This window comes from Balaenoptera musculus, chromosome 10, assembly GCF_009873245.2.
Source record: "Balaenoptera musculus isolate JJ_BM4_2016_0621 chromosome 10, mBalMus1.pri.v3, whole genome shotgun sequence".
Taxonomy (NCBI): Eukaryota; Metazoa; Chordata; class Mammalia; order Artiodactyla; family Balaenopteridae; genus Balaenoptera; species Balaenoptera musculus.
This window is the reverse complement of record NC_045794.1, coordinates 4,381,757-4,503,652: the sequence shown is the minus strand read 5'-3', so window position 1 is coordinate 4,503,652 and position 121,896 is coordinate 4,381,757. Positions and strand designations below refer to the sequence as shown.

Below are 121,896 nucleotides of genomic sequence, written 5' to 3'. Positions count from 1 at the left end.
ACACAAAAGACTAGCAAGCCACAAACAATTAAGAGTAGGCAGGGAGGCGGGGACAAAAGTACAAAAGAATGGTGTCTTACAGGCCCAGAAATAAAATGTACTAAGCAGGGTATAATGAATAGGGTCTATAAGATAAGGTGAGAAAGTGTACCCTGGGTTTGGCAACAGAAAGGTCATGAGTGCTTTCTGCAAGGCCAGTTTTGACACACTTTAAGGTAATTTTCAGTGGAAACTACTAATATCAATAGCATAGAGAAAACACGTTCATCAAGCTGGTCCAGATGATTAATTAATGATATTAGTACTAACACAGGGTAGGCTCTTAATAAATGTTTGTTAAACTGCAGCATACAGAGTACCTCAATACCGTGTCCCTGGGAAACACGTTTCCAAGAGCGGGTGGGGAGGGGTAGGTGAGGGGGTGTAAGACAGTAGAAAATATACACTTGATAAGAAAAAATATATATAATAGCAGTAGGCAAATGCTCACTTTAATCATAATTCTAAATACTTATCTTCACATTAACATAGATATTTCATTAACGAAGAACTGAGCTAAGTATTATATATTTTTTAATGGTTAACATGATTCAAAGTATTTTTATTAAAAATTGAAATTTGGTTTGGTTGAAGTTCTCACCGTAAATATAAAATATCTATCGCTATTTCTACTCACAGTGGATTAGGGCCTAAGCTTCCTGAAGGGCTGTACTATCTAATACAACAGGGGTGACAGGTACTTGACAGCCAGCCTCGAAAGCACAGGCTTAATGTAAAAGTGACGACTTTAAGAAACAGCTTTTCCCATTTATATTTACAACAAAAAGGCTAATATTTTTTTGCAAAGCACTCATTTTATCATGAAATGTAGAGACAGATGGATGCATTAGTATCAAGGAAAAGTGCATATCACAACTTTTTCACTTTTATTAAAGGTTTTGACAATGAGGGCTTCGTAAAATGTCACGAAATTCTATTTGCTATCTAACCATCTACTTCGAAGTAGGAGACATACACTCTAGCATAGCAACTGTTTTAATATGGAAAATTATTCTGAATTCTTAATATAAAAACATTTGGCTAAAACATGAAACATCATTGCAACAAAATTGACAATGCAGGTTAAGTAACTTATAAGATTTCAGAAATGTCTCCTGGGAGAAATGGGAATTTTCCTTCTGCCAGATAAACTCCGCACAGTTAAATTTCAGGTGCCGTAAACCAGACAAAGCCAGAAAGAAGCATCGGGCATGTTACTAGGAAAGAACATGTAACGGGGACATCCTCTGTGTCAAATTGACGGCCACGTAATGACAATGACCTATTATATACATATAAGGGAAAGAGAATATGCTCTTCAGAAGGGAATGACATTCCAAGATAATTCTTATAAACAAACCTCTTACTGAAGTCTCAGATAGCTTTTCAGAGAACAATCACAAAACAGGTAGAGATCATTTATACAACGTTAAAGGATTCATTTATATTACAATACCCTCCTCAAATATAAACACAAATATAAACATGCTTATGAAAGTGAGATCTTCTTAATCAAACATTTTCTTGCCACTACACTCAGCTACTAGCAGCATTTGGATGCAAAGGTTTAACTCGTGCTAATCGGGACAAGCCAAGGCGGAGACTCTGAGTTGGAGACTTCACAGACACTCCTGCCAGTGGGCTACTGCTGCTGCTTCCGGACACCGCTGCAAGAAGACAGATCACCTGATGCTGAGAACGTCAGAAATCTCGTAACAAAGGTCAGTTTATAAAACAGAAGAGGCCAAAAAAGGAGTTAAGCGTTGCTCTGCTATGCAGCTTCTATCAAGTTACATATTAGATCAAAAGAACAGGAAGTACTAAAGAGCAGAAAATATATAGCATTGCATATTCTCAAACGTCCTTAGAGGCCAAGGTAATGACACCAAAACTTTAAATGTGAAAGCTAAATAGGAAAGTTGGGGGCAAAGAACACTGATTGTAAAGACATAAAAAAATGAATGGCATTATAATTTCTAAAGTAGTAGCAAAATCTAACGCATGTTTACAAAATTCTGCAACTTTTACAAGTACTCCTTACAGAATCTATTTTTTCAAATATCACATAACTTTAAATATGACAAATACCATTTTTCTTTATTTGTACTAGTTTCATTTATGCTACCACTCTAATACAGCAATCATTTCCAACGAGTATTAAATTTCAGAATTTATCCACATGTATGTTCGTAGCTGATCATGATTTTAGCCGTAGTAAGTACAAGTGTGTGTACTGTTTTCATACAAAGGTTTTATGAACGTCTCCATGTTTCCAGCCATCTGATTTATCATTCTTAATTGCACACACGTGCCACATATTGATCGAATTCCTACAACACACTTCTGGGTTGTTTCTAGTTTTTCACCACTTTTCTATAAATGGCTATAAAAAAATCACTTACTACTGACCACTTACTACTTTTCCTTCTTTCGAATTCTTTTTAAGGATTAGTTCCCAAGATTAGTTCCTAAGTCAAAAGATCTATTTATTTTTATGGCTCCTGTCAAGCTGTCCTGTAAAGGGATTATAAATTTATAATAAATAATTATACCTGCTACCCCACAACCCAGAGTGCACTGGTTGATACAGCTTTATTATTTTCTAGTTTGAGAGGTATAAAACAGTATTTCATTACTTTAATTTACATTTCCTTGATTACCAGTGAGGCTGCAATTCTTTTCATATTGGTTTCTAGTTGTACTTCTTGGGGGCAGTGGTATGTTATGTCCTTGGCTCATTTTCCCATTGGAATCTTGCTGGTCTTCTCACATTCGTATAAGACAGGAGGTTAGCTGGCAACCTGAGGGTCAAATCCTGCTCTCAGATATACTGTTTGGTCCACATGGTGTTTTAAAAAGTCCACTTTTAAGATCTAGGAGATTTCACACTAAAATCTGTATTTCTGGCTTCTCTTGAAAAACTCAGACGTGGAAATACGAGGCCCATAATCCTGCATGTTAACAACCGGGTGGAGCCGAGGAACGGCGGCTTCCTTCCAGAGGGCACGCGCTCTCGAGGGCGGCAACGCCCGCTCGCTCACGCTTCCTCCCCAGGCCCAATTCCCTCGCCTCTGTCACCTGCCCGGCCCTTCCCCACAATGAATTTATAAGCACTTTGTGTTTTATGACGTGACTCTTTACCTATCAATCCATTATTTCTTTTTTATCTTTTTGCTTATGCTACCTTCAAATTTCTACAGACATTATATCAATACTTTTAAACTTCTTTTGTTGTGGAATCACTAATTATTCTCAGAAGAAATACACTAAGGATTATCCTTGAACTGACAGAGCTTCATTATTTCAGTAACTAATCTTCCGGGACTTTCCTGGTGGCGCATTGGTTAAGAATCCGCCTGCCAACGCGGGGGACACGGGTTCGAGCCCTGGTCTGGGAAGATCCCACATGCCGCGGAGCAACCAAGCCCATGTGCCACAACTACTGAGCCTGTGCTCTAGAGCCCGCGAGCCACAACTACTGAGCCTGCGTGCTGCAACTACTGAAGCCCACACGCCTAGAGCCCACGCACTGCAACAAGAGAAGCCACCATGATGAGAAGCCCGCGCACCACAACGAAGAGTAGCCCCCGCTCGCCGCAACTAGAGAAAGCCCGTGCGCAGCAACAAAGACCCAACACAGCCAAAAAAAATTTTTTAAATAAATTTTAAAAAATAATATGAGGAAGTGCTCATATATAACATTTACAACTAAGAAAAAAAAAAATCTACTAGTGGTAATTTTCCAAGCCCCTGCCCTTGAGCAGTAAATAAATATACCGTACCTGGTGGGACCCACTTAGGTCTCTTGCTTTCAGCTGGAGGACTTCGTATTTGTAACGGCTTCCTAGTGGCCTCTGAAGAAGGAGAAACCTTTTTCGGTGAGGGCCAAGATTCTGACTTGACAGCAGCAGGAGCAGAATCTACTGAAGTCACTTATTTGAAAAATATACATAAAAAAGGGGTCACAGAGGAAGATAAAGTCTAGCACGTATGTGTGAAAATTATCAAGTTACATAAGCTTATAAGAACTAAAGAAGCAGAATCATAAATTTGAAAAACTCATTAATCAACATTTATTGAGAGTCCAAGAATAGCCATCTTTTATGAGCATTACATGCTGGGAAGTATGGCAAGCATATCATATACATTACCGCTAACCCTTAGAGCTACTCCGATACAGAGGTGACTACCCTACTGTCAGTTAAGGAGACAGAGAGGTTAAACAATCTGCCTGTAGTTTGAGAGCTAGTAAGCGTCTGAGTCCAGAGTCCACACTTGTAATCATCACACAAGTGTCTCGTCGGAATATGTCAGTGAGACATTTTATTAGGCTCTAGGAATTTACGGTCCAGTCACTAGACTCTAGTAGAAAGGGCAGAAAAGTACAGAGATGCGTACAGTGCAACGTGGTGAGAGAGATGACAGACTCTAGAGGTGGTCACGGGGCAGGGAACCTACATCTAGAAGCATCTTGTCGAGGGCAGTGTAAAAGCAGACCACCTAGACGGCTCTATGGTAACCCAGGTGAGAGGGGATCAGGGCATGAACTAAGGGGGAGAAAGGGGGGAAAACAGCAGAGTGGATGGCTTTTAGTAATTTGAAGGGGGAGGCATGCTGGAGATGAGGGAATAATCATGATTGGCAAGTTCCTGTCAGGAACACACCATCCGATGGCACCATTTACCCAGAGAATGAACACAGAATGGGAGTGGGTTTGGGTTTTTTGTTTGTTTTTTGATGGAGGGAGAAGCAGAATACAAATTCACTTTCAGATAATGCTTGCTTCGAGACACCTAAGTGGCATCTAAGTGCAGGTGCATATGAACATTTTCACTATATGCTCTTCTTAACGTTAACATCTACATTCCCTAGGTCAGCCCCGAACCACAGACTTTTCTGCCGTGGTGGGAATGTTCTGTATTTCGTGCTGTCCAACACGGTAGCCACAAGCCACATACAGTTAGTGAGCACTTGAAATGTGGCTAGCAAAACCAAGGAACTGACTTTTAAATTTTATCTAATTTTAATTAATTTAAATGTGATAGAGCTACTTTGACTAGTGGCTACCATATTGGACACCATAGCTCTTGAAATTTTCTCTATTCAGGGAAAGATTATAACACCTGCCAGGTCAGAGATGCTTAGAGGTTATCAGTACATTATTGGTGGGACTAGAAATATAATCCATCTTTCCAAATTCTTAATCTCATTATTTAGCTGTTAAACTTTACTTCTAATATTACATAGGAAATTTTCTCGGGAAGCAACTTGCTCCAGGGTATATGGAAGACATTAAGTGGCAAACTCCAACCTGGAAACTGAAATTTTATCTTTAGTTTTTAGGATGTTTTGGTGAGAAAGCATAAACAAACATCTAAAGAAAATATGAAATATATTCATGTTAGGTTTTTTTCCTATTGTCAATGACTTTTTCACATCAGTTTGTGGTAGGCGGTCCCTTAAAGAGACCTGTCTCCTAATTCCCAGAATGTGCACATGTTACCTTACACAGCAAAGGGACTTAGCAGGTGTGACTAAATTAAGGATCTGGAGATGGGGAGACTATCCTGAATATCCGATGGCCCCAGTGTACTCACAAGGGTGCTTATAAGTGAAAGTGAGAAGTAGGAGAACGAGAGAGTTATGTGATGGCTCTGAAGGGAGAAGTGGACCACCCGTCAGAGAGCGGGTGGCCTCTAGAAGCTAGAAAAGGCAGGAAAGGGGGTTCTTCTCCCCTTGAACTTCCACAGAGGTACAGAGCTCTGCCAGCAGCTTGATTTTAGCCGAGTGAGGAAAATTTTGAACCTATGACCTGCAGAACGGTAAAGTAATAAATTTGTGTTGATTTAAGCCACTAAATTTGTGATAATTTTTTACAGCAGCAATTGGAAACTAATACACAGCTTTATCTCTAAAAACCCCTACATTTAAAATCTAATTTCTGGAAACCAGATGAATTTGCCAATTGCAAAAAAACACCAATTAAAACCTGGCTAATTGAGAATACAGTGGTGGGAGGAATACGACTCAATCAGTACTTAGTTCTCATTTCTTAGTAAGTACTCAGCACCAGTACTCAGCACCATGCTATTTAAGGTGAGAGCAACGCCCACCCTTAATGAATGGGGTCTGAATAATGGAAAGTTTAGTTTCAAACAGTACATATATTAAACAACCAAGACATAAAAATATCTATCAATAAGTAAAACAAAGCAGGTTAAAGGAAGTTATATTTTACAATAATCTATTGTATATTATGAACTCAAAAATATCCTAACTTCTTTTACACAAGAAACAAATATTCCACATTCAAGTTGTCACAAATTCCAAAAGTTTTATTGTAAAACTGGTTTCTCCTAACTGAATTCATTCTGAAGAAACCACAGGGCCCTAAACACATGACAAAAGGGTTCTCAACTCAAAGACTGAGTCACGTGCGACAGCAGAAAATGAGAATCACGCCAACTTCCCCGTTTAATCACGTGGAGAAAATGTGGTCTAATGGACAGATTTACGCTCTGAATGCACAAGCCTGGGTTCAAATTCTAGCCCCTCGCTTATCAGCTATAAGAATTCCAACAAACGGTTTAACCTCTCAGAGCCTGTTTTGTCGCTGTGAAATGCAGGTGAAGGAGCCACTCAGAGGGAGGCCCAGCATGAAGAGGGACAAACAGTCCGTGCTGGAAGGGTGGTGGGGGGGCTCAGTGCCCCTATCTGCCCGTCTGCCTTCCCCACCCCAGCCTGCTCTCTTCCACGGATCTTAACAAGAAAAGAACGCTGACAAAAGGTTAAGGAGACTAAAGGCAAAGGTGAGAGAAGCACGTTAAGTAAGCAAGCATATCCAGTATGAAGTGACATATGGGGGACTGCTCTTACCCACATTATCCCGTTTGGATTTGGCTTTCTTCTCTTTCTTTTCAACTGGAGATTTCCCTTTCACTTCTTTCTTTTTAATTTCTTTAACTTTATTTTTTCTCACAGTGAAATTTTCATCATCTTCACTCTCACTAAAATCAGAATCGTCCTCAGAATCCTCACCTGAAACAGAAGATTACATACCTCATCTCTAAAAAGTTCTAAAAAGTGAGGCTTCTCGGACTTCCCTGGCAGTCCAGTGGTTAGGACTCCACGCTTCCACTGCAGGGAGTTCAATCCCTGGTTGGGGAACTAAGATCTAAGATCCCGTATGCCGCTTGGCGTGGCAAAAAAAAAAAAAAAAAATGGTGAGGCTTCTAGTGCCTCAATTTCATCTTCTGCACCAGATTCTTGTGCCCCTTTGTGCTATGCTGTTTCCAGGGGCAAAACAATGCATGGTGCCTGGGTCTGGATCCTGGCCCCTCCACTGACATGTCGTGTGACCTGAGACAGGTCCCTAACTTCACCGTGCCTCAGTTTCCTGTATAAAGTAGGGAGAACCCTAAAACCTGCATCACAGGGTTGTTGTGCAGATTAAGTGAGTTAATATAGGTAAAGAATAACATCTGGCATATAGCGAACAGAAGAGCAAGGCTTGCTATTGCTATTATCATTAATTTCCCATCAGTAATCCTTACTTCTGATTTTACCAGTTTAACTCAGCAACCTTTGAGAAGAATGGTTGGGTATAACATTGCTGCTCTTCCAAAACGATAACCTTGATGGTGATAATATGGTAATAATAATAATAATGTTATTATTATAACAGTATTATTATTATAACATTGCTGCTCTTCCAAAACGATAACCTTGATGGTAATAATAACCGTATGCCTTTCCTTAATCACACCAACTTCAACACGCCAGAACAGAAACCCACTGGGAATTGAGAAGAGACTGACCGTACCATAACCATCTTAACTGACAATCCTGTGTATGATTTCACCTGGGACACACCTCTGATTTCCCACAAACTCCTTTCTATTCTGCATGGGATGATACAAGCCAGTGATGGAATGTGTTAAGTAGCTACAGCTTCTGGAAAAAAGCATAGAGAATACTCGAGAGTTAAGCAATGATTCTTCTATTTTTCGGGGGAAGAGAGGATCAGAAAATCATGTCCTGGAAATACTAAACTCTGAAAATTAAGTGTAAATAAGGATTAGCCCTATATTCATAAAAAACCTTTTTACACTTTTTTATACATCATTACAAATGCAGTACATGCTTACTGTAGAAAATGCCGACCATACCAAAAAAGTATTAAGGAAGAAGAAAGCCCACTCCCTAATCTCCTCACTCAGAGATAACCACTGTCATACCCACCATATATAATATCTACCTAACTATCTATATGGAATAATATATTTTATGTAAAAATATATATATATATGAAAATTTTCAAACATACACAACAGTAGATAATAATAAACTACCACCCAGATTCAACAATCATCAATATTTGGCAACATTTGTTTCATCTATCTTCTCTTCCCTTTCCTTCTCAGAGTATATAAAAATAAACCCAAGACACTGCATTATTACATTTCTACATACTTCAGAATGCATCTCTAAAAAACACAGACTTATAAAAAACATGTCATTATCATATCTAATGATATCAACAACAGTTTCTTGGAATCATCTTCTATCCAGCCCATTTAATCACTTTTAATATAGAGCAATATCCCATCCCTTTTTCCCCCATGCCTTTGACATGTTGAAGCAACCAGGTCAGTTGTCCTATGGAATGTCCTACATTCTGGATTGGTCTGTTTTCTTCCTCATGGTGTCATTTAACTTACTCTTGCATTTCCTGTGAGCTGGAATTTTCTCAAGGCTCAAGTAGAATCAGGCTCACATTATTATTATTATTACTTTTTTGGGCAAGAATACACATCATAGGTGATGCTCTGTTCTCCGTATTATGCCAGTCATATCAGAAAGCACAGAATGTATGGCTGCCCCACTCCTGGTTGGTTGAGCTGACGCCGGCCTGAATTCTCCGTTGTAAAGATCCTCGTCAGCCTTCTATTGATGATGTTTGCCTAAATCAATAATGTCATTACAATCTTCAAATTGTGATGTCCTTATTCTATCATTCTTCCCACACAAATAAAATTTTAAAAACAGATAATCAACCCATGTATTCACATAATAGTTACCGTGTTATACAGAATTCACCATATAAGGCCAGCAGATCACATGAAGGCCGCTATAAATAGTACCTTGCAAAATCAAATAATTATTTCTGGACTCCCAAGAGGATCTAGGTTCAGGGAGGGCAAGCAGTGGAGAAGTTTCTCCAAAATTTCAGACTATAGAATCTAGGAGGATACAGCTTCCTATAACCCCAACAGTTACGGTATCTCACGTGCTCTTTTCTTGGCTTGAGAGGATAGACTGTAGGGGCAGGCTATAATGCTATTTAAATAAACTGGAGGTGGGGAGATGGGGCTCCCAGAATCCCAAGTCATCAGCACCTCATACTGGGAAATCTGGAAGGCCCAGACACTCAGGTTATGGATTTGGGGTATCTTTAGATGTCCTTAAGAAAAGCCTTGATTCTCTCCATTTTCATTTTTCTTTTCCCACTGAAGGTCACAGAAGTTCCTTTCTCTTCTCATCTAGCGTGAGCCAGCGCAGGAGGAAAACTCTGAAATGTCACTTAAAGAAGGGACCCTGTCCCAGATAACTCAGGTTGTCTGAAATGAATCCAGCAGCACATTCAAGTATAATAAACAACCAGCTCTGAGGGGATGGGAGGGTGAGTCATTCTTGGCTTAGGGCAGATGAAAATAAACTGGTAGTATTGCTCCTTGAAGTACACTGAGCGTATTGGGGAACATGTTTGTCCTTCCATTTAAGGTAAAGCAGGCTTGAGACCCTTCACGATCCGGTGCCAGGCGGCCTCTTCAACCTCCACCACATTCTCCCTTCCCTGCAAACCTCACTGAACTCTGTGTGTGTGTTTCCACGTCTTTTTCTTTTGTTTCTTCCAGTTGTATTGAGATATAACTGACATGCAGCACTGTGTAAGTTTAAGGTGTACAGCACAGTGATGTGACTTACGTACATCATGAAGTGACTATCACAAGAAGTTTGGTGAACCTCCATCATCTCGCAGACACAAGATTAAAGAAATTGAAAAAATTGTTTTTCTTGTGATGAGAACTCTTAGGATTTACTCTCTTAACTTTCATATGTAACACACAGCTGTGTTCATCATCTTCGTCCTGTTGTACGTTATAGCCCTAGTGCTTATTTATCTTACAGCTGCACCTGTGTACTTACTGACTGCCTCCATCCCATCCCCCCTCCCCCAACACCTGCCTCTGGTAACCACAAACCTGATCTCTTTTTCCATGAATTTGTTGTTTGTTTGTGAAGTATAATTGACCTAAAACACTGTGTTAGCTCCTGGTACACAACATGGTGATTTGATATTTCTATACATTTCAAAATGATCACCACAATAAGCTAGTTACCATCTGTCACTACACAAAGATATTACGTAATTATTGAGTATATTCCCCACACTGTACATTCCATGACTCATTTAATTTGCAACTGGAAGTCTGTCCCTCTTAATCTCCCTCAACTATTTCTTTCCTCTCCTCCCCCTCCTCCCCTCAGGCAACCACCTGTTTGTTCTCTGTATCTGTAACTGTTTCTGTTTTGTTGTTTGATCATTTGTTTTGTTTTGTAGATTCCACATATAAGTGAAATCATACAGTTTTGTCTTCCTCTGTCTGACTGACCTCACTCAGTATGACAATCTCTAAGTCCACCCATGTTGCTGCAGATGGCATGTTTTCTATGGCTGAGTAACAGTCACTGTGTGTGTGTGTGTGTGTGTGTGGACACACGCATATACCACATCCTCTTTATCCCTTCATCTACTGACGGGCACTTAGGTTGCTTTCACATCTTGGCTATTGTGAATAATGCTGCAATGAACATGGGGGTGCAGATATCTTTTCTAATTAGTGTTTTTGTTTTCTTTGGATAAATACTCAGGAGTGGAACTGCTGGATCATGAGGTGGTTCTATTTTTAATCTTTTGAGAAACGTCCAGCGTCACTGAGCTCTTGTATGTGCACTTGCCTGTTCTCTTGTTTATGCCCTTCTATCAGTCAGAAGTGCTATTTCACCCCTAAATGCTACTCATTTTTCAAGGCACGGCTTAAAGGTCACCTCCAGATAAAGCTTTTCCCCCAAATGCCATAGCTGAATTGAACTGTCCTGTGTATGCCTCGAGTTTGCACACACCAAACGTTTAGCAGTGCTTTGCATACGTTAATGGTCTCCACGAACTTCCTACTGACTCTCCATAGGGTTGATTTTGAGTGAGGACATAACCTACCAGTTGCAAAGTCTGGTTCGGAGTCATCAGCACCGTCGCCGTCACTGCTTTCCAAAAGAATCTTCCTCTGCTGGACCACGGCTTGGGATGCCGCTTTTCTTCTCCGCTGAGAACCCTGGGAATCCTCCTCCTCATTGATCTTATCCAGATCTTCAGGATAAAAAAAATCAACGAAACTTTTTGTGCCAGGTCACATTTAAAGAACTGTGGAGTAGACTTCTATGACACCTGCTCTTTTTATTTGCCCAGCTATGTCCTTCCTGTGCTTCTAGTAACAGACCACACAGCCCAATCTGGGTCAGTCATAATACATCAGTCTCCTGGCAACAGTCCGAGTTAAGCAAAAGTCCAAGGCCCACACTGAAAGAGTCTTTCCCCAAGAATTTTCAAACTGGAGCTGGGAAGATAGAGCCCCTTTCTTCAGTGTTCAACTGACGTCAACTAGAAGCCATGGGTAGTCGTGACCCGCCACCAGGGAAGAAACTGGGTCTGCAGTTAAAAGAGAGGAAAACTAAAACAGAAAGAAACAAAGGAGAAGGGGTGAAGAGAACCTTCACAAATATGAAGACCTTGGTTCTAGTTACAGTTTCAGGAATTTAAATAAGAGTTAGAAAATGTCGATGGAAAAAATATTATTAATATCAAAAACTTACCTAAATAATCACTGGCTACACTGCAATTGGAGATATGAGGAGACTTACTCATTGCTTCTGTTTCACTATTGCCATGTTTGTCAATGTCTAAATATAAGGAAGAAGAAAGCACCCTAATCAACCAATGTCTAGAAATAGGAAGATAAGGGCTAAAATCTAATACCATTTAGATACAGATAAATGATCCAGACCAGGGGTCCCCAACCCCTGGGCCGGGGACTGGTACCGCTCCGCAGCCTGTTAGGAAGTGGGCCGCACAGCAGGAGGGGAGCGGCGAGTGAGCGAAGCTTCATCTGTATTTACAGCTGCTCCCTATCCCTGCCCATCGCTCGCTCGCATTACTGCCTGAACCATTCTCCCCCCTTCCCCACCGTGGAAAAACTGCTTTCCACAAAACCGGTCCCTGGTACCAAAAAGGTTGGGGACCGCTGATCCAGGCTCCAACTAGCACAGTGACTTTACTTGGCGAGGCTAACATATGGTTAGAAGTTTTGGCTCTGAAATCACACAAACTTTAATCAGACTTAAGTTCAAATTCAGGCTCTTAAATCGGCAATATACCAGGGGAAAGTTGCTTATCCTCTACAAGACTTAATTTCCTCATCTATAATGTGGAGATTAAAACAGTCTGGGGGGCTTCCCTGGTGGCGCAGTGGTTGAGAATCCGCCTGCCAATGCAGGGGACATGGGTTCGAGCCCTGGTCTGGGAAGATCCCACATGCCGCGGAGCAACGAAGCCCGTGCACCACAGCTACTGAGCCTGTGCTCTAGAGCCCGCGAGCCACAACTACTGAGCCCGTGCGCCACAACTACTGAAGCCCGTGTGCCTAGAACCCGTGCTCCGCAACAAGAGAAGCCACTGCAGTGAGAAGCCCGTGCACCGCAAGGAAGAGCAGCCCCCGCTCGCCGCAACTAGAGAAAGCCCGTGCACAGCAACGAAGACCCAACGCAGCCAAAAAAAACCCAAAACCAAAAACCAAAAAAAAACAGTGTGGGGATTAAATGAGGCTATTGTGGGGAATTAAATGTTGACTGAATGTGGAAATTGCTTATTGTGGTGCCCAGCACAAAGGAAACAGCGGACAAACATTAACTATCATTTCTGTGTAGGCAGATCTGTGCTTTTACTAATGTAAAGACTCTTCAATCATTATCACAACTTTAAAATGATCTAGAGTATTTTAAGAGAACTTTAAGTCATGATGATTGGTACTATTACTCTCGGAGAAGTGGTACAAGGAAACCTTGCTATACAATGCCACGATCTTTTACAGGAAAGAGATTTTCGTTTTCTCAGATTTAGATACATGACAATTCTCTTTCTCAGTTTCTTTGACTCCTGATTACTGGAAGGGCCCCCTAATCAACACTATCTCACTTATTTTCAAACAGGAGGCACTACTGACTTAAACATCTATACCCCTAAATAAGCAAATGGGCTAAAAATATCCTCCAAGATAAAAGAAGTTAGGCCAAAGCAGTTTAATCCAAAAAGCAACTGAGCAATTTGAATGTCTTTTCTGGGAATAATGATTTCTGCTTCTCCAGAATATCAATATTGCCATCTGCTGACCAATTGCCAGAAAAATCCACAGATAAAGCCAGCAGTCATAAATCTATCAAGTCTACTGAGCTTGCTAACCAAATTAGTACCTTTAGCCTCTGTAAATAATAAAAATTACCACCATTAGATTATGTTTAACTAATCTGAATTTGGAGAGAAAGAAGGTGGATTGTTCGGATGCACAGGTCAGTGTATTTGATCATGAAATTAAATTTTCACTGCACATAAAGATGAACTTTGGACGTGCAGGGTCATAGACCACGTCCTCCACTTGAACCTGAGTGTTAGGCAGAGAGGTATTTATGTGTGGATGAGATTTATGCAACTGAATAAACAGCTGAATCCAACGGCACCCTCTGCAAATTGCTCCTTTTTTAGTACAAAGTTTTAGAACTACATTCTTCCCTCTGTAAAGGCTCATCCAACGAAATGATTACAAAAGCAATAAGAAGGTTTTAAAGATAATTATCGAAAATAAAGTTACTTTTATCTTGAGACTCCTCCACATCAATGGTGACGGTTGGAAGTTCCTTCACTGATAAAGCCAGTGCGACTTCTAGGTCTCTCTGGTAGAGCTTATCATCTAAAGGCATTCTAAAATAGACACACAAATAATAATGAGTTTGTAAACTATCAATCTCAGCTAAAATCTGAGATTTTCCTCAGTGACTAAGAGTTTCTTTCCAACCTCAGAAAGATGTTCTTCAACAATAATCATGATCATAATTGCTCCTTAATGTTAAGCCTCCTGAAATGTTAAGTGTCATGTTGGACCCAGCAGAACAGATTTGAAATAGGAGCATCACGTGACAATGTCCATTTCATTGTGATGTCTCTTCCTCACCACCAGCTCTGTCCAGGTGGGAAGCACCTGCCCAACTGAGAACGGACGTGGCTCAAACATCACTTCCACTTAGAAATCTTCCTTGACCTCACCCACACCTCTTTAGACAGCTGTTATAGCTCTTTTATTAAATTGAAATTACTTTTTTTTTTTTTACATCTGTTCCGCCCAATCTGGACTTTGACAAATATTTCAGCAAGTACTTACTCTGTGAGGCATTGCACTAGACAGGATATTAAAAGTGCTCTCAAAAAGTCTGCAGTTTTGCCACGGAGCAACTGGGCCCGTGAGCCACAATTACTGAGCCTGCGCTCCGCAACAAGAGAGGCCGCGATAGTGAGAGGCCTGCGCACCGCGATGAAGAGTGGCCCCCACTTGCCACAACTAGAGAAAGCCCTCGCACAGAAACGAAGACCCAACACAGCCATAAATAAAATAAATAAATAAAAATTTGAAAAAAGAAAATGCTCCCTATTAAAAAAAAAAAAAAAAAAAGTCTGCAGTTAATGAGGAGGTAGGAAAACAAGTCCCATAATAATTACCCTATATAAACAGATTATCACGTCTCCTGTTCAAGGTGGTCAAGAGTGCTATAGTGTTTAAGAGGAAGAGAGAGCAAAGAAAGGTTTGAAAAGGTTTGAAGGTAAGAAAAGGCTACGTAAAGGAGGTAATACTGAGATGCACCTTGAAGGATTTATTTTTTAAAATAACAATTTTATTGAGATATAAATCGCACAGTATAAAATCCACCCTTTTGAAGCATACAATTCAGCAGTTTTTAGTATATTCAGAGAGCTGTGAAACCATCACCACTATGTAATTTCAGAACACTTTCATCAACCCAAAAAGAAACCTCATACCCACTAGCAGTCAGTCCCCGTTTCCCCCTCCCCAGCATCTGGCAACCACTAATCTACTTTCTGTTTCTATGGACTTGTCTATTCCGGACATTTCGTATTACTGGAACCATATAATATGTGGCCTTTTGTGCCAGGCTTCTTTGGCTCCCTACAATGTTTTCAAGGTTCATCCACGTTGTAGCATACATCAGTACTTCTTCTTTTTTTTTTTTTTTTTAACATCTTTATTGGAGTATAATTGCTTTACAATGGTGTGTTAGTTTCTGCTTGGTAACAAAGTGAATCAGTTATACATATACGTATGTCCCCATATCTCCTCCCTCTTGCGTCTCCCTCCCACCCTCCCTATCCCACACCTCTAGGTGGTCACAAAGCACCGAGCTGATCTCCCTGTGCTATGCGGCTGCTTCCCACTAGCTATCTATTTTACATTTGATAGTGTATATATATCCATGCCACTCTCTCACTTTGTCCCAGCTCACCCTTCCCCCTCCCCGTACTTCATTTCTGTTTATTGCTGAATAATATTCCACTGTATGGATATATCACATTTCACTTATCCAGTCATTAGTTGATAAACATTTGGATTACTTCCATTTTTTGGCTATTATGAACAATGCTCCTATAAATATTCATGTACAGGTTTTTGTGTGGGCATAGATTTTTATTTCTCTTGGGTATATACCTAGGCTGGGTCATATAATAACTGTTTATTTCGAGGAACTGCTACTCTGTTGTCCAACGTGGCTGCACCGTTTTGTATTCGCAGCAGCAATGTGGGAGGGTTTCCACTTCTCCACATCCTCCTCAACACCTGCTACTATCTGTCCTTCTGCTTACAGCCATCCCTCTGCGCGTGACATGTTATCTTATTGTGGTTTTGATTTGTATTTCACTGATGGCTAAGCATGTTGAGCATCTTTTCGTGTGCTATTGGCCATTTGTATATATTCTTTAAAGAAATGTCTATTCAAGTCCTTTGCCCATTTCTAACTTGGGTCATTATTCTTTTTATTGTTGGACTGCAAGAGTTTCCTATATATTCCAGATACAAGTCCCTAATGGGTTCTATGATTTGCAAATATTTTCTCCCATCCATTGGTTATTTAACTATATTTTAAAGGTAGTACAAGGAGCTCAAAAACAAAAAAGAAAAAAGTAAAGAGAAGGACATGGGCTAAGTCTCTCTATGTTCATTAACTTTCCTCACATTTATTGTAGCAGTAAAGCATCATACGTCCTACGTTCCATTTGTCAGTATCCCTCCTCTGCCCACCTCCTCCCCGTAGTGCAAGTGTGGGGCCTCTTGGGGCTTTCTTCCCTCATTTTACCCTCTCTCTTGGTACTAACTAACGGAACTCCAGGGTTAGTCTAGAAACCATAGGTCCTGATCACTGCTGGACAAAACTCAGTAAGATAAAGAGAAAATACTTTTTATCTGTAGAAAAATACATGGTTTAATTTGTTTCTTCCAGTTTTACTGAGATATAATTGACAGCCAGCACTGTATAAGTTTAAGGTGTACAATACAGTGGGTCACAGTGATGTGACTTACACGCATCATGAAATGATGACCACAGAAGTTTAGGGAACATCTGTCATCTCATATATTACAGATACGTGGTTTTAAATTTTATAACTGCCCTTACAAATGTGATTTTTAACAAAGTAGTCTTGTAAGACCTGAGGACTTCAGAGACAGGTACTAGGTCTTGTAAATGCAAGTTATACCTTCTAAACTTGGTAATTATGATTGTCTTAATACTTAAATGGATATTTCCTCATACATTTGTGAACTTAAAGAAGTTCAGAAAGTCAGAAGGGGATTAATGGTACATCTCTGTTCTCCAACATGCACTAAATAAAATAAGACCCATGATGCTGCTCAAATTCTAATTTAGACCAAGAATTTGAATTTACCTCTCTTTTAAATTAACACATCTAATGTCATATTTACTGTATGTCTTACCTCTCACCTTTTTTTAGGGGTTTTCTCTTGTAGTGGGATGTCTTTTTCCTGGAGATTCTTCAGTTTAGGTTCTGGTTTTTCTAGTTTTAACTCCTTTTGTGTAGTTCTGGATTTTTTATTTAACGGTGCGGTTGCAGGAACAAAATCATCTATTCATGTGTGAATTAAAAATAAAAGAACACATGAAATTGCTTTTCCTTAGGAAGAAATAAATAAAATTACTTTCTTGGTAGCTGAGATTCATTACCATGTGTGTTCAAGTTTTAAAGATAAGCAAATTGGGGCTTCCCTGGTGGCACAGTGGTTGAGAATCCACCTGTCAATGCAGGGGACTCAGGTTAGAGCCCTGGTCCAGGAAGATCCCACATGCCGCGGAGCAACTAAGCCTGTGCACCATGACTACTGAGCCTGCGCTCTAGAGCCCATGAGCCACAACTACTGAGCCCGCATGCCACAACTACTGAAGCCCGCACGCCTAGAGGCCATGCTCCACAACAAGAGAAGCCACCGTAATGAGAAGCCTGCGCATGGCAACAAAGAATAGCCCTAGCTCGCTGCAACTAGAGAAAGCCTGTGCGCAGCAACAAAGACCCAGCGCAGCCAAAAATAAATAAACAAATTTAAAAAAAAAAAAAGCAAAGACAAGCAAATTGTTTGCTTTCCACAGTTTAAAAAATACTGTTGGTATACTGTTTGTCTTTATTCTCACTCAAGCTTTTCAACTTCGTTTTAGTGGCCTTTATTTTTTAAAATATCAATCTATCAAAAACTAATCCCCCAAAAAGCTGCAAAGGCAACTAAGCTAGTATATGTAAGTGGTAACGAAAAGAACAATTAATTAAAAATCTGTAAAACCATTAGAAAAATTATTAAAATTCCCTTCATAATTTTATCATATTGACAAGTGGAAGAAAATGATTTTTGGCAAAGGGATGCTCTTTTCCAGCCCATTCTGTTCTCCCAGAGTTTTCTGTCCTACCAATCCTCAGAAGTGAGGTAGTTCTTCTGCTGACACTCAAGCTAAGACTGCTGCTCTAGCATTCTAAGTCATACATGACACATGTATGCATACCTTCATGTGCGTGTAGTCTGAATCACACACTTTCTCATTTATTAATACATGTTGTCTCTTTTATGCTTCCCCAGGTAGGAATATAATAATTTGTGACTCGCCCCCCCACCATGCCACAGTCTCCAGAATACAACCAGCAATTTATAACGATTTAGTGACAGATTGATGACAATAATAAAAAGCTAGAAGTTATACCCTATGCTCTTTTCTCCCAAGTCTTAGACACACGTAAGACTGGACTCAAGGTTAAAAACAGATTCCTTCAAACTGAGGGATTACTAAATATCTGACCTGCAGAAAACTCCAGGGGTCTAAGAAAGAAACACAAAACTTACTTTTAAGTATAATGTAATCTAACAATGTTTCTCAAACTTTTTAACCAAAGTTCTCTTAATAGCAGAGATAAGCAAATATATATATATATATATATATATATATATATATATATATATATATAACACAATAGGGTAAAGCTTATGCCTGAGCTTTCTTCAAGGTCTTGTTTTATTGTACAATTAATGGGGATTTCACATTATATTCTGTAACACATTTGTGTCTCAGAAAGACAGTGTGTTCTTCTTAGGGGAAGGGATAAAAGGGCACAAATCCCACAGTGAGAAACATGGATCTCACAGAGTTTAGATTTAAAAAGCCATTTTACCTGGCCCTATTTGGTTATAATTTATGCCAATAATTCTTGTCAGGGTAATTATCAACACAAGTATCCTAAGTGCTTAGAATATTATTTTTCCAGGACTACCTCATATGCAATTGGTACTAACCATATTTTAGCCATACACACACACACACACACATCCTATAAATTGTGAGGAAGTAAATTTCCAAATCTTTAAAGAAGACATAAGAAGCTCTACTTACCATCACTATCAGAGTCCTCAAACTGGGAGTAGTTGACTGGCTTCTTGTGCCTGTAACCAAGAGAGAAATTTTCATTTACACAAATGTCAATTTCCCACCTACATTCTTTAAGGCCATTAATAGTCTTGAGTAAATAAAAATATGTTTGCATTCCCTTAAGAATATATAAATTAAGGCCCTGAACCAAGATGGCGGAGTAGAAGGAGGTGCTCTCACTCCCTCTTGCAAGAACACCGGAATCACAACTAACTGCTGAACAATCATTGACAGGAAGACACTGGAACTCACCAAAAAAGATACCCCACATCCAAAGACAAAGGAGAAGCCACAATGAGACGGCAGGAGGGGCGCAATCACAACAAAATCAAATCCCATAACTGCTGGGTGGGTGACTAACAAACTGGAGAACACTTATACCACAGAAGCCCACCCACTGGAGTGAAGGTTCTGAGCCCCACGTCAGGCTTCCCAACCTGGGGGTCCAGCAATGGGAGGAGGAATTCCTAGAGAATCAGACTTTGAAGGTTAGCGGGATTTGAATGCAGGACTCTGACAGGACTGGGGGAAACAGAGATTCCACTCTTGGAGGGCACACACAAAGTAGTGTGCACATCGGGACCCAGGGGAAGGAGCAGTGACCCCAGGAGAGACTGAACCAGACCTACCTGCTAGTGTTAGAGGGTCTCCTGCACAGGCAGGGGGTGGCTGTGTCTAACTGTGAGGACAAGGACACTGGCAGCAGAAGTTCTGGGGAGTACTCCTTGGCATGAGCCCTCCCAGAGTGTGCCATTAGCCCCAACAAAGAGCCCGGGTAGGCTCCAGTGTTGGGTTGCCTCAGGCCAAACAACCAACAGGGAGGGAACCCAGCCCCAACCATCAGCAGACAAGTGGATTAAAGTTTTAATGAGCTCTGCCCACCACAGCAACAGCCAGCTCTACCCACTACCAGTCCCTCCCATCAGGAAACTTGCACAAACTTCTTAGATAGCCTCATCCACCAGAGGGCAAACAGCAGAAGCAAGAATAACTACAATCCTGCAGCCTGTGGAACAAAAACCACATTCACAGACAGATAGACAAGATGAAAAGGCAGAGGGCTATGTACCAGATGAAGGAACAAGATAAAACCCCAGAAAAACAACTCAATGAAGTGGAGATAGGCAACCTTCCAGAAAAAGAATTCAGAATGATAGTGAAGATGATCCAGGACCTCGGAAAAACAATGGAGGCAAAGGTCGAGAAGATGCAAGAAATGTTTAACAAAGACCTAGAAGAATTAAAGAACAAACAAACAGAGATGAACAATACAATAACTGAAATGAAAACTATACTAGAAGGAATCAATAGCAGAATAACTGAGGCAGAAGGATGGATAAGTGACCTGGGAGACAGAATGGTGGAATTTACTGCTGCGGAAAAGAATAAAGAAAAAAGAATGAAAAGAAATGAAGACAGCCTAAGAGACCTCTGGGACAACATTAGATGCAACAACATTCGCATTATAGGGGTCCCAGAAGGAGAAGAGAGAGAGAAAGGACCTGAGAAAATATTTGAAGAGATTATAGTCGAAAACTTCCCTAACATGGGAAAGGAAATAGCCACCCAAGTCCAGGAAGCACAGAGAGTCCCATACAGGATAAACCCAAGGAGAAACACGCCGAGACACATAGTAATCAAATTGGCAAAAATTAAAGACAAAGAAAATTATTGAAAGCAGCAAGGGAAAAATGACAAATAACATACAAGGGAACTCCCATAAGGTTAACAGTTGATTTCTCAGCAGAAACTCTACTAGTCAGAAGGGAGTGGCATGATATACTTAAAGTGATGAAAGGGTAGAACCTACAACCAAGATTACTCTACCCAGCAAGGATCTCATTCAGATTCAATGGAGAAATCAAAACCTTTACAGACAAGCAAAAGCTAAGAGAATTCAGCACCAGCAAACCAGCACTACAACAAATGCTAAAGGAACTTCTCTAAGTGGGAAACACAAGAGAAGAAAAGGATCTACAAAAACAAACCCAAAACAATTAAGAAAATGGTCATAGGAACATACATATTGATAATTACCTTAAACGTGAATGGATTAAATGCTCCAAACAAAAGACACAGGCTTGCTGAATGGATACAAAAACAAGACCCATCTATATGCCGTCTACAAGAGACCCACTTCAGACCTAGGGACACATACAGACTGGAAGTAAGGGGATGGAAAAAGGTATTCCATGTAAATGGAAATCAAAAGAAAGCTGGAGTAGCAATACTCATATCAGATAAAATAGATTTCAAAATAAAGAAAGTTACAAGAGACGAGGAAGGACACTACATAATGATCAAGGGATCAATCCAAGAAGATTTAACAATTATAAATATATATGCACCCAACATAGGAGCACCTCAATACATAAGGCAACTGCTAACAGCTATAAAAGAGGAAATTGACAGTAACACAATAATAGTGGGGGACTTTAACACCTCACTTACACCAATGGACAGATCAACCAAAATGAAAATAAATAAGGAAACAGAAGCTTTAAATGACACAATAGACCAGATAGATTTAACTGATATTTATAGGACATTCCATCCAAAAACAGCAGATTACACTTTCTACTCAAGTGCGCATGGAACATTCTCCAGGATAGATCACATCTTGGGTCACAAATCAAGCCTCAGTAAATTTAACAAAATTGAAATCATATCAAGCATCTTTTCTGACCACAACGCTATGAGATTAGAAATGAATTACAGGGAAAAAAACCGTAAAAAACACAAACACATGGAGGCTAAACAATACGTTACTAAATAACCAAGAAATCATTGAAGAAATCAAAGAGGAAATCAAAAAATACTTAGAGACAAATGACAATGAAAACACGACGATCCAAAACCTATGGGATGCAGCAAAAGCAGTTCTAAGAGGGAAGTTTATAGCTATACAAGCCTACCTCAAGAAACAAGAAAAATCTCAAGTAAACAATCTAACCTTACACCTAAAGGAACTAGAGAAAGAAGAACAAACAAAGCCCAAAGTTAGGAGAAGGAAAGAAATCACAAAGATCAGAGCAGAAATAAATGAAATAGAAACAAAGAAAACTACAGCAAAGATCAATAAAACTAAAAGCTGGTTCTTTGAGAAGATAAACAAAATTGATAAACCATTAGCCAGACTCATCAAGAAAAAGAGGGAGAGGACTCAAATCAATAAAATCAGAAATGAAAAAGGAGAAGTTACAACATACACCGCAGACATACAAAGCATCCTAACAGTCTACTACAAGCAACTCTATGCCAATAAAATGGACAAGTTGGAAGAAATGGACAAATTCTTAGAAAGGTATAACCTTCCAAGACTGAACCAGCAAGAAATAGAAAATATGAAGAGACCAATCACAAGTAATGAGATTGAAACTGTAACTAAAAGTCTTCCAACAAACAAAAGTCCAGGACCAGATGGCTTCACAGGTGAATTCTATCAAACATTTAGAGAAGAGCTAACACCCATCCTTCTCAAACTCTTCCAAAAAATTGCAGAGGAAGGAACACTCCCAAACTCATTCTATGAGGCCACCATCACCCTGATACCAAAACCAGACAAAGATACTACAGAAAAAGAAAATGACAGACCAATATCACTGATGAACATAGATGTAAAAATCCTCAACAAAATACTAGCAAACAGAATCCAACACATTAAAAGGATCATACACCATGATCAAGTGGGATTTATCCCAGGGATGCAAGGCTTCTTCAACATACACAAATCAATCAATGTGATATACCATATTAACAAATTGAAGAATAAAAACCATATGATCATCGCAATAGATGCAGAAAAAGCTTTTGAAAAAATTCAATACTCATTTATGATAAAAACTCTCCAGAAAATGGGCATAGAGGGAACCTACCTGAACATAATAAAGGCCATATACGATAAACCCACAGCAAACATCATTCTCAATGGTGAAAAACTGAAAGCATTTCCTCTAAGATCAGGAACAAGACAAGGATGTCCACTCTCACCACTATTATTCAACATAGTTTTGGAAGTCCTAGCCACGGCAATCAGAGAAGAAAAAGAAATAAAAGGAATACAAATTGGAAAAGAAGTAAAACTGTCACTGTTTGCAGATGACATGATATTATACATATTGGAAAAGAAGTAAAACCGTCACTGTTTGCAGATGACATGGTATTATACATAGAGAATCCTAAAGATGTCACCAGAAAACTACTAGAGCTAATCAATGAATTTGGTAAAGTTGCAGGATACAAAATTAATGCACAGAAATCTCTTGCATTCCTCTAAACTAATGATGAAAAATTTGAAAGAGAAATTAAGGAAACACTCCCATTTACCACTGCAACAAAAAGAATAAAATGCCTAGGAATAAACCTACCTAGGGAGACAAAAGACCTGTATGCAGAAAACTATAAGACACTGATGAAAGAAATTAAAGATGATACCAGCAGATGGAGAGTTATACCATGTTCTTGGATTGGAAGAATCAATATTGTGAAAATGACTATACTACCCAAAGCAATCTACAGATTCAATGCAATCCCTATAAAATTACCAATGGCATTTTTTACGGAACTAGAACAAAATATCTTAAAATTTGTATGGAGACACAAAAGACCCTGAATAGCCAAAGCAGTCTTAGGGAAAAAAACAGAGCTGGAGGAATCAGACTCCCTCACCTCAGACTATACTACAAAGCTACAGTAATCAAGACAACATGGAACTGGCACAAAAACAGAAACACAGATCAATGGAACTAGATACAAAGCCCAGAGATAAACCCACACACCTATGGTCAACTAATCTATGACAAAGGGTATACAATGGAGAAAAGACAGTCTCTTCAGTATGTGGTGCTGGGAAAACCGGACAGCTACATGTTAAAGAATGAAATTGGAACACTCCCTAACACCATACACAAAAATAAACTCAAAATGGATTAGAGACCTAAATGTAAGACCGGGCACTATAAAACTCTTAGAGGAAAACATAGGAAGAGCACTCTTTGACATAAATCACAGCAAGATCTTTTTTGATCCACCTCCTAGAGTAATGGAAATAAAAACAAAAATAAACAAATGGGACCTAATGAAACTTCAAAGCTTTTGCACAGCAAAGGAAACCATAAACAAGATGAAAAGACAACTCTCAGAATGGGAGAAAATATTTGCAAACGAATCAACGGACAAACGATTAATCTCCAAAATAGATAAACAGCTCATGCAGCTCAATATTAAAAAAACAAACAACCCAATCCAGAAATGGGCAGACCTATATAGACTTTTCTCCAAAGAAGACATACAGATGGCCAAGAAGCACATGAAAAGCTGATCAACATCACTAATTATTAGAGAAATGCAAATCAAAACTACAATGAGGTATCACCTCACACCAGTTAGAATGGGCATCGTCAGAAAATCTACAAACAACAAATGCTGGAGAGGGTGTGGAGGAAAGGGAACCCTCTTGCACTGTTGGTGGGAATGTAAATTGATACAGCCACTATGGAGAACAGTATGGAGGTTGCTTAAAAAACTAAAAATAGAATTACCATATGATCCAGCAATTCCACTACTGGGCATATACCCAGAGAAAACCATAATTCAAAAAGACACATGCACCCCAGTGTTCATTGTAGCACTATTTACAATAGCCAGGTCATGGAAGCAACCTAAATGCCCATCGACAGACGAATGGATAAAGAAGATGTGGTACATATATACAATGGAATATTACTCAGCCATAAAAAGGAATGAAATTGGGTCATTTGTTGAGACGTGGATGGATCTAGAGACTGTCATACACAGTGAAGTAAGTCAGAAAGAGAAAAACAAATATCGTATATTATGCATATATGTGGAACCTAGAAAAATGGTACAGATGAACCGGTTTGCAGGGCAGAAATTGAGACACAGACATAGAGAACAAACGTATGGACACCAAGGGGGGTAAAGTGGCAGGGGGGTGGGGGTGGGATGAATTGGGAGATTGGGATTGACATGTATACACTGATGTGTATAAAATGCATGACTAATAAGAATCTGCTGTATAAAAAAATAAAATAAAATTCAAAAATTCAAAAAAAAAAAGATGTAGGGAAATGAGCAGTAAAAATATATATATATATATAAATTAAAAACATGATTCACATTTTACCACATGGATTTAGCATTAGCTGAAAAAGGTATAACTATACTGGATATACCTGATAAGGAAGAAAGTTAATTTAGATAACACATAAAGTAAGAATAATCAATATAATTAACACTCAAAGTTTACAGTGTTTAATTGCTGTTGGGCATTTAGAAGTTCCTGTTGTATGTATTCTTTTGTTTTATACATGCATTCTGTCTTCCCTATTAGATTATAAACTTCTTGACACTGAAAGCCATTTTCTTTTATCTCCCACAATATTAAATAATGTTCATTATGCAATGAACATTTAAAACATGGTGAGTGTCTTTGTACTTGACACCTGAAAACAAATCTTTACACAACTTTAGAAGGCAACAGAAGAAAGTGATATTCAAAGTGAATAAAATAATTTCCTTCCTCCTTCCCCTGCACTAAATGAAACTCTAGTTTTCATTTTTATCTTCTGCCAACTACCCAAGTGTGAATAACCCAGTTTGTCAGTCAGTTGTTCTTTCAAGTGAAAATGGTGTTCTATGAAAAAGAGGATCACAACTCAAACAACCTCGCAAGTTGTTTTTCTTAAGACAACCATCATAGACGTGCGTGCTTTATGCGTCCTTCTCATCATCGCCTCACACAGGATATTAAAGCCAAGCATATTCTTGTTAAAAATAGAGTTGCCATATGATCCAGCAATCCCACTCCTGGGCATATATCTGGAGAAAACTCTAATTCGAAAAGATACATGCACCCTGATGTTCACAGCAGAACTATTTACAATAGCCAAGGCATGGAAGCAACCTAAATGTCCACTGACAGATGAAGTATGAAGAAGTGTGGTATACATATACAATGGAATATTACTCAGCCATCAACAAGAATGAAATAATGCCATTTGCAGCAACATGGCTGGACCTAGAGATTATGATACTAAGTGAAGTAAGTCAGAAAAAGACAAAAACCATATGATATCACTTACATGTGGAATCTAAAATATGATACAAATGAACTTATTTACAAAACAGAAACAGACTCAGAGACATAGAAAACAAACATGGTTGCCAAAGGGGAAAGGGGATGGGGAGGGATAGATTAGGAGTTTGGCATTAGCAGGTACAAACTACTATAAAGAAAATAGATAAACAACAAGGACCTACTGTATAGCACAAGGAGCTATATTCAACATCCTGTAATAAACCAGAATGGAAAAGAATATGAAAAAGTATACATATGTATATATAATGCTGAATCACTTTGCTGTACACCAGAAACACAACATTATAAATAATTATACTTCAATAGAATTTTTTTAAAAAATTAAAATTAAAGTAGGGCTTTCCTCCTTCTCACTCTCTCTCATATTGCCATGTTTATTTTCCGTCTCCTAACTTCATCCCTTGACTTGACTGCAACCTCCAGCACCTAGTAAATATATATACCTAGTAAATATATACCAACAGCACAAAAGAAAATATATTCAAAATTCTACTAAATGAACGGCTGACCCTAGGCCTCCATGGTGCTCGACTGAGGTTAACTGGAGGAATAGTTTCAAACAGTACATTTAATGGAAAACACAGAGAATCTGGCGCCAGCTGGCTTAGGTTTGCGTGTTATCCTGTAACTTACTAGCTGTGTGACTCAGGTAAACTAGCTTTCGTGCCCAGAAGTTTAAATTGATAAAATAGGGAGACCCAAACTTTCTATCTCAAAGAAGTATAGGGACGAACAAATGAAATAACACGTAAGCAGGAGCTTGGTGAAATGCAAAGCGCTGTAACCAGGCCTTATTTGAACGGGGTGGGTAAAAGAAACGGCAGTAACTGTCAAAGGAGCCAAGAGAAGGAAACAGCTTGGACGCTAGGACCTTTCCGAGGAGCGGCAGCTCTCACTGGAGTCTAGAGCGTTTAGCTGTCGGTCCCACCATCGCTACCCTGGTCCTCGGGCCCTTCCCTCCATCCCATGCAGGTGACGCGGCCTACAGCGTCCTCCTGCCCTTCCTCCCCATCCGCGCCGGATGCCATGAACTACTCACCTCGCAGGCCGCACCATGGTCCCCTGCAAGGCTGGAAACCTGCAGCTCGCAGGCTCCTGTCGGCAGCGGCGGCGGCCGTTCCAATTCCCGCGCAAAACCAGACTCGAAACTCTCCGTCCCGCCGCCAGTCCTCCAATCCTCGCCGCCCATCCCCGCGGGCGCGCATGCGCTCTGAGAAGCGCGCGTAAGTTCACGCCCCTTCCAGGCACCGCCCTTCCGCATCCGGTCTGCCAGAGCCGAGCTGGTGCTTCGCCGCTGCACTTTCGTCACGACGGTGACCTCTGCGCCGTCTCTGAAATGGACAATAACAGTAGAAATACACCTTCTTACACTTTTTAAATGATTAAACTCAGGTATTATGGAACAAGGGGACACTTAGACCGAGGAATTTTCCACGGGTTGCCGGGAAAGAGGAAAAGATGCGGACGAATCTGCCGGAGCTGATCTTCCGGCTGTAAAAACAAGGCGGCAGTCAGCTGACGGTCCCTGCACCGCGGCTGGTTGACAGCGCCGGGTGTGCGGACAGCAGGAGACTCGGAACGAGGGGAGGTGAGCCCGCGACCGGAGCGAGGAAGCCCCCTCAGACCGAAACCCTCTAACCGGGGGCCGTTCCCCTCACTCGGCCGTGGCTTCTCGGCCCTTTGTCTGCCCTCCCTTCCCTGATTCATTTAAGCCTCAGAACCTCCACTCGACTGGCTGCATGAGTTCGGTTCAGCTCTCTTCCTCTCATCCCATAATTGTACGGAAACCTTGCTTGATTTCAGCCCTGCTGTTAATAACAGATCGGGGAGAGAGAGCTAACGTATCAATTTGTTGAAACACAATAAGGCTAAAGGTTGAACCAATTGAAACCAGAGCTAATGGTTTTTGTTTGCCGAAAATTATGACTCGAAACAAGATGAGACCATGAGCCCCTATTTGCGTAATTTTCAGTTCCCTGCAAAATGTTTTTTTTACTCCCTTTGCCTGCATCATGTGTGCTCATTTAGCAGCCTTTGATTTTTTTAACTGATATGTTCTTATAGAGCTTCCTGTTATTGTTTATTATTTTTACCAGCTTCCATTTATTGGTCATCTTATGTTTGTCGGATGCTCCGTATTTATTATTTGATTAAGCCTAATGACAGCCCTACAAGTTAAAAGGTTTCCTGGGGCCTATCTCAGCTGAGATGTGGCCAAGGAAAGAAGAGCAGTAAGCGTGTTCTAGACAAAGGAAAAACATTCAGAAAGGTTGGGAGTGGAAAGAGAGGTTTGGTATTGAAAGAAGTTTAGTATGGCTGGTAAATAAAGTTTGTGGATTTGTGTGTTGGGGCGGAGGGGGTGCAGGTGCTGAAATAAGAGTTTGGAGGTATAAGCAGGTGCGTGGTAAACTCCGTTAACGAGTTTGTATTGTATCCTGAGTCGTACAAGGAATGTCAGAAGGATTTTAAGCAGATGAGCAACATGGTCAGATATGCACTTTAAAACGATTGCTGTGACTTCAGTGTAGAGAATAGTGTGAGAACTGATTTGACGGGGAAATGCCTGGGGACAGGAGTCCAGTTAGGAGGCTAATAAGTAAATCTTCAGTTGATGTATTCTTTTTGACTAGATTTTCTTCTTTATGAATAGTGTCCACTTTGCCTTGTGGGCTGTCCTGTACTTTCCACTTTCTGTGTATCTTTTTCCTTCATGGAAATCTTTCCAGCACCATCTCCCTTCTCTCCACCCCCAATCAGATCTCATACCCACCACCTCTAAGCTCTTCAAGATAAATTGTTGGTCCCTGATCTGTTTCTTTGACTTTGTATTCACCAAGTGTTTCATGAACTGTATCCACCCACCATGCATCTGTTCCTAAGAATCCTCTCTGTTCTTCTCTCCATGATCCTTACCTATTCCTGAGAACTCTGCCTAGGAATGCTAAGTATTTTGTGGGCATAATTTTTTTCTTAAATGAAGTTTAGAAGAACCTTTTCCTTAAAAAAGAAGCACTTTGTTTTCATCATGAAGATGAAAATGCAGGGATAAACGTAGGGAAATAAAATAATCAGCTCAGAGTCACACAAATAAAACCTCTGAGTGGGGGAACATCTTAGAAGTGGAACAGTAATAATGAAACATCATGGTTTTTTTAAATGGACTTATAACCCGCTGAGTTTTTTTGTCATTGTTAGTTCTGTAGAAATCCTGCCAAAGAAGATGAAGAAAAACAGAGAAAGATTCTGCAACAGAGAGAGGGAATTTGTGTATGAATTCAAAGTGGGAAGTCAGTGCTTAGAACTGAGGGTGCCTCTCAGATTTCCTGTTCAAGAGAATGCCAGTCATTTACATGGCCGTCTGCTGCTGCTGCACAATTTACCATGCTTTATAGAAAAAGGTGAGGGTTGATTTCTTTTAAAATATCGCTTCGTTATTTTCCTATAGTCTCTGTCATTAGAAGTTTTATATTAGAAAACATAAACCTAAGAAGCATTGGAAACAACCACAAAATGTGAAGCTTTCAAGAATAAAAAGGTTTCCCAGACCTTTGTTTTATGGAGTGTTTTTTTCTCTATCCCTTGTAATTGTTTACTAGGCATTTTAGTATAAAAATTAAATTAAAATTAAATATGAAAAATTACAGAGTTTGGATTAGAACTCTTAACCTCTTAATGTAGTTGGATGGATTCATAAGGCATGTCAGCTATCACTAGCTACGTGCTAAATGCGTTGCCCTTTTAATGATCCGGTCCTCAATTCCTGAGATGTCATGGGAGAGAAGGGGTACCTGTCTTTCAATAATCTTTGCTCACCTAAATTAATTCCATAAAGTCATTAATAAAGTCTGTATTATACCATGTTAAAAGGTCTGTGTTCTGTCTACAGATGAGGGAAAACGTTTTAATTGAGAATATGTTGGATCATAGAAGGTCGAAGTTACAAGGGAACGTAGAAACTTTCCAGCACAATCTCATTGTACAAATAAGGAAACTGGTACCTAGAAAGGTTAAATTATTTGCCCAACGCAATGATTCTCAAAAACTGTTCCCTGATCAGCAGCTACAGCATCACTTGGGAACTTGTTAGGAATGTGGATTATTGGGCAGGGTCCACCCAATTCCCTTTGAATCAGGAACTCTGGGAGTGCATGCAGCAATCTATTCCAGTAAGCTCTTCAGGGAACTCTGATGCATCCTAACGACTGAGAACCTCTGGTCCAAATTTATATAATGATAGAGCCAAGACCAGAACCCAGCTATCCTGGTTTCTATGTCAGTGCTCTTCAATCAGTCTTTTTTTTTTTTAAAGCAGCATAAAGCAGCAAATATGTATTATCTTGTCCTTACCGTTACTGTCGTTCAGGGATGCAGGTGCAACCTAGCCAGGTGCCTCTGACTCAGGGTTTCTCGTGGGGTTGCAGCCAAACCATCAGTCAGGGCTACAGTCTCACCTGAAGGCTCTACTGACAGAGGATTGTCTCCAAGATCCCTTGTGAGGTTGTTGTCAAGCCTTGTCATGTGGGCCTCTTCATAGGGTCGCCTCAGGACCTGCAGCTGGCCTCCACCAGGGCCAGCAACCTGGAGTGAGAGAGTGAGGGAGCAAGTGCCCAAGATGAAAGCTGTGGTCTTCTTATATCCTCAAAGCAGTCTCTGAATAGTGTCTCTAAAGTTGGAACTGTAGATCATCTGAAATAAATCAGTTTTAATATGCTAATCACTCAATTTCTCTCTCAGATTCAAAGACTGTAACAATATATACCCTTGAAAGTTATATAGGAAACTCATTTAAATAAAGAAACCTTTAGCTGCTCTAAATCTGTAGGAGGTCTTTATGTGCTTTTCCCTACTCAGTTTCAGATAAAGAATCAGGCTTAAGAAATTAACATTTTTAATTTTTTTTTAAGATTTTTTTTGATGTGGACCATTTTTAAAGTCTTATTGAATTTGTTACAATATTGCTTCTGTTTTATGTTTTGGTTTTTTGGCCATGAGGCATGTGGGATCTTAGCTCTCCGACCAGGGATGGAACCCACACCCCCTGCATTGGAAGGCGAAGTCTTAACCACTGGACGGCCAGGGAAGTCCCAACATTTTAAATTAGTATCAGGGTTGTATGTCAGAGTTAAGAATTTTGACCATTCAATAACCTGTGATTGTAAAGAAGAATAATTGTGAGATTAGTTAAATGATCCCCTAAGCTGATTTTATTTTAGTTAGACATTCTGTTAAGGGTTAAGGGTATTCTCATTGTCTCATTCTGTTAAGACACTATTTTAGTTAGACATTCTGTTGAGCTTGATGAAATAAAGTTTGACATTGGAATGCTTTGCCAGGTAAAATGTTCCCTATTTATGTGTACTGACGATGGTATTTGTTGTCCCTGTTACAGACTTAAAAGAAGCTCTGAGCCAGTTTATCGAAGAAGAATCCCTCAAAGATTATGACAGAGATGCTGAAGCAGCCCTGGAAGCTGTGAAGTCCGGTGAAGTAGATTTACATCAGCTGTCAAGTACATGGGCCAGAGCTTATGCGGAGGTAAAAAAAGAGATCACATTGTAAATTTTGAGGATATTCTGAACTTTGACGAGGATTTCTTTCCTTACAGCTTTATTGAGATGTAGTTGACGTGCGGCATCGTGTAAGCTTAAGGCATACGGCATAGTGCTTTGATTTACACACGTCACGAAGTGATGATCACAGCAAGTTTAGTGAACGTCCATCCTCTCATATAGATACAAAATTAAAGAAATAGAAAATGAAATACTTTTTCTTGTGCTGAGAACGCTTAGGATTTACTCTCAACAACTTTCATATATACCATAAGGCAGTGTTAATTATATTTATTACATTGTACATTACATGCCTAGTACTTATTATAACTGGAAGTTTGCATCTTTTGACTGCAGTCAGCCAATTTCCCCTTCCCCCATCCCCAGCCTCAGTTAACTGCAAATCTGATCTCTTTTTCTGTGAGTTTGTTTGTTTGTTTGTTTTTAAAGTATAGTGATGGAGGAGACAGAGAAGTCCAGATGGGCCTGGACGTGGAGTAGTTTCTCCACAGGCCCTTACTCAGTGCCCGTTCCTCTCGGCTGTCACAGCCCCCTTTTTAGGGGCACCTCTCCTGAGGGAATATGGTGCGAGTTAGGTCAAATAAGAGCTGTGTTCGGTGCTTCTCGTGTAGGTAGCTTCTGCCTGTTCACAAGGCTCACTGTAGGCTGGGTTTTAAATTGATGCTGAAAATTATGTAGTGAGCAGATCTGGTTCATGGGGTTTCCAAATGTCTGGTGTTACGTAGGGCCAAGCAGATCCCTGTGATTTGGCCCTGGCTCCTTCCTGCAAAACTTCAGCCCGAGCCTGATGTGAATTTGGAACAAGGCTTAAGTCACATGGGCTGGTTATAATTTCTAGAGCAGTGCCGGGGTCTAGAGATGTAGAGCAGTTATGAGAATGTGGTTTCAGGTTTTCAGAGGCGTGGGGTAGATGAAATCCGTCTTCTAGATTCAGCTGGTCTTCTGAAACTCTTCTCTCCTGATCTGGCAGTCAATCGAAGTATAAGTGAAAGGAAACAAGGGGAAAAGTTGACCCGATTGACCCAGTTCAGAATACCTGTTTCTGTCATTTATCCATTTGTTTTATTTAAGGTAAATTATTACTCTTAGTCCTGTCATAGATTCCAGTTTTTGACATTTTCACTTTGAAAAGGGAAGAATTTAGATTATTCTTTTTTATAGATGTCTGTCTGCAAAGATCAATAATAGAAAAAATACTTCCACTTTTGCCTTTAAATTGTATGACCTTTGACAGGGGACTTCGCAGCATGCCAGTTTCCTCCCCTGAAGAGCACTGTGTGTGTCAGATGTGCTGGCACGGCACACGTCTGGGGACAGGCATCTGTCCCCCCGGATGGATTTGTGTGTGTGCTTGGGGTATCTCCATTCTGCCTCTCTGCATGTTTCTGTTTTTCTGGTTTATTGGTGTTTACTCAGTCGCTTTATCATTTTGATAGCTACTGTTTTCATACACTTTAAAACATGCTTACATTTTATAAAGAAAACAATACTTGAAAAGTTCAGAGTAAGAAAATTGCAAATGTACATCTTGATATAAAATCCTATGCATGAATTGGGTTTTCAGGGTCAGTGTTATTGCATAGGTAACCTCATTCTCTAAATATATAGCCTACAAAACCTTTCGTAGCAATATATTTTTAATAATGGAAAGCCTCTTCTGATTACATAATTAATATATGCAAATTATTCTGTTATGCAGCACCTTAGAATACAAAGTAAAGGTCGTCAGAAGTCCCACTCTGCCAAAACAGCCCTTTCGAGTGTGTTTGGGTTTCACAGAAATGGGATCTTAGCTTACTTACCTTTTTTTTTTTTTTTTTTTTTTTTATTGTGGTCACTTCCTATTTCTTCCTCCACATTAACGCCTTCCCCTTACCCCTGCCTCCAGGTAACCCACATTAACAACTTAGTTGACATCTTTCTGTATTTTTTTTGTATATTCAGATAATCCTCTGTAACCTATATACACATAGATGGAGGGTCTTTCTGTCCTTTGATGTACAGAAATGGAATCATAGTATATGCACTTCTCTAGTAGTGTGTTAAATAAAAATACTACGTCAGGATTTAAGACTGTTCGTGTCTCATCTCGTAGACCACATTAGAGCATGCAAGGCCCGAGGAGCCCAGCTGGGATGAAGATTTCGCAGATGTGTACCATGACCTAATCCATTCTCCTGCCTCTGAAACTCTCCTAAATTTGGAACACAATTACTTTGTTAGTATCTCAGAACTGATTGGCGAAAGAGATGTGGAGCTGAAAAAATTACGAGAGAGGTATTTCAAAGTTCTTGCATTATCATAATTAAATGTTACATCATCAAATATTGATGGGCTGCAGAACAGCTTGTTCTCATTTTGTTATAAAATTGAAGAATAGAATAGAAAAGAATCTTTAACTTTAGAAATTAATTTTCTTATGCATTTAAATCTGTCATTTCATCTGGGAAGATGAGGTCCTCATAGGTTTATAGAACTTCTCCAGTGATTTACCTAAACAAGTATGGTGGTCTTATCTATTCTTAGTTCTAATAAGAGGAATAGCTTACCTCTTTTGAAGGTCTGCTTTGTTCCAGGCACTGTGCAGAGTGCTTTGGATGCTGTCTTAGTTCAGGCTGCTGTTGAAAAAAAAATACCGCAGACTGGGTGGCTTAGACAACAGAAATTGATTTCTCACCGTCCAGAGGCTGGGTAGTCCAAGATCAAGGTGCCAGCAGACTCCGTGTCTGGTGAGGACCCGCTGCCTGGCTTGCAGACAGTGCCTTCTTAATGTCGCTCACGTGGCGTTTCCTCAGTGCGTGCTCCTGGTGTGTTGCTCGTAGACAGACAGCTGTAGCACCTCTTCTTCTAGGCACTAATTCCATCAGGACGGCTCCAACCTCTTGAGCTCACCTAAACCTACTTACCTCCCAAAGGCCCCACCTCCAGATACCATCACATTGAGGGTTAGGGTTTCAACATACGAATTCTGGGGGGACACAAACATGCAGTCCATAACGGATGCCCTGTCTCACTTAATCTCTTAGCACAGTCCTACTGTCATCAAACCCATTTTACTGAGGCAAAAATTTGATTTTCTTCTAGTTCTTTATTATGTAGCCAATAATATTGTGAACATACTTTAAGAATGAAATACAGATTAGATTTTTTAAAATATGTAAGAGTATAATTACCTAACAAGAATGAATTATCTTCTGTTGAACTACATTTGTTTGATTTTTCCTGCCAGGGCTTCAAATAATATAATCTTCATCTCATTCTGAATCTGTCCTTGGATCTCAGGTTTTCTGGGACTGCACTCGTTCTGCCCATCTAGGTGTATTAGAAAATGCCCAGCCTGGCTCTCTGTAGTTCATGCCAGTAGCCATCACTCCTGCTTTCATTCAGCTGGTGAGCTGCGCTAAACTGTGGTCGACTTGGCTGCCTGCTCACTCCGCCTCCCAGAAAATTTCATCTCTGGCCATCAGTATTCTACAATTGTTGTTTTTCTAAATTGGAAGAAGATTCTCATTCCACAAAGCTCTTCAGTTTTGGGGAATCTGAATTAACTTACCAATTATCTGCATTTACTGGTACTTCGTATACATTTTCTGTCGTGGAATGGTTTTTCAGCAGGGGTTTGTTTTGGTTTACGTTATTTTTTGAAATGTCCTTTGGCCAGACTTCTTGATGGGGCTTTGCTTTTTCCCACCTAAACGTATAAACAGTATTTGAATACATTTATTTTAAGAACAGTTTTATAGTTTATTTTTCACATGTCCGAACTGTTAGCTTAAAAAATAAAAATAAGCTATGTTCCCGTTAAGGTAGGTGATATTTTTGGCAAAGGTGAACAGTATAACTAATGGTGAGTTGGAATTCATTGATGGAAGTTCACCCACAATTTTGGTGCTTAATTCATTTATCTTAATTCATGAGCAGAAGTGACACCTTTTCTCATTTCTCCTTTCATTTTAACTCCATTTTACATCTTTAAAAGAACTTCTCTCAGTGTAGCATCAATACAGTTATAATGATCTTCTTTCCTAAGTTTGTTCGAGATAATATACAGGTTGTCAGAATCACCCCACCAGACATACTGAGCCAATAGATAGTATTTCATCTGAAAAATAATAAAATTTTCTTTGATCTTAATCATAGAAAATATATATTGCATCATTAACTGTATCATTAACTACTTGCACTTCTAAAACATTTAGAGTGAAATAAATGTTCGTGAAATTTTATTTGTTGAATTATTATTTATTGGTCTTCTTTTTCCTCACTGGAAATTTGCTGCTTTTAGCAAATCAGATTCAAGATATTTCTTTGAAACTTAAAAGTGGCAGTGATACTCTTTATCCACTAGAGGGAACATGTGTAACGTAAAATATTAATATATTTGTATGGAAGTTTATATTTATTAATGCTTAGTAGTTATTTCTGTTTTAAATAACAGTCTTACTTGCAAGCACTTCCTTCACCTGACCTCTAGTAGTTATTAAAAAATTAATGGGGTCACCTGCCCACTTATAGTCAAGTGGGAATTAAGTGATATTGAATATTTAATACTAGAAGGTATACATAGAAATGTATAGAAGTATAACATATGAATGAGTTTCATTTATCATATACATATAAGTATCTTAATCAGTTGTTATAAATACGTGTAAGTTCTCTTTTAAGAGCAATTTACTTAAATTGACTAGAATGATAGTAAAATCCTTTTAGTTCATGTCTGTGTTTCGTTGTTTACAAGTTTGTTTGAAATATGTTTCAGAACAAACTTTTAGAATACATTTTTATTAGAAGATAATTTTAATGAACTTACTAAAATATAATACACACACAGAAGAGGCAATAAACGATAGGTATACAGCTCAGTAAATTTTCACAAAGTAAGTACACCCGTGTGCTCATCTCCCAGATCAAGAAATGATTTCCAGCCCTGCAGAGGGCTCCCTCCTGCCCAGCCGGCAGTCACCACCCATTTCCCCCGAAAACAACCATTATCTGAACTTCTAACACCACTGATTAGTTTTTCCCGTAGAGAAAACCATTTTTAATTTCTGCACGTTTATTTGGATAAATGAAGAAGACGAAAATGTGTCTTCAGAATGTATTTCATATTCCTCTAAAAAGGGAACCAGCCTTGTGACTTAATACCAGCTTGATCCTTAGAACCTAATTGGCAGCTTCTGGTTATAATATAAAGTACCTTTTGAAGGTTGAAGTCACTTTAACTCATGTTCAAATAAAAAGAAAGTGTATTTAAGCTGGAATTGCAGAGTATCTTCTTTGTGAAAATCTGCAGCCTTTTAAATATTAGCCATGGAAGTCGAAAGATCACCTAGATTTTGAATGCTTTCATTTATGCACTAAATTTAGATTCCAATTTAGCTGCACAAATGACGTTGTTGATATCATATGACATTATCATTATTATTTCCACATCTCCATTGGCAAGGCTTCAAAGTGCCTTCCAGGTGGTATAGTTGCCATAACTGGACATAGTCCTAGAAAACAAAAATTTTCTTTTGACTTTGTAGAGGTTGTTCAATAAATCCAGAGTGGTTGTATTAAAAATTTGATGAATATATCTGATCTGCTTATTTATGGTTCAGACAAGGCATTGAAATGGAAAAAGTGATGCAGGAACTGGGAAAATCACTGACAGATCAAGATGTAAATTCACTGGCGGCTCAGCACTTCGAATCCCAGCAGGTGAGTGAAGTGTAATGACTTTTGGATTGCATTTTCCACTTATTTATTTTTGTAAAACAAGTAGTTAGTCAGTGCACTGTCTCTTTTTAGGACTTGGAAAATAAATGGTCCAATGAATTAAAACAGTCGACTGCCATTCAAAAGCAAGAGTATCAGGAATGGGTGATGAAACTTCATCAAGACCTAAAAAACCCCAAAAACAGCTCTCTCAGGTATTAATCGGGTGTTGTTTTTATTAGATGAAGGTCATTGTCAGTAATAGTTTGTATTTGTTGTAAAACTGGACCTTTTTAGTTGTAGGTATTTTTAAGTTGCCGGTGAAAATTCAAGGTAATTTATACTTCTTTTAACACCTTTCATTTTATAGACTTTATGTGGATGATTTGCGGGGTGGGGCGGGTAACTGGCTGCTTTACAGTAGTGACTTCCCCCCTAGAACTTAGCCTTGTAGATCTTGTGGGTGTGTATACCTCAAGACCGCCATTACTGTCTCTTGTTTCCTTAAGCTGGTTTCCTTTCAGTGCAATACACACTGGTCGACTGCACCTTAAATGCCAAGCACTCTTTAAGCAGAAGAGCCAAAAAAAGATAACTGCCCATGTGGAGCTTACATTCTAGAGACACTGACCTGTGAATAAAACAGTACTGTACAGAATGATGTGTGCAGTAACAGAAGCATGTACAAGGTACCAAAATAGTCTAGAGGACTTTCCATAAGTCACAAGTTGTGTGGTGCCTTATGGCCTAAATGCATTTTGTTTCATGTGTTGCCCTAGAGCTCGACAGTGCCTGTTCTTTCCTGGCTGTGTACTCACCTTTGAGAATTTCTTCTTTCAAATCCTAAAGTATATCCAATTGAATATATTTAGTACAGTATAATAATCCTATTTCCAGCATCTTCTAGTGTATGCTATAAACATTTAGATACTGCCCTTTATTTGTCTAATGTCATTCTCCCCCACCTGTCTTGCCTTGAAGACAAAAACCATGTCTGTTTTTCTGCTGTTGTATACCCAGGTCTTTGTCAAGTGTCTAGCTCTTGACACAGGCATATAAATAAATATTTATGGGATGGGTGTAAACCAGGCAGATGGATGGATTATCATTAAACTATTTACCTGACACTGTCTGTATCATCTCGTATTATAATCTGTCATTTGTGTTGTTGTTTTTCCCAAGACAACACCTTAGAAATATTTAAACAATTTTTTATAATTAGAAATGGGATAACCTCCTGGACACTAACATATATATACTCCTCATTTCAAATGAAAATAGTGCTGAACACAATACAAAGAGACATGTGAGGCGACAGACAGGCTGGGAACACCTGTGTACTATAAGGTCCAATGGTGTTTCTCAAATTGCTGGTTGCAGTCTGCCAGGGACCATGCTAGATCCTTTACTTTCCAATTGGACTTTTAAAAATGACAATAAAATGGAATGGAATTGAATGGAACAGAACTGAGTAGAGTAGACTAGGGAAAAAAATATCAGCACGTTACTCATGTGTGCATTGAGCCAAAATGTGAAATGTGTACTCTATATTGTGGTCAAAAAAGTAGGAAGTCATCAACCTATGGAAGCTAAGAAAGCCCCTTGCTACAAAAATTATCTCTTGCTTTGCTGCTCTAGTTTCAGAAATTCATTGTATAGGATCAATTCCTTTGTGTAAATATTGGCCTCTAGCTGCTGCTGCTTTAAAAACCAAATATTCCTAGGAAAGAGTATTTTTACTGTGACTTGGTTAGTTTGCTTTCCTTTTTGATAGGGATTTCCTTGGGGAGCAGAAACCTGTTTTCAACATAACTACGTATAGAACTCCTGTATGAGATTGATCAATTTTTAAAATTTATTTATTTGTTTATTTATTTATTTGTGTTTTTAACATCTTTATTGGAGTATAATTGCTTTACAATGGTGTGTTAGTTGCTGCTCTATAACAAAGTGAATCAGCTATACGTATACATATATCCCCATATCTCCTCCCTCTTGCGTCTCCCTCCAACCCTCCCTATCCCACCCCTCTAGGTGGTCACAAAGCACCGAGCTGATCTCCCTGTGCTATGCAGCTGCTTTCCACTGGCTATCTATTTTACATTTGGTAGTGTATATATGTCCGTTTTTGCCCTTTTGTTTAAAGTCAGGTCTATTGAAGGATAAATTACATAAAGTAAAAGTCACTTGTTTTAGGTTTACATTTTGATGAGTTTTGACAAACTTAATTAGTTATGAAACCATCACTGCAATCAAGACATAGCATTTCCTTGTTATACCTTTATATTAACCCCCCTCCCCTTGCCCAGCTTGTGGCAACCCGATCTGATTTCTGTCCTGTAATTTTGATTTTTACAGAATGTCATATAAATGGAATCAAACTGTATGTAGCAGTTTGTGTCTTGCTTCCTTCACTTGACATAACGCTTTTGAGACTCATTCATGTTGTTGCATTTATGAGTGGTTCTTCCCTTTTTATTGCTCTGTTATTCTTTGTTTATCCATTCACTCAGTGGTGGACATTCAAAGTATTTCGGCAATTATAAATAAAGCGGCTATAAACATTCACATACTGGTCTTTCTATAGACATATGTTTATAATTCTCTTATGTAAATACCTAGGAGTGGGATTGCTGGAAAACATGGGAAGTAAAATCCATGGTGTGTTTAATTTTTTAAGAAACTGGTTCTCCGAAGTGGCTGTACCATTTTGCATTCCCGCCACCAATGTGTGAGGGTCCCAGGTGCTCCTGACCCTCATCAGCACTTGGCGTTGATATTTAGCAATTCTGGTAGGTTGTGTAGTGGTGTCTCATTGTGGTTTTACTTTGCATTTCCCGGACGGCTACTAACGTTGAACATTTTTTCACGTGCTGATCTTCTATCCATACCTCTCCTTTTTTTTTTTTTTCCATTATTATATTGAGTTGTGGAAGTTCTCTGTGTATTCTGGATACAGGTCTATCGTCAGATGTGTGTTTTACAAATATTTTCTCTCACCCTGTGGCTTGTTGTTTCATTTTCTTAATGGTTTCTTTTGAAGAGCAAAGTTTTTCATTTTAATTAAGTGTAATTTATCAATTTTTAAATGGTTTGTTTCTTATCTCAGTTATCATTGCCTAATTCAAGATCACAAAGATTTTCTGCTATGTTTTCTTCTAGAAATTTTATAGTTCAAACTTATACATGTAACTCATGATGTATTATTTCATATCTATTATATGTAAATTTAAATATATCCACTATAAAATAGTAAATAAATATATCCACTATATATATGTTGGTCTGTAACTTTGTTTTTCTTATAATATCTTCATTTGGTTTTGGTATCAGGGTAATGGTGGCATCATAAAATGATTGGTGGTCTGCTGCTGAGCCTGTCAAAGGAATTGACATCTGTGATCATCGATCTGATATCATGTTTTATTTCTAGTACTTCTCTCTTTGCTGCAATTCCTTATCTGTCCTTGTGTGTTATTTTACACTAAATCTTTTAGCATATTGTCATAGTTATTTGAAAGTCCCTTTCTTTTAGCCCCAATGTCTGGGTCATCTCTAAGTCTGTTTCTGTTGATTGCTTTCTCTCTTGACAGTGGGTTATTTATTTATTAATTTATTTATTTTTGCTTGCTGTTTTGGGTCTTTCCCCCTCTCTGTTTCTCTCTCTCTTGTTTAAACTGAATGCTGCCTGTTGTGTGTATTAGAAAAGAAGAGACTGAGGTCAATAGTACTTATGCCCAGAAATGAGCAGGCCGTTGATGTGAAGGTTATGGAAATCTAGTCAGCAGTCGGGCTGTGTTTGGTTTCTGTTCTTCAGTCCACCACAGGCTTCATTTTCTACAGCAGTGCGCTGCTGCCACTTTGTGTTGAGAGTGGGGCTTTGGCTTCTAGACTGTTCTCCTCTGTCATCCCGCTCCACCCTCAGCTTTCAGTAGCCTTTGCAGGCCTGTGCCACAGCAGGAGGTCCCCGTGTGCGCTGTTGCTCTGCCCCCCCCCCCCAGCAGTAGACTGACGTTGTTCTTACTTGATGCCAGGCTCCTGGTCGGGGGTGGGAGGCGGGTCTCTGTGGTCTTTGTCCAGCTTCAGTCTTAGGTAAGTCCAGCAGATCTGGGCCTTGGGCTTGGGGCACTCATCGCACATCTGCCTGTGCCGCCGAGTGGGCTGTCTCTTCTCTTTCCCTGCCCCCAAGGTTTTCCTGGAAGCGCCTGGTGGAGGCCAACAGGAAAGAGTTTGCAAGAGCATATGCAAAGTCCCCCGGTGCCTGGAGCTCGTAGCTGTTCTAAATGGACCTGCTAGCCCATACTTGACCTTCAAGAATTTGTTAAAATTTTAGCTGATTTCTTCTTACCCTCTTACATACATTACAGCAACCCATTTCTACTGTGCTCTGCCCAAACTGAAAACTATCTGTGTGTCCTGTCTCTCCTTCTAAAGCATGTCACACTTTAGAATTTAGTTTCTTGGTTGCCTTGTTACCTCAAATCTCTGATGAGCTCCAGAAAAATTATGATCTTATAGGTTATCTGGGCTTTTCTTGCTGTTAACATGGGAACATCATTCTCTTGTGGCTTTCTGTGTCCTAAGATGAGGATATTTTATTAATATAAATTTATATGAATTTACTTTGGGGTTTAAATTTGCCATATTTACTAATGAAGTCAATCAGTGACGCTAATGAGACTTTGGATTTACCCCAAAAATGTAGTCAGGGGAGTGGATGACTGTTACAGACTTATACCATCTTCAGCTCACCATGAAATTTGAATTGAACAGTTGTACAGTTCTGGTGCCTCCATGGAAACCTTTTCCGGACGTGCAAGGGCAGAGTAGAGCAAAGAGAGAAGTCCTTTAATGGGAGACTGTTGGCGGTGAAAAAACAGGAAATGGTAAAACAAAAAAAAAAAGAGAGGATATGAATACATCAAAACGAGCTTCATCTTTTTTTATTATTTGACATTTATTTGACATTTTAATTTTTAATTTTCATTTCTATCACTTCACTTATTTTCTAGTTTCACCAGCCCTAAGGCTGATATAGGATATATTAAAATGTCATTTTAAACATGTTAATGTTAGTCATTTCATTTAATCATTCTCTTAGGCTACTAAGAAATATTAAATGATGACATATGAATCGATATTGTAATGACTAAAAAAATATGCATCACTTACTGAAAGAAATAACCAAAGAAATGAAAGAATAAGTAGGAATTTTACAACCTGTGTTAATGATCTTACTTGTCCCCATGGATAAAGGATAAATTTAGGAATAAACTAAGTGCTACTTCCTGCTGTTTCATCTCATTTCACTGTAAAGCTTTCTTTCCTTTAGGAAAGGTTTTTGACAAACATCCAAAAAAAAAAAAAAGCATATCAATAATTTTTTCAATTTCAGTGAGGAAATTAAAGTTCAACCAAGTCAGCTCAGAGAATCCGCTGAAGCAAATGGAAGGATTTATGAGGAACAGAGAAAGTTAGAAGAAAGTTTTACCATTCACTTAGGTAAGTATATTAATTTTTTGCAGTCACAATGTATTGTAACCTGTGAAACTTTTTTTAACGCTGTAAGAGAAAAATCCCTAGCATACGAGTAGAATATACCCAGGTTCTTTTTATTAAAAATTGTGTTCTGCTCCAAGAAAGCCTATAGTTTATTGGCTATAAGTTTTCTATTTTAGCTCATATATTATTTCTTTGCAAATAGAAAGATGAAATGTTAATAGTTATTCAAATCGAAAATTGCAAGGCCCATTGTAATTATTCGTAGCACAGATTTATCTGGATTCTTGCCACAGAGATTTGCCTCCTGCCCTGCTGGCTTTCTGCAGCTGTCTAAGTATCTCTCTGGGCCTGTTGCCTACCCCCAGGAGCCCAGTTGAAGACCATGCATAACCTGAGGTTGCTGAGAGCAGATATGCTGGATTTCTGTAAGCACAAGAGGAGCCACCGAAGTGGTGTGAAGCTCCACCGACTCCAGACAGCACTGTCGCTTTACTCCACGTCCCTCTGTGGCCTGGTGTTGCTAGTGGATAACCGAATCAATTCATACAGTGGTATTAAAAGAGGTAAGTTGGCATTATGCATATTTATGCCATTAAAGTTCTCCATTTAATGCCATTCTAAAAAGAAAGGAATTAGTGAAAAACTTAAAAAAAAGGCTTGAGTCACCCCAGTATTCAAGTAGACCAAACAGCACACATACCCAGACACTGCCATTTGAGATTTGTTTCATACTTTAGCAGGCCTGGGGTGCTTCAGGGTATTTCATTCTTCTTAAAATTCTATCACATTGTAGATCATACTCTTACAGGACCCTTGTTTCAAGGTATAACAAAAAGAATAATCAAGATATAAACGTATTTTTCAAAAAGGAGCAGATCCTGACTCAGTGAATTTTAGTTCATCCATTTGTCCTTTTTTTCTTTCTTTTTTTAAATAACCTATTTCTTAAATATGCTAGGTAAAATTCTACTTTCCCTCTTAGTACAATTAATGTTTTATGATTATTAACAAAATTTTAATATAGAAAGTATATTCAAATGTATAACTGTTTTTAAAAGACGCTTGAATAGAGTTTATTTTCTATTATAAATAAAAGAACCTTATATTACGTAGCACTTCTGGGGACTGGATTATGATCAAAGTATATATTATTTAAAGAAGGTTTGGACTTATATTAAAATTTCCTTGCCTATTAATTGTTTACTCTTTTGGGCAATTGAGAGATTAAGTTTCTGATCAAAACCAAATTGTTGTCCCCTGACTTAGTAAGACATAATAATTGAAAGGACAAGTATGAGAAGTCATCCTTGTGAATGCTGTATTCTCTTTCCGCTAGATCTCATTGTCTGTAAGTAAATACTAAATACTTGATACTTCACCTTTAGAAGTTCATAACTGTGTTGGGTCCCTTAGATTTCGCCACAGTTTGCCAAGAATGCACTGACTTTCATTTTCCCCGAATTGAAGATCAGCTGGAGGTTGTCCAGCAGGTGGTACTTTATGCCAGAACCCAGCGCAGGAGCAAGCTGAAAGAATCACACGGTCAGTGAAACTCACATTTTTTAAAATTTCACTCTCAGGATGTTCTGTCCCTAAGCGCTCTCCTAGCATACGGGCCATCTGAAGTAGAGAAAGTTGTATTGGTGGGAAGATGCAAGAAAGAAATTAAGAACAAAATTCAAGGTCTTTAGAAGCTTGAATTCTGTTCTTAATTTCCTTGTTTGTGTGATTTTGTTCAAGATCCTTAGAAAAACTGTTTTTAAAATTCAATTCCATAGTTACACTTGAAGTAGGCACTCAGTGGAAAGTTGGTGATCTTTTGATCCAAGTTCTGTATCTCTAAAATGGATATAATTAGTACTATAAAGGACATTGAAATCATAGGGTAAATAGCCCAAAATATACACTTTTTATATGTTCCATCTTTGATCCACTTAGGTAGCACGACGTCAGTTACAAGAATTGGTTTTGGTTGTTCTTTTAAAAAATTACTATGTTTAGAAATGTGTCCTGCTTTTTCTATATTTATCCACAATCTAAACATCCTTCTAGGAAATTTACTGGAAGTTGATTTTAAAGCTATGGAAGAAGTTCATGGCATTTTTCTTCAGAAGATTTCTATTTCTGCATAAGGAGACCTTAGGGAAGACATAAAAGAAAACACTCTGACTCAAATTATGGAGTAGTTCTGCTATCTTTAATTGAAAAATGAAAGTTTAAAAAGTAGTCTTTTTAAAAATTAAATTGGTACCATAAGTCTGTTTAGTTAGGAGCTAAATATAAGGGTAGTATTCATTTAAAAATATACATAAGGTGTGTTTTTCTTATTTTTCTGACATTTCATATTATGTCACAGGCATAAAATTATAATACATGCTCTTATCTGGCTTGAGTGCATACTCAGTGTTTTATTGTTTCTTATGGAAACTTGATGTCTTGCCCAGGAAATAAAATGCGGCAGGTTTTTAAACAGTCGCTGGTCAAACCTTTAAATCTGCTTCTGGTACTTTGGATGTCTGTCTTGTTTGTTTGTTTTGCAACTGCAGTGTTTCAAAGAAACCCTTATATACTTTGGGTTCACATGTTTTGTATTTTTTAGTAAACAGAGAGAGAGACTGCTGTATCTTTGCTTGGTGTCTTTGTTCTCTATCCCATGAAGAATTCCTCCCATTCTCTTGATGCTAGAATTCTAGAATGCAGCTCTCTAGGCTCAACTTGATTAGCAGTCACGGTAGTTTTCGTGTTTATTCAGTAGATTTAAAAAAAAACGTTTTATTTATATTTTAATCATGTCTAAAATAGGTAAAACAATCTGAAGATTCACAATTCAAACTGTACAAAAGAGCATACAGTGAAAGTCTTTGTAACTGTCCACCTGCCATCCAGCTTCCCACTTCAGCGGCAGCCAGTGCTGTGTCACACGTACCTTCCGGGCATGTTTATGTGTGTGTGTGTGAGCGGGTGTATGTGTGTATTTATGTATTTTGCCTTTTCACACAAATGGCAACTTTCTCTGCACACTTCTCTGTCCTCTGCTTTTTTTCACTGAATAGTTTATCTTGGGCATCATTTCATATCTGTACAGAAAGAGCACCCTTAGAGCTTTTCACTGCTGGATGGTGTTCCACTGCAGGATATCCCATTAGTGATCAGTTCCCTATTGATAGACATTTTATCTGTTCCAAAGTTTTGCTCTTATAAGTAATAACGCATGAATAACCTTACACATATATCGTCATGCATGACTGAGCATATCTATGGAATAGATTCGTAAAGAGAAATTCCTGACCTAAAGGGCACATACATTTGTAATTTCGATAGTGTCAGCAATTGCTCTCCATAGCGGCCCCACCGGTTTGTATTTCCACTCTGGGTAACCATGGCTTTGTAGTGGCAATGTCTGTCACATACAACAGAGACAGGCTGAGTCTAAGGAAATCAGTGTGGAAGTGTATCCCAACGCGGGACCTTTCAGAAAATTACGGTCTGTCCTCTTATTCTTCTGCCATCTCCTTCCTCCATCTCATTCAAACTAGCAAGGATGTGATCAGACACATTCAACTATTATTCTTAGTAGTAACTAAAAGCATGAAGATTGAGATCATGACAGGTGTGGGAGAAGGCGGAGGACGCAAAGTTTATTTATGAGAGGAAGTTTTTAAACCACATACGGTTAAGGCAACGTGTGTACATCATGGTAGTATTTTGTTCTTGTTCAAGCAACTATTTTGTGGTTTAAGTGAGTCAGTGAAACAAGTAGGTTTATAAAAGACTACTTTCTTAGAGGAACCCGCGTGTTGTTATAGAAGAGTTTTGTGAAAATACTTTCTCCATCTTTTCCTTTTCTGAGCGTGCCCACGTGTTTGTTCTACACATTTACATCCTGATACGCAAGTACTGTCTATTCTAAGACATTCCATTGTTTTTCTCACTGTGCTTATTATATCAGCATCTTTATATTTCTGTGGTTCATGATAACCCAAAAGCAATTTCATTTTTTGTACATGTTTTATATACATTAAAAAAATTTAGCCGTCTTCTTAGTATTACAAGGTATTACCATTGAAACACGGAAAGGGAGATGGACTATAAACTGTTCTTTCTTGTTTACTTAGTAGGGATTCTGTCTGTTGATATCCCATGTGAACAAAATTAGAGTCTTCATTTATCGTTTTTTGTTTTCTGCGCTGTGAGCAGACATTTATTCAAAGCCTATCAATTACATGGGTCTGTATGAGAATCAGACTGTTACATTACATGTGGATTCTGGCAACACAGAGCCTTCTCTCTATGCCTCTCTCTCCCTCTGTCTATTTATAAAATATACGCATTTACAAGGTATGATGTTGTCAATCAATTACTCAAAGTAGTCAGTGGGTAAAAATATTAGGTTACTTTTTTTCAGAACTTTTTTGAAACCATAAGTCTCCCTTGGTATTTTCAGTTTACTCATTTTAAGTTCTGACTGTTTTCAAGTGATTTTCTGATGTTGAAGGCCATTTCAATATAGTTTTATATTTAATTTGAATAAATACACAGCCTCTTAAAGATAGCTACTTTGAATGCTAATATTCATCCCGCAGTTTTCAGTTCTCATAGAATTCTTATAAAATTCAGATGTATCTTCTATTAAAAATATATGTACATATATAAAATAATTTGTGTTCAACCATAATAATGAATGATCAAATGTGATATATCTTATTTTACCAACATTTATCCTTCAAAATAATATCATGCCTTCTAAAAAGAAAGAAAAGCGATTGAATATCTGAAAAAAAATATTCCATTTGAAACAGAATCTCACCTGTCTGTTTGAAAGAAATTGTATATAGTGTTAGGTAAGAAGTAACAGATTTCAGGAATGGGCTGAATATCAAGTGATTCCTGGTGCTGCTAACCATTAGCTTGTCGTCCCGAACAAGTTATGTCAACAGCAGTGACTCAGATTCTAAAAATAAAGATGGCCACCCCACAACTGTCTAATGAAGTTATTTTATGTGCAGCTAACTTAGTGCCCTGAATCTCCCAGATGAAAAATAGGGGATTGGCAAGTCTAAAGTGGTCAAGACCACAGGCTTTGGAATCTGAGTATGTGGGATCAAGAGCTGGTTCCTCCACTTATCTGTGCCTTCTTCGTTAAGTGAATTAACCTGTCTCATCCTCTGTTCTCGTGTATAACGTGAAGAGAACGCTAGTCCCTCATAGGGTTGTGGTTAGAGGGGTTTTGTAAGAATTAAATGAGACCATCCATGTAAAGCATGTATCTGACTACCTGGCACCTAGAGATCCTTAGTAAATTTTTGCTGTTGTTGTGGTTGTTTGGGGAATAGTAGTAGTAATGTGTTTTCATATGTTATTGTGTTCTTTCCCGTTGCATTACCTTATGAATAGATTCTGGAAACCGAGATGGAGGAAGTGATGATAAGACTAAGAATGCAGATAGAAACTATTTAAATATTTTACCTGGTAAGTATTATTTTACTTTAAACTGCAATTTTCTTATAATCACATACATTGAAATCATAGATTTGAAACATAAGTTCTTATGGTGTACATTATAACATTTTTGTTGGTCAGTGTATCACTTTAGAACATTGTATCTATCATCTATAAACACACTGTCACAGTGTTCTGCAATTAAATCTTTATTCTTATAGTAGCACTGACTCTTCCTGGATCCATACAAGAAAAATTCCTCAAGCAGTTGCATAAGTCTAACCATTATTTGCTATTTCAAATGTCCTCTTTTATACATTGTTTCTTAGTTTCTTAAATGAACCAAGAAATAATTTTTACTATGAAATAAACAATAGTAAATGGAGATGTAAACAATTGAACATGTGGAAAGAACATGGGTCATCTGATTTAGAATCTTTCTTATTGCCATTTCCCCATAAATTTTCCTGCTTTCCATTTCTTTCATCTGCTTTATTATTCTTGGGTATATTGTTTATCAACTGGAAATTCACTCTCATGATCCTCTTCCAGGTTGAATACACTCTGGTGATCCTTAGTAGTGTTTGTATGACAGGGCATAACAGGGAAGGCCTATTTGTATAGGCGTTATAAGTGTAAAGTCTTTTAAACCAGTTGGTAAATGTTGCAGGTTCATAAACAACCAAGTTTGTTTCCTCACATTTCCTTCCCCAGATTTTCTACACATAGGTCACATTCCGTTCAATCCTGGTGCTCATCTTGTCTCCTGGCCAGTTCGCTTGTGGTCATCAGCTTCCGAATATGCTCCCACCTCAGAGAGCCCACCTTAGCGGATAATGTTAGTGGCAGGATTGCATCACCACTTGCTGTTTCCTCCACTTTGTGGAACAGGAAACTGTCCTCCGCTCCATCTAAAAATACCTTCATTGAGACAGGATTTATTGTATTTCTCTTTGTAGATCCATAATTTAAATCATCTATATTTTGTGGCTTTCTTAAAGTGTGCCAATCTTATCTGTTCCGGAGGTACCAACGTCTGATTTTTTTTAAACTTAACTCTTTACTGCTGTGTTTATTTTCCTTCTTGCTCCTTTTTGGAAAAAGCCTACAGGTTAGTATCTCATTATTACCAGCAAATCAGGAGACTATGTCAGAAGTCCTCATTAGAAAAGAAGTAGTGACGATCCACTTAGTGATGCTGATAGCATCTGAATTTCCATTGGGTAAAGGACGCTGCACGGCCAGGAAGTGTACAGGCGGTGAGACAGATCCAAATCACTAATGCTTTTAGAGTTTGAAGTTGCAGAGAAAAAGTTTGATTTATGTATCTTTTAACCAGTGGGTTTGCTTTATCATTATCTAAGTTTTTGTAGTTTATATCATCTAATTCTCAAAACGATTTTCTAAGGAGAGCAGTCAGGCATTATTTTCCCCATTTAATTCACGAAGTACAGAGGATCTGTAAGTTGAATTGATTTGCCCAAGATCATTCCGCCACTAAATGCTAGAGACCAGATCTTTTTAACACCCAGTCTGGTCCTTCTTCTACCATATTATGTTATTTTGATTACTACTGCCAGCTCCGAGACCCCCATCTTACTAACGGGTAAAATGAGGCCCAGGACCGGTCATCTGAGGTCAAACGAAGCAGTGCCAGTTTGGGGATTAGGAGCACCTGACTTGTCCACTAAGTCCTCAGCCTCAGTCCTGGACCCTAGCCCATGTTTAATGCTATGAGTACCATCATGTGAACCATCAGTAGGAGTTCAAGAGGTGAGACGCTTCATTGGATATACTGGGTCTCTGATAAGCAGTCTGCGTCTTTTATTGCCTGCCAGGGAAATTGCTATACTACTCCTCGCCGGACAATTTTTTTTTTTACTTTTCCTTTGTCTGGTTTGTTTAGATCTGTCACTGGCCTGTCTCGCTCTTTTTTTTTTTTTAATTAATTTATTTATTTTTGGCTGCATTGGGTCTTCGTTGCTGCGCGCAGGCTTTCTCTAGTTCTGGCGAGCTGGGGCTATCCTTTGTTGCAGTGTGCGGGCGTCTCATTGCCGTGGCTTCTCTTGTTGCAGAGCACGGGCTCTAGGCACGTGGGCTTCAGTAGTTGTGGCACGAGGGCTCAGTAGTTGTGGCTCACGGGCTCTAGAGCGCAGGCTTAGTAGTTGTGGCACACGGGCTTAGTTGCTCTGCGGCATGTGGGATCTTCCCGGACCAGGGCTCGAACCCGTGTCCCCTGCATTGGCAGGCGGATTCTTAACCACTGCGCCACCAGGGAAGTCCCTGGCCTTTCTCTTTTACTGCTTATCTAGTTCTTTTATTGTATAAGTTAAAGAAAAAAAAAAAAAGACCTTTGCCTGGGGCCTTTCAGTGGCATCCATGGGCACAGCTTATGTACACTAGTAATTGGAAATGGTTAAACATTGTGCCAAAGTATATTCAATACTTCAAAAATACTATAGGTTTATAAGTAAATATAAGTAAAATCCTAAGATAAGGACTTTGAAGCCAGGATGAGCAGAATTTGTGAGGACGTGGGTTAGTGATAGAAGAATAGTTCTTAGAAGAGCAGAGTTTTCCTAGAAGGACGTAACAGATTTTCCAGTGAGGCAGGTGTGTTTATAAAAACATAGTTTTGTATATATTTTATATATATTTTATTTATTTATATTGACAGAAACTGCAGAATATAAAAGCCAATGGCTAACGTGGCTACCTAGAAAATAGAGTGATTGTAGAAAGCCTGGATGTTAAGGTTTGATAAACACTGCGCCGGCATTCAGTCCAAAACGTTTGTTTCCCATTCAGTGAACAGATGTTTACCGAATACCTTCTATGTACCAGGCCCTGTTGTTCCACGTGCCAGAGATAGAACATTAAACAAGAGAGAAAAAAATCCCTACAGTCACAGCATGTAAACAGTGGTCCCTTTAAAATAACCTCATAAACAAATAACAGAAGAATTTCAGTGCTTAGAAGAACATAGAACAATGTGAAAGAGAGTAAGTGAGGGGTGAGGGAGTCCTGTATCAGTCAGATGGGTCAGTCAAGGAAGACCTCTGGGAGGAGGTGACCTTCACTCTGAGGTGTGATTGGTGAAAAGCAGTCAGTCGACAAGAATCTTGGGGGAAAGCCTCTCTCGGGGGGCAGCCCTGGATCGGGAACAAGCCCTGTGTGTCTGAAGATCTTAAGGAGAGTCTCTGTGGCTGAGGCAGGAGCAGAGGATGAGACAAGAGGATGGAGTTTGGATTTTTTCCTGACTGTCGTGTGAGCCACGTTAAATGGGAGAGTGATATAATCTGATTTATACTTAAATCATTTTAACTGCAAATGTGGATGTGGTGTGTAGGTGGGCAAGAATAGGAGCAGAGGTTAATTAAGAGGCTATTACAGAAACCTAAGTGAAATGATGGTAGCATGAAATAGGGTGATGGCAATAAAAACGGAATGCTCAGATTTGAGATATTTGAGGTATATGTTGCAGATACACTGAAAATAGTTGGTGGTGAATTGGATTGGGGAAGAGACAGTGAGAGAAAGAAAGTAATTAAGGGCAACTCCTGGGTTTCTGTCCTGTGCAGCTAACGGGAGGGGGACTGGACCCATAAACCAAGACGGAGAGAAGCAGGTTCAGGGTGCAGGGAAGACAGGTCATCAAGTAGCCTGTTCTTACATGTTAAGTTTGAGTTAAGTACAACGTTTTGAGCATTTACATCAAAATAGCGATGATGAGTACTCATTTGACCTACTTATGAGTAAATAAGCTTGGTGGTCTCTTCATACCAATTTAGGAACCTAAGGTAAATTTGGCCTCTTTTTTCATCACCCTTCTTTCCAAGAATGAAGGAGCACTAATTATATTTGCTTCCTGAGTCCAACACAGGTTCCTGATAACACCTCTGCTGGTTCAGCACATTGGCTGCCCACTACAGTTGTTTATGAAGCCCACTGATGAGTGTGACTTTTGAAAGTCATGTGATGCATTTGAAAGTCATGATTGTATCTGCTGTTCACAGGAGAATTTTACATTACTCGGCATTCTAATCTCTCAGAAATACATGTTGCTTTCCATCTTTGTGTGGACGACAACGTGAAATCGGGAAACATCACTGCTCGGGACCCTGCCATTATGGGTCTCCGAAACATACTCAAGGTTTGCTGCACCCATGACATCACAACAATAAGTATTCCTCTCCTGCTGGTGCATGATATGTCAGAGGTAAGCAGATAGAAAAATACCAACGTTTTCTGAAAATGTTAAAATATTGTATAATAATAATAATCCACTTTACATTTTAAAAACACTTTTTCTGGGCTTCCCTGGTGGCACAGTGGTTGGGAGTCCGCCTGCCAATGCAGGGGACGCGGGTTCGAGCCCTGGTCTGGGAAGATTCCACGTGCCGCGGAGTGGCTGGGCCCGTGAGCCACGGTTGCTGAGCCTGCGCGTCTGGAGCCTGTGCTCCGCAACAAGAGAGGCCACGATGGCGGGAGGCCCGCGCACCGCGATGAAGAGTGGCCCCCGCTTGCCACAACTAGAGAAAGCCCTCGCACAGAAACGAAGACCCAACACAGCCATAAATAAAATAAATAAATAAAAACACTTTTTCTGTTTAACTAATGAGGCTTTGCATCTCCTAGCTGCATCTCCTATATGTCATCAATAGAATTGAGTGACATATAACATAAAACAGTGAATAATCCTTAACCATATATGTTCAAAAGAATTCTAGCATTATCCTATAGTAGGTAAACTAGAAAGTCAGACTTATTTTTAGCTTTGGATAAGGCAGGTGCCCCTAATCCTCCCCCTTCTCGTCTATTTTTGTCTTACGTAGCTTTAGATTTACCTCCACGTTTGTATTTGGCTTCGGCTAACATTAAAATTAGTTTGCATTCTCTGAGTAGGCATTAATAGGCAATAGAAAGAGAAGCTAGATGACAGGAAGAAGAAGCCAGCCGCATTCTAACATTTTCTCAAGGATGCTCTTAGGATAATACAAGTACTGGCTTCTACGACTAAGATGTGGCGTAATCATTCATTCATTTTACGATGTACTGAACTTTATTTTACGTTTTTAATTTAAAAAATCTCTTTCCATGACTGTGTGCTTTCTCTCCTGCTTTCTTCCCTTACCTACATAAAAACCAGTTAGAAGGGATAAGTTGTAGAAATAATGCAGAGACTAAAAATTCAACTTCAGATAGTCTGGAGGAGCAAAGCAGCCTCAAAACAAACGGGTGCAGGCAAGTCCTTCTGGGAGAGCCAGTGGCCAACGTGGTGAAGGACCCATGTCAGCAACATGGTGCCTGCTTGTTTTGAGTGGCACTTTTTTTAAAAGCAAAATGGCTAACTGGCAAGTACAGCTTGTGAAAGGAAGGAAGTTTGATCATCGATTATTAAAAGTTATTTACCAAAATAATAGATGTGTATAAATACTGTATCGTAAAGCGCAGGATGAAGGATTTGATATTGTACTTTTTAGAGTGACTCAGTCCCCACTTAGACTCATCACATTATAGGACACCTCATTTTAAATGCAATACTCTATATAAACACACACAAAAAAATCAATTCCATATAAGACAAGATGATTTTAAATGATTTCCCACTTACAATTCATTTGTATTTTTACCAGACACACTATCGTTTCTTGTTCTTTTTAAAGATTTATTTATTGATTGATTGATTGATTGATTGCTATGTTGGGTCTTCGTTTCTGTGCGAGGGCTTTCTCTAGTTGCGGCAAGCGGGGGCCACTCTTCATCGCGGTGTGCGGGCCTCTCACTATCGTGGCCTCTCTTGTTGCGGAGCACAGGCTCCAGACGCGCAGGCTCAGTAGTTGTGGCTCACGGGCCTAGTTGCTCTGCGGCATGTGGGATCTTCCCAGGCCAGGGCTCGAACCCGTGTCCCCTGCATTGGCAGGCGGATTCTCAACCACTGCGCCACCAGGGAAGCCCCACACTATCGTTTTGATTAAAAGAATTCTGGCTCCATCAGATGCAAGCTGCATCAAACTTTTTTATTTCTCAGCCTCAGTCATACCTAATACGGCATTAGGAGAGATTGACCAACATGTTTTGTTTTGTTTTTCCCACTGTAGCTTTATAAAGTTCTAGTCCCATCAGGAATTTTTAGCCATTGTTAACGTCACTAACTAGTCCATCTATAAAAGAGTCTTTGGGGAGTGACAAAGAAAGTTTGTGATGAATTCCAGCCACACGGAAACATCCAAACATTCCTGCAGCTGGACTCCTGGTTAACCAGTTTATAAAAATGGTTATATGTAGGTGGGAAACAACCTCAAAAACAGTGTTTCCAAAAGTCACTAAGTTCGGATTTACTTCCAGACATCTGATACTATAGCGTGCCCTCTCCCACAGTGTCACAAAGGTTACATGTTTTAAATTGGGACAGCCAGCTGCAGAACATTAAGTCTGTTTCCAGAGTGTCCATTTTAATTCACGAAAGTATATTGAGCCACGATCCTCCCATCAGTCGTATTTAAACATCCATTCAGGTCAAGAAGTTTATTCTACAAACTCAGACAACACTGCACAGGATATAGAGGCAGTATTTGTCTTAGCTTTCGTGCAAGGATCCCAAAGCATTTCGGCTCTTGTTTTCTTCCTGTAGCAAACAGACTTGCCAGACTCTCAGTTACCATATTGCAGTGTGTGCAAGGTAATGATGACAGTGTCGGAAACAGTCCATGTCCCAGGGTTGATAAAAACAGCTGTAGAAATGAATTGCAGTTTAAAAAAACAGGAAAGGAAAAAGTAATCTATCGGCAAGAAGGAAGACATCCTGCTCTTACCGGTTTTATCTCTGTAGATCTTTGTGATCTGAAGACACTGTCATCCTGGAGTTCAGTCTAACCTGATAGACGGGGAATGAACCTGCAGGTCATGAATCCTGAGCTCCTGACCTTTCCTTTTTTTTGTGCTGTTAACTTGTTGAATCATTTGGGACTGAAGGGTTTTAGTTGTTATAATTGTTGTGGTTGATGCAGATGTTGTTCTTAACCTTTTATTAGCATATAACACACATAAAGAAAAGCACACATAAATATACAGCTCACATCTTCGCCAGCTGAACACCAACACCCAGATGATGATACAGGACGTCACCAGCCAGCACCCCAGTGTCGCCCCTTCCCATCGCTTAACCCACATTCCCTCCCTCCACAAGGGTAACCACTGTTTTCACTTTGAAAAGCACAGGTTAGTTAGGTGTGTTTTTGTAATTTATGTGGGTGGAATCCTATCGTACATACTCCTGTATCTGGCTTCTTTCACTCCGTATTGTGTGTGTGAAATTTATCCATAGTACTGTTTGTGGTTGTAGATTGCTCATTCTCATTGTTACGCAGCGTTCCATTGCATGACTGCACCACAGTTATTTAGTCATTCTACTGTTTGTGGACATTCGGGTGGTTTCCAGGTTTTGATTATTGCGACGAATGTTGCTGTGAACATTCTAGAACATATGTTTTGGCATTTCTGTTGGATACATACTTAGGCATGGAATTGGTAGACGGTAGGCCAGACACCTGTTTAGCTTTGGTAGATCCAGTCAAATAGTTTCCCAAAGCGATTGTTGAATGTAAAAAATGAGAAAGCCAGACTGCCGTTTCTCACCTTCTGATGATGCTTATGAAACCGATTTATGTGAGTGTTTCAGGAACCTCCGAGGCACAAGCTTGAGATAAAGGATAGTCTTGCAGTTTCCCTCAGGGGTACATAAACCCAGGAAATAATTCTTATATCTACCGTCTAAGACACACAGTGAAGGCCTAAAAGTGTATACCAGTTAATCACCTCTGCAGTTCAGCCTTACTCTAATTGGAAGATTCAGGTTGGGTAGTCAAAGTGCGGCCACTAACTTTAGGTACAAGATATTGTCTGCGATCATAATTAGAACTGGCATCCTCATTTCAATTTCACAGGTTTAGAATTTACTCTGTGTGTGCCATGCCCACTTATCATCTAAAGTATAGCCGCCAGGCCCAGTTTCCTGCCTCATTTCCAAAGTCTGAAGTATTTCACATGATCCGTTCAGCTTCTTCAATGGATTTCTTTCACATGTGCTCTCACAGATGTGACGCTAAGATTTAGTCACTTGGCTGTTAGTTAGAACTCATGGTCAAAAGCGTTCTGTGCTTACCTGACCCACTGTGTCGTAGACGCTGCCTACTGTATAATATATACTAAGGGTTACTTCCAGAAGAGAGCTCCTTACAGGACTACAGGCCACATCCCACGATGACACCCAGTAAATCATGTCTTCTTGTGACCCTGTTGACATCTAAAGCTTGCGGTTTAGAGTCCTCAGAGCCATTCTTTTTAGGTGCTGGTTTCGATCAGAGAACAAATGACAGGGGCGCTTGGGATGGAGCCTCTGTGTGGGCAAATGGGGGTTTTAGAAACCGCCTGGGTGTGTATTTGTGCAGGTGCCTGCAGCTTTCTAGTTTCCTTTCTGATCCACCTGCTGCTAAGTAGCGCTAAGCGAAAGTAAACAGAATGTGAGTGTTCATGTCATCTGAAAATTCAATTGTCTGTCACTTCGAAGGTATCCTGGGATCCTGCCCGGAGCTGGTATTTTGGTGTGTTCTCTGTATAGCACTAATGAAACTTTGCGTTAACTCACATCATTCTGAAGAGTTTGTATTAATTTGGCTCATAGATATTTGCTCTAGACCACACTATTAACCACACATACCAAAAGCAAGAAAGCAAGCTACTGAGGGATAAAAGGGGATGATCTTTGGAGAAGTGGGGCAGTGAAGGGACTTGATTTTTTCCATCTACTTTTGGTCAAACCACTAGAACTATCCCTGTGCTAACTTGTGCTTCAGTCTTTCATCATTTCCATCATGATCCTGACTTTAATACCGTGGGATCATATGTGTTCTGTTTGCTGGTGCTGAAGGCTGGCCCTTCGGAAGCTCTGTGCTCACACTGCACAATGGTTGTCCTCATGTAAGTAGTGCTTAGCCTTGGCCTTAGCCTGAGATGTTTCAAAGGCTAATCATAGATGACAATAAATTACAGATAAGACAAGCTACTGTCAGATAATGCTTTTTTATATGTAAGAACAAGTGCTTTATTATAATAGTATGAATAATAATAATTCCTTGATTCTGATTATTTCCGTGGTATTTCAAAAAAATGTTATGTTTTAGAGTAGCATTTTAAGGTGATGCAAATACTCAGTTATACTTTAGCATTTATTCCCACATAACGATCCTTCAATAAAATGTTTAATGCAAGTGAAGGGTAAGTAAATAAAACACCACAAATGAAAACCAGCAGAAACAACGAAACCTAAAAACAGATACACAAAGACTTTTGAGGCACTGGAATTGTGAGACACGGACCATAAAGTAGTTGATTACTGTGTTTAAAGAACTTGAAGACAAGCTTAAAATGTCTTCAAGTAAAAAGATGCTGTGAAAAATGACCTAGCAACTACAAAACTGAGTTTTTAGTTACTGAAAGAAATTTAAAAGACCTAAATAAATAGATATACTATGTTCATTGGTTGGAAGACTCAGTACTGTTATCAGTTCTCCTCAAACTGATCTATAGATTTAAATCCCAATCAAAATCCTTATAAGGTGATTTTGGAGATAAAGCTAATTCTAAAATTTATATGAAATACACAGGACCTAAAACAGTCAAAACAATTTTGAAAAAGAACAAAGTTGGGGAACTTACAGCAATTGATTTCAAGGCTTACAAGCTTAGCAAGCTACAATAACCAGTACAGTGTGACATTGGCAAAAGAATAGACTGTGGATCAAAGGAACAGGATAAAGAATCCAGAAATAAATCTGTGCATAAATGGTCATTTGATTTACAGCAGAGATGCCAAGGCAGTTAGTTCCGTGGGAGAAAGTGTAGTGTCTCCAACCAGTGGTGTTGGAAAAATTGGGTATTTATACAGGAAAAAACAAACAAACAAAAAACCCTTGAGCTTTACCTCACAATCATACATAAAAATTAACTTAAAATGGATCATAGACTTAAGCCAAAAAAGCTAATAGTATAAAACCTCTAGAGGAGAACACAAAAGAAAATCCTGGTATCAGATTAAGCAGAGATTTGTTAAGACACCAAAAAACATAAACCATAAAAGAAAAGCTTAATAAATTGTACTTCATTAAAATTTAAAACCTTTTCTCATCAAAAGATACTGTTAAGAAAATGAAAAAATGCAGGTCTCAGACTGTCACATGACCTTGAGAGGTTCACTCTACCTTTCTCAGTGTCCTTTTTAGTTTATAAAAATTGTTTTTTGTGAGATACAAATTATGTATATTGTAAAGTTCCATGTAAATGTAAGACATTATTATTGTAGTTTTCAGAGCTATCAGCATTTCCTCTTAGCTGCAGGTAGGTTATTTCTTAGTCACCTTGCTCCCTCTGTACATTTTTTTAAACTAGGCAGAAATAAGCCAAAAGACAAAAACTCGTCACTCCATGCATGTGTGTACTCCCCGTAAGGCACCGTGGCTCTCTTGTAACAGCGTTGGCAGTTACAAGGAAATATTCTTCCTGAACTTTGAAGCTAAGAAGTATTATAAACTTAATTTAAACATCAGGAAATTCTAGTCATTTTTATAAGCTTCCAGAGTCTTGGAAAAGAGGATTCTTTACTTTTTAGCCCTTTTGGCAACTAGACCCCTTTTATTTATCAATCTTTTTTTTTTAATCTTTTAAAGATTTTTAATTTAATTTAATTTATTTTATTATTTATTTTATTTTTGGCTGTGTTGGGTCTTCGTTTCTGTGCGAGGGCTTTCTCTAGTTGCGGCAAGCGGGGGCCACTCTTCATCGCGGTGTGCGGGCCTCTCACTGTCGCGGCCTCTCTTGTTGCGGAGCACAGGCTCCAGACGCGCAGGCTCAGTAGTTGTGGCTCACGGGCCTAGTTGCTCCGTGGCATGTGGGATCTTCCCAGACCAGGGCTCGAACCCGTGTCCCCTGCATTGGCAGGCAGACTCTCAACCACTGCGCCACCAGGGAAGCCCTATTTATCAATCTTAAAAGTATCTTGGACGCAAAAAAGTAGTTTCCTGGGAATTCCCTGCAGTTCAGTGGTTAGGACTCTGCACTTTCACTGCTGAGGGCCCGGGTTCGATCCCTGGTCGGGGAAGTAAGATCCCGCATGCTGCGAGGCACAGCCAAAAAGAAAAAGAAAAAAAAGTAGTTTCCCCTCAAAGCCTAATTCTAGCTACAGAGGAAGTCACTTTCTTTTTAAATTTCCACGGATAGTAAATGATTCACTCACTCAGCCTGTGTGCTTGAGCATCTGTACGCGCAGTATTGCAGGAGGAGTCATCATAATGGTAATAACGGTAAATAAACAGTGGTTCCTGCCCTTAGAGAGCACACACCTTAATAAAGACATAGATCCCATCTCCCTACCTATTCCTCTACCACCGCCCCCCACCCCCCCCAAAAAAAAAGACAGAGTAAAATGTGATCATGGAGATTAAACAAAAACAAAGTACTCTGGGAGTTCAGAGACACCATTTGTAGCTGAGGAACTAGGAAGTACTTCATGAAGGAGAGGACGGTTAGGGAGGGAAGAGCAGGTTTCAACAGATGGGAAGAATGGGGAGGGCATTCTAGGCAGAAGAAATGGCTTGAGGAAAATGGGAGGAGTGGGTGACAGGCATTGCAGATCATGTTCAGGCAAAGGCGGACAGGCAGGCTGGAGTGAAACCTCACTTTTTTAATTTAAAAGTCATAGAAGCTGAGATAGTTTGGGTCCTAAGGTAATTAGCCTTAAATACTAAAGAAAGTCTTAGATGTTATTCATGCGGCAGTAGGAAGCAATTGCAGCTTACTAAACAGGAGTGTAACGTGATCAGAAAGGTATTTCAGATAAATCAGCCAAATCAGTTCGAAGGGGAATTTCTGGGGTCCAGGAAACTACACGGGAAGCAATAGCAATAACTAGACCTGAGATCGCAGAGACCGTCAGAGACGGGTGAAGGCCTGGGATAGCTCAGTGACACTCAGCCCAGGAGAGGGGCCAGCACGTTTCATGAAAAATGTTAATAATGCCGGAGAGGCCAATTAGAACAAGACTGAGAGAAGGTTAGATAATTATAACCCAAAATATAAAGTAAATATCCATGAGTCCATACTGATATAAACAAATGCTCGAATAAATAAATGAATAGGGGAGAAGAAACAAACCTCTCATGCAGAAGAATTCCAAGTAACTTATGTAGATACTCCATCCTCAAGGAGGGGAGCACAAAATCTCCACCTCTTAAGTGTGGGCTGCTCACAGTTAGTGATTTCTTCCCATAGAGGACAGAGTGGAAGGTCAGGGCTGGAGACCTTAAAAACACCACCCCAGCCAGGTGTTCCAGGCTCACATCACTAGTCATAAATCACATTGATGATCTACCCTTGATATGGTGTGATGAAAATGATACTTCACCTCTGTAGTCTTCCTGCCCAAATCCATAGCTCCTGTCTAATCATGATGCAAACATCAAATTCTAATAGGGGGCGTCCTACAAAATACCTGACCAGCCCTCCTCAAAACTCAGGCTCATCAAAAACAAGGGAAGTCTGAGAAACTCAGGGCAAGAGAAGCCTGGGGCGACATAATGACTCAACAGAGTGAAGTGTTCTGGATGTGGTCCTCGAACAGAAAACGTCATTAGGTAAAAGCCAGGGAAATCTGCATGCACTATGGATTTGAGTTAATAATAAGGTATCAATAGTAGTTCAGGTTTTTTCTGGTTTTTAAGTAATTTGTTTATAGTACTGCATTTACAAAGAGAATAGTGCACCCAGTAGAAAGAATAAAAATGTATTTGGGGTTTTATTTTTAACTGACTGCAAATAGAAATCCTTTAGTGACATCATGGCAATTTGACAGTTATGATTAAGTTCAATAAAGGTACATGGGGTACTTGGAAGATCAGATTCTAGCTGCTTCTTTCTAACGGCCTCTGATTCATCTGGCTCCTTAAATGATACGGAATAAAGCCCTTATTTGGTGGGGAAACATTTCCAAAATGAACTTTTAGGTTCTCTCTTAATAATTTTCTTCTGTCAATTGTTAAAAATAGGACTTTCTGTTTCTCTGTCTGTGTGTGTGTTGGTTATTTCACCTCAGTGTCATCACCCGAATTCCTATAAGTTCACAATTGTGATTTTACAATGTAGAAAAAAATTCAGTTGTTGTAGTCTGCTATTGCTTTAGATGTACATATCGCTGAAAACCCAAAGTAGATTAGAATTGCTAAAGAATTTTCCTGCCATTGTTTGATGCAGTCTGGTTTCTTTATTCCTTTTTTAAAAATTTAATTGAGGCATAGTTGATTTACAGTGTTGTGTTTAATTTCTGTTATATAGCAAAGTGACTATTACACATATATTTACATTTTTTTCATATTCTTTTCCATTATGGCTTATCACAGGATATTGAATATGGTTCCCTGTGCTAAACAGTAGGACCTTGTTGTTTATCCATCCTACATATAATAGTTTGCATCTGCTAATCCCAAACTCCCAATCCTTCCTTCCCTCGACCCCCTCCCCCTTGGCAACCACGAGTCTGTTCTCTATGTCTGTTAGTCTGTTTTTGTTTTGTAGGTAAGTTCATTTGTGTTGTATGTTCTCTTTATTCTTGATAGGTATGTAGACAGCCTCACTTCTAGTGCTCTACTAATATAAGATGTTAACAGGGGAAACTGAGTGTGGGAGTGTATGGCAATTCTCTGTACCATTTTCATAATTTTTCTGTCAACCTAAAACTGTTTCAAAAAATAAAGCCTATTTTTTAAAAGCCATCAGGGTGATACTGTTTTGGATCTATTAAATTAGTAAATATGTTAAATAATGTTTTAAATAATATTTAAGTGTCCAAATGATTGTGAACAATATGATGAAATTGGATGATACATACATTGCTAATGGCTAACGTAAATTGATATTACCTTTTAGGGAAAAACTTGAACTTTATTTCACTAATCTATAGGAGTAAGTATCCCAAGAAATTATTCAAAAAACAAGACATCTATAGATGTAGATACACACATGCGTCATATACATAAATATGTCCACTGCAATGTTATTAACAAAAAGGGGAAATTGAGTTATAAGGGGCCATTTAAATAAATTATGATACATTAACTCAATAAAACAGCAGTTTTTAAATTGTGTTCTGAAGATACCCCCGGATGCTAGCCCCTTCTGGGGGTCAGCAAGACTAAAAATATTTTCATGATAATACTAAGACACTCTGTGCCTTTTGCATTCTCATTCTTGCATGAACGTCATTGAGTTCTTCCCGAGGCTGTATGATCACACAGCAGATTGATGCAGAGGCAGATGTGAGAGTCCAGATGTCTTCCGTGAGGCCAGGCATTAATGAGATTTGTAGATATGTAAGGCATTGCCCTTCTTCTCACTCAAATTTTTTTGTTGTGGAAAATATAGTAACTTTACATTTAAAAAAATACGTTACATTAACATACGGTGGGTTTATCGTTTTTAAATGAAATTAATATTTTTATATTTTTCTCAGTTTTAATTTCTAATGCAATAAATATCAGGAGACATAATCCACATAAACAAAAGCTCAGTGCAGTCCTCAGTGATTTTTAAGAGTGTAAAAAAGATCCTAAGACCCAAAGAGATGAAGGATCACCATAATGAATTAATAAACATATTTTATTGTTACAGTTACAAACACTTGCAGCATGGGAAAGTAATTCGATAATAGCGAAAAGAAATAGAATTTAAAATGGCACAATCGCTGATCATGAGCACAGAAAAGTATAAATGTGTGGGTTGGTTGGTTCGCAGCATGCATGTGCTCACTTGGTCAAGGGTTAGGAAGGAGCGTCCAAAAAAGAGCTCATTTGGTTTGTTAGGTGGCTGGGATAGGGTGCTTGTTTGTTTCTGGTACTTTGTAATAACATGTTATACACAGAAAACATTTTTTTAAAATTTAAATTTATTTATTTATTTTTGGCTGCATTGGGTCTTCATTGCTGTGCACGGGCTTTCTCTAGTTGCGGCGAGCGGGGGCTGCTCTTTGTTGCGGTGCAAGGGCTTTTCACTGTGGTGGCTTCTCTTGTAGTGGAGCACGGCCTCTAGGCGCGCAGGCTTCAGTAGTTATGACTCGCGGGCTCAGTAGTTGTGGCTCATGAGCTCAAGAGCACAGGCTCAGTAGTTGCGGCGCACGGGCTTAGTTGCTCTGTGGCATGTTGGATCTTCCTGGACCAGGGATCAAATCTGTGTCCCCTGCACTGGCAGGCAGATTCTTAACCACTGCACCACCAGGGAAGCCCCAAGGAAAACATTTTAATGCATTGCTTATTCAAATATTGTACAATTTAATAGAATTATTCATGCTAACATATTGAGAGAAATAGGTGGAGTTCCTATGTCACATATATTTGTCTTTAGAGTTAATTATGTAGAAAGTTTTAAGGGAATGTTCATTTTTAAAATTATATTGACTAGGCTAATTCAGTTAGTTTGCATTCCACAAGTATAGTCTAACAGCTGGAACAGGTTACATGCCTAAAAACCAGAGGAAATCTAGCTGAAATTAGCTAATGGTTGCCTGTAAGTGGATGGTCAACATTATAGATAAATTAAGATCTGACCATATATATATATATTTTTTTTTTACAAAGTTCAGTTAAAAACATGATTTGTTCTGTTTCTGTTTTTAGGAAATGACTATACCGTGGTGCTTAAGGAGAGCAGAACTTGTGTTTAAGTGTGTCAAAGGTAAACACAACCTTATATTTAACAACAACGACCTATATTTCTTCCTTGAAAATATTGAAAGTAGAGCAAGCCAGGAGAAAGAATTGTAGCAGTTACCCCTGTCATCTGGTGCCTCAGTTAAATGGTTTAACAAGCAAATATTTCATAGCAGCTTTTTTATCTACCTTTTTCCAATCACAAAATAAAATCTCTAGCCCTCCTTTTTTTTTGGGCCGTATCACACGGCCTGCAGGATCTCAGTTCCCTGACCAGGGATTGAGCCTGGGTCACAGGAGTGAAAGCCTGGAATCCTAACCACTAGGCCACCAGGGAACTCCCTCCAGACCTCTTGAAATGTGAGGATATTTGGACATTGATAGAGTTTACTCTCTGTTACCTTTTATTTTCTTAAAAAGAAAAGAAAATAGAACCACGTGTTTAATTAATCTTTAATAACCTGTTTTGGCTTCATCGTGTGGAGGCAAAATAGGACTTAAGAAATGATCATTAGAAGTGTTTTGACGGAACTATGTGAAACCTCTCTGGCCTGGAGAAATAAGGATTGCAGAAGTTTATCTGGCCTTCAGGCTTAGCCTTTCCTACAGGCAAGTAGCTACCTAAAAAGTCAAGACGTGCAGCTCCACGATGAAAATTCAGTTTATTTTCAGTAAAGGACTGGTAGGCTTGAAGACCAGAACTCATAATTCAGTGAAGTCTGTTGTTCTATTTTAGGTTTCATGATGGAAATGGCTTCATGGGACGGAGGAATTTCTAGGACAGTGCAATTTCTGGTACCACAGGTGTGTTATCTGGATAGCTCTCACCCCAGTTCAGTCTCTGTTGTGATATTCCTCGCAGACATAGCTAGGCACACCGCCGTAAACTCAAAATAGCATAAGAAAATGCTAGCAGCTTTCCGTGTTTTAAGGGGAGAAGTGTTTGGATGCCATCAAGGCACTTAGTTTACTGTCAAAGACATTAGTATCTGCCACTCAAGAGATCTTTGATTAAACCCCAAAGCTGAACTTAACTCATCTTTCCTCCCCCGCCCCACATTTATGTTATATAGATTCATAAAGAAGGACATGAGCAGAGAATGATTCCATGTTCTATGTAGAATTTAGCAAAACGGGTGTACTTTTATCACTGAATGCACTACTATTATCTAGGGGTTCTTCTGGTAATCAGACTTATTATTTGACAGAAATAGCGTAGGTTCTCAGAGGCTGGATCCAGAGAAACACCCCTGCCCACAGCTGTGCAGTTAAATCAGCTCTGAAAGATAGTGTTCACATATTACACTCCATGTCTAGAACTACTGCCATTACTTCCATATTTTAAAATACTTAAACATTTTTTTTTAATCAGTGACGATTTAACAAGTGCAAACTTTTTTTTTTCTTACCTCTTAACAGAGCATTTCTGAAGAAATGTTTTACCAACTTAGTAACATGCTTCCCCAGATCTTCCGAGTATCATCAACACTCACCCTGACATCCAAGCACTAAACCCCCTAGATTGATATCTGGCAGAAGAAGATGCGTAAACTATCCAGGAACTTGAGATGTGCTGGGATTCTGTCAAGCAAAAGATGCCCAGAAAGAGGACTTGCCACCCAAGCCACGAATCAAATCATGATAAACATCTGTTAAACGTTCCAAAATCCACATGCCGTACAGACTAGTGCTCAGCCCCTTACTTATACAGTTATTTTTTTTCACACACACACACTGTATTTTATTTTTACAAGAGATAAATAAACTGACACCAAGCATTGTAAATGGATGACCACAACAAAAGCAACAATGATTGCAATTACCAAACACAAAACACCCTCATACTATGTCATAATATTGACATTCAGTCCAGTAATCCTCCACTGTAACAGCTCCTTTACTTTGCAGTGAAAATTGATTTGTATATTTTTTGCCTCTGAGTCCTTGTGGGATTTTTTTTTTTATTCAAACAGAAAGTCACAAAAATTATAATCATCCTCATCAGTTCACTCAGTCCCATGTAATTAATTTTTTCATCTTGATCTTTTGTTAGCACTTATATGAATTCATCAGTTTTCTATTAGAGTCCTGAAAATGCTTATTCATTCAGTTCAGCAGTATAGTCAGTTACCAGAAACCTGTACTTGTCAGAGTCGTTTCCATGAATTCCCTGAAGATGAAACCCTTTTATAGGAACATTTTTGCAAAAGCATCAGAGTACACCCAGAACTGTCTGTAAATGACAAAAGACTTAAAAATGACCACGGTTAAAGATTTGATGAAAGTTCATAATAATGCGATTGACAAGGAAATTTAGTTATTTCTGAGATATACATTTTAAAGTAATAACTAGAATTATGACTTATAACATTATACCAGAACATATAAGATTTTTAGAAATTTCATGTAATGTCTGAAACATTTATATTAACATATTTCCATACAAATAACCCAAAGAGAGTTTAGTATTAGTTGTTGTTTTTTGTTTGTTTTTTTACACTGCAGGTTCTTATTAGTCATCAATTTTATACACATCAGTGTATACGTGTCAATCCCAATCGCCCAATTCAGCATACCACCATCCCCACCCCACCACAGTTTTCCCCCCTTGGTGTCCATACGTTTGTTCTCTACATCTGTGTCTCAACTTCTGCCCTGCAAACCGGTTTATCTGTACCATTTTTCTAGGTTCCACATACATGCGTTAATATACGTTATTTGTTTTTATCTTTCTGACTTCACTGTGTATGACAGTCTCTAGATCCATCCACGTCTCAACAAATGACTCAATTTCGTTCTTTTTTATGGCTGTGTAATATTCCATTTTATATATGTACCACACTTCTTTATCCGTTTGTCTGTCGATGGGCATTTAGGTTGCTTCTATGACCTGGCTATTGTAAATAGTGCTGCAGTGAACATTGGGGTGCATGTGTCTTTTTGAATTATGGTTTTCTCTGGGTATATGCCCAGTAATGGGATTGCTGGATCATACGGTAATTCTATTTTTAGTTTTTTAAGGAACGTCCATACTGTTCTCCATAGTGGCTGTATCAATTTACATTCCCACCAGCAGTGCAAGAGGGTTCCCATTTCTCCACACCCTCTCCAACATTTGTTGTTTGTAGATTTTCTGATGATGCCCATTCTAACTGGTGTGAGATGATACCTCATTGTAGTTTTGATTTGCATTTCTCTAATGATTAGTGATGTTGAGCAGCTTTTCATGTGCTTCTTGGCTATCTGTATGTCTTCTTTGGAGAAATGTCTATTTAGGTCTTCTGCCCATTTCTGGATTGGGTTGTTGGTTTTTTTAATGTTGAGCTGCATGAGCTGTTTATATATTTTGGAGATTAATCGTTTGTCCGTTGATTCGTTTGCAAATATTTTCTCCCATTCTGAGAGTTGTCTTTTCGTCTTGTTTATGGTTTCCTTTGCTGTGCAAAAGCTTTGAAGTTTCATTAGGTCCCATTTGTTTATTTTTGTTTTTATTTCCATTACTCTAGGAGGTGGATCAAAAAAGATCTTGCTGTGATTTATGTCAAAGAATGTTCTTCCTATGTTTTCCTCCAAGAGTTTTATAGTGTCCGGTCTTACATTTAGGTCTCTAATCCATTTTGAGTTTATTTTTGTGTATGGTGTTAGGGAGTGTTCTAACTTCGTTCTTTTACATGTAGCTGTCCAGTTTTCCCAGCACCACTTATTGAAGAGACTATCTTTTCTCCATTGTATATCTTTGCCTCCTTTGTCAGGTTAGTTGACCATATGTGCGTGGGTTTATCTCTGGGCTTTCTATCTTGTTCCATTGATCTATGTTTCTGTTTTTATGCCAGTACCATATTGTCTTGATCACTGTAGCTTTGTAGTATAGTCTGAAGTCAGGGAGTCTGATTCCTCCAGCTCCGTTTTTTTCCCTCAAGACTGCTTTGGCTGTTTGGGGTCTTTTGTGTCTCCATACAAACTTTAAGATGATTTGTTCTAGTTCCGTAAAAAATGCCATTGGTAATTTGATGGGGATTGCATTGAATCTGTAGATTGCTTTGGGTAGTGTAGTCATTTTCACAATATTGATTCTTCCAATCCAAGAACATGGTATATCTCTCCATCTGTTGGTATCATCTTTAATTTCTTTCATCAGTGTCTTATAGTTTTCTGCATACAGGTCTTTTGTCTCCCTAGGTAGGTTTATTCCTAGGTATTCTTTTTGTTGCAATGGTAAATGGGAGTGTTTCCATAATTTCTCTTTCAGATTTTTCATCATTAGTGTATAGGAATGCAAGAGATTTCTGTGCATTAATTTTGTATCCTGCAACTTTACCAAATTCATTGATTAGCTCTAGTAGTTTTCTGTGGCATTTTTAGGATTCTCTATGTATAGTATGTCATCTGCAAACAGTGACAGTTTTACTTCTTCTTTTCCAATTTGTATTCCTTTTATTTCTTTTTCTTCTCTGATTGCCGTGGCTAGGACGTCCAAAACTATGTTGAATAACAGTGGTGAGAGCGGACAACCTTGTCTTGTTCGTGATCTTAGAGGAAATGGTTTCAGTTTTTCACCATTGAGAATGATGTTTGCTGTGGGTTTGTCATATATGGCCTTTATTATGTTGAGGTAGGTTCCCTCTATGCCCACTGTCTGGAGAGTTTTTATCATAAATAGGTGTTGAATTTTGTCAAAAGCTTTTTCTGCATCTATTGCAATGATCGTATGGTTTTTATTCAGTTTGTTAATATGGTGTATCACATTGATTGATTTGCGTATATTGAACAATCCTTGCATCCCTGGGATAAATCCCACTTGATCATGGTGTATGATCCTTTTAATGTGTTCTTTGTTGGATTCTGTTTGCTAGTATTTTGTTGAGGATTTTTGCCTCTATATTCATCAGTGATATTGGTCTGTCATTTTCTTTTTTTGTAGTATCTTTGTCTGGTTTTGGTATCAGGGTAATGGTGGCCTTGTAGAATGAGTTTGGGAGTGTTCCTTCCCCTGCAATTTTTTGGAAGAGTTTGAGAAGGATGGGCGTTATCTCTTCTCTAAATGTTTGATAGAATTCACCTGTGAAGCCATCTGGTCCTGGACTTCTGTTTGTTGGAAGATTTTTAATCACAGTTTCAATTTCATTACTTGTGATTGGTCTGTTCATATTTTCTGTTTCTTCCTGGTTCAGTCTTGGAAAGTTATACCTTTCTAAGAACTTGTCCATTTCTTCCAGGTTGTCCATTTTATTGGCATAGAGTTGCTTGTAGTAGTCTGTTAGGATGCTTTGTATGTCTGTGCTGCCTGTTGTAACTTCTTCTTTTTCATTTCTAATTTTATTGATTTGAGTCCTCTCCCTCTTTTTCTTGATGAGTCTGGCTAATGGTTTATCAATTTTGTTTATCTTCTCAAAGAACCAGCTTTTAGTTTTATTGATCTTTGCTATTGTTTTCTTTGTTTCTATTTCATTTATTTCTGCTCTTATCTTTATGATTTCTTTCCTTCTGCTAACTTTGGGTTTTGTTTGTTCTTCTTTCTCTAGTTCCTTTAGGTGTAAGGTTAGATTGTTTACATGAGATTTTTCTTGTTTCTTGAGGTAGACTTGTATAGCTATAAACTTCCCTCTTAGAACTGCTTTTGCTGCATCCCATAGGTTTTGGATCGTCGTGTTTTCATTGTCATTTGTCTCTAGGTATTTTTTGATTTCCTCTTTGATTTCTTCAGTGATCGCTCGGTTATTTAGTAACGTATTGTTTAGCCTCCATGTGTTTGTGTTTTTTACGTTTTTTTCCCTGTAATTCATTTCTAATCTCATAGCGTTGTGGTCAGATAAGATGCTTGATATGATTTCAATTTTCTTAAATTTACTGAGGCTTGATTTGTGACCCAAGATGTGATCTATCCTGGAGAATGTTCCATGCACACTTGAGAAGAACGTGTAATCTGCTGTTTTTGGATGGAATGTCCTATAAATATCAATTAAATCTGTCTGGTCTACTGTGTCATTTAAAGCTTCTGTTTCCTTATTTATTTTCATTTTGGATGATCTGTCCATTGGTGTAAATGAGGTGTTAAAGTCCCCCACTATTATTGTGTTACTGTCGATTTCCTCTTTTATAGCTGTTAGCAGTTGCCTTATGTATTGAGGTGTACCTATGTTGGGTGCATATATATTTATAATTGTTATATTTTCTTCTTGGATTGATCCCTTGATCATTATGTAGTGTCCTTCCTCGTCTCTTGTAACATTCTTTATTTTAAAGTCTGTTTTATCTGATATGAGTATAGCTACTCCAGCTTTCTTTTGATTTCCATTTGCATGGAATATCTTTTTCCATCCCCTCACTTTCAGTCTGTACGGGTCCCTAGGTCTGAAGTGGGTCTCTTGTAGACAGCATATAGATGGGTCTTGTTTTTGTATCCATTCAGCAAGCCTGTGTCTTTTGGTTGGAGCATTTAATCCATTCATGTTTAAGGTAATTATCGATATGTATGTTCCTATGACCATTTTCTTAATTGTTTTGGGTTTGTTTTTGTAGATCCTTTTCTTCTCTTGTGTTTCCCACTTAGAGAAGTTCCTTTAGCATTTGTTGTAGTGCTGGTTTGGTGGTGCTGAATTCTCTTAGCTTTTGCTTGTCTGTAAAGCTTTTGATTTCTCCATCGAATCTGAATGAGATCCTTGCTGGGTAGAGTAATCTTGGTTGTAGGTTCTTCCCTTTCATCACTTTAAGTATATCATGCCACTCCCTTCTGGCTAGTAGAGTTTCTGCTGAGAAATCAACTGTTAACCTTATGGGAGTTCCCTTGTATGTTATTTGTCATTTTTCCCTTGCTGCTTTCAATAATTTTCTTTGTCTTTAATTTTTGCCAATTTGATTACTATGTGTCTCGGCGTGTTTCTCCTTGGGTTTATCCTGTATGGGACTCTCTGTGCTTCCTGGACTTGGGTGGCTATTTCCTTTCCCATGTTAGGGAAGTTTTTGACTGTAATCTCTTCAAATATTTTCTCAGGTCCTTTCTCTCTCTCTTCTCCTTCTGGGACCCCTATAATGCGAATGTTGTTGCATCTAATGTTGTCCCAGAGGTCTCTTAGGCTGTCTTCATTTGTTTTCATTCTTTTTTCTTTATTCTTTTCCGCAGCAGTGAATTCCACAATTCTGTCTTCCAGGTCACTTATCCATTCTTCTGCCTCACTTATTCTGCTATTGATTCCTTCTAGTATAGTTTTCATTTCAGTTATTGTATTGTTCATCTCTGTTTGTTTGTTCTTTAATTCTTCTAGGTCTTTGTTAAACGTTTCTTGCATCTTCTCGATCTTTGCCTCCATTGTTTTTCCGAGGTCCTGGATCATCTTCACTATCATTCTGAATTCTTTTTCTGGAAGGTTGCCTATCTCCACTTCATTTAGTTGTTTTTCTGAGGTTTTATCTTGTTCCTTCATCTGGTACATAGCCATCTGCCTTTTCATCTTGTCTATCTGTCTGTGAATGTGGTTTTTGTTCCACAGGCTGCAGGACTGTAGTTCTTCTTTCTTCTTCTCTCTGCCCTCTGGTGGATGAGGCTATCTAAGAGGCTTGATGGGAGGGACTGGTGGTGGCTAGAGCTGACTGTTGCTCTGGTGGGCAGAGCTCAGTAAAACTTTAATCCACTTGACTGTTGATGGGTGGGGCTGGGTTCCCTCCCTGTTGGTTGTTTGGCCTGAGGCAACCCAGCACTGGAGCTTACCCGGGCTCTTTGTTGGGGATAGTGACAGACTCTGGGAGGGCTCACGCCAAGGAGTACTTCCCAGAACTTCTGCTGCCAGTGTCCGTGTTCTCATGGTGAGACACAGCCACCCCCTGCCTCTGCAGGAGACCCTCCAACACCAGCAGGTAGGTCTGGTTCAGTCTCCCCCAGGGTCACTGCTCCTTCCCCTGGGTCCCGATGCGCACACTACTTTGTGTGTGCCCTCCAAGAGTGGAGTCTCTGTTTCCCCCAGTCCTGTCAAAGTCCTGCAATCAATTCCCACTAGGCTTCAAAGTCTGATTCTCTAGGAATTCCTCTTCCCATTGCCGGACCCCCAGGTTGGGAAGCCTGATGTGGGGCTCAGAACCTTCACTCCAGTGGGTGGACTTCTGTGGCATAAGTGTTCTCCAGTTTGTGAGTCACCCACCCAGCAGTTATGGGATTTGATTTTACTGTGATTGCGCCCCTCCTACCATCTCATTGTGGCTTCTCCTTTGTCTTTGGATGTGGGGTATCTTTTTCGGTGAGTTCCAGTGTCTTCCTGTCGATGATTGTCCAGCAGCTAGCTGTGATTCTGGTGTTCTTGCAAGAGGGAGTGAGAGCGTGTCCTTCTACTCCGCCATCTTGGTTCCTCTCCTCTATACAGTTATTCTTAAAGTCTCTTTATGAAAAAAGAAGTGTCCTTTTTTCCTACCATTGTGTCCTATCTGTGAATATTCGTGAGTTAAAACTTCCTGTGTATCACACACAGACACTAGGTGTAGGAGACTATTCACTAAAATTTCATGGAGATATTTGACTTTTCCAAAAGGTTTGAATCATACCAGGTACAAGGCTTAATTAACATACAAATAAAACCTTCCCTCTACCTTATTTTCCAATTAAATTTTAAAAATTACAAAGCAGTGAAATACACATTGCAAGTATAGATTTCTTGTGATAATCTTTTTATAGAAGCATATGAGACAAATGTGACTTTTAAATCCCTCCCTTTCAAAAACTTGCTTTTAAGTTACTCTTTCTAAGGTTTTATAAGAGTCAAGAAAGGACTTTGGATTCTTTACCCCTGTCTCATCTTCCCTTTGTGGCCTTGTCGTTGTCTATTAATAACGTTTCGTGGACTGGGAAAGTAGTTTCCCTACGTGCGGGCCTGGTGGAGGTTGGTCTAAAGCAGCACCTGGCAGTGTTTTCGTGACACTGAGTCAACATGGTGATGATCAGACAGCGAGGAGCATCTTTATTTCTGCTTACTGCGTTCTCAGCTTCCTTAATCATTCGGCTTCCTGCATTACTTTGCCGATAACTCTGTCCCCATTTCTGTCTCTGCTGTTTTGCCACCTTTTCCACTGTCTTTCCTTGTAGAACTACATTCTCAGATGCTCCCTATCCCTTACCTATCCCATCTAGAACATATTTGCTACGAGTAGTGACGACAACGAATAAAGGCATCTACAAAAGCAATAGTTTCATCCAATCCAAATTGTATGCAGATTGTAACTGGCCAGCAGACTGAACTGGAGGACCTCTGACATCATCATAAGATCGTCTGTCTTGATTCCAAGAAACAAAAAGCACTCTATTAGTATGCCTAAATGTAATAACTTATGGAAACTCTTTTGGCACAGAAAAAACTTTCTCATAGAATGTGTCTTGATTTTCTACTCAAGGAAACAACTGTCCAGTAACAACCCTAAGGAGAACACCACTCCAGACTGGGTCCATTACTCACTAACACTTTCCACATCCTTTTCCAAAGAGCCTGGTGATCCCACCAAGAACAAGGTAGGTGCTCTGTCCTTGGAGCAAGAAATTGTCTTCTGAGCATGAATGCTACCATTGCAACTGCTTCTAATGCAAAGCCAGGTAGACAGACAGAAAACTGGGCTGTGCGAGACCAGGGTCAGAGACTGTCGGGGTTTGTACTATGACAGGTCGAGTGGAAGTGGGTGTAGTATGATCAAAAGTTGTTCAGTTTATGCCTATTCAATAAATTAGGAGTTTGGGATTAGCAGATACAAACTACTATATATAATATAAAATAGATAACAAGGTCCTACCTATAGTACAGGGAACTATAGTCAATATCTTATAATAAACTATAATGGAAAAGAATCTGAAAAAGTATGTATATATGTATCTGAATCACTTTGCTGTACACCAGAAACTAACAGAACATTGTAAATCAACGATACTTCAGTAAAATTAAATTAAAAAAAAATTTTTAGTAAATGAATAAAAGGCATTCAAAAAGAGGAGAATCTTTTCACAGAATTCCTGTAACTAAGTATTAAGCCAGCAACTTGAAGGGTGCAGCCAGGGGTCAGGTGCAGGGATAAGGGTTCATTCACAGAAGGTGGGTGAGAGCTGCTACCCAGCCCTTCCTTTGTCACCTCAAGGCTGTTTTATTAGGTATTAAGTGGTGGCTTTCACAGCAGGGCAATTTAAAGGTACCATTTGGCCTATGAAATCAAAATAAATGTATTAGGTATCTGTTTTTCACATGGTGCTATATTATGAAATATACAGAAGTGGTAAGATTGGAAAAAATCAAGCTATGGTGTTACATACCATTTTTATGAAGACACACCAAACACTAAGCCGATAACAAATACATAACTTAAAATACTACACGGTAAAGATTTTAGATGAAGTCTGTAGTTTTGTATTTGGACTGAGAAGGATGAGATTAAGACTATTTCCCCGAGTGTTCTAGAAGCCTTCTTGGATGGGAGTGGTCTCAGACACTCCATGAATGATGTGAAGAAGATGGCTTGGCAGGCTGAGAAGAGAAGGGGCATCCTCGGTATCAGGTCCAGATGGGAGCAGGAGTAGGTAAAGGAGGCGGGATACACAGGCCGGATGGTGAAGAAGCTGATCTCAAGAGCCTTCTGGGGATACCGGGCAGGGTCCGGGCCTTCGTGCAGACATTGGTGAAGACTGTCTCACTGAGCGTCAGGTTCTCTATTTGTACAACCAGGTAAGCATTCCTACGACAGACGACAAGGTCCTCAAGGCTTTAAAAACACACTTTGGAAATGAGGCAGGCACTGAGCCTGAGGTCTCCAGTCCCTACTGCCCTTTCCTCCCCTGCCCCCATTTCTGTTCTCAAAGCACAAAACCCAGCGAGGCTGTAACCTTGCCTCGATGGGGAAGGGTGGCACCAGCTGTTCCTCGGAATGACATTGCGATGGGAATGGAAGAAATGCATGAAAAGGAATTTCAAGAGAAACACAACTTAGGTTGCCTGGGCGCTGGCAGATCTCTTACTGGCACAGTACATGCTGTCTGTGTCACTGCAGTTGGATCCTGGCTGATTCTCACAAGAAGAAAAAACGTTCCACAAAGGAAAGGTGAATTCTCGGAAAGATTCCTGTTCAAGAGGCCCTCGGGAGAATCAGGAGAGCCGTGGTGAAAGAACGAACAAAGCTGAAAGAGTGGCTCCTCAGGCGTATTCTCCAGCTTCTAGGTGAAGAAGCTTGCTTCTGTTACTTAGTTTTCCCATTTAGGTGAAATTGGACTGCTTTGCCTAAAAGAAGTCAGGGCAGTGTAAAAATCCTTATCATTATTTAGAAATAATAAAAAATATTTTATAACACCTATTTACAAAAAGTTCCATGTGTTCAGAACCACTTAGATGGATGGTTTTCTATCCTTGAACCATCAAAGAACCTTTCCATTATCTCCCCCCATATTTCCCTGAAATGTTCTGAAAACTTTCCCTTAGCAAACAATTTGAGCAGTTATCTATTTTTCATTCATCAAAGATATGTCTGTGGAGCTGAGAGATAGATGGTATTAGCAAACAATAGATAGTATCATGGCATAGGATTATCACTGTACAGGGACTTCCCTGGTGGCACAATGGTTAAGAATCCACCTGCCAATGCAGGGGACACAGATTTGAGCCCTGGTCCAGGAAGATCCCACATGCCGCGGAGCAACTAAGCCCATGCACCGTAACTACTGAGCCTGTTCTCTAGAGCCCGTGCGCCACAACTACTGAGCCTGCGTGCTGCAACTACTGAAGCCCGTGCTCCTAGAGCCCATGCTGCAAAAAGAGGAGCCACCGTAATGAGAAGCCCGCGCACTGCAACGAAGAGTAGCCCCCGCTCACCACAACTAGAGAAAGCCTGCACGCAGCAATGAAGACCCAACGCAGCCAAAAATAAAATTAAATAAAATAAATAAAATACTGATGAATTACAAAAAAAAGAATTATCACTCTATAGTTCCAGGCGGGTTCACAAAATCAAAAACAAAACCTTGCCATTTTATGTTAACCTGTGAAGTCTTGTCCTAGTGAAATGTATTTTTGGAAAGATTTTTTTTCAATAGCTCAGTGACATATTTAAGACAACTCTAAGGACCACTAATTCCAGAAACCTCAAGTTGGGAAACACAGCTTTAGAAGGAAATATTTACATGAGAATATGTTACAAAGGGAGGGTGGGGTAAGGACCACGTAGTGGCAGATTGACCTGAGTCCCGTTCAATACACAACAAGTGTTTGCCGAGTTTCTTCTGTACACGAAGGCACAGAGCTGAGCAAGATCCAGCCTCTAGAAGGCTGTACAAAGGCGATGGACTTGAGGAGTTATTTGATTCAAGTAAGAAGATTTAGACTTTTCTGTGACCTGTGATGCTGACAATCTCCCATGACCAGAACAAAATCCCAACTAAAGCCCGGGAATGGATGGGTAGCCTCCTGAGGTTCCCTGCAGGACTAACACGTGAGGTCCTGTTCCATATACACAGCTACAGTTACTACTACTGCTTTTCCTGTCTTCCCAGAAGAAGCAGAGTTCCTCCTATGTCCGAGTCTGAGAACTGGCTCAACTTCATGCTACATGCAATGAATCCTCATTCATCGTGGCCTCTACATTTGCAAATTCTCCTGCTTGCTAAAATGTATTTGTAACTCCAAAATAATAAAGCATTTACAAAAGCAATAGTCTCATCAACTCCAAGTTGCGTGGATATTGTAACTGACCCTCAGGATGAAAGGGGGGCCCTTTGGCACCGTCTTGGACATCATCTGTGCACATGCACAGAGCAGCGGAAAACTGAGTCGCCGGACACACACACACTCCCAGCTGAGAGAAGAAGGGTGACCCTCCACCTTCCGGTCTCAGCTCCACTAACATAAACAAGTGTCCTTTTCAAGGTCTATTTCCTGCCACATTTTTTACATTTTTGTGCTTTTTCTTGGTGATTTTGCTGTTTAAAATGACCCTCAAGTGTAGTGCTGAAAGGCTATCTGGGGTTCGTAAGTGCAAGGAAGGTGTGATGTGCCTTATGGAGAAATACAGGTGTTAGATGAGCTGTGTCCACTTAGGCATCAGTTGCGGCGCTGCTGGTTGTGAGTTCAATGTTAATGAGTCAACAATCTGTATTAAATAAGGAGTGTTTAGAAAGAAACACACATAAGAAAGGTTATGTATTGACTGGCTGATGAAAATGTGATGAGAGGCTTGCAGGATTTGCTAACGCAGGGTCCACAGCACCAGAGTCGACTGTCTGCCTGTCTTCTCTCGCAGGCAGGAGAGCATGACGAGCTCTCTGTGGATGCCTTTGGCACATGGAGAATGAAACCCAGAACACAGTACCCAAGAAGCACGCAGATCCTTTCTGGAGATGTCTAGGGATGGAGCAGAAACGGTGCAGTTTCGGTGTGACACCTGTGTTAGTGGGTCTCTCCCTCCCTCTGTGTTCTCTTCTGCTTTCTATCCTTCTTTCCTTTTCTTTCTTTATGGTGAAGTCCTGGTTCCTTGTTATCTGCTCCTCTGTGCTCAAAACTCTCAGCATGGCAGTCTGACATCAGATATGGGAACCCAGTTAAACAAATCTGCCTCAAAGACTGCCTCCCTGATTTACTTGCCATGGCTTGTCCCCAGGCGTATTAGCTACCCTCGGAAGCATGTTTCCTCATCTGTAAGCTAGGAAACATTAATAATAGTATCTACCTCACTTAGTAGTTGGGAGGATTAAAGAAGAAAGCGCACACGACCTGGCATATAGTCATTCTATAAATATATGCTGCTATCATCCTTCCTTCCTTTCTTCCTTCCTGTCTGACCTTTCTCCTCTTTTCCTTCTTTCCTTTCACTGGATCGTAGGGACACGAAGTCACTTACCTCACCGTGTCCTCAGGCAGCGTGCAGCCCAATTGAGTTGGGACGAGAACTCAGGGTAACTCGCAGGACCAGTCCGCACACAGGAAGGTACACAGTCAGTGCAGAATACGATGCACATAGATGGCTGTGGACGTCAAAACAGAAACATGAGCAATGCATTGGGCCGAGAGGGATGTTGAGCCCCTTGGGAGCAGACGGCCTGGCCCTTTCTCTGGCATGGAGTGCGTATCCCCTGGAGCTTTCGTCCCTCTCGATGGGCAAGCACAAATCTCCTGGCGGACACACAACGCCGCCTGTGCCAGGAGCGGCAACAAATTCAAAGGACGGGGTGGGGGGGCAGGTGAGAGTGTCAGGAGGAAGTCACAGGGTAGGTGACTAACCCTGTATTTGAGTGGAGCAGGAAGGACTCTCACATTTTTATCGGGTGAATCTGGATTTTGGACATAACGATAGTATGAAGTAGTTCGGAGATTTAAAGTCTGCTGCCCCGGGAGCAGGAGCATAGAATTTGCCCCTGGGATGCTTTCTTCCCTGGTTCATCTCTGAGGATCTCCTGTCCGTGCGCTGATCAGCTGTGTGCTGTTGTGCAGATGACTCACTGAGGCCAGAGGATTAAATACTGGCAAAGGATTCAGTTCCAGGAAGGTTAGGGAAGACGTCCCGGGGATGAGAGAAGAGAATGTGAACTCAGAAATCCCTGGTCCACTCCCTCGGCTCTGCGTGTGTGGTGACGGTGAAGTAGGGAGGGGGCAAGAGGGCAAGTTCATGTCTTTGTTCTTTTTTAAAACCCTCTAGGCCACCTTGTCTGGGGTAGCACATTGGACATTTACTCTTCTGTGTAAATTTTCTTTTATTGTGAAATACTTCACACATACAGAGAAGCTAGGAGAATTAGATAACAAATCCTCATTTCTCTACTACCTATATTCGTGCAATCTTAACATTTTGCTGTGTTTGCTTTGGGTCTCTCTTAAGACATAAAACATCAAAGATACAGTTGAACCCTTGTCCCTTTTGCCCCTCCTGCATTCTGTGCTCCTCCTTATGTCAGCTATTTCTCAGCAACAAACCACTTGGAAACTTAGTGGCTGAAACAATAAGCCCTTATTACTCTTCATGACTCCTTGGTCACCTCGGCTGCTCTGGTCTTACCTGGGCTCAGTCTTCAGATCCGCTTCAGTAGGTCAGGTGGGCGGCTCTGATGATCTTGACTTGTCTCTCTCAGGTGTTTGGAGGTCAACTGGCTGTAGGCTGGAATAGGCTGACCTCAGCTGGGACACCTGGACTGTCGTTCACTGGGTCTCATCCTCCAGGAGGCTGGCCCCAACTTGCTCACGTGCGTCAGCAGATCGGAAAGGACAGTGGGATCGTGCAGTGCCTCTGAGGCCTAGACTCAGAACTGACACACGTCACTTATATACCACATTCCGTTGGTTAAAGCAAGTCCCAAGGCCATCGCATATTCTAGGAGTGAGGTAATAGGCTCCTTGTTTTGATGAGAAGTGCTACTAAAGTCCCATAGCAAAAAGCATGGACACAGGATGGGAGAAAAATTGGGAATATTTCTGCTACCAATGTATCAGCCTTTCCTCAGTATTGATTGCTGTCTTAACTTTGATGTTCTTCATTCTCCTGGGTTTATTTATAGTTTCAGTGCGTATCTGTATAGTGTACATCCATGTCTATACAGTGTAGCCATAAAATGTGTCGTATTGAGATGTGCCGAAGGTGTCATACTGAAAGCATTGTCTTCTGCATGTCACTCAACAGCTTGCTTTTGTTAAACCCCATATCATGCTTTTGAGATTTAACCATACTGATACAGATAGAGCCACTTCATTCATTTTAGCTGCTGTATACTATTTTTGAGTACTCTGAATTATATGCTTACGGCCCAGTTTGTTTATTTGTTTATTCTCCTCTTGATAGACAGTGAGGCGCTCTGCATTGTGCATGCACGTTAGCTTCTCCAGGGTGTATCTCTGTGAGTGGAATTGCTGGATTCTAGAGTATTAACAACTTCAAATTTGTTAGTTCCAAATTTAACTCCAAAGTGTTTGTCCCAAATTCCCCTTCCACTGACAGCATATGAACACTCCTTTTTTTTTCCATATCCTCGTAGAAACCAAGCAAGAGCTTTCAGAAATTTTAATTTTTGCCATTCCAGTAAGAAATAGTGCCATTTGGTTTTGCATTTCTGTTGTCACTGGTGATGTTGTGTAGCATAGCATGTTTGTTGGCCATTGTGATTTCCCTGGTCATGAACTGTCTGAATAATATTTGAGGAACCTCCAGACTGTTTTCCACAGTGACTGCACCTGTTTACATTCTCACCAACCGTGCACAAGGGTTCCCTTTTCTACACAGCTTTGCCAACACTTGTTGTCTCTTGTCTTTTTGATAATAGCCATTATAACAGGTGTGAAGTGATATCTCATTGCACTTTTGATTTGCATTTCCCTGATTGTTAGTGATATTGAGCATCTTTTCATGTACCTATTGGCTATTTGTATGTCTCTTTGGAAAAATGCCTATTCGGTTCCTCTGCCGATTTTTTAATTGAGTTGTTTCTTTGTTTGTTTTTGTTATTGAGTTGTATGAGTTCCTTATATGTTTTGGATATTAACCCCTTATCAGATACATGATTTGCAAATATTTTCTCCCATTCCATACATAGGTTGCGTTTTCATTTTGTTGATGGTTTCCTTTGCTGTGCAGAAGCTCTTTAGTTTGGAATAGTCCCACTTGTTTATTTTTGCTTTTGTTGCCTTTCTTTTAGTGTCAAATCCAAAAAATCATTGCCGAGGCCAATGTCAAGGAGCTTATGCCGTACGTTTTCTTCTAGGAGTTTTATGGTTTCAGGTGTTAACATTCAAGTCTTTAATACATTTTGAGTTGAATTTTGTGAGTGGTTTAAGATGAGGGTTCAGTTTTATTCTTTTGCTTGTGACTGTCCAGTTTTCCCAACACTATTTATTGAAGAGCCTGTCTTTTCCCCGTTGTATATCCTTGGCTCCTTTGTCATAAATTAATTGACCATTTGTGTGTGGATCTATTTCTGGGCTCTCTATTCTGTTTCACTATTTTATGCCAATACTATACTCTTCTGAGTACTATGGCTTTGTAATATAGTTTGATCAAGAACTGTGATGCCTCCAGTCTTGTTCTTTCTCAAGATTGCTTTTGCTATTCAGAGACTTTTGTGGTTCAATACAAATTTTTAAATTATTTTTTCTATTTCTGAGAAAAATGCTGTTGGAATCTTGACAGAAGACTGCATTGAATCTGTAGACTGCTTTGGGTAGTATGGAATTTTAATAATATTAATTCTTCCAATCCTGGAGCACAGAATATCTGTCCATTTATTTGTATCTTCTTCAGTTTCTTGCATCAGTGTCTTAGAGTTTTCAGTGTAGAGATCCTTCACCTTCTTGGTTAAATTTATTCCTAGATATTTTATTCTTTTTGATGTAATTGTAAATGGGATTCTTTCCTTAGTTTCTCTTCCTGATAGTTTGTTGTTAGTGTGTAGAAATACAAATGATTTTTATATTGATTTTGTATCCTGCACCTTTACCAAATTTGTCTATTGGTTCTAACTTTTTTGGTGGACTCTTGACAGTTTTTTAACATGTAATACTATGTCATCTGCAAATAGAGACAGTTTTACTTTTTTTTTTCTTATTTGGACACCTTATTTTCTTTTCCTGCCTAATTGATCTGGCCAGGACTTCCAGTGCCATATTAAATAAAGGTGGCAAGAGCAGGCATCCTTGTCTTGTTCCTGGTCTTAGAGGAAGAGCTTTCAGCTTTTCACCATTGAATATAATGTTAGCTGTGGGCTTGACATGTATGGCCTTGACATCCCATTGGCTAGAACCTAGTTACATGTTCACACCTACATGCAAAAGAGTTGGGAAATTGAGTCCCTTTTTTGGGTGCCATGTCCCAACTAAAAACTGGTATTCCTATGTCTATAGAAGAAGAAAACAAATATTAAGGACAACCAGCAGATTGCCATCCCTACATTATATCATTTTAATCTTTAAGCAAGCCTATGAGATAGATATCGTATCTGTTTTATTTCTAAGGAAAAGTAATTTGCCCAAGGTAATACAGTTACTAGAGAGGAGTTTAGACTCAAAGCCAGGTCTCTGTGACACCAAAATTCTTCAAAGTGCTGTTGTAAGTCAGACCTGAATGCATGGCTGGTTACATTTGGTTAGAGCTCTCTGTCAAAATATTGAAGGAGACTTTGGAGTCAAAAAGACCTGAACTGATCCACCAGCAGGGCCAAGCCTAAGAAGAGGTAAACAAAATGCCAAGAGTGAAATATATAAGAAAGCATTCACTCTCAGGGGTGTGCAAGCATTCACAACCGTGGGAGTAAATGCTCCTTAAATTTGGTCCGTAGCCATCTCACTTGCCTCACCCTACTACCAACCCTACTTATCATTTCCATTACTGACCAGATATGACCTTGGACAAATATTTCATGTCTTTGACTCTTTGTTTACTTGTCTCTAAAGTACCTTTTCCCCCCTCTCAACTTCATAAAATCAGGCAAGAAGAAAAAAAAGGAAATGTGAGAATGCTTTACAAATTATAAAGTTATGAAAAGATAAGATTTAATTTGATTCTTGAGAGCCAAAGCCATTTTTGAATATGAGGATCTTAATATCTTTTGGGGGGTGAGGCAGGACATGGATGGGTGGGTGGGAAGATAGAAGGAAATTAAATAAGTATGTGTTGAGTATGTCTTTTGTGTCATACACTGTTTTAAATATAGAAATATTACATAAATGTGAACAAGACACATCATCTCATCTCCTGTCCAGTAGGAGAGATATAGTAGATCAATAAACAAATACATATGTAACCCTATGGGAAGATAAGGGGAACATAAATGATATGACAATAAGGGAAGGCTTTTATGATAAAATGACATTTAAGCTAAGACCTGAAAAATTAATATTAGTTAGCCAGACAGAGTACAGGAAGATGCTTTCCCAGGTTGAGGAAATAAAATGAAACAAATAAACAAAAATTTTAAAAACAGCAGTTGCAGTAAGTACACTGAGTAGGGAAACTAAATTCCCAGATTTCTGGTACAGGGAATGTACCAGGGATATCATAGAGAGGGAGAAGTTGAAACCTACACCATAAAATAGTTTATGAGCTCCTGGGCTTACTCCAGAGGTGTGCCAGCATGGATCTGATCCTAAACCTCATACTAAAAACTTTGAGAATTGAACGATGTGATAGACCACCACCCAGATTCCAGGCTGTCCACTGAGAAGCACCCATGCAAGAAAAATTCTAATAGCACTGCAAAGACTTTGAAAATGGAACTGTCATTCAAACCATAACCCACAACATGTTTGTCTGAACTTGTGGCCTGAAACAAACCGGGTTGATTTCCTGCTAGGAGAAAAATATCAACATTCTCCATAGGATTTAAACAAAACCTAGAATCTGATAACATAATATTTTAAATGTCCTGAATACAATCTAAAAACACTTGCCATACAAAGAACAAGAAAAATCTCAACTCCCAAAAGACAACCTAAGATGGCACAGATATTGGGATTATACTGCAAAGCTATTATTAAAACATGCTTTATGAAATAAATACAAACTCTCTTGAAATGAATAAAAAGAATTCTTAGCCAAGAAATAGATATAAAGAAGAACTGCATGGAAACTTTAGAGCTAAAAAATTCAATCTTCAAAATAAAGGAATCCTGAATAGGATCAGAAGCAGAATGGAGATGACAGAGAGAGGAATTAGTGAACTTGAAGATAGATTGATAGAAATTCTTCATGCTAAACAACAGAGAGAAAAAAAGATTGGTGAAAAAATGAGCTGAGCCTCAGGGGACTGTGAGAAAATAGCAAAATGTCCGACACTCATGTCATTAGAGTCCCAAGAGGCGAAAGAATGTGGTACTGAAACAATATTCAAAGAAATATTGGCTGAAAACTTCCCAATTAATGAATGATATAAACTTACAGATTCAAGAAGTTCAGTAAATCCCAAACAGGATAAATTCAATGAAATCTACACCCAGACACATCATAATCAAACTGCTGAAAACTAAAAACAAACAAAAAAAATCTTGAAAGCAGCCAGAAAATAACAATGCATTACCTACAGGGCAACACCAATAGGAGTGGCAGTAGATTTCTCATTAGAAACCATGGAAGCAGGAGGAAGTGGAAGAAGACTGTCAACCCAGAATTCTACCCAGTGAAAATATCTTCAGGCACGAAATTGAAATAAAGACATTCTCTGATGAAGAAAGACTAAGAGAATTTGTTGCCAGAAGACCTGCTTTAAGAGTATTGCTAAAGGAAGTTCTTCAGACATTAGAGGTTCAGGAGGAAACTTGGAGCATCAGGAATGAAGGAAGAGCCACAGAAATGGTAAATGTCGCATACATATGATAGGCTATTCTCCTTTTGAGTTCTTTAAAATATACTTGACAGTTGACAGCAAAAATTGTAACATTGTGTAATGAGCTTTTCAATGTATGTAGATGGTATGCACAAAACAACTACAATGTGAAGGGACCTATATGGGGATAAGGTTTCTACATCCCATGAAAGTGGTAATATTGAGTCTAAGCAGACTGTAAAAACAAACAAATCCTGAGACAAGGAATTTGATGCATTCGAGTAATGAATGCAAAGAAGTCAAATTTTACCTAAAGGCTATTGGGTCATGATTGCTTATTCCTCATCTTAGAAAAATTCCAAATAGAAGCTTTGCCTCATAGCCCATCCTCTCACACACCCTCATATCTAATCAATCACCAAATCTTGTGTATTTCTCTCAAATGTTTCCATTTCTCTCCCTCCCATTGGTGCCTTTATAGTCCAGGGCATTATTTCTTACCTGTATACCATGCCCGCAACTGTCCTCCCTAACCCCAGTTTTGCTTCTTCTCCTCTCTTCATCCCACCCCAATTATCTAAAATTCAAATATCATCATGTTGTGTTCCTGCTGAAAACACATCCGTCCCTCCCTCCTAACTTTTAAAACAGTGAACTCTTTAGCCTGATTACAAGGCCTTTCATTGTCTGCCTCCCAGTCACCTCTCCAGCCTCATTTCCTGCCACTCTCCAGTCTCTCCCCTGAACCACAGTCTCTTGACCAGCATAGTAAATGTTTTAGGCTTTCAGGGACATATGTCCTCTGTTGCAATGACTCAACTCTAGCTGTAGCACAAAAGCAGCCATAGGCAATATGTAAGTACATGGGTGGAACTATGTGAAAATAAAGCTTTAATTACAGAAACAAGTGGCTGGCTGAATTTGGCTCTTGAGCCACTGTGTGGTGACCCCTGCTTTAGACAACTGAACTACCTGTGGACGTGGCATTTTCTTTCCTCTTTTGAGCACTGCACAGTCTTCTGTCTGGAATGCCTGTCTCCTTTGTCTGGCTACCCTTATTCATCACCAGGTCTCAACCTGGATGCCACTTCTTCAAAGACTCCTTGGACTCCCTCCCCCTCTACCTCCATTCTGCACTTACCGCACTAATGTATTTACCTGCTAGCATATTTACACAGATACTTGTCTGTCTTCTCCCACGTGTCTATAAGCCTATGGAGGGCAGAAACTATATCAAGCCCACACTTTAATCCCTAGTGCCTGGAAGAGTACTTGGCACATGTACGAACTAATAAAACTTTAGTTTTTTCCATTGAGTGAATGGAAGGCCAGTAGCTCTCTGGCTGGCCCAGCCCCAGTCTTCAAACTTTAGAACTGGGAAAACACTGCCTGGCTAGATGGTTGCATCGTCATGGAAGCTGTGGTCTGTTTTGTGTAAGCCATCCCTTCCCTTTGGCCTGGCTTCCTCTTCCAGGGAAGCAGAGGTCCAAAATTAAGGGCCAACCCCTCTATCTCCTCTCAGACAGCACCCATCCCATCCACCGGCAGCTCAGAGCTGTCTAACCCCACTTCTGGCAGGCATTCTCAGCCACTGATTTTAAAAATAAGCCCCGTGGGGGAAATTACTACATCTCTTTCCAAAGACTGTTGTAGATGCCAAAGCGGTGGTCAATGAACCATTTGTGGTTAAGGGTGGAGCAACCACCATTCAACCAGGCATCCTGGGGACTCTCCCTGCCTGTTCAGCATCCTCCCTTTCCAGCCCATCACCAGTGAAATGGGAAAGGGCAACTTTCTCTGCTAAGCCATCAGGTAACTAAGTACAGTAAGTCCCCTACATATGAACGAGTTCCGTTCCGAGAGCGTGTTCATAAGTTCAATGTGTTCATAAGTCCAACAAAATTAGCCTAGGTACCCAACTAACACAATCAGCTCTATAGTACTGTACTATAATAGGTTTATAATGCTTTTCACACAAATAATACATAAAAAACAAAAAAACACAACAAATATAGAAAACATTTTTAATCTTGCAGTACAGTACCTTCAAAAGTATAGTAGTACAGCACAAGGGGCTGGCATTGAGTGAACAGGCAAGAAGAGTTACTGACTGGAGGTGGGAGAGGAGGTGGGAGATGGTAGAGCTGAAGGATCGTCAGCAATAGGAAACGGGGGGCAAGCTGCAATTTCACTCATGCCTGACGTTGATGGCACAGGTTCTGCTTCCTTGCTGGATTCAATTCTATCTATAAAGATACTGTACTGTACTCTCTATAGTACTGTACAGTAAAGTACACAAAAGCACAACCACTTGTAGAGGATGCACGCACGTGACAATGTACACCAGACATGTGAACTAACTTATGTGATTGGACACGCAAATGCACATTCACACCTTTGAAAGTTCACAACTTGAAGGTTCGTATGTAGGGGACTTACTGTAGCTGAAAGGTCAACCAGGTATCCTGTTCTGATCCAGTGCTAAATCTCAAGTGAAGACCTGGACCCTTCCTGCAGGACCTTACAATCTAGTTGAAAAAACAAGACAGGCACGTGTGAACCATTTAGAGATTAGAGAAATGCATGTATTCATTCACTCATTCACTTTTTAAGGTGGCTACTCAGTGCCAGACACTGTGGGATGCTGAGTCACAAAGATGAAAAGGAAGAGTCCCTTCACTCAAGGAACAGTCAGTCTACTAAAGTTTATGCCGAAGTAGGAATACATCATGGAAAAGGGGTTAGAATAGAAGAGATCCATGAAGGCTAAGGTCAGAGAAAGTTCCATCAAGGAGGAAGAACTTGAACTGGTCTTGAAGAAACTACAAGATACAGATTTATGAACGGAAGGGGAAGAGGCTTTTAGGTCGAGGAAGTGACAGGACCAGAGGTCGGGAGAACTGAGCTGAAGAGTGGAGAAGAGAGGTGAGTAGAGGGAAATAAGTCTGGAGAAATAACGAAGGATCATATTGTGGAAGACCTTGAAGACTGGACATTTAACTCTGAGGGTGAAGACGATAATAGCCTTCTTTTGAAAAACTGAGCTATAATTCACATGCCATAAAACTCACCTTTTTAAAGTGTAAGTTTTTACTGTTGTCACAAAGTCATGCAACCCTCACCATGATCTAATTCCAGAACAGATAGTATCCTTCTGAACAGAAAATGCATGGGATAAAGTTGTGTTTCAAGCAGATCACCCCAGCTACAAAAGCAGGAATGGTTACGTGAGGAGAAACAGGGCACAGAAACAAGCTAAGAGGCTCAGAGGCATGGGGACCTGGACAGGATATGACATAGTGCCACCTCCTGCCTACCGTCTTCTCACTCCATCCAGGACAGCAGGATGTGTGGCAGGATAATTTATTGAGATAAAAAACTATGTCTTCTTTCCTTTGTATCTCCCTCCCTCATTCCTGGATGGTGCAGACATTGTGTTCCCTCATGGATGCAGTTTGGGGGAACAAGGCCAAAAGCAACTTGCCTGTGGACAACCCTCCTTCTGTTTAGAAATTCTGAACTCAATGTTGGGGTGCTGTTGGGATGAGGGAGAGCAAGGAGACCCTTTGAGAGTAATGAGAGCTGAAACTGAGAGGGCAGAGAGAACAGAGTGGAAGATTCCCCCAAACTTTGAAGAACCAGTGATTTCTGGTTCTGAGACTAGTAGGGAACTCAGAGCCGGTGATGGTGCTGCATCTTGGAAGCTTGACCCCAAGCCTTAGGGCTCCAGGGCTCTGAGCCTCCAAAGGGACTCCTGTACCCAAGTGAACGTATGAGCTCGACGAAGTGGACCAAAGACCAGAAGGGCCCCTCTCCTAAGCATTCTGTTCTGCATAAAACTCCTGGGATTTTGTCCTGCCCTGAGGAGTGAGGAGCCCAAATGACGAAGGAGCCTCCATTAACCAGCATGGCAGGATGGGGCTCAGTGTCACAGTTGGACAAGTTGAGGTACCATGGACCTTCTTGAGAGCCAGCATAGCATAGTGGTTAACAGCACGGACGCTGGAGGACTGAGTCTTGGCACTGCTATTTATTAGCTGTAGAGCCTGGGCATGTTACTAAACCTCTCTGTTCCTGGGTTTTTCCTCAAAATGGGGATAATGAGAGTCAATTACCTCACGGTGGTGTCATGAGGATTAAATGAATGAACATATGTAAAACAGTTATAACCCTGCCTGGCACATAGAAAGACTGTTTGCTTGTTACTACTAACTAATGAGAGGAAAACAAATAGTTGGGGGGAGGGAGGAGTTTCCCTATAAAGGAAGATAACTATTACATGGAAATAAGGGTGGGAAAAAGAGTAGAGGGAATAAAGAGGAAAAATAGGGGGAATATTAAGGATGAAAGACTTAATTAAGGTAGATAACCATTTAGACATGAAGGAGAAAGGAGAGGAAATAAAAACAGATAGATGAAGATAAATGAGGATCGAGAAATAGATGGTTTGATAGACAACAGATAGATAGATAGATAGATGAGAGTAGATAGATAGATGGATAGTAGATAGATAGATATAGACAGATAAAAAATATTGAAAAATAAATAGATCACAATGAAAACGTTATAGAGGTAGAAAAGTGGTGGCAAAAAGTAACTGATTAAATTATATAAATGAGAGGGATCAACGATTATAGATGATAAGCTCAGAATAAAACATAGACAATAGCATCAGATACTAAAAGGAAAAAAAGCATAAAGGGAAAACGAAAGGGAGGGTGGTGGTGAGGACCAGGTCGGGAGGCACTGGATGACTTAGTCTGTGGGTGGAGGGGCTGCTCTCCCCCGCCTAGCCCTGTCCCGCTCCTCTCCACCCACCCCACTCCCACGATGCTCAGCCCTGGCTTCTCTGGTTTCCAAACCATGTTCCTCCACTTGAGAACTCCCTGTTCTCTGTTTCGCACAGTTCAGAAATGGATTTTCTTCTGTCTGGTTTTCTAATTGCTTTGTGGATGCAATTCTTGTCTCCATTCCAGAAGACTATGTCCCCAATGGGAGTAAATCCACCCCTCACTCCACTTTCTTGGTATCCCGCCCCATGTGGGGCTGAGAGAAAATGGGTTGAAGGAAAGTCCTGGTGTAGAAGTGGGAATCATAGGGGCAATCCAATCTCCAACTGCCACTGTTACCACCCTGCAGGACATCATCAATCACCCCTGGAAGGTTCATCTCTAAAAGCTTAACCTGGAGGAGATTGTTCAGCCTGCCCTGCACAGAAAACACATATACAGTATCTGATGGTCCTTCTCAGTTGTGCCTCTCAAGGGTCCAGTCCTCTGTAATTCAGCATTTTCCTACAAATAATTGGTCTCCCTTACAAAATTGTGAGCTCCCAGAGGGCAGAGACTATGTGGATAAAGTTGCAAAAATGTTGTAGGATGAGGGACTTTCCTGGTAGCTCAGTGGTTAAGAATCCACCTGCCAATGCAGGGGGCACGGGTTCAAGCCCTGGTCTGGGAAGATCCCACATGCCACGGAGCAACTAAGCCCACAACTACTGAGCCTGCATGCCACAACTACTGAAGCCTGCGCCCGGGTGCTATAGATCCCGTGCTCCGCAACAAGAGAAGCCACTGCAATGAGAAGCCCGTGCACCACAACAAAAAGTAACCCCCGCTCGCCACAAATAGAGAAAGCCCACGCACAGCAACAAAGACCCAATGCAGCCAAAAATAAATAAATAAAATAATAATAAAAATAAATAAATAAAATAATAAAATTTTTAAAAATGTTATAGGATGATCAGGTGTTTGTACTCTGTATCCATCACTTTTAAGCATCTGAAAATTTCCACCACTGTGCAATTAAGGTGCTTCGTCCTAAGGACAGAAATTGTGTGGTAAAAAGAAGGGAAATCTTGGTATAGGAAAAGAGATAGGAGATTCTCTGTTTACATAGGTACTGAATATAGGACAGAGGCCCTGGTAGTATCCAGAGAGAGTTCTGGTCACCTCAGCCAAGTGAAACTCCCCCAGATTGATCTAAACCCGTTCCTTTCCTTCTAGACAAGAGGAAGGAAAAGTCCCATTCATAACCATGGACAAATAAAAGTCTTCCTCCCTGATTATATACAATTTACAGCAGAGCGTTTCATTTGGTGCCCAGGAGCCTGTAATAGCTGGAATTACCCTTGTTCCTCTTCCTCTTTGAAGGGCCAGAGCTGAGAAGTGCTCTGTGATTATGGGTCAGGGTATGACATCTCCATGCCAGACTTGCTTGGCCTGGTTTTCTGTGTGAGTGTGTGTGTGTATGTGTGTTTCCAGAGTAAAATTTTCCCATCTCCTTGCATTGTTTCTCAATTCATAAGTAATGAATTAAAATATTTTTGCCACTTCACGCATCCTTAGTGGAGAGAAAGAAGGAAGGAAGGAAGGAAGGAAGGATGGAAGGAAGGAAGGAAGGAAGGAAGGAAGAAGGAAAGAAAGAGGGAGGGAGAGAGGGTGGGAGGGAGGGAGGGAATGGAAAAAATAAAAAGAACCATTCCCCTACCTTGAAACCTCACATGTGGATTGAGAACTCCAGTATCAACAGAACAGAAGAGCTGAATTAGTTGAGCTGTGATGTGCTGATGTCTACAGAACAGGAGGTGAGAACTGGAGAGGAACAGAGTCCCTAGATTGGGAAGGTGAACACTGCCACACAAAGGTAGTTGTGACTGGTTCTCCCCTGGAGTTTTGCAACACATATAAAATACTAGAAACCCTAATGCTGGGGATGCAAGCTGTTTCTGTTAAGGGCCAAATAGTACATATTTTAGGTTTGTGAGCCACATGGTTTCTGTCACAACTACTCGACTCTGTAGTGCAAAAGGAGACATAGACAATAAGTAGACAAATGAGCACGGCTGTGTTCCAACTACACTTCATTTCAGAAACAGGCAGAGGGTCGGATTTGGCCATCAAGACGTAGTTTGCTGACTCCTGCCCCGAGTGACTTAATACTATGAGGACCTGGTGTTGAAAAATCTAGGAAGGAGAAGAAAAGGAAGAGGTGAAGAATAGGCAATAGTTGTTTTTAGAACAGGGGCAATGTGGAGCATCTGGACTTATGGGCTGGGTGCAAAAGGAAGAAAAATCCCAGTGTGGATCATTCCTGGGTGAAATTTAGGAAATCAAGGGGGGTTTTGTGTACTTGCAAGGAAAGCATTTGTGACCAAGTACTGAGGAGAAGTATTTGGGTCCTAACATAAAAAGATTTTCTCCCTGTATCCATTATCTATTTCTGTGCAGCAAATTAGCCCAAAACTCAGTGACTTAAAAATAAATATTGATCATCTCCCATAGTTTCTGTGGGTCAGGAAGTCAAGAGTGGCCTGGCCAGGTGCTCTGGCTCATGGTTTCCCACAAGGTGAAGTCAGAGATCAACCAGACCTGTGGCCATCTGAAGGCTTGGCCTCAGCTGGAAGACCTGCTCTACTCACATGCCTGACCAGTTGACGTGGCTGTTGGCTGGAGGCCTCAACTCTCCTCCACGTGGTCCTCTCCCCAGGGCTGCTTGAGAGTCCTCACAACATGGCAGGGGCAAAGCAAACCAAGAGACCCAGATGGGAGCTACAATCTTTTCATGACCCAGCATCAGGCATCATACACCTTCACATCTACCATAGTCTGTTGGGTCAGAGTGACCTGTCCTGATTCATTGTCGGAGGAGGCTAGCCAAGGGTGTAAACACCGAGAGGCAAAGATCAATGGGGCCCATATTAGAAGCTGACTACCTACCACCTAAATACAAAGAGAGCTAAAAGATGTATCTCTGGTCTCAGTCTAGGATCTGCATGTTAGGATGGCTTAGGAATTTGTGTTTAGTTTGAATGCATCTGTCTATGGAAGAGAACAAAATAGAACACCCAACTTAAAGGTACTTCAACAATGGGATTTATTTCATTGTTGAAAGTGTCTAGATGTGGGAGATTTCAGGGTTGCTTAATTCAGCAGCTCAACGATGTCAGGCTCTTGTTCAGCCTCCCGCATTTTTCTTGGCTTTGTGGAAACTTCATGGTCACAAAAGGGTTGCCACTGCCCATACTACATGCATACACAGCTGCATGTGAAAGCAGAAAGAAAGGAAATCTGTTGGGTAGCCAGCTAACATTGCTTGTCACAGAAGCCTGATATGTATGGCCATGTGTGACACTCTGAATTGACTAATATGAACAGTGTATTGTAACTTTCCTAGAACCACAGGATCTCAGAAATCACTACGTCCAGCTCCCATCGGATGTTTGCATCCCTTCTTTCAAATCAAGGGATTACACCAAGATTTCCTCTCCCCTTAGTAAATTAGCTTGGGCACCATAAATATATAACAGAGCCTTTTGGTCAAAGTGCAGAATTGCAAGCAAGGTAAAGAGTTGAGGCCAAGCTAGCTGAGGGACAATCCTTGAGCCCCTGGCTGTTAGCAGGAACGTGGTAAGCACTAGTGGAGTCTTTTATTAGGGGCAGCACTCTGACCACCATAGAGATGGGTATCTCTCTTGCCCTGAAAGTGAGTTTCAGGAGAGACACATCCCCCTAAATGACTTTTGCTCATAACAGTAAAACCCCAAAATTGGATAACTAAGACCCAGGGATAAAAATCACCAGGAGAGAGATTCCCAGTTCAAGAATTTTTAAACAATTAGAATAGACCAACAATGGATTAACTTTGTAGGGTGCTATCTGCAAGCAGAGGCTCTGCGATGAACTATAGAAGATTCTATCATAGGGATTCCTAAATAGAATGCAAAGTTGTATAAGATGACCACCAATTTCCCTTCTAACTCCCAAATCAATTATTCTTCTATATTTACTGCTAGGAATTTCTGCCTGATGTCAAGCCTAAACCTCTTTTGTTGAGCTTTCAACCTCTTTCATGAAGTTGTAGAATATTGGAGCTGATGTCACCTTGGGACTGTGTATGCCTTTATTTCTCAAGTATCTTGAGTCAGTGCTCAGTCTATTCTATCTACTCAGATAGAATCAATAATGTATGGCCTTCCTTTTATTATTTGAAATTTCAAAGTCATATTTCATCAACTTTCTTAAATATAATTTACATAGAATAAGATACAGTCCTTTGAAGTAAACTATTCAACAAATTTTGGAAAATGTGTACCACCACAGTTAAGATATAGAAAATTTCCACACACCCCAAAATGTTCCCTCATGCCCCATCACTGGCTGAGGACACCACTGCTCTGCCTTCTGTCATTTTAGACTTTTTTTTGGCCTGTTCTAGCATTTCATTTTCCATATGCAGTCATAAAGTACGAACCCTTTTGCGTAAATTAGCTTGGGCTCAGCAAATTGTTTTTCAGATTCATCCAGGTTTACTGCATATTACAGTAGTTCCTTCCTTTTTATTATTCAGCAGTTTCCCATTGCGTGGATGGATCACAATTTGGTAATCATTCTCTTGTTGATGTGCATTTGAGTTGTTTCCAGTTGGGGCAATTGTGTATAAATCTGCTATGAATTTCCACCTACAAGTGTACCATGTTCATGTACAAGTTTACACTTTTTGTGTGAAATATGTTTTCATTTCTCACGGGTAAAGACCGCCAGGTGAAATTGCTGAGTCAAATAGTAAGTGTGTGCTTTAACTTTAGAAGAACTGCACAGTGGTTGTATCATTTTACATTCCCACCAGCAGGGTTTGAGATTTCTAAGTTGCTCCACATCCTCTCCACCACTTGGCATTATCACATTTTTAAATTTTAGCCATTCTAGTAGGTATGAAGTTGTATCTCCTAGTGGTTTTAATTTGCCCTTCCTTGACAAATATTGATGTAAAGCATCTTTTCATCTGCTAATGGACCATTTGTGTACTTTTTATGAAGGTTCTGTTCAAATCTTTCATTCGGTCAGGTTATTTACCTTATTATTGAGCTGTCAGAGTCCTTTATTTCTCTTATGCTATGGCTTGGCTTTTCACTTTCTCAACATTGTTTTTGAAGAGCAGAAGTTTTTAATTTAGATGAAGTCCAACTTAAAAGTCTTTTTTTGTATGGATCCTACTTCTGGTGTTATACCTAGAAGTCATTTCCTAAGCAAGGTCATAAGCGTTTTCTCATATGTTTTCTTTTGGAAGTTTCACAGTATTAGTTTTACATTGAGGTAGGTTTTATATACGATATGAGGTGTGGATCAAAGTAGCTGCAATAACAAATTACTATATATTTAGTAGCTCAAAACAGCACAGACTTACTCTATCACAGTTCTCTAGTTTAGAAGTCCAACACAGGTCTCACTGGGCTAAGGTCAAGATGTCAGCAGACCTGCGCTCTTTTCTGGAGGAAATGAAGGACAATCTATTTCCTTGCCTTTCTAGCTTCTAGGAGCCACGCACATTGCTTGGTTCATGGCCTATTCTCTTCATCTTCAAATCCAGTGATGTTGCATTGCTCTGTATCTTTTTCTGTAATCACATCATCCTCTGACTCTTTTTCTGCCTCTCTCTTCCATGTTTACAGACCCTTGTAATTACATCGGGCCCACCTGGATAATCTTGGATAATCTCCCCACCTCCCCAAATCTTTCATTCAGTTCGGTTATTTATCATAATACTGAAATAAACAATAATATCAATAATATTAAGGTCCTTAGTTTAATCACATATGCACTATCTCTTTTGCCATGTAAAGTAACATATTCTCAGGTTCTGGGGATTAGAACATGGACATCTTTGGGGGTGGGGGAATATTATTCTGCCTACCACGTTTGTGGATTGTTCTGGCACCATCTGTTGAATTACCTTGGCATCTCTGAGGAAATCAGTTGTTTTTACATGTGTGAATCTATTTCTGGGCTGTATTCAGTTCCACTGATCACGTATCTGTCTCAAGCCAATACCACACCCTCTTGATTTCTGTAGCTTTTTTTTTTTTTTAGAAAATTTTTTTTTTTTAAACCCCACATTTGTTTATTTATTTATTTATTTATGGCTGTGTTGGGTCTTCGTTTCTGTGCGAGGGCTTTCTCCAGTTGTGGCAAGTGGGGGCCACTCTTCATCGCAGTGCGCGGGCCTCTCACTGCCGCGGCCTCTCTCGTTGCGTAGCACAGGCTCCAGACGCGCAGGCTCAGCAGGTGTGGCTCACGGGCCCAGTTGCTCCGCGGCACGCGGGATCCTCCCAGACCAGGGCTCGAACCCGTGTCCCCTGCATTAGCAGGCGGATTCTCAACCACTGCGCCACCAGGGAAGCCCGATTTCTGGAGCTTTAAAGAAGTCTTGAAATCAGCTGGTGTAAGTTTTCCAACTTTGTTGTTCTCTTTCAAAAAAACAATTTGGCTCTTCTAGGGCTTTTACATTTCTTATAAATTTTAGAGACAAGTCATCAGCTTCTATGAGAAGCCCTCTTTTCTTTTTAACAGGTTTATTGAGGTATAATTTGCATACCATAAAATTTATTTATTGTAAGGGTAAAATCCAGAGTTTAAGTAATTTATAGAGTCGTACAACCAACACCACAATTCAATTTTAGAATGTTTCCATCATCCCTAAAAGATCCCTCATGTACATTTGCTATAACTCCCCTTTCCAACCCCCAACCCCAGGCAACCACCAGTCTTCTTCTGTGTTTATAGATTTGCCTTTTAGGGACATCTCAGGTAAATAGAGTCATATAATATGTGATCTTTTTTTCTGGCTTCTTTCATTTAGAATAATGTTTTCAAGGTTCTTTTATTTTATAGCATGTTTCAGTACTTTGTAACAGTTTATTGCCAAATGGTATTCTGTTGTAGGAATAGACCACATTTTGTTTCTGCCTTCACCAGTTGATGGACATTTGAAGGTTTCCACTTTGGAATAACTGTGAATGATACTGCTATGAGCACTCATATACAAGTCTTTCTGTGGACATATATTTTAATTTCACTTTATGTTTAACTTTTTGAGGATCTGCCAAACTATTATTCAAGGCTGCATCATTTTACATTCCCACCAACATTATTGAGGGTTCCATTTTTTTCCAGACTCTCACCAACTCTTGTTATTATCTGTTTTCTTTGTTTTGTTTTGTTTTGTAAAGTCATCCTGGAGGGTGTGAAGGATTATCTTGTAGTTTTAAATTGCATTTCTCTGACAACTAATGATCTTGAGCATCTTTTCATTTGCTTTTTGGCTATTCATATATATTCTTTGGTAACATCTACTAAAATCTCTTGCCTGTTTTTAATTGGGTTATTTGTCTTCTTATAGTTGGTTGTAAGAGGGCTTTATATATTCTGGATATAAGTTCTTTATCAGTTATATGATTTGCAAATGTTTTTCCAGGTCTGGGGCTCCTTTTACTTTTTTTTTTTTTTTTTATACAGTAGGACCTTGTTGTTTATCCATCCTATATGTAATAGTTTACATCTGCTTCTTTTACTTTCTTAATGAAAGTAAAATGAAGCACAAACACTTTTAATTTTGAAGAAGTCAAATTTATCAGATTTTTAAAGTTAACTTTTGCATATGATGTGATGTTGTTCTAGAAGAATTCATGTTCTTACATATGGACATCCAACTGTCTCAGAACCATTGTTGAAAAGATTACCCGACCCACCCCAGCCACTGAATTTCCTTGGCTGCTGTGTCTAAAATCAACTGACCACAAATGTACAAGTTTATTTCTGGGCTCTCAGTTCTGTTCTACTGATCTATGTTTCTATCCTTATGAAAAAGATTTATTTGAAAAAAACTTACTAGAAAGCTAATCTTGCAATCAAGATGGTAAGTTTTAAAATCAAGAAGTTCTCCCATTTTGTTCTGTCTCAAAAAGGTTTTCTTTTGGCTATTAGGGGTTTTTGCATTTTAATATAAATTTTAAAATTACATTGCCCATTTCTGAAAAAAAAAAACAGTTGAAATTTTATAGCAATTACACTGAATCTATCACTTAGGGAAGAATTGCCATTTTAATAACATTGAGTGTTACAATCCATGGTCATGGAATGTCTATCCATTTATTTAGATCTTTAATTTCTTCCAGCATTGTTTGGTCTTTTCAGTGTACAAGTCTTGAACGTCATTTGTTAAATTTATTCCTCAGTACTGTATTCTTTTTGGTGCTGTTGTGAATGGAATTATTTTCTTAGTTTCATTCGCAGGCTGTTCATTGTTAGTACATAGAAATACAATTGATTTTAATATATAAACTTATGGAACTCACTTATTAGTTTTAATACTGTTTTGTGGGGTTTTTTTTAACTTCTTTAGATTTTCTACCTACAACATAATGATATGATGTCATCGGCAAATACAGTTTTACTAACTCCTTTTCAATCTCAGCACCTTTTACTTTTTCTTGCCAGGTTGCACTGGTTAGAACCTCCAGGTTGCACTGGTTAGAACCTCTTGCCAGGTTGCACTGGTTAGAACCTCCAACGGCAATATTGAATGGAAGTGAGAGAGAAAACATATTTGTCTTGTTCCTGATATTAGGGTGAAAGCATTCAGCCTTTCACCATTAAGTATAAGGTTAACACAGGTTTTTCATAGATGCCCTTTATCAAGCTGAGGAAGTTCCAATTTATCCTTGCTAGTTCTGAGAAATCAAAAGCTGAGGTCATTGATTTGAGATCTTTCTTCTTTTCTAATATAGGCACTTAGTGCTATAAATTTTCCTCTAAGTACCATTTTAATGGAATTCCACACATTTTGGCAAGTTGTATTACCATTTTTATTCAGTTCAAAACACTTTTAAATTTCCCTTTAGATTTCTTCTTTTACCCATGGATTGTTTAGAATTGTGTTATTTAGTTTTTAAAACATTTGGGGATTTTCCATATATTTTCTGTTACTGATTTCTAATTTCATTGTTGTCAGAAGACATACTTTATATGACTTTGATCCTACCCTCACTTGTTTTCTGGCCCATACCCTAATCTATCTTGATAAATGCACTATGTGCCCTTGAAAATAATAGTATTCTGCTGTTTTATAAAACAGCAGAAGAGTTTTATAAATGTCAACTAGGTCAGGTTGGTTGATAGGGCTGTTCAGGTCTTCTCCATCCTTACTTATTTTCAGTCCCCTTGTTCTGTGAATTGTTGCAAGACAGTATTGAAATATTTGAATGTAATTGTGGATTTGTCTATTTCTCTCTGTAGTTAAATCAGTTTTTGCTTCATGTTTCCTGAAATTCTAATGTCAGGTGCATAATAATTTATGACTCTTACGTCCTCTTAATTAATTGCCTTTTTTCCATTATGAAATGACCTTCTTTATTTTTTATGCTATTTTTTGATATGAAGTCTACTATGACTTACATACATTAACATATGACTACTATGACTTACTCTACATTAACATAGACATTCCAGCTTTATTTTGATTTATTTTTAATGTATTTGTATATTTATAGTGGGTTTTTCCTAGGCAGCATCCATTGAGTCATGCTTTTTTTATCCAGTGTGACAATCTCTACCTACTAATTGACATACTTAAACTTTTTGCATTTAATGTGATTATTGTTACAGTTAGGTTTAAATCTAACATATTGCTATTTGTTTTCTTTGCTGTTTCATTTTTCCTTCTGCCTTCTTTTGAGTTAACTGAGTATTTTTTAGGATTCCATTTTAACTCATTTGTTAGTTTATTAGCTGTAACTCTTTGTTATTTTTTTTAGGATGTATAGGGTACATTTTTGACTTACACCCTACCTTCAAGTGATATTATCCTACTTCACGTACAGCATAAGAACCTTACTGCATTTCTCTCCTCCTGGACTTTCTACTATAGTTGCCATACATTTTATGTAATGTACATTCTACATATATTATAAACTCAAAGATAAAGATAGTTGATGGATTAAACACAAATAATAACAATAATCCATCAACTATCTTTTAAAGAGATTTAAATAATAAATTTAAAAATCTTGTGTATTTGCCAACATATTTACCATTCTGGTGCTCTTCTTTCCTTTATGTAGACCCATACTTTCACCTAGTACCATTTTTCTTCTCCCAGAAGGACTTCCTTTAACATTTCTTGCAGTGTGGGTCTGCTAGTTATAACTTCTTTCAGCTTTTGTTAGCTGAAAATGATGTTATTTTTCCTTTTTTTAAAAAAAGATGTTTTGCTGACTATAGAGTTCTAGATTGACAGTGTTTTCAGTATTTTAAAGATGTTGGTCCACTGTCTTCTCATTTGTCATATTTTCTATGGAAAAACAAAACAAAACAAAACTGCTGTCATCCTTCCTTTTGTTTCTCTGTATATAATATGTGTTTTTTCTTTGGCTGCTTTTAAGATTTTCTGTTTGTCACTGGTTTTCAGTAATTTGATTATGATTGCCTTATAGTTTTCTTTATATTTCTTGTGCTTGGGGTTTATTGAGCATCTTGAAACTGGGACTTTATAGTTTCCCTCAAATTCAGAAAAATTTCAGCCATTATTTCCTCAAATATTTTTTGTCCCTTCCTGTTCATCAGAGACTCCAACTCCACATGTATTAGGGTGCTTGAATGATGTTCTGTACAGTTTAAAAATTATCTTTTCTCTCTATGATTCATTTTGAATAGTTTCTATTATTATGGCTTTGATTTTACTAACCTTTTCTTCTGCAATGTCTAAGCTGTCATTGATCCCATCCAGTGCATTTTTCATCTTAGGCATTGTGTTTTTCATCTCTAGAAGTTCACTTTGTGTCTTTTTTATATCATCTGTGTCTCTACTTAACATTTTTTATTTTTTCCTTTAGCATTTGGAATTATAGTAAGTATTATAAAATAGAATTATATAAAATAGAATTATAATCACTATTTCAATGTGCTTATCTGATAATGCTAACATCTGTGTCAGTTCTGAGTTAGTTTCTACTTTTAAAACTTTTCTCCTTATTATGACTCATACTATCCTGCTTCTTTGTATGACTGGTCATTTTTTATTGTATGCCAGACATTTGAATTTTGTCCTGTTGGGGTCTGGATATTCTTGTATTTTTATGAATATTCTTGAGTTTTTCCGGGAGTGAATTTAAGTTACTTGGAAACAGATTGATCCTTTGGGATTTTTCTTTTAATATTTGTTCGGTATTAGAGGAGCAGTTAGTCTGAGGATAACCATCTCCCACTATTAAGGTGAGACCCTTGTGAGTACTCAAACCAATGTCCCGTGAATTATTGTATATTTCCCTCTGTCTGGTGGGAACAGGCGCTGTCTCCAGTCCTATGTGAACTCCAGCTACTGTGCTGTCTAATTCTTTTGGGGGAGTCTTTCCCCAGCCTTGGGTGGCTTATACATGCACTAATCAGAACTCTGCTGATCACCCAAGGGGGTTGTCCTCTGCACGTCTCTGAGTTCTCCATGCATTCTCTCTTCTCTGGAATTCTGCCCTGAAAACTCTCTTTGCCTTGGTCCCCTCAGCCAGCTTCCCCTCCTCAATTCACGGTGTCTACCAGGCTCCACCTAGGTTTCTCCTCCCTGTGCCATGCCTGAAAACTCTCTTAAGATAGTAAGTGGGGCAAGTGTAGGATTCACCTTGCTAATTTCTAATTTCTCAGGAATCACTGTTTTTTCTTGCCTGATGTCTAATATCTGGAAAACTGTTGTTTGACTAATCTTTTCCGGTTTTTTAGTTGTTTGGATCAGGAGGGTAAATCCAGCTCCTGTTATTGCCTCTTGGCCCGAGTAGAAGTCTTGAAAATGTTGGGGAGAGAGTCCAGAGTCTTACCCCAGATCCCATTTATCTCCACTGCTAGGGTGTGGCTCTTCTGTGCTCTCTACTGAGAAAATCTAGTGCTCTCCCCTCTGACTGGCCTGAACACAAAGAGCCCAGCGTGAGTGTCGGAAATCATTCCACTTACAGCTGTCTGGCGGGGCTTTTCCTGGTTTCATGGAGTTTCACCCTATACTTGTGTGGCTTAGTATCCAGCAATAGACTTAAGGGAGAATGCATACCGATTTCTGGAGCTCTTTCTCTGCATACTGTCTCTTCTTTGGTACGCTCTCCTGCAAACTCTGGCTGCCTCTTCCTTCCCAAACTCTGGTCTCTGTATCCTCAACTCAGGGGCCTGTGGGCTCTGCTTGAGTTCTCCTTTCCTGCTCTGTGACCTAGAGGGTGCCTCCAAGCAGAAAGAAAAGGTGATCCTAGGGTCCATCTCATCTGTTTCCTTCCTTTCAGGGTCACAGTCCTGGGCTGCCTGTTACCAGTATCTAAAAAGTTGTTTCATCTATTTTTCCAGCTGTCGCTTATGGGAGCACAAGGCCAGTACAAGCTTCTCCATCACAGTGGAAGCCGATGTCACCAGTGTAACTGTGTTTTTATGACAGAAGGCAAATCATAATATCAAAAGTGGTTTTTCAAATTAATATGCCCCACCAAAATTCTGATCACACCTCCACAGAGGGCTTGGAACTTGTTTGAGAATCACTCATCTAGTGAAATCCACAGATTCAAAGCCTTTAATTCAATAGCATTTATTCAAATATTTCACGAACCTTATTATGTGGCGAGTACTGTGCTAGGTTCTGAACATACAGAGACGAATAAGGCTCCATTGCTGCATCCAAGACTTCACTATCAGAATGATTACCTAATCAGATTATTATGGTATAAGCCGGTAGAGGTAGTGATAGAGAAACATGCCAAACATTAATGAAGGGAGGATGGGGGGAGGGGAGACAGAGGTACCAAGTCCAGCTTAGGGACAGGTGGAAAGTTGTCAGGGATTTGCTTCCGGAGGTGACATTTCAGCTGAGTCCTTAAAGATGGGAAGCAATTTGCCAGGCAGAGAGAGGACAGCTTGAGCAAAGACACGGAAGCAGAAGCAGCACAAAGTGTGCACAAGAGCCACTGGCCATTCCAGCAAAAATTCCCAAAGAGGGAGGGGCAGGGCATGAAGCCAGAGAGGCCAGCAGAGGTCAGGACGTGGAGGGCCTGTCCTGCCGCACTGGGGAGCCTGCCACCCAGGGCTGAGTCTTTTTTTTTTTTAAATTATTTATTTATTTATTTATTTAATTTATTTATGGCTGTGTTGGGTCTTCGTTTCTGCGCGAGGGCCTTCTCCAGTTGCGGCAAGCGGGGGCCACTCTTCATCACAGCGCGCGGGCCTCTCACTATGGCGGCCTCTCTTGTTGCGGAGCACAGGCTCCAGACGCGCAGGCTCAGTAATTGTGGCTCACGGGCCCAGTTACTCCGCGGCATGTGGGATCTTCCCAGACCAGGGCTCGAACCCGTGTCCCCTGCATTGGCAGGCAGACTCTCAACCACTGCGCCACCAGGGAAGCCCAGGGCTGAGTCTTTTACATAACTCTGTACGGTGGCGGGCAGGGTGCACGCCTGCCTCAGCCCACAGCAGGTATTATTCGATGATGATCATGGACGGCAAATCTGAGAAACCTCAACACTCTGAGCCAAGCCAAAATGCCTCATGTTCCCAGGCTCCAGAAGTTATCTGACTCCTCTGCCCCTTTGCAAATTCAGCTGAGGTGTGTGGCCCTGCTGGTCAACCAACCCTGAGGTGCTGCCTCCTTGGCAGTTGGCTCACGCTCTAGGCTTGTGTATGAGGCTGGAGAATAGCCAGGGGGAGAGGGGAGAGGGTGAGGGGAGAGAGAGCGGGTGAGACCCAGAGAGGAGAAAGAGAGAGAGAGGGAGACTGGGAGACACAGCAGGATGGGTTTCAGACTGAAGGGGGTCGATCAGGAGGCACTTGAACCCACGGTGGTGATTTCTGGGGTGGAGAGGATGACACGGCCCCGCCCAGCAGACTCTGCAAATTCCCTGGACAACCAGGCCACAAAGCTGAGCGTCCAGCCTCACCCCTCCCCAGCGGAGGACGGCCTCACCCCTCCCCAGCGGAGGATGGCTGGGAGAGGAGCAAGGTCTCTAGTCTGAACTTATGCATCTAGACCACTGGTGGGCTGGCCCCAGCAGAAGTCTATTTGCCTGAGCTTTGAGGGGCCCCCTGAGAAAGAACCCATCCTGGAGGAAAAGGGAACCCAACCTATGGGCTTGACCCATAACGAAGATTGGTCCTCTGCAGACAAGGAGTCTGAAAATAAAATCCAAAAGAGGAAATCCGCAGGGCACAAGTAGTTCTGGTCAGACATTCCTCTAACAAGTATCACTATAGGAAGGGACAAAGATACTCGTCCTGGTTTTGAAACAGAACATAAAGCAGCACTGGCTCCTTGAGGGCTTGGGGTCCCCAGCTTTGGAAGGAAAAGAAATACCCATCAGCGGCCCAGCAGGAGGTGGCAGGCTGGTGGATGGGGGTCCTGGCAGATGCCCTGTGGTGGTCCCAGACAGGAGAAGTCACGTGCTCACCCACATGCATGAGGCGTGCTCTGGACTTCTAGAAATAATTTGGGGCCACTTATAGTGGGGTGAAGCTCCACCTAAGCTGGTAGAGGTCAGAACTAGGGAAACTTGGGTTAGACTTCTAATGGGGTCCCACTTACGTGGGTGAGACCTGGGGAGAGCTGAGTTCCATTAGGAAAGTACAAAGTAGGGACCAGCTAGCAAGGTAAGACCTGACCCCTCCCACAGAAGTCCAACCTGGGGACCTTTGTTCTGGAAACGTTTTCTCTTGAATCTTTCCGCTTGTAGCAAGTGTCACGGGCCCTAAATGTCAGCTTTGGACAGGGTTCTTCCTAGTCCCTCCCCTCTGCCCGTGGTCATCTCAGACCCATCAAGACCCCTGATCAAACGCTACTTCTGAACACCAGGTGTGTGTGCATGGGTGTCTGAGCAAGAGAGAGGGAGAGAGCAAGTGAGACGGCAGCCCCATTGCCCAGGTAGCTCTGAAAGACCAAGGTAAAAGACAGGAAGACGCTGAACACCGCTATTTTGTTTTCTACCTGATAATTTTCTGTAATTTCCGAATTACTTTCTGTAATTCCAAAAAGGCAAATGTTGGGACTTCCCTGGTGGTCCAGTGGTTAAGACTCCACGCTTCCACTGCAGGGGGCACAGGTTCGATCCCTGGTCAGGGAACTAAGATCCCCCATGCCGTGTGGTGCGGCCAAAAATAATAATAATAATAAAATAAAAAATAAAGAAAGAAAAAGGTAAGTGTTACTTTTTCTAAATTAAATGTAAAAGGTACAAATAAGCAGCACTTTTCACAATTTACACAAGTTTCTGTGCTTTCCCTATGGTCACTCCCGAGGTGTTTGAAGTTTTTTAGGTAATAACCAGGAGGCGTAGAAGGCATCCTGCCTGGTTGACACAGAAGCCGTTTGGCTGGGCAGGTCCAACTTGACCAATGTCTACCGTGTGGTACCCCACTTGGGGACAAGGACCTGTTGTAGAAGGAGACGGACATTAGCATTTTTCCCCACTCACCTCCGCCAACTCTCAGCTCATCCAGAGAGAGTGATTGACAGCCCCAAAGGCTGCTGGACAGCTATTTGAAAGAGGGGTCCACAGAGAGGCCTCCTCCACCTGTTACTCTTTTCTCTATCACTTCACATCCATAGGGGTCCCTAAGCCCCGGGAGAAGGGTCAGGTGCAAATCTGGTAAACCAAGAAGCCCTAGCAGTTGTCAACTTAATTAGTCTTCAGGAAAAATCTATGGATATATGAGCACAGTGGAGTTGCTATGGAGACAGACCCGGGAGGTGCATTTAGAACAGGGCCTCATCACATCACCTGATAAAAATAAGACCCAGGCTTTTTAATAGAATGAATTACTTAAGTTTTATATTTAACAGGGGACGATACCAAGGCTATTACTGGTTTTCAGAATATTTTAGGAATCCGAGCTGCCTGCTTCTGCATATGTTGGCAGCCATCACAGTATATGCTTGGGTGGCCAGCATTTAGGAACTAGAAGGCCACGTGTCTCTCCCATCCTTGAGATGAGAGATGGTTCTTCTCACTTTGGGTTTGTCCTCCTTTAACTGGGTGAGTGATTTTCAATGTGTTTCTGAGAAAAGACTGTATTGTACTCTGCATTGGCCCTTTGCATGTATTGTTGCTAATATATAATAACCCTATGTAGTAATGGTCTCATTTTGCAGATGAACAAACGAGGCTCAGAGAGGTTCAGAATTTTTCCAAGGTCACACAGCCAACAAGTGGTGGAGTTGGGATTCAAATCCAGGCGTCCCTCATTCTGAAGTCCTTTGTTTTATAAGATGCCAACCACAATCTCTGCACAAAGAATCTGGGATGAGGTGGATCTAAATGAATCTAAAGAGAGTCACTATTTTTGTTTATATTTGGCATGGACCTTGTCATGGTTTAACCTCTCCTCCAAAGTGGTCCCACAGTGGCTGGGTTCCGAGAAGAAATCCGCAGAGATTCCAACCCCCTGCTGATGAGTGCCTCTCCAATCATCCAAGGCAAGTGTTCATTTCAGACTAACTTCTTACCATCCAACAGGCTGCCAGGCTGCCTCTTCCTTAAGTCAGAACACCAGCATCAAGAACACAAGATCCCAAAGAGAACATGGGTAAGGGAGTGTCTCCGCTGCTCTTGCATGCAAGAAAATGTAAATGTATGAAAGCTAGCTGGAAATCCAACATGATGGTTCTTTTTTTTTGCCAGTTTTGCCTTTGGATTATTCAAGACCCTCCTACTTTGCAGAGAGATGCTTTTTTTTTAATTATGGGGTTTTTTTTTTTTACTAGTTTTCTAACGAAGGCCTACCTATGCCCACAGGCTGCCAGTCTTTCCTTGTTGTGGGAAAGATGGTGCTGGTGATGATAAAGCTGGGTGTGAGGCAATGCAGGTGACAGGGAGGGGAAAGGCGGTAGGGAAGATGGGGGCCCAATGGTGAGGGCTATGCTAAGCAGAGGTTCGTATATTCCCTCCCCAACTCCCCACATTTTAGCAGCTGAAGGTAATGACAGAAGCCCATTACCTGGGCTTCAAGGAATCTGGGCAAAACTGACATGCAAGGCTTGGTGGAAATCCTAACCAAGACATCAGTCCAATGGACCAGGCAGAGGGGCAGAAGGCAGGTAGACTCCACAGACTGGAGGCCGGGACCCAGGCCAGGGCAGGAGCTTGGAATCAGAGGGGAGGGAGTGGGGTCTCAAGGCAGGCCCTGAGCAGTGTGCCTCATCCTAGGAGCTTTCCCAGGCTGCCCACAGCCTCCAGCATGGGTGCGTGGGCAAAGCATCCTGTGCTATCGAAATAATTCCGTGAGTACCCTTGGCATGTAATGAGCTCAGTAGACTCCGTGCAAATCTAACTTCTACATCAGACCATCATGCAGAGGTTAAAAGCGCAGGCTTTGGACTCAGGCCGACTTTATACGTTCTGGCTTTGCCACTTAATGGCTATGGTCACTCAGCACCTAAGCTCAGTCACTTAAGCTCTCCCCACCTCAGCTTCCTCATCTGTAAAATGGGAATGAATGACATCAGTCAGATGCCAAGGGTGAGCCCCGATAGGAAAATGGCCAGTGGCCATGGCAAGGGCCAGACGCAACTTCCACCCTGTTGGCTGGGTGAATTCCATGACCGGGACGGAGAGCAGAGGACCGACCCTAGCCTTGCCTCCCTCCACGATCCTCAAGACCCTTGGATACCACACCCCCATCTCTGTCCTCTCTTGCTAAAGGGGTTCAGCCTTTCAGCAGCCCCCCAGGCTCTATGGCCCTCAACCGTGAGCTCTTTCCATGAATAGGGTAACTCGTGTGCCCCGGTCATTGCCTGCCACCAAGACTGCCCCATCCCTGTCTTTACCCTTTGCCCTCTAAATAAGGAAGCCAGCGCTGCCAGGCCAAGAACTTCTGCCCAATTTGGGTCTTGGGTGGCCTCTGGCCTCCCTCTTCCCCAGGGCCTCTGGCCAACTCCTCCCTCCCTTCAGAGGTGCTCCCTGCTCACTTCATTCCTGCTTCATAGTTGGAATGACAGTGGCTCCCAGCATCCCTGGGTGCCGGGGGTCTGGGGAGGCCGCCAGGCCCAGGAGCAGGTTAGTGTTACAGCCCTGGATAAGTGAGCCAGGCCAGCTGACGTCAGGGTGATGAAGGGCGGCGGGGCGGGCCAGGCTGCTGAACTATAAAGATAGGTCAAATCAAGCAGAATCAACTCGGGTCGGAGTGAGCGGGCCAGCTAGACCGCGTCGCCAAGCCATGGTCCGTACCGGCCACGGCTCAGCCTGGGTCCCTCTGCTCCAGACCCGAGTGCCCAAAGCAGGCTTTTGTTTCATGCCAGCAGCCTTCAACCGCCTTCCAAAAATAAGCCCCTGCCGCCATGCCGAGGGGAGAAAAACAAGAAGGGCGGTATTTTTAGGGCCATTAATTCTGACCACGTGCCTGAGAGGCAAGGTGGATGGCCCTGGGACAGAGGCTGGTCATCACTATGTCCCGGGGAGCAGGACGTCTGCCGGGCACGCTACGGGCTCTCATCTTCCTCGGCGTCCTCGTGGGCATGGTGGTGCCCTCTCCCGCGGGCTCCCGCGCCAACAGCACGCTGCTGGCTTCCAGGGGCTGGGGCACCCTGCTGTCCAGGTCTCGGGCTGGGCTGGCTGGAGAGATTGCTGGCGTGAACTGGGAAAGCGGCTATTTGGTGGGGATCAAGCGGCAGCGGAGGCTCTACTGCAACGTGGGCATCGGCTTCCACCTCCAGGTGCCCCCCGACGGCCGGATCAGCGGCACCCACGAGGAGAACCCCTACAGTGAGTGCCAGTTGCAGCCAGTTGGGAAGCTGGGGGCTGGGACTCAAGCAGGGCTAAAGGATGGAGGGGCCTCACTCTGGTGCCTGGAGGCCTGTTATGAAGGGGGAAGGATGGATGCCGATAAGCTTAGCCACCTCCCCTGACTCACTTTGACCCTGCCTCGGTGCAGGCTTAAATGTGCTGAGGTCCGAGCATCCTGGTGTCCTCTGCCGTCGCCCCCACAGAGCCCCTGAGGCACTAATTCCTTCAGCATTACGGGCCCAGCCATGGCCTTGGAGGACCACAGGGAACCCCCAGCCTGGGGGAGCCATGAAACAAGGGTGGGGAGAACCGGTGAGGATGCTTGGACCAAATTAGACACATGCTGCTTTTTATTTAGCTTTTCTCTTTGAGAGGAAAGGCAAGTCGTTTGCAAAATTTCCAGCTGAAGCACATCCTTCTTTTTATTTCAACTTGCCCCCTCTGTCCTACAGGTTGCTGCCTAGATGGGCTCTCCCCAGGAGGGGATAGGGCTGCAGGATCCAGTGTTTGCAAGATGTTTTTTGTTTGCAAGATTAGATGGGCTATTTGTTGAAACACGAGGAGTATACATTGTTAACAAAGCTAATCAGAATTCACTTCCTTTACCCACGTCAAGGACGTGGTGTGATTAAGCCCAGATTCAAAGCTAACTTTAGGTAGATGCCTAAGTGGCCACTGTGATCTCTAACTCTGACGTCAGAACTTTCCCCTGCAGAACTGGATTTTTAGCAGTTTAGCAGGACTGGCCGAGCCTGGCAGCCGATCTCCTAAAGTGAGATCAAGGGTGGAGGTGATGGAGGGTCTGACTTTCTAGAAGCAGGGGGACGGGCCTAGATGCCCTTGGAGGGTCACCTTTAGGTTGACGTCCTGCTCTGATTTGCACAAGCCTGGGGTAATGCAGCTCCTGTTTCTTTGTCAGGCCTGCTGGAGATTTCCACAGTGGAGCGAGGCGTGGTGAGTCTGTTTGGGGTGAAAAGTGCCCTCTTCGTTGCCATGAACAGTAAAGGAAGATTATACACCACGGTGAGTTCATCAGGCCGGGGGAAGCTTCAGGCTGCACGAGGCCTGAAGATTACGCAATTGAAGAAAATAATGCAAAATCTTGAAGAGGGACGTGAATATTTATCTAGAATGGGTCGGGGGGTTGCTGTGGAAGGAGCTGGTGCACGTGAAGGGCTTAGACCTTCTTAGCTGCACCGTGAGTCAGCCTGTGCGCTGGACCATGTTTTCCCTGATCCCACCCACCAGAGCCTTGTAATGAGACAGAAACCGTAGCTCAGAGGGCTTCTGGGTCCGAGGGAAACCCACGCTCTGGCATAAAGCTGCTGTCCAGGCTTACGGTCAGGTCCCGAGCAGGAGAGGCCCAGAGATGCAGGCGTGTCTTTCAGCTGGGCACTCTGTGCCCATGGCTCACCCTCCGAGGCCCCCAGCCTGCAGCACAGCGGGAGGAGAAGAAACGAAGCTCTTTTCCTCGCCTTCATCAGTGCGGGGACGTTTTACTTTAAGGTTTTAAGCCCTCTGGTCTCTGATCCCAAGACCTGGAAAAGCATCCTCCCCAAGGGGGTATAAGACTCTCTTGGTGGCCCCAGATCCCACCCCCTGCCTTCTCCCCATCACAGATCATCCCTGGGGCGGGGGGGCGGTGCCAATGCTAGCACTTTGGTTAACCTCCCCAACTTCCATAGTTACCAAAATCTCTGATCTCTCTGACCCCCTCATTCCTGGGTCTCTCAGCCCATAATTTGGCATATTCCAAAATATGGGCTGCGAAAGCATCCCTATGAAGGCAAAGAAACTGGGAGTTCTTTCGACAGAAATAAGAAGGTTAGAAAGGAAGACCTCTGAGCCATGGTCAAGGAATAGCAGAGTGGCTATTTATGGGGAGGGTGTGGAGGGCTGTTCTACCTTTGCGTGGGGACACACAGCATCCGAATGTGAACAGGGGGGTCTGAGATCGGTGCTGGGGTCCGGGGAGGCTGTCCCAACAGACCGGGGCTGTGAAATACCCAAACGGGGTGCTCAGGTGGCCTCGGCCTGTGATCCGCAGTGCTAACACCTCTCCATTTGGGTTCGTTTACATGGAGACAAGACGTGCATTAGAATCAGTGGGCCTCTGAAGACAAGCGGCTGGAGGGTAGGCGGGCTGGAGCTGGAACTAGGGTCCTAGTGTGTGCCACCAAATGCTCTCCTCCTGCTGGCCTACAAGCGTCACCTGCCGAGCCCGGAGGCAGGTTTGCACACAGCCCCGATTCACCTGAGACCTGGGAGAGCCAGGGTCCCATCTGCAAAGTGAGGATAAAGATCAGATGCACCTCTGGGGGTGCTGGAAGGTAGTGCTCAGAAAGCATCCCCAGGGCACCTGACAAGCAGTAGGTGCTCAATACAGGGGAGTCATTTATATTGTGTACACACTGCCATAGGCTCTGCACCCCTCTTTCCTAGAGGTGGGTCTTGTGGGAGGACCATCTGCATCCACATCACCTTGGTAACTTGTTAAACGTCCAGATTTCTGGGGGCCTTCCTCGGAGATGCTTAGTCAGTAGGGCTGGAATGGGGGCCTGCAAATCGGTTTGTTCTTATTTTTTAAGTTTCCCAGGTATTTCTGAGGTGCAGGCAGGCTAGGGACCACCAGGCTACCTGGCCTTCGGAGGGCAAGGAATCCTCCCTGCCCCAGGGTTGCACTAGCGCTGAGGGCTGCTGGGAGATGAAACAGCCGTGAGATGGGGATTCTCAGGCGCCCTTTTCACCGCTCTCTGCGCATGTGATGGAGAGGACGAAGCAGCTGGAACCAAGGAGGCTCTGGTGGAGTAAGTGCCCGCTCTGTGCGGTGCGTCGCCCCACAGAGCCCCTTCCCTGCCGCCCGCGTGGTGCCTGGAATCCCACTCGTTGCAGAGCCAGGAACGGAGGCTGTTGGCTCTGGGGTTCTACGCAAGGTGAATCTTTTGGAAGGAAGCACAAATTACATCAGCCCTTACCTCTGCCACCTTCATTAACAAGCTATTTAGAATTTTTTTCTCCTTATCCCGAAAGAAATTGAACTGTGAGCTGGGGAAAGGGTGCAAATAGAAGGCCAATGTATCCACTTCCCACTTGAAACCTGGGGTCCCCGTAGGAGAAGCCGGGGAGGCTGGGAACAGGGGACCTCACAGCGAGAGTGCTGCAGGTGGCTAGAACATTCAGGGAGCACGAGGAAGGGGGCAACTCTGAAGTGTGGGCTGACCCCTGATGTCGGTGACGCCCCTGACCCCTCACTCCTGGGCAGATGACTTCAAAGGGGGTCCGCAGGGCTCACTAAAGGAGAGGAGTCCCGGAAAACGGGGGCTTCCCTAGGAGAAGCCCCGCCCACGGTCTACACCCCAATCTCCCCCCACATACACCCCCCCCAGGAGCATCTGGCCCAAAGGCACCTTCTTGGAGGGGGAGATTGCCCTCCCTGGAGCCGCAAGCCCGGGCACCAGATGCTCCCGAACCACCTCTCCACTCCCTGCTACGCCCCCCAGGGGCCATTATCACAGTCTAAAAAATCAATTGCCAACTGATCCAAAGAGCCGGGAAAACTCCCACTGGGTGATGATTTCATTCACACTATTTCCCTTTAAGCCCCAAGAGCTGCTGCCTCCCCTCCCTGTGGCTCAGCTGCTATGGCCCCTCAGTGGGGTTTCTCCTGGGGGGAGGGGAACCATGCTGGGGGGGAAGGAAGGGGGAGGAGGGGCAAAGTAGGAAAATAAGAGCCAAGAAAACCCACCTAGGTGGCCTCCCGCAGGTCTCATCCCTTGGAAAGAGGGGTGCAGAGCCTGTGGCAGTGTTTCGACAGTATAAGTAGCTCCACTGTATTGAGCACCTACTGTTTGTCAGACGCCCTGGGGATGCTTTCTGAGCACACTATCCCCCCAGCACCCCTGGGAGGTGCATCTGACCTTTATCCTCACTTTGCAGATGTGACCGTGGGTCTCCGGGGTCTCAGGTGAATCAGGGCGGTGTGCAAACCTGCTTCCAGGTTTAGCAGGTGATGCCGGTAGGCCGGCAGCAGAAACGCACCTGGTGTGCAGACTAGGACCCGGGTTCCAGCTCCTGCCCACCCACCCTCCAGCTACCGTCTTACTTCGGGCAAAGTCTCTGACCCTCTCTGAGCCCAGACCTCGCTCTGCTCTCTCTGATGTGGACTGAGGCAGGAATCAGTGACTTCCAGTCTCCTTGATCTTTTTAAAATTTAAAAGGAAAAAATCAAAGATCTCCACCTGACAGTGGTTCTATGAGAATCCCTGTGCTTTGGAATCAGTTATGCTTCTGAGCGATTTTGGTTTTACTAATTGTAACTGTGTCTCCATCCTTTTCATCAATAGCACTATGACAACTGGCAAAGCAAAGCATTTGTTTCATCCACAGAGGCCGTTGATTGTTACCTAGGACGTTACAATTGGGGAGGGGAGGACCAAGTCTTTCCCTCGCTCAGTTAGCTGCCCCCCTCCCCTAGAGGGGAACGGATTCCTGAGGGGATGGGGCAAAGGGTCCCTGGTGTTAGACTACGTGGAAGGGTCGGGAGATGGGACCCCTGAGCAGGGAGGGGCTGGTGCTACAACGAGGGGCCCGGGAGACCCTGCGGACGATCTCACAAACGGCTTTGTCTGCAACCTGCCTGCTACCCAGAGCGATACAGGAATGAGAAGCATGATAGGCCTGGTGGAGACATCTTCAAACCCTTCTAAATTGCCGGTGCAATTGTGTGTTAGGAACGGGGATTAGAACAGACAGATGTCTTCAGAGCCGGGAGATGTTATTTCTCCATTTCAGCTAAGGACCAAAAAAGTAGCAGTCAGGGACTGCAGGAGGAAAGGGTCTTAGGACAAGGAGTTTTCTGGGTTTTTCTCACCACCCGCCTCCTTATCCATCCAACCCCCTCCCCAGCTCCCATGCACACACACAGCCAGGAGTAACGGGGGCAAGTGGCCCGGGGCAGGCCTAGAAGGAAGAACTTTAAAGATAAAAAGACACTTTCATGAGTCTGGGTGACCTACTGACCAAAGACAAGATGGGATGGATGTCTGGTCCACCCCAGACTCTAAGGGGCATTTCCGCCAGAGGAAAACTCACGCCGAGAGACACCCCTGTATGTATCCCCCTGCAAAACGCCCTTCTCCACTGCGAGAGCTAAATGCTTTAGAGTTTGGGTCCTCATAAGTCTGATGAGACCTATGTGGAATTTAAGACATTGTCATGCTGGGGCTTGGGACCCGGCAGGCCCAGGCAATGTCATCTGGGGGAATTATTTTCATTTGTTAAAGTAATAATATACGGTAGCTGCTTTAATTAACATGTCGTTCGCTTGGCTTTTCTCACCAGAGCTGAGGAGCGAACATTCCTGAGTCATGAGACTCAGCTCAGGGACACGAATGGAGGGATGAATCGAGGGGCTGGTCTTGATATGCCAGCTTGAGCATCCGTGTGGGCAGTGGAGCATTGGGCTGCAGGGGACTGTCCAGGGCCATGGTCTTGGCCTCCCCCCCAGCCGCATGGCCACCTGAACACCAAGGATGGGGTGGAGAGGGGTGCAGGGAGGAACGGGCAAGGGCGAGGTAGAGAGGCTTCCAAAGCAAACTTCACCCATTTCTCCTTTCTCACTTTAGATGTACACAGAATTCTGGGGAAGGCTAGGTACGTGAGGTAGGCTAGGGGAAAGAAACAGAGGTTAGAAACTTTTTGAAAATTTGGGGTTGGGGGTTGAATAATCAAAATCTGATGATCAGAGAACAAAGCACAGTGCATATGCAACCACTGTCTTGCACATTTAAACAAATGTGTTTTAGGAGACCCAGACCTTAGCAAAGGCTAGATTCTTCAACTGGACAGATTCTAGATCAGAGGATCGGGGCAAATGCCCTGAGTTTCTGGCCCCAATCGCTCAATTCCTCCCCCTCCCCCTCCGCTCCCCCCAAGGTCCTCCACCCCAAGATCTGAATTCCTCTCTAGAGTTTGCAAACCACACGTGAAACCTCTCCCTTGACCACCATCCAGATCAGAAATGAAGTCTCCTGGAAACTGGTGGGCAGGGTGCTCTCCAGGGTCATAAACAGTTAGAACAGAGGGGAGAGCAGGGGGCAGGCAGGGGGGAGGGACAGGACCCGGGGGAGAGAACAGAGCAGTCTCTGATACAAAGGTTCTTTCACTCCATTTTCTGGCCCATCTTCTATCCTGAATTCCCTTCCCATTTTCAATAATCTACTAACATGACGAGGTAATACATGGACGTGGTTTAAGGGGGGAAATGTGCAGAAGAATATACCACGGAAATGAAGTCTCACTCTCACCGTTGTCTTGAAGCCACCCAGACCCTCCCCAGAGCAGCCACTGTTGCCAGGCCCTGTGTACCTACCATCCCAGGAAGTCTCAATGTCCCTGTGCATGTTCTCACACTGGCATCATTTTTTAAAAGCACACAAACTGGAGCAAACTATCCACACAATTTGAATCTTGCTTCTTCACTGAACAATATGCCTTGGAGACCATTTCAAATCAGTGCACAAGGAGGTTCTATTTTTTATGGCTGAGAGTATTCCATTGGGTGGCTCTCCCATCACTGAGCTAACCACTGCCCTCCTGATAGACACTTGGGTTGTTTTTGGTCTCTCACTATTACAAATGATGCCGCGGTACGTGACTTTTGTACATGAGTGGGAGTGAACCAGGAAGATAAATTCCTAGAAGTGGAATTACTAACCAAAGCTGTCGTTATTATTTTATTCTAATAAATATTGTAAAATTTCTCTTTATAGAGGTTATAACAATATACACACCAACAGACAACAAATGAGAATTCCTAGTCCCCATGCCCTCATCAATGAAAGCCTATTGTCAAACAGTGTTCTTTTTGCAACCTGACGATTAAAAATGTGATCACACAGTTATGGTTTATGTTTCTCTGTTAGGCATATGTTCTTATGTTTAAATGCTATTTGTATTTCCTTTTCTGTGAACTGTCTGTTCATAAACGTCCATTTTTCAGTGAGCTCAGGGTTCTGAATATAGTAGCAAAATTCAATCTATTGCAAAATATATTACAAAATATAATGCATTGTAAATATTTTTTATCTGATTTGCTATTTATATTTTTATTTTGTTTAAGGTGATTATTTTTTTCCAAGCAGAAGTCTAATTTATTCATCTTGGTTTTTTTAATGCCTCCTAGTTTTTTGTGTCCTACTTAGAAAGATCTTTCTGACTTATTTTAAGGTTCTCTTCTCTTTCTCTCATTTATTTATTTGTTTGTTTGTTTATTTATTGCTGTGCCCACGCATCTTATGGTATCTCAGTTCCCCCACCAGAGATTGAACCCGGGCCTCGGCAATGAAAGCCTGGAATCCTAACCACTAGGCCACCAGGGAACTCCCCTTAAGGTTCTCTTTTTAACATTTAAATCTTTGTTCCTTTTGGAATTTATTTTAGTGTTAGGAATAAAATCATGCATCAAACTTTATTATTATTATTATTACTATTATTATCATGATTATTAAAGATAGCATCCAGTTCTGCCAACACCACGTTTTCGCCAGTGATTGGAAATGCCACTTGTATTTTGTATTCATTTCAGATCCACCTTTATTTTATGTTCGTGTTTGGATTTACTTCTGGACTGTATTTTGTGAGCTGATCCACACCAGACTATTAATCCATGTAGCATTATTTGTACTCAGCTTTTACCATTGATCCCAACTTTATGTTTCCCTTGTGCTGTTGCTCCAGAGTTTTGCCCATCGACAGCCTTAGGTCCCGTGGCTGCCCCGACCCCCCATGTCCGGAGAGGCCCCAGGGGTGCGGGGCCGGAGTCCAGTCAGCTCTGTGCCCTCCTCCCCCAGGCTCACCTCCTACTGCCACTCAGGCAATTAATGCAGGACTTAGAAGCTAAATTGTCCCGCAACCCACAGCAAGTTTTACAGGAATGCTGATTCCGGGTAAGACAAAGTCTTTTAGTGCTTTTAATTTAAACTAATTCATGAATCAATTGGAGAAGCATCATTATGGCAATACAAATTATTTTTTATTTTACTGTGTGCCAGGCATTATACCAAGGACTCTCCATGCATTATTTCAATGAATGCTCCCTGCGGTGCTAGGACGGAATTATTCTCACTGTTCCCATTTTACAGATGAGGAAGCTGAGGCTTAGGAGGTAAAATCATTTGCCAAGTTCACACAGCTATGTAAGAGGTGAATCGTCGCATGCTCTTTGCCTATTTTGATGAGTTTTTTTTTTTTTTCCTACTTTGGGGCATTCCTTTCTTCATTCTACAAGTGTTTTTGAGCACCCATAACAAGGGAGATGAAAACTTGTGAAAGCAGAACTTCCTGGCATGGTCTTCAGAAGCCAGTTGATGGGGCTGGTGAAAGCTCACAGGGTCATCTCAAGCAAATTAACATCACAGGAAGGTGCTCTGTACACAGTAACCCAGGGGCGTGAGAGGGAAAGGGGGGATGCGTTCATTGAGCTGGGGCAGAAGGGACCGGCGAGTGGTACCCGACGTGTTTCCTAAACAACGCTGCCCGTCCCTTGCCAGCTCTCGCTGCGTCAGAGAGAAGCCACCCCTGCAGGGGCATCCATGGGTGGCTGTGCCGTTCCAATTAGACCATCATTCATCCAGCATCACGTGCTCAACAGGACACAGTCCTTGTCTCAGGGAGCCGGGAGCCCCCTGGGATGGCGCACTGTTTTCCGTGCTGCCGGACTGGTCCGCTCGGAGCCCTGAGAAGCTGGCTCGTCATCCTCCGTTCGTAACAGGAAGAGGCTCTCGTCCACCCTACGGCTGACAAGGCCAGGTGCTCGTAGTATGATTCCTTTTAAGAAGGTCAGGCGATACCCCTCGCACAGCCGCTTAGCCACTGAGTGGGTTTTTTATAGCCGGTGGCCTCAGTCGGCAGGAAGGAGCCGGGTGTTACGCTCAGCTCTGTCTGTTTCATTCTGTGTTTCTTTAACGACTAGATCCCAGGCCTCCTGGCTCCCAGGGAGCGACCCCCATCAGAAGCCCAGAAAACCCTCCAGCCAGGGGCAGTGACCCGGGCGGGCTTGGGAGGAAGTGGCTCTCTTTTCTAGGAATAAAGGAAGACTTGGGTGATTTATTGGGGAGGGACTTGTTGATGTGTGACAGGAAGCCTGGTCCTCATTTTCTGAACAGGTGGTCCTCACGCGACACTCTCTGGGGGGTGGGGGTGATTCGTCGCCGGCCCCCGACTCCTTGGCACTGCTGGTCACAGAGGGAACCAGGTTCTTTTCCCCATAAAAGTCGCTGCTTCTCGCCATCTCTGTCCCTGCCCTTCCCTGGTGACCTGTGGATGCCTAGGGGGCACTGGGCACCTTCTGGGCTCAAAGTCAAAACTGAGAATGGGCCCCTTTAAGGGGCAGCAAACTTGGACCTTAAACTGGGAGAGACAGGGTGAGGGAACACAGGTGGAGAGACAGTTACCATATTAAACAGATGCGCTGGGAAGGACTTAGGAAGCCATCCATCTCACCCTCCACTCACCGCCGCCCCCCCAAATGCTCCCCAACCATGTGGTTTGCAGAAAAGGGAATCAGGCTGGGAGGGGAGGCACCTGCCGCAAGGTCACACAGCTAGAGCCGCTAAGGAAACCCCAGCTCTCTATCCTGCTCCGTCCGCTAGGTCCTCTCGCAGTGGACTTGAGGAAACAGCTTCTTCTATCCTTCCCTGGTCCTTTCTCTGAATAAACTATCATCCCTGTGCTGGGTAGAAAGTGTCCAGGACTGGCAGTCAGGAGAACCCCCAGCCCCCACGTGACACAGGCCGTCCACCCACATCCTCGGGCCTGGGCTTCCTCATCATGAAGGAGGGAAGGTGAGGGGGCACCATGAGAGCTCTGAAGGCTCCCCTGTTCTCAGCTTTCATGCTTCTGCTCACCCAGGATGGCCCAGAGCTCCTGGAGGTTGTCTGACATGGGAAAGCGAGGGACCCACGGCAGACGTGCCAGCTGGGCCTCATTTATCACTGATGCTCTGCCGTTTGTCCATTTCTTTCACAGCCCAGCTTCCAAGAGGAGTGCAGATTCAGAGAGACCCTCCTGCCCAACAATTACAACGCCTATGAGTCAGACCTGTACCGAGGCACCTACATCGCGCTGAGCAAATACGGACGGGTGAAGCGGGGCAGCAAGGTGTCCCCGATCATGACCGTCACTCACTTCCTCCCCAGGATATAAGGACCCTGAAGGAAGGCTCACAGGTGGAAAGCAATGTCTTTTCTGTTGGAATTTTGCACAAGTGAACAATTCCCCCCTCCTCCCATGCCCCCTTATTTGGGCTCCTTTTGTGCTTGGGGGGACCTGAGTCGGTTCCCTTGGCCACCGGACCCCATGACATGTGACCCACCCAAGTAAGGGGTTGCAGCCGGCATCCTAGAATGGCAATGGATCCCATGCTCTGACCTCATCTGAGGAAAGACGGTCCAGAGACACTTGGGGGATGGGACCTTGGACACAGGAAAAGGCAGGGAGGAAGCATGTGTGTGCTGATGTATATCTCTACATCCTGGTATGTATCGTCAGAACCAAGGCATCTCGGAACAGCAGACTTCTTCCTCCCAGGGTCATCGCTGCAGGAATCTGCCTGCAGGAATGCCACCTGTCAACCCAGCAGGATTGACACGTGCTCCCATTCTGCCTCTTTCCAATCACCTTTCCATTCAGAGGCCACTGACTGCGCGGGTTGCATGGAGGTGGGGGGTGGGGAGCAGCTGTCCTCTAAGTGCAGGGAGGGCAGGGTGACAGGGAGTAAGATTTAGCTGCTGACCAGAAAGAGTGGGCAGGTACTCCGGGCATCCTGCGCGTGAGGGCTCTGGGGACACTGGGACGCATTGTCAGGGAGGCTGGGGGAGAAGGGATCTCCCTCTTGGAGGAGAGGGTAGAGCAGCGTCTCTGGCAGCGGGGGGGGGGGGGGGGGAACCTGCTAGAAGCAGCGGGAGAGATTGAGTGTTCAGGGGAGAGCCTTTCTGCCTGGAAGTCAGCGCTGCGCACAGCTCGAGGACAAGCTGGGGCCAGGGTGCCTGCCCATAACTTTTCCTCACGTTGAATCGGGTCTTATTTTAACCTCAGATGACAGGGATCCTAATAATGGCAACCTCTTTGGCGAGGGGTGAGGGGGTACAAAATAGGCCACGAAGGAAGTAGAGAGGCTTTGGACTACAGATGCTAATTCCTCTCCAGCAACGTCCAGGAAACTCACCCAAGTTCTCATCTGATACTCTCACTTCCTTCTCGGGCGTCCTCTGCCACATGCGCTGGTGCCTGGATGCAGCAGAATCGGGCATCGTGACCTCCGGAGTTTGCCCCCTCTGACCCCCCTACAGTAGGAGAGGAGTGATAATCCCGTGAAACGGAGCGGCCCAGCTGAAACAGCCCCTTGCCGTACGACGCCTCCTTGCCTCCTGTCCCTTGAGAGTATTTAAAGAAGAGGTGCCCCAAGCGACTATAAATGTTGTCCTCCTGGAGCCTTCAGATTCCTGAACATTGGAACGTTCCTAAATCTGAAACCAGAGAGACCCATATCAGAGCACAGATATTTTCAGCGTCCGTGGACTGTGGCTTTGCAGAATGAGCTGACACCCTCTGCGACTCTCGGGGGCCCCAGCCTGCGAGACAAGCCCTCATCTGCTGCAAATACCTTCGCCTTTGACATACCTCTCTATTTGCAGAGGTGTCCATCTATAGATTGACCTGAGATGAGCTGAGGATAGAGGTTGGCGGTCCAAGGAAGAGACACCCTACTGGCTGCCTAGTCTGCCTGGCAGATATCAGGGCAGGTACATGCTGGGGGAGGAAGAAAAGGCTGCACCAAGCGGGGTGAAGATGGAACGGACAGTAAGAGCTCAGGACGAGAGTGGTCGAACCTTGGCTAGAAGCTGGACCGAGTTGAGGTCTTGGTCAAGCAGAAGGGGGACAAAATTGGTCCATCTTGACTGTTCAGAATATTTCAAGTGTAGGTCTGCTTGGAGACAGGGGACAAAGCTGATTGTTTTTCAGGAGGTCTTGTCCTGAGTAACTGGTCTTTTTAACAGGGTACCTCGGAAACGGATGCACTCAGGACCTGAGCTGCATGTCAGTTCCAGATGAGGCGTGGTGGGCGTGTAGCAGGGCTGGATGGAGGGACCGCGATCTGGAGAGGAGAAGAAAGTCACAGGCCCCAAACCATTCGTCCCCTTCTTCCCAGGTCTTGAGCTCCCTGGCAGGAGAGGGCTCTTCTAAAGAGAGTCGAGAGCTTTCGGATGGTTAGATCTTTCCTGCAACTCCCTAAAGGCTTATAAAAGTGCCCAAATCCTGACCAGGAGTTTCCCCAAATGTCCACTCCCATCTCTCATGCTGGGAGTGAGAATGAGAAGCGCTGAAATCCCAGGACCAGCCAGGCTTGATACCCGTCGCTCTAGCACACGGGTTGTCTAAGGCTGGCATCGCTATGGGCAGCTGGGCGTCTGTTCTCACTGGTACCAGGGCCTGTGCTGTACTAGTGGTTCCATACTTTGAAGATCACCTCTGGAGGTAGTGATGCATCACTGACTCTTTCAAATCCTTCCCGCCCAAAGGAATTCTCCCCAGGGCTTTCTCTTTGACCTGTGAGTGACTTAGACTTAGGAAAAGTCGATCCCCATCCGCAGAAGTGTGTTACGGGGCGGGAACAGAGTGAGATCAGCACAAGTGTGCAGAACCCTGTCCTAGCTGACCCCCCTCTGAGTCCTGAGCTCACCTGTCAGCCCCATCAGATCCAAAAGGCTGCAGAAGAGGTGGCAGAAGCAGGAGAACAGGGGTGAACCCCGCCTTCCTGCTGAGGATGTACTAAGAATGACTTGGGTCCTCCCTGTCTCCCCCAGATCCTGAGCTTTGACCCTGGTTCATAGAGTTTTGTAGATAACTGGCCTCTCTTCCCTCCTGAACCTTCTCTAGCAGCTCCACGCAAAGCTGGGGCTCCAGGAGCCCAGAGGCTGCCTTATTCCCTCTTCAAGAGCAAACGATGAAGAAGAGAGCAACACACGTGCACCCCTTGGAGATGGCTTCCCAGCTGGGACGAGGTTAGCGCGGAACAAACTGGGGGCCCAGGACCACAAACAATCTGCACCCTCCTCGTGGGGCCATGGATAGAGCTCAGAGGAAACCAGAAATTGCCCTGCTCGTTCCTGCTGTTGACTACGTTGGTCATTTGCTGCCTTCTATCCCCTTCCCTCCCCGCTTCCCAGACGGGTTTGCACCTCCCTGGGAAAGCAGCTTGTGGCTTTGTGATGAATACCCTGCGATTCTCCTTCACGGCCTCCTCTCCGCCCGCACGTCCCACTGCACCTCCTGCACACATACCCCAAGCCCCTGGTCAGAGCCGTTCTACGGCTTAAGAAAAAGGGGATTTTCTCCTGTCCTCCATCCAGGCTGTAAACCTCTCTCCTTTAGATGCCTTGCTTTCTCCCCAGGCCTGGAATTCTCTCCCAGCCCCGTCCGACCCGGGACAGCTGAGATTCTCCTGCCCAGGCTGGCTCTGGTCCTCTCTTGTCCAGGACCTCGGATCCTTCACATTCTGAACCTACAAGAGTCCTGGGGGAGGAAGGAAACACAAAAGGCCGTGAGCTGTCGGTCTCCTTCTCCCCGGGGCTGGACATCCATTGCCTCGGCCCACTTTGGACCACAGCCACTGGTACAAACCAAATGCGTCTGGCCTCCAAGATACCGGGACGTCCTCTCTGCCCTCCCTTTCTTTTTTTTGCCTCTTTTCAGTGGACACAAGCTAGAAAACTCCTACATATTTCTACCCCAATGCTTTCCCCCAAGGGCTCTGGGTCTGTTGC

General features: G+C 41.6%; 3 protein-coding genes across 6 annotated transcripts; 2 read left to right on the top strand and 1 right to left on the bottom strand.

The window, feature by feature from the left end:
• Positions 1–492: 492 nt before the first annotated feature.
• Positions 493–27,509, bottom strand: RAD51AP1 (RAD51 associated protein 1). 2 transcript variants are annotated; one of them, XM_036867389.1, is made up of 9 exons: positions 27,357–27,509; positions 19,162–19,211; positions 17,218–17,359; positions 14,022–14,131; positions 11,974–12,060; positions 11,321–11,470; positions 6,916–7,077; positions 3,822–3,971; positions 493–1,706 (listed from the first exon to the last, which is right to left on the bottom strand). In XM_036867389.1, the coding sequence occupies exons 1-9, from the start codon at positions 27,371–27,373 to the stop codon at positions 1,576–1,578; spliced, it is 999 nt and encodes a 332-aa protein (XP_036723284.1). In that variant the 5' UTR covers positions 27,374–27,509; the 3' UTR covers positions 493–1,575. The 2 variants fall into 2 exon arrangements, with proteins under 2 accessions (XP_036723284.1, XP_036723285.1); XM_036867390.1 differs by lacking the exon at positions 493–1,706 and adding an exon at positions 1,752–2,840.
• A 318-nt stretch (positions 27,510–27,827) lies between these two features.
• Positions 27,828–66,216, top strand: C10H12orf4 (chromosome 10 C12orf4 homolog). Of its 3 annotated transcripts, none has more exons than XM_036867631.1 (14): positions 27,828–27,905; positions 29,513–29,715; positions 31,707–31,852; positions 33,983–34,164; positions 37,491–37,590; positions 37,681–37,802; positions 42,983–43,089; positions 43,455–43,652; positions 44,503–44,631; positions 48,484–48,558; positions 52,545–52,747; positions 64,245–64,302; positions 65,014–65,081; positions 65,697–66,216. In XM_036867631.1, the coding sequence occupies exons 2-14, from the start codon at positions 29,538–29,540 to the stop codon at positions 65,787–65,789; spliced, it is 1,659 nt and encodes a 552-aa protein (XP_036723526.1). In that variant the 5' UTR covers positions 27,828–27,905; positions 29,513–29,537; the 3' UTR covers positions 65,790–66,216. The 3 variants fall into 3 exon arrangements, with proteins under 3 accessions (XP_036723526.1, XP_036723527.1, XP_036723528.1); XM_036867632.1 differs by having other exon boundaries at positions 52,581–52,747; positions 65,697–66,104; XM_036867633.1 differs by lacking the exon at positions 29,513–29,715 and having other exon boundaries at positions 27,847–27,905; positions 65,697–66,104.
• A 41,243-nt stretch (positions 66,217–107,459) lies between these two features.
• Positions 107,460–118,775, top strand: FGF6 (fibroblast growth factor 6). Its single transcript, XM_036866419.1, has 3 exons — positions 107,460–108,052; positions 108,993–109,096; positions 118,100–118,775. The coding sequence occupies exons 1-3, from the start codon at positions 107,707–107,709 to the stop codon at positions 118,274–118,276; spliced, it is 627 nt and encodes a 208-aa protein (XP_036722314.1). The 5' UTR covers positions 107,460–107,706; the 3' UTR covers positions 118,277–118,775.
• The last annotated feature ends 3,121 nt before the right edge of the window (positions 118,776–121,896 follow it).

Coding starts and splice junctions, on each gene's coding strand:
- RAD51AP1 (XM_036867389.1), bottom strand. Junction 7,078..11,320: donor CGAACCAGACTTTGCAACTG/GTAGGTTATGTC, acceptor CTTCTGTTTCAG/GTGAGGATTCTGAGGACGAT. Junction 1,707..3,821: donor ACCTAAGTGGGTCCCACCAG/GTACGGTATATT, acceptor GTCTTCTTGCAG/CGGTGTCCGGAAGCAGCAGC.
- C10H12orf4 (XM_036867631.1), top strand. CDS start 29,538: ATGAAGAAAAACAGAGAAAGATTCTGCAACAGAGAGAGGGAATTTGTG. Junction 44,632..48,483: donor CAAGCTGAAAGAATCACACG/GTCAGTGAAACT, acceptor CCTTATGAATAG/ATTCTGGAAACCGAGATGGA. Junction 48,559..52,544: donor CTATTTAAATATTTTACCTG/GTAAGTATTATT, acceptor TGCTGTTCACAG/GAGAATTTTACATTACTCGG.
- FGF6 (XM_036866419.1), top strand. CDS start 107,707: ATGGCCCTGGGACAGAGGCTGGTCATCACTATGTCCCGGGGAGCAGGA. Junction 108,053..108,992: donor CCACGAGGAGAACCCCTACA/GTGAGTGCCAGT, acceptor TTTCTTTGTCAG/GCCTGCTGGAGATTTCCACA. Junction 109,097..118,099: donor AAGGAAGATTATACACCACG/GTGAGTTCATCA, acceptor TTTCTTTCACAG/CCCAGCTTCCAAGAGGAGTG.